The 144,179-nt window shown below is 33.8% G+C and overlaps 7 protein-coding genes and 1 pseudogene across 12 annotated transcripts; 1 reads left to right on the plus strand and 7 right to left on the minus strand.

Moving 5' to 3' along the window:
• Positions 1–21,485: 21,485 nt before the first annotated feature.
• LOC132276435 (protein VASCULAR ASSOCIATED DEATH 1, chloroplastic) lies at positions 21,486–46,930 on the minus strand. Of its 4 annotated transcripts, none has more exons than XM_059777856.1 (18): positions 46,569–46,930; positions 46,224–46,283; positions 45,155–45,205; positions 44,854–44,919; positions 41,851–41,946; positions 41,648–41,749; positions 34,078–34,187; positions 33,827–34,005; positions 31,628–31,671; positions 31,418–31,505; positions 31,196–31,282; positions 31,022–31,076; positions 26,793–26,859; positions 25,979–26,078; positions 24,622–24,683; positions 24,482–24,524; positions 24,068–24,366; positions 21,486–21,896 (listed from the first exon to the last, which is right to left on the minus strand). In XM_059777856.1, exons 1-18 carry the CDS (start codon positions 46,764–46,766, stop codon positions 21,645–21,647), a joined length of 1,959 nt encoding a protein of 652 aa, XP_059633839.1. In that variant the 5' UTR covers positions 46,767–46,930; the 3' UTR covers positions 21,486–21,644. The 4 variants fall into 4 exon arrangements, with proteins under 4 accessions (XP_059633839.1, XP_059633838.1, XP_059633836.1 ...); XM_059777855.1 differs by having other exon boundaries at positions 24,068–24,369; XM_059777853.1 differs by having other exon boundaries at positions 24,068–24,372.
• Positions 46,931–51,713: 4,783 nt separating this feature from the next.
• LOC132276440 (leucine carboxyl methyltransferase 1 homolog) lies at positions 51,714–61,267 on the minus strand. Of its 2 annotated transcripts, XM_059777861.1 has the most exons (13): positions 61,119–61,267; positions 60,086–60,174; positions 59,834–59,976; positions 59,396–59,443; positions 59,032–59,113; positions 57,246–57,348; positions 56,139–56,259; positions 55,964–56,011; positions 54,290–54,373; positions 53,594–53,658; positions 53,152–53,203; positions 52,367–52,405; positions 51,714–52,181 (listed from the first exon to the last, which is right to left on the minus strand). In XM_059777861.1, the coding sequence occupies exons 1-13, from the start codon at positions 61,184–61,186 to the stop codon at positions 52,110–52,112; spliced, it is 1,014 nt and encodes a 337-aa protein (XP_059633844.1). In that variant the 5' UTR covers positions 61,187–61,267; the 3' UTR covers positions 51,714–52,109. The 2 variants fall into 2 exon arrangements, with proteins under 2 accessions (XP_059633844.1, XP_059633845.1); XM_059777862.1 differs by lacking the exon at positions 53,152–53,203.
• Positions 61,268–78,121: 16,854 nt separating this feature from the next.
• On the minus strand, positions 78,122–78,194 carry LOC132280251 (U2 spliceosomal RNA; annotated as a pseudogene).
• A 2,178-nt stretch (positions 78,195–80,372) lies between these two features.
• LOC132276441 (COP9 signalosome complex subunit 7) lies at positions 80,373–89,504 on the plus strand. Of its 2 annotated transcripts, XR_009470882.1 has the most exons (11): positions 80,373–80,520; positions 80,628–80,786; positions 81,087–81,162; positions 82,348–82,436; positions 83,787–83,876; positions 84,183–84,227; positions 84,345–84,415; positions 86,898–87,036; positions 88,413–88,509; positions 88,940–88,996; positions 89,115–89,504. XR_009470882.1 is itself a non-coding variant. In XM_059777864.1 (9 exons), the coding sequence occupies exons 1-8, from the start codon at positions 80,628–80,630 to the stop codon at positions 88,473–88,475; spliced, it is 732 nt and encodes a 243-aa protein (XP_059633847.1). In that variant the 5' UTR covers positions 80,385–80,627; the 3' UTR covers positions 88,476–88,509; positions 89,115–89,504. The 2 variants fall into 2 exon arrangements, 1 of the variants encoding a protein (XP_059633847.1); XM_059777864.1 differs by lacking the exon at positions 88,940–88,996 and having other exon boundaries at positions 80,385–80,786.
• A 485-nt stretch (positions 89,505–89,989) lies between these two features.
• Positions 89,990–90,895, minus strand: LOC132278252 (ethylene-responsive transcription factor 2-like). The gene has a single exon (XM_059780054.1). It carries the CDS (start codon positions 90,893–90,895, stop codon positions 90,302–90,304), a length of 594 nt encoding a protein of 197 aa, XP_059636037.1. The 3' UTR covers positions 89,990–90,301.
• Positions 90,896–108,458: 17,563 nt separating this feature from the next.
• LOC132276442 (uncharacterized) lies at positions 108,459–109,344 on the minus strand. Its single transcript, XM_059777865.1, has one exon. The coding sequence runs from the start codon at positions 109,314–109,316 to the stop codon at positions 108,987–108,989; it is 330 nt and encodes a 109-aa protein (XP_059633848.1). The 5' UTR covers positions 109,317–109,344; the 3' UTR covers positions 108,459–108,986.
• A 6,880-nt stretch (positions 109,345–116,224) lies between these two features.
• Positions 116,225–117,183, minus strand: LOC132278253 (ethylene-responsive transcription factor 2-like). The gene has a single exon (XM_059780055.1). It carries the CDS (start codon positions 117,181–117,183, stop codon positions 116,596–116,598), a length of 588 nt encoding a protein of 195 aa, XP_059636038.1. The 3' UTR covers positions 116,225–116,595.
• A 15,428-nt stretch (positions 117,184–132,611) lies between these two features.
• Positions 132,612–133,482, minus strand: LOC132278255 (ethylene-responsive transcription factor 2-like). The gene has a single exon (XM_059780056.1). It carries the CDS (start codon positions 133,480–133,482, stop codon positions 132,889–132,891), a length of 594 nt encoding a protein of 197 aa, XP_059636039.1. The 3' UTR covers positions 132,612–132,888.
• Positions 133,483–144,179: the final 10,697 nt, after the last annotated feature.

The raw sequence follows: 144,179 nt of genomic DNA on the forward strand, positions 1-144,179 counted from the left end.
ACGTTTGGTTGCAATCTGGAGCTGTCTGGGAACTGTTTGGGCTATGTTTGGAGTTCTAAATTGTTTCAGGGAGTGAACTAACAATTTTAAAAGTAATTTCAAGAGATCTTAAGCTCTCTAATTGCATAAGTTAGCCTATTATAGGAAGTGAATGATCAGTGTGAAATTTAGACAATTCACATACTGTTAACGATTGGAAAGGAAGTAGTTGTTCAATTTTTAAATGGGTGACTTAAGTAATTATAACATGATTTTAATCTTGTTTTAAATGCACGTTAGGGTCATTTACTTAATAAATTTGATCTGTGCACACTCGGGAATATAATTACTGAATTAATAAACCCGTTCTGCAATTACGTAGATTAAGGATAGGAAATTACTTGTTTGTTATAATATGGCAATTTAATGAATTATAACATGTTTCTAATTTTTGTTTTAGATGCACAGTAGAGTCCTTTATTTAACAGATTGGACCTGTGCATGCTCTGGATTTTTATATTGCTGAAATATTAATTTTCCTGCAATTACATGAGTAAAAGGTTTGCTTTAAATTACTGAATTATTAGATACAATATTCTGCAATTAATTGGATGATGGTTTTCAACTGGATGATGGTTTTGGACTTAAATTGCTAAACTAAAACATAGGTTTTGTAATTTACATGGGAGTTAACCTGGACTTAATTGAAGAATTAATTGCATATTTTCTGTCAATTATATGAATGGATTCTGGATTTTAAGTTAACGAATGATTAAGTTTTGTCTTGTCAATTTTATAGATATTGTCATGGATATTTAGTTGATAAGCTGTTCCAATTTTGTTTTATAAGCTACATGGATTTATGTGGATTGTATTTGGTGTACTGATTGAGTTAATGCATCATTTACGAATCATATGCATAGTATGTACCGGTATGGGACGGTGACATACGGAGGGACAGATTAGATCAAAACGCTAATTCCAACCCATTCATACATACGGAATGGATTAACTAAAACAGTTAAATCCTACATGGTTTCATGTCCTATCAACTAAAACAGTTGAACAACATATTGGATAGTTGTTTATATTTTCTGTTAATAGGAATGATAGGGATTTAATTAAAATATTTAAATCCTAATTATATGTTGTGTTTTGGCGACGAATAGTTGACCAGCTCAACATTGTATTTGGATGGAATGTATATAAACTTAATTTATGTTGGTCTGTGCGGCTGAACAAGCTGAACGATTAGCTGAATTTCTTATGGTTAGATAGGATCGGACTTTATATATATAATTATGATACCGCGATCTGAGCTTGAGTCTCATAGTCGACGGTTAGGGAGCGTATATGTAGTAGGATGCATAGCTAGTTATGTTGGTTGAGGTATACCCTGTTAGGCTTAGGTAGTCATGCCCACTCAGGTGCGTTTTTGCATGTTGCCTTCCACTCAGGTTGAGACCCTCAGCATAGTCTAGTGAGAGTCCTGTGGTATGGTTATATGTATATATCTATTTATGGACTATATAGATATGATTAAAACATCTAGGATGTATCTGCGTATCGGGTCTCTGTTTGGATTGTAGTTAGGATAGAACTTGTTCGTGGGCCTAACCCACTATTATTTTTCAGCTAACGGACGGTATCAGGTCTTAGAGCTTGTTCGTGCCGAGCAGAGACGACTACTCACTCTACCGACGACATAGGTGGTTCCTGCATGGTGTAGCATTGGATTCCTTTCCGGTGATTCATTTCTCAGTGTTGGTTTTACAAGGGGTCCACCAGATGGATTCCCGAGTTGTATTAGAATTGAAAAAGTTGGATGTATCAGATTAATACTTTATTTATAAAATTTTATTCTGAGGTTTTCAGTTTTGGATTATCATTTTAGTTTCTTTACAGAAAATTTTATTTATTCTTGTTATCTTAATTGTATTCTGTGTTCATTTATTACTAATTTGTTTGATATCCTCGGGTAGTCGGGCGTGGGCCTGGCCAACCCGCATCCGGAAATCCGGGGGTATCACAGTTCACAATGTTTTTCATGTATCGATGTTACGGAAGTACGAACAGAAACTGTCTCACATTTTGAGTTGGATTGATGTGGACATTGATTGTGATACCCCCTAATTTCGGAACACAGGGTTAATCAAATTCGCGCATAAAACCAGGGGATATCAAAACAATTAAAGTATTTAAACAAGTACTGATTACAAAATGAAATAAAGAATAAATAATATGCTAAAGAAAACTAATAAATAATAAATCCATTAATAACTCTCTAATGAATACAACTTGGGAGTCCTATAACTCAAGGACCCCTTAAACAAAAGCCACTATTCAGAATTTCAGAAATTAATACTAATGTCAAATAAAGAAATAATATCCTACTTCGAAATAAATCGAAAGAATAGATAAGTCCTCCAGCTGCGGATTCTTAACTTTGAGACTTGAACCTCTAGTAACTTGAAAGATAAAAATAAAATGGGTCAAACCTACGAGCAAGTTCTCTATACCAATCCTCTGAAAACCAATAAACAAATCATCTATACCAAAACTAACCCTAAAAAAGTTTTAACTTTAATGTACGATGATACACATATATCTAAATACTTATATATAATACAACAATCCCATCCATTAATAGGTTCATTAAATTGTAAAACCATTAACCAATGATTAATTAATAATCATACCCAAATCAATCCATCAATATATATTTCTTTTAAAAAGAAACTCCTCCAACCTTAATTCCACCCTAGATAGTAATTTAATTAAACAAGAAATTTTAAATTAAATGAATGCCGTATTTAATCCAAAACCAAATAATAATTTCAATTATCTATATCACATAGCTAATGTCTATGCTTTGACAATTAGTCCATGTCTCTACCAATATTATTTTACTAATATAATAAAAAAATAACTAACATTTAGATACTAGATTATTCTAATAAGAATATCCAATCCTAATCAACTTATACATACAATATCCATAGATGAATTTTAAATCATCTAACACATACCAATTTAATTATGCATTGGCAATTCAACCATGCCATTATAAACACATACATTAGCAACTCAACCATGCCTCCATAAGTATATTTACTTATACATTTAACTAGCAACTCAACCATGCTTATCATATATGAAAATTATTCATAACTAATAAGCCAGTATATTTAAGCCTTTGGTAACTCATCTATGCCTACAATTCAACCATATACCAACCTTAAACTTAACAAGAAGTTAATCCATACGTAGACATCTTATGCATATTACACGCATCACATTAATTTAATAATTAGCCAATCCAGATACTCTTAAATAATATATATATATATATATATATATATATATATATACACCTCCTTCCATAATAACCATATATTAATTAATTCATACATTACATATATATAATTCATATATTACATATATATAACAAATATATATATATACACTTTCTTCCATCCCCAACTATTAATTAGATTAATGAACGCACATTAAATACCATAATGACATTCTATGACTCTCAAAACACCACGAACGCATCCTCTAACGGTTGTTTTTAACCCTAACAGCTTAAAAACCAATTCCAGAAATTCACTGGACTCCACAGAAGCTTTCCTGGTCCTCAAACACCTTTGTACGCGGCCCCACGCGCTTAGACCCATTGCACGCGCTTCCACAAGAAGTCATGAGTCTTCACGCACCCACATGCGTTCTCAAGCAATGCACACGTTCCTGATTACTCCTTTGGATGACATGGCGTCTTCTGGTTGGTTGGTACCCTATGTTCTGCTGAGCTGCGCTACACCGGATCATTCCTAAGTTGGCTAGACCTTACCTACGATCCAGAGGCATGCGTACACCATGTCTCCATATGCCGCGATGCACTGGATCAATCCAGCATCCATCCACTTCTCCTAACGGTCCAGATCAGCGTGTGCGGCACCTCCCATGTATACGCCCACACTGGATCATTCCTATTTCATCAGGACCATCTAATGGTCCTAATTTAGGTCGCACCGTAGCTCTGTGTATGCTGCCGCACCGAATTGCCGCCCCTTAGTTAATGCGCCGATTAAACACACACCCCAGTATTTATATATAAACAATATATATACAGAATATATAAAATAAATTCTAAAATAATATATAAAATATATAAAATAAGTTCAGAAAATTTTCATAAAATCCCAAAAAATTCTAGAAAAATCCCAAAAGCTTAATTTAATATTTTTGGGCATATATGAACATGTATAATTATATTAAGATATATTTAATTTAATTAACCATGCTAAACCAACTCATAACAAACTATAAAAATTACAGAAAATAAAACTTAATTAACATAACCTCACTTACAAACCTTAAATTATCATAATCATAAATACATATATCACATGTTTAAATGTATAGTTTTGCAAGGAATAAACATGCTCATCCGATTAATAAATTAATTTAATAAAAATAAAATAAAACTATAATTTCGATAATCAAAGTGATAAGTTTATGAGTTCTAGAAGGGGAAGTAGAGAAGAACTCGTATGTTTCTTCCAAATCCGACGTCCTATTTCTCTGATCCGACATCATTTTTGTCAGCCCTTTTTCTTCACTCTCTAACTCTCTTATTTTTCTAATATGGAAAACTTTTAACCCTAAAATCTTATGTGTATATTTATGCACATAAAAATTCAAATCCTTTTCTAATTATGACTATCAAAATAAAATAACAAAAATAATAATCTTTAAATAAGAAATATTTATACATATATATATTATATAGTATATATATATTCCTTCCATAAATAATCATTAGTTAAATAATCATTTATACATATAATTATGGAAGAATATATATATATATATATATAATTGTAAAAAAATAATTATTTTAAATATCTTCATAACCATGGGTCTTTATTAACTAACTCAATAAGGCTTCATTCAAGCCCAAGACCACATCTATTGGTCCCACTCCTCTTAAACCTGAACCAATTAACTTAAATAATTAAAATAATTAAATTAAACATATTAAATATAAATAATTCACAATAAAAACACACAAGCTTAAATACACACAAATCAAATAAACAATTCACTCATAACATTCCACAAATCAAACACCATATAAATTTAACAAATAAAATTACAAAATATAATTTAATTAAAACAAGACAATTAATCTACGCACTTAATTAAATAAAATAAATTATTTAAAAATAAAATAAAAGCAATTAATTTTAATTAATAAATCCTTTAAAATATCAGTGTATTACATTGATAAGAATGTTTCCTACGAGAAAGGACTAGTGTAGATCCTTGACACACGGTAGAAAGTGTTAAGGGACAAGGCAATACCATTGGTGAAGGTCCTTTGAAGGTATCGCGGAGTTGAGGAGGCTACTTAGGAGCTTGAACAGGAGGTTCGCTCCAAGTATCCGACGTTGTTTTCTCCCTCAGGTATGGATTTTCGGGGACGCAATCCTTTTATGTATGTTTCTGATTTTCACCATTTTTCATTTTCTTGAATTTAACTTTTTTTTTTTCAAGGACATTTTTGTCTTTCTCGTTTTGCGTACCAGATACTATGGGGTGTGCCGGGTGTGTCTGAGAGTTTGTTGGGACGTTTCTTTGAGTTCAGGACTCTCAGAAATACAATGATTGCTATTTCAGCATTTTTTCATTTTTCGAGCTGAACAATCCCAGGTGGGACCCGCTATCGGGATTGTTGTGCACACGGGTGGTGTCATGGGTCCATTGCATGTCATGCATTATTTCATTGTGCATAATTTTATTGTGGTAAATTTAAATCTGTGGTTGTATTATATTAAAACATATATATATATGAATTTGTGGTGGAAAATAAAGGTTAAAATATTTTTTTTAAAGTGGTGGGACTCACCACTTACTTCAATTTAGTGGCCAAGAGGCCATTTTGGACTCATTTTCTTTCTCTATCCCGTAAGCTCTCTTTCTCCCTCTCATTTCTTGTTTTTCTTTTTCTTTCCACATCAAATTTAAATCTTTGATTGCTCTTTCATCTTTTGAAATATTTGGGTGCCGCACGGAGAGTTCGTCGGGATCTTCAATTTGATAGAAACAATTTCTTATTTGTGTGTAGATTTCATGCTAAATGGCTTAATGGTTGTATGTGAAATGTGTAATTATGTGTTAATTGATATTTCATCATGAAACATGCTTATATGAAATAATTTTATTGTTTTATATGCTTACTATATTAGATTATTGTTGAATGAAGGCATGTTATTTTTCTTAGAATTTCTTGTAAAGCATGCTAAGTAGTTTAAGCTTTAATTAGATGTATGGTGATAAATATTGGCATGACATGGAATAGTATGATGCACTTATGCATATCATTGAGCATGAAAAAGGGAAAATTGTTTTGAAATGAAAGAAAAAGGGGATTTTTGGGAATAGGTTTTGATAAAGGGTTTGTGAAAAACTAGATCGCCTAGGAGTTACCTAGGGACCTTGGCGTTAGTGCGATCTAGAGGGGACTAGGGAGATTGCTTTAGCATAATTGAATTACCTAGGCCTTAAATGATGCCATGGAGTTACCATGGGTCAGGGACAGATAGCCAATCCTCCTCTCGTGACGCCGTAGAGTTGCTATGGGACGGGTTTCACTAACAGTTTGGAAACGATGATGGAAAAGGTTTTGGAAATGGGGAGTGACATTCTATAACATTGCATCCCATTGCACGACATAGTTCATTCATGACTTGGATTATTGATGTGATATTGTGGTTATTTTCTCCCTGACATGGCATGATCTCGTCTTCTCTATTTTTCATTCATTGTGTGGATTCACGGGGTCTCAAGAGGTATGCCTTAGGCACCTCCTACTGAACTTATACTTAACTCTTCATATTAATTTTTTTTAAGTCACAGGAATGAGGTGGCGGCTGGCAATCCACCACAAGCATGAAGGGATTGGAAGGGTGTTTTGTAATCTTTTGTATATTGAGCCCATTTTTTTTATATAAAACATCACTTTGAAAATGTATGCAATCTGTATAGCAAGGCCTTACAATGTAATTATTAACTCTTGGTACTAATTTGATGTAAATTGGGCTTTTTGTATGATGACATTGTTATTACTCACTTAGATGGGAAGTTTGATGATGCATCGTATCAAATGTGAATGAATGTATCTATGGTATGTAGTTTAGTCAATTAAAGTGTTTTTAGAATAGGTTTAAAGCAGATTACAAAGTTTACACATAGGCCATTTTCCATTTGCACATTCACAACAATCCAGTAGCTCAACCACAGCTTGCAGAGCCATTTCGGTAGACCGAAATGAGCACTTCGGTCGACCGATTCTTCCAGTGGCCTCGCATAATTTGTGGTCCATAACCGGCCGACTGAAATGGCCATTTCTGTAACGACCCTGACCTAGAGGCCCGGATCGCTATACGGGTCCTTACTCGAACCCGAGGTTACCTAGGTCCATCACAACATCTCTATGGTCAACACACCATTACAACGCTTGAATAACACTTTCAGTACACCCATGATCCAAACCGACATGAACCAAACAAACACCGGAAGAAAGAGTGAAAGATGACCAAGCTGTTTCATTTCGGTCAACCGAAGTGGAGCTTCGGTCGTCCGAAATGGAGGTCCCGAGAGTAAGAGAGAGAAGAGAGAAGCTTGAACCTAAAGCTTCATTTCGGTCGACCGAAGTAGAGCTTCGGTCGTCCGAAATGAAGATCCTGAGAGTGAAAAATCCTATTTCGGTCGACCGATGCATCATTTCGGTCGACCGAAATGACAATTCCAAGCCTGAAAACCTGCATCCCAGGAGCTGCACTTGTGAAATATTAAAGAAGCTCAAATGGAATTTTAAAATGGCCAATCTTGGTTAAAACATTGCGAAAAATACATCATACGTTAATCATGGACGAAACACCAACTCTTGATCCCATAAATCAACATTTTATTACAATTCGTTTACAAGAGGATATACATCATAGTTGCATGTCCAAAAATCTATGAATATACAAGAGAATGTCCTATTACAAAAGTAGCAAAAGTAGTCTTCTAACAACTTTCAAGCTTGAGGTGGATTGTCATCCACTGGATCTTTTCCAAAACCTGAAAAAAAATTATATGTAAATAGTAGGGTGAGCATAAAGCTCAGCAGGTGACACTTAAAACACACATCTTGTGTCCTTGCGAATACAAACAAAGCATAGGCCAATGAGAAATAGGGATCATGTTATGTGAGGATAAAACAACATACACTTCAACTCCAAGCAAAAACAATGTAATGCAATGTGATGCAATGCATGCCATGGTCACTCCCCGTTTTCATTTCTCAAAACATCATTTCCAAACTGTTAATACAGCCCGCCCTTTAATAACCCCGCCGCGACACGAGAGGAGGATTTGCTAGTGTCCCTGACCCTTGGTAACCCCGCGGCGTCATTATGGGCCCAGCTGGCTCAACCACGCTAGGGCCACTCCCTAATCCCCTCTAGGCTATATTAACCTCCGGCCCGTTGGTAATCCCACTGCAACCGAGTTTTCCAAAACCATTTCACAAAAACTTTTATCCAAAAATTCCCCTTTTTATTTTTGAAACAATTTCTCCCATTTCATACAAACCCAATGGTATGTGCATGAAACTATATGTGCCATACATTCAATATCATGGCATTTAAAATTCTACACCATAAAAATTAAACATACAACATGTTCAACATCTTCAAAGTAATCATTCACACATTAAGATACAACAAAATACATTTAAGCATGCTTTTCACATGAAACAACTCACGTTCATACACATGTATTTCTCTAGACAACATTTAAAATAGCCATTGATACAATTAACTTCTAATTAAGCATGCTTGGCACAACAAAGAAGTATAACTCACAATGGAATAAAAAGGAAGTGGATTAAGATGTCCCTACCTCAAAAGTAAGCAAAACCCTTGAAAATGGGTCCTCAAATTCGAAATCCAAAGGGTGCTCAAAGTCTGAAATTGCTGGTACAAGTGCGTAGAGCTCGTCGTGCTCTTTGTTTTGCCTCAAACGGCACCCAAATCAGATAAAAAATGAGAGAGAAATCTTGATACAAAGGTTGCTTCCAAAATGAGAAGGAAAATGGAAGAGAAATGAGAGAGAGAAAAAAGCTATGGGAGAGAGAAAAAATGAGAAGCAAAATGGTCTCTAGACCATTACTTGGGTAGTGGTGGGTCCCACCACTATCCTTTGACTTTTCCTTTTTCCTTCTACTTGAAAATTCATCTCACACATATAAATGCACCACCAAGCATATACTACATGATTCCATAAATTAAAATGCACCAATTGCAAATGGACCCAACTACAATCCCGAACGCAACATGCGAAATGACCAAAATGCCTTTGTATCAATGAAATTCCAGAAAAAAAATTAAGAAATGCTGAAATTTGGAAACATCACAATTTCGGTCGACCGGTACAAGGGGGTTATTTCGGCCGACCGAAGCCCCACTTCGGTCGACCGAAATGCACCTGCCTTGTCCACTTTGTCCCTTCTTCTGTTTTATCTAACCCTGAGCCTTGGAAGTTGTTTAGAGCTTTCATGAAACGTATTTAGGACTCAAGGATGATGATTTGACACTAGACATGATAGGATTGACTTAGGTGACCTCGGGTTCGGATAAGGACACGGTTAACGGTTCGAACCTACGAGTTCGGGTCGTTCCAACAAGATTCTCTGCTCGAGCATTTTCTCTTCAGGCAGACTTTATAAGTGAGGGATTAATTCTAATTAAGTCCCAGACTAGCCCAAATAACCCCAGAAGACCTAAAGCCTATCCAATAATGGATAGAAGTCAATTACTTTTTTAAAAGGATGTGCAAGGCCACATTAAAAAGTTTTTATCTCTTGCAAATAAATCTAGATCTAGTGGCTCCTTTTAGGGTTTTTAGGAGATTCTCTGAAGAACTGAAAATAAAGATCCACAGAAGATAAGTGTAGTCCATGATGATGAGTTTTACACCAACAAAAATGATATCCTCATTGTCATGAGTAGTTAAATCCCCTCTTAGGGTATTGATGTAACCCGAATCTGATTAATATAGTTCGATATTGTTCTATACTTTGGGATTTTCATTATTAATGTATAATTAATTGCATAATTTTGAAAAAAATGACTTAGATTCTCTAAGCAATTGGGATTTTAATTAAATAAATTTGTTTTTGATAAATTACTACCTTGTCTTAGATTTAATTCTTCTAAGATCAAAATCAACCTATTCTTATTGTTTGAGATTGGCAGCTAAGAGCTTCTCATGACAATAAAAATAAAGATCATGCAATGGTGCGTAAACTATTTTTGTGAATGAATGTTTTCATAATCTATACTTAGAAAAGACGGATTATATTGCAAAATTAGTTAGAAGTAGGTAGGTAGATAATTCATGCCGACCAACCGAAGATAGGTTATTATTAACGAACATTCATGATTTATTTTCTTTAAATTGAATTAAATAAATGTTATTGATTTTAATTCCAAGTTATACATAAACATTGAAACCAATGAAGTCAATCCCTAGGATCTTCTCTCTTATCTCAATCATATTACTTAGTTTAATTTTTGTTCATGCTAATAAATCAAAACTAAATAAACAAGCTCTTCTTCTAAATTAAAATAGTAATTGTTGATGCGAAAATCCTCGCGACTCAGAACGATATCATTTACCTGTAAAACAAAGGGACGTCACCTCGAATGGCACTGGTGGGGTGCCAGCCGAGGACTCTCCGACGATCAAGTTAGTACTTGTAATCGTATCACGTAATAATTATGTAAATTCTCTTTAGGGGTTTTTTCTCGTACCTTCTTTAATGGCGTGGTGCCCTATTTATGGCTATCGATCCTAATCAAATTGGTTCAGCCGATGTCGATGATTGAGGTCTCCCTTATCATCCATTTGTGCGAGATCAAAGGAGATCCGTTTGTTGCCAGATTTGTCAGGGATATGATTTACTCCTTTGGCTTCCTCAAATTGTGCCAAGGTTATCCTCACCCTGTTGAGCGACGTTATCATTCATTATCCTTGATAATCAAATCTTATCATTCTTATCCATTGGAAATATCATCGTTAGAAAGTCGTAGAGGTCTGGCGGCTGGTCAACACTTAGTTGCCTCTATCGTTAGGTCAAGGCAGGTTAGGTTTATTTTTCCCTATCAGTTGCCCCTCATTCCCTAGCTTGCTTGTCTAGCTTTGGGAATGTTATTTTTTTTTTTTTTGGCCTTGGGAATAGTGCCCGGGGGATACTGTTCACTTGAACAGTAGTTTTTTTTTTTTTAATTTTTTTATTTGTCCTGGGCACTGTTCCCTCGGGAATAGTGCCCGCGGGGTACTGTCACTTGAACAGTAGTTTTTTTTTTGTTTTTGGTACCCTTGGGTAATCTTCCCTTAGGTACTATTTTTGGTACCCTTGGGTACTATTTTTAGTACTCTTAGGCACTCTTCCCTTTGGTACTATATTTGGTACCCTTGGGTAATATTTCCTTGGGTACTTTTTCATTGGGTAATCTTCCCTTGGTAAGGGAATAAATTGTACGAGCTTCACTCAGCTCGTCACTCCTTTAATAAAGGAATTAAATTTTACGAGCTTTACTCAGCTCATCCCTTTAGTAAGGGAAGTAGGTTTTACGAGCTTCACTCAGCTCGTCCCTTTAGTAAGGAAATTATGTTTTACGAGCTCATCCCTTTAGTAAGGGAATTATGTTTTACAAGCTTCACTCAGCTCGTCCCTTTAATAAGGGAATTAGGTTTTTTGTTAGCTTTTTGTAAAATATTTATTATCACATAAGTATAACACGTGAGGGAGCTACCGTCCATTTAAAACAATAAATTTCCGATCAATAAACATCAGTCCTTTAAAGATGAACTTCTCAGGAACTTGTGAGGAGGATCGTTTTTTGACCTGACCTTTATAGGTTAAGTCCTGATCTCTGATGACTATACTTTTGTCAGTTAGGCCCTGGTCTTGGTCGATGACCAGACTTGGGGTGACCAGGTACTGATCTTGGATAACCGAGCCTTTATAGACTTTGGGCAATCAATTCTTAATCTTAGTTGACTAGGCCTTAGTTTCGGATAACCAAGCTTTAATTTATGATAATCAAGGGTTGTACCCTTATGATCTAACTTTTGGTGTTGGAACTATTTTTTCTTTCTAGAGTCGTATTTATATCTGTTTGACCATTGATGTCTCGACCCTTTAATAAGGGAAGTAGTCGTTCTTACTCCTTTGGTAAGGGGTTTGTAAAATGTTTAAGTTTCACTCAGCATGCCCTATTGATAAAGGAAATAATAATTTCGAGCTTCACTCAGCCCGCCCTTTTAATAAAGGGCTATTTTTTACGAGCTTCACCCAGCTCGCACCTTAAATATGGGGATGGTTTGCCCAAGCTTTATATGCTTGCCCTTTAATAAGGGAGTCAAAGTTTTTCACTTTCGTGGACTTATCCTTTATGCTTGCCTTGCTTTGTGGCTATGGTGGTAGTGACCCGTCAAATTTAAAGTGTATGTGACTAAGCTTGGTTCCAGGTTGAAAAGACCATCGTTGGTGCATGATGGTTAAAAACCTCATGGGACCACCTTGGACACGGTTGACTCATTGATTGTAGAAACTTCACTGGACTTAGAGTCCTTCCCGGTGTGTAGAGACTTACCAGGTTATGGTTTCGGAGGATCGGGCACTGGTCTTGGACGACTAGTGCCCCTGAGGGATCGCTAAAGGAGAGAGACTAGAAACCTAATTAGCTCGATGTACCAAGGTTGGTACGTCCATCTTCTAAACCTTGTCATCATATGTAGATCGACGATTAATATTGTGTGATCCACTATTCTGCCCTCGATGGTGGGATCTTGGGTGACGACCCATTCTATAGACGTTTATACCGTGGACGGGTTGCCGAGTGTTGCAACAATTTACAGTTGTCTAAAAATATTAGATTGTGTTAGAAATTATTACTGAAAATTAACCTGCAATGGATTATCAATCCAAAATTCTGCATAATTTGAAGTCGATAGGCAATTCCTGCAAAGGAAGAGAGGTGACAACTGTCGTCTGATAGGTGGAGGCTTTACTAGTAGGTAGAGACCCCCTTGTTAGTAATGATCTTCTTGATGGGTGGAGACCTATTCATTTATGTAGGCGCAGAAGGATCAGGCCTTAGTCTTCAATGATCGGGCCTTGGTAGTTGGATGCTGCCAGATATGAGATAGAGTTTGGTCTTAGACGACCAAACCTCAGTAGTGAGGGGACCAAACATCGCTAGATAGAAAACACCACATTGGACTGCCTGGGTCGATGTGCCAAATTTTTATTATTGTCATCGTACACTGGGTGGCATCACACAACCCACCGTTTTGCCCCCAATATGATGGACGAGTAATCATGATGTAGAGACCTGTCCTTCTATAAGAACATGGAAACCCGTTGTCAACTGATGACTTTGGGATGGTTTCCATGATCAGAAACTTTCATCTTGCCGTTCAAGCCAAGTTGCGTTAGGATTATTATTTCTTTAGAGAATTAATCGTTCCCAAAGACGGCGCCAGCTGTTGATGCGAAAATCCTTGCAACTCGGAACGACATCGTTTACATATAAAACAAAGGGACGTCACCTCGAATGGTACTGGTGGGGTGCCAACCGAGGACTCTCCGACGATCAAGTTAGTACTTGTAATTGTATCACACAATAATTATGTAAATTTTCTTTAAGGGTTTTTTCTCGTACCTTCTTTAATGGCTTGGTGCCCTAATTATGGTTATCGATCGTAATCAAATTGGTTCAGCCAATGTCGATGGTTGAGGTTTCCCTTATCATCTGCTTGTGCGAGATCAAAGGAGATCCGTTTGTTACCAGATTTGTCGCGGATATGATTTACTCCTTTGTCTTTCTCAAATTGTGCCAAGGTTATTCTTATCCTGTTGAACCACATCATCATTCATTATCCTTGATAATAAAATATTATCATTCTTATCCAATGGAAATATTATCGTTAGAAAGTCGAAGAGGTCTGGCGGTTGGTCAACACTTAGCTGCCTCTATCATTAGGTCAAGACATGTTAGGTTTATTTTTCCCTTTAGTAATTAATTGAAAACTCGATAAAACCACTATAGTCCTTGAGGTTCGACACCCTCTAAGTAGCCCTATCCTGCAAAGGATTCGTACTATTACAAGTGGTAAAATAAACTGCACATCACAAAACACCTTGACAACTCCTAATGCGCGCGCAAAAAAACCACAGCGTCCAGCTTGATAAGCTACGATCGGTCGTACAGTACACTTTAATAGGTGAAAAGTTGGCAAAAACTACACCAACTTTCCCCCTTTTTGTGGATCTGATGGAAGACCTTGGGAGCACAAAATTTGATCTCTTTGAGGACCACATAAGTCATATATTGGGTTTATCTTGCATATGGAAGCTAGATATCTTGGAATATATAGAGAAAAAGGGAGATTCTAGAGAGAGAAAACTGGGTTCTTGAAGCTTGAAGCTCATCCATGGAGTCTAGCTTGTAGTTGATGTTTTCTTCCACCAAGGAGGCCTCCACCTTGTCCATGAACAATTAAACCTCTTCCTAGAGAGTTGATGTAGCCATCTCCAAGTAATTATGATTTTATTTTGTGTATATTTTGGGAAAAATAATATATTTGTAAGGCATTTTGTATAACTTTGATATTTACAAGTTGAATCTTTCTTGTAATGGATTTTAAAGTTGATAATCTTGTATTATAAAATCCTTTCTTGTCTTAAAAAACTTTTATTCTAAAGGCCGGAACCATAATTATTTTCATAAATGAAAATTAAGAAGTTAAACAATTGTTTACATAATATACAAAGTAAGAACTTTGATATATTATATTTATGGAAGACAAATTATACTACATGTTAGTTTAGTTTTGTTAAGTGAATAATTTTGCTAACAGAAGATTAATTATGCTTAGTTATTGACTTGTATGTACATTTATCTTCGTTTCTGTTGCATTTCACATTTTTCTCATGATAAACACAATTACATGCATGATCTTTATCCATTGTATTTACAGAACTGGCAAACCATGGATCTAGACCAACTTTCCATTTAAACACATGCCACTGGCCAAAATTTAAGTTTAACTAATAATGCAAATAATTTCTTAATTTATATTAAGTGGCCAAAATTAAATACGAGGCGCTCTTCTAGAAAAGTGGTGAAGGCCCACACATAGAAAAGGTTTCCGTACCTAATGCATGCATGGCAAATTGTGAAATTTATGCTTTTTCTCTCTCCCCTCCGTAAGAATAGGTGAAGAAACCTGGGAGTGGGATATATATGAATGACTGGAAAGTTAAAGTGGGAATATATATATATATATATATATATATATATATATGTAACAAATCCCAATTGTACTGGATCTAATAGTGCTAGTATTTTCCACTACTCAATTGCTTGGTTGAACTGGGCTTATGGCCAATCATTCATAATACAGTAGCAGCATGAGCATCAGCATCAGCATCTCGAGCTTATGGGGCCAAGGGCTATATTAAACGTTGGTACGGCTAATTTAGATGCATGTGTAATTAATTGGTTAGGATAAGGTCACAATTTTGCAAATTCAACAAGCCTAGTGTTTTGTGGGCTCTGCAAGATTGAATATTGTGAATCCTATCATGCATTTATCTAAAGCCAAATCACAGATTCAGTTGATTGATCTTACCATGCATTAATATTCAAATCAGCAAATCACGTCAATCTTTTAAAATATATATGAATTGAAATGTGGTGGAGTGCTCACTAATTTGATATATCTTCTTAAAACCTACATGATTTTTGTGATATGATGAGATCTCAACCCATGAAGTACTTTCTTCAAAAAGGAAAGTAAAAACCGACAAGACCCCTTAAGATAATTAACTCTTTCAAAAGAAACTTGTAATAACATCCAATTTATATGTATTTCAAAAGAACACTCTATTTCACCCAACTTGAAAAAACCCACTTAGTATCGCCTCCTCCTTGATGTCGAAGTGTCGTGTTATAATTAGTGAAGCTCTTAATAAAAACAAACACGTCTCTCTCCTCTTCACCCACGCCCCCAAGTCTTCTCATCCCCTCTCTCTATATATACAAATGTTTACATATAAATATATACTATATATATATATATATATATATATATATATTCATATGTTTTCTCTCTCTAAACTCTCTCTATTTTCATCTTTTTCCAGATGAGCTATGGAGACCCGATTAACCCATGAACCCGATTCTTCAATTCTTAGTTATTGTTCTTGATATTCCAAAATAAAAAATAAAAACTAAAAAATCCAGATGACGAAAAAGAGAAATGAAATTGATATGCAAATCTAATTTATTTTTTGTTCCTCTTTTTCTTTCTTGGGGTGAAAACTATAGTTGAAGATGACAGTAAAAGACAAAAATTTCATTCCTTGCAATAAAGCCTTTTAATAGAAAATATATTTTACAAAGAGAAGGAATATTAAGTAAAAATATGTATATGAGTAACTTATACACAAAGAAAAGATATAACAGAAAGAACAGAAAAGGAAACCAAGAGGAAATGGTAATTTTGTCTAAAAAGACATATTGCATTTAATATGTCATATGAAACTTGGTATTGCAATTAGTGTATTGTCGATTTTTATCGATATGAGAAAATCATAAAAATATCTTTTTTCTTTTGTTTTCATATCTTATTATTATGGGCAAGGAGAGGTATATGTGAGTATTATATATATATATATATATATATATAAAGTAAGTAAGGAGTACAATGGTACACATACGATTTAACAATAATTACAAGAACTCTCTTGCCAATATTTCCATAATGTGAAAGTCATATTTTTCCAAAAAAAAAATTCAAAGTATTAATCCCAGCAACTTGCGGCAACCAAATGGACAATAACATAACTGGTACAAGCCCTACATCCCAAATGGGAGGTCTGGTTTCTCGATCTTATAATGCTTTTCGAAGGATTTGGGCTCCATCAAGATTTGTACGGGCTCCATCAAGATTTGTACCGAAGTTTTGTTACTCGAGAGTTGTGTTGTGGGAAATTCTCTGGTTTTTTTTGGCCAGGATTGGTCTAGAATCCCTGGCTAAAACCGTTTGCCAAAGGCCATTTCAAATAGGGACCTAGCACTAGTGGTAAGGAAAAGTTGGGGACCTGCTAATCTATCCGCATCAACTTTAAGAGATATTTTCCTACCATCCAATCTAACAGAAGAAGATCATTACATACCATCCATTTTCAAAGGCTTGGCTTAATATTTAATTATTCTTCATTTATATAACATTTACTTTCCGAAAATAATAATAATAATAATAATAATAATAATAATAAGATCATAAAATGCTTTCTCATGCAAGAAAATTGTCTACATGATATTTATTTGTCAAGAAAAAATCAACACAAGTCAGGATACGAATAATAGTAGTAGTGGCATCTTCAAATATGGTTTCTTAGGGGACATTCTTTATTTTTATTTTCTGAGATTTCATTTTCCATTCCCCCACAATCATGTGCCCCCACAATCAGGTGTCATGCGCGACTCATGAATTAATGGAATAGAAGCTAGGGACCATTTGTCTTATATCTTTATCTGCAATCACAGTCAGGTTTCTTTCTAATATAAATAATAACATATAAAATTAAAAAAAAATTAAAAGTTTAATGGGAATTTATAATATAAATAATACCATATTGTGAGGTCATTTTCTCAATCAAATAGTTGGGATTAAATTGGTTCATCAAGTATAAATCCATCTATTTAAAAGGTTTATTGGAAAAAAGCTAGTCAAATTTCATTGCATTGTATATCAATTTTTATCTTAAGTTTTCTTTGCTACACATTGTGATTTATTAATCGGTGTTGAAATTAATTGATTGAAAGAAAGAAACGGTGTACAGTTTATATGTTAATCGTTTTTTTTTTTTTTAATCCCGGTCCATGAAAAAAAATTAACATATCAGCTCAATAATACTCTTTTAATTTTACATTTTCACCCGTTGGACAAAGATAAATTCGGTCTTAACTTTATTTTTTATTTTTTTGGAAAAATTATTTTATTGAAAAGATGATTACGAGGAGAAAAATGTTAAACCAGACACCAAATTATGTAATTATTGAGTGCCATGACTCGTGAAATTAAGTTCCCATAACTACTCCAAGAAATTGTGAAATCGTGTGAGCCCATCCATCCTCCTCCCTCCCCCTCCTTGCCAGTTGCTCCACCCCCACACACACACACGTATATATATATAATGGAAGGTCTTAAATGTGGCTTGAGCCGCAGCAAGCCAATGGTTGAGCCAAGCTTGGAATCGTCTGGCGTTCCGCACGTGCCACGCTGCGTGGTCTCTGGACGGAAAGATTTCTGTGGGCCCGAATACTCTTTAATCCCGTCTCCAACGTGGGCTTCGTACGATGCAACGCGTTGGATACATGGAGCCCACACCCCACCTTCGTTTTCCATTTCTATCATCATCACACACAAATTCAAACCAATTGTGATGCACAGCCGTTATTGATACAATTAAAGTTTTGGCATAGTCCATAACTTCTTTATAAAGTCAAAGTCTAGAATACACATGAAAATCTCAATTTTCTCACTTTTTATAAAAATTTGATAGAACAAATTTAGATTAAAAATTCTTATCAAATAAAAAGAGATAAATGTTTAACTACGAATCTCACATTGAATCTTTACTATGAATAAGTCATTAAGTCTCAACAAGTATAAAGATCACAAGTGATTCTCCTCCACCATGACTGTGATTATCACCATTCAAGCTTTTATCTCATATAGGTCCAGGACGTGAATTCTCTTTTTTTCTTTTCTTATCACAATATTATATATAATATCTTATCTTAAATTTAATTTTTAAAAAATATTTTTAATTACTTCATCTCATGTAAGTATTTATTGGTCTCTTTGCCACTCAATGCTTGTTTAAGTAATTTTTGAAATGAAAATTAATATACACCACTTTTGGATCTTTCTAAATGAAAAGGATACATTTCTTTTTATGAGTTGAATGAGTGAATATCATTTTAGAAAAATTTTGTATAATTTTTTGCAAATTAGACACAAGGAGTATCTTTTCATAACCATAAACAACCCAAAAAAGGAACCTAATGTAGAGACTTGGAGATTTTTATAGACATATTTACAGTGATATGGAGTTAAAATGCTGCTTATTTTTTAAAATAGTCTTTTGAAAAATATTTATAATGAGGTGGAAAAACATTGTTCACAAACTCCCTGTCCATCGTCTTGTAATTTGTGATCGGAAATGAACAAAATGTCACATCACCATTTATATATCTGTATAATTTTCTTTACAAAATTTAGTAGCAACGGAAAGTGTATAGATATTCTTAACATTCCCTATAAATCATTATGCAATAATGAATAATTTTGTAATATGAAAACACAGTTGTACTTAAATGGTTTATGTAATCATAACAAACGTGATAAATGGTGATAGAAATAATTTATAACTTATAATTCTTATTTTTTTTTTAAAAAAAAAACAAGAAGAGGAAGAGTACACAAACTATATGGAAGAGAGAGAGAGAGAGAGAGAGAGAGGAGTGATGTTGATGCTGCAAAGCAAGAGACCAGTTACCCCTCTTACTCTCATCCGCCAACAAAATTTACAAACACGTGAAACACACACACTCGCTCACACACACATACACACATAAATAATTTGCTAAAAATCAGAGAAACCTAACCTTGTGACTTCTCATATGCATTGATAGATACATGTACATATAGTCCAATCTAAGACCCCGAGTAGTACATTAGTCGGTGTTGTTCAGTTAACTAAGCTTTCACTAACCATTCCACCAATGAACGACATATTTTAATTTGACTATTTAAATTAGAAAGTGACAGTTTGAATATTTCATTTTCATGGAAACTCTGGACCATTCCATCATGGAAAAATAAATTTCTTTTAAATTTAGAATAGATTTAAAATTTTATAAACGTGAAACACACGCACACACAAGTACCCACACTAGGGAGTCGGTTTCAACCGTAAAACTTAGTTTCTTATTAAATATTAAGTTTTAGATTCGAATTATATACGATGATAGTTCAAAGAATCATAAATTCACAATCTAATAAGAAAGAAATGGAAAATAAAATGATTACATTAATGTTTTTATAGTTGGTTTGGTAAGATATTTGTATAACTTTACTTACAGTTGAGTAAAAAAACTAAAAAATGTAGTAAAATTTTTAGATGGAATCGAATAAGTGGAAAATGTGGTCCTAACTCAGCTCAGAAGTCGACCCACTTCATCAAAAAAAAAATGTTTCATATTTCGACTCCATTTATTTGTATTGTCGAATAATGATGAGATGGGTAGGGAAAGTAACTGTAAATTTATGCAAATAATACAAAATACACCAACGTGAAACACACACACACATGACATTAGCATGTGTAGATTATGCTACTAGTAGGGAAGAGTAGTAGTTCAGGTATAAGACACGTGGTTGTGTAGTAATGTGGGATCAAAAGATATTTGTAGTTTGTCTTATTATCCGACCAATTATTATTGTTATTATTATTCTTCAAAACACTAGGCCTTCCTAGCCCTAGATTGTGACTTGAGACACCCACCACCATACTATGTGGATACGGATATCCAAACTACTTTCACCAATGTTCAATCAATAGATATGATTTAAAAGTAAATTAATCCTTAAACTTCCGTCACCACCACCACATATTTAGAATCGAAATTCTAAATGTGATTGATGATGTACATTAAATTCGACGCTATGCAATGATGATGATGTATATTAAATGCGATGTTGTACATGAAACGGAATCCTCTATTACAAATATTGACATCAAAAGCTACATATATTTTTTAATTGAAAGTAATATCTAGAAAAGCTGCTTAAAATGATTAATAGCTATTGAACTAGGGTTAAAACATGTATACTAACTAGTTATGGGAATTGCTAACAAAAAGATGACAATACAATTACAGATTCCATAATAAAATACACATGCACGTGGGTCACGTGGCTTTTTTATTCCATATTGATTTTATGTTCTTCCCTTTGCAATAAAATAAAAATAAAAATAAAAATAAATATATTTCCTTAATATCTTTTTTTCTCCTAAATTTTCAAACAGCAATCATCTTTTCTCTTCTCTTTTCCCTCTCCTATTAAATTAAATTTTTAAAAAAATAACATCTGAAATTTCTAACATGCAATTAATGCATAAAGATATTTACTCCCAATTTAACCAAAAAAATAAAAATAAAAACCTAGTAAACGACGTCATAATTGCTTTGTTACTTTTGATGCATCCAGAAAAAATTGATCACATAATTCAGTAGCTCTTTGTTCAATTTCTCGGATTGACCCAAATTATCATCAATAGGATTCAGAGCCAAAGACAAAAATAGAAAAATAAAAGAACATCCATATATTAGGTCCGTATACAATTTATTCTTCAGAATCCAACTACACATCCTTACAATTTACATTTGAACAAATAAAAAAAAGTGTGAGAATTTACCAGCAAACAGAAGAATAATTATACATACAGTGTCAGCTATTATCTATCTATATTGATCTTTTAGATGCTCTAGGTCCTTCAGTTGTGCTTTCAATAATGTATGCTCATGCCCCATTTTTTCAAGTAGCGTCTCAATCATGAGCATTTCATCCTTGAGATGGTGAATCCGCTTTTCCATCCAAGCCACGGTTTCCGCTCCTCTTTCACCTACGTTACCCGAGCTGCTGCCCGTACAGTCGGTTTGAGGAAACACTTGGATTTGTTGGGGTCTGGTTAGTAAAACGACAATGCTCAACTGCAGCAAATGAAACACAAACAAAATTCTACAAATTAAGAGTCGGCCAAAAGAATTAGATTGATTATAACAGAGAATTTAAATGTTATAGAGACGGAAGCAATGTTAGAGAGAGAGAGAGAGATTAATAATGCCAATTGGCTTATAACACATGATGCAGAATGCTTATATTAAGAAAGCAAATGGAAAAGAAAGAATACTTTAACTGACAATCCACACAAATAATGAGGAGAAGCTAATGCAATATATGGAACGGAGTCTTGTCAACCAGCAGCTAACAAGACAAAGGAAACTTTACATGATGAAAACTATAGCGAACATGGCACCTCTATCAGATGTTGAAAAAAATATTGAGCTTGTGGCATATAATTTTTCTAAAATTCAAAAAGTTCCCACTCCTAAAGCCAAACCTCAAATGCCATTCATGATAACTTTAAGATGGAACATAATTGGTAATGGACTCTGACGAGGCTCAAACTTTTTCACAATGAAACCTCAGTTGAATGTGTGCATAGAAAAATAGGAATTGCTTGTCTTAGCATGACTATAGGACACAAAAGCATGTCAAAAGGGAGAATGCATCATGCTTTATTAATCCATCCAAAGTTTCAAGTTCATGCAATATAATAAAGCTTATTTGTCGGAAAAAAAAATGTATATGGGATTCCTAGTGATAATATTATAACATGACAAACAATTATTATTTAAATTTTATACATAGATAAATATATATTACAAATTGTATAAACATTTACACTATTTGTAATATGAATAAACATTTATATATTAGTCTCCTTATCCAATCCATTCCTACGTTTAAAAAATTTGTTGTCCCCGTCCCTTTGTGTCCATGCTTCAAAGATAGGAATTATCCTCATTAAGAAACTTATTACTACGTATAATTCTAATACAATTTAAGCATAACTTACTAAAAAAACTTATATTTAGTAACAGGAGATTTAGTAAATATAAATTATGTATAGAACACAAGCAGTCACACTTACACCGAACTTCCATTAGAAATTTACTTTTGATATGATATTTAAAATTTGATTGGCACCAAGTGTAACTTATATTTAGAGATTTTCATCAAGAAAAAGAGTTTTAATTATTGAAAGGTTACTCAAGTATACACCCAAGGTTAAGATCAAGTTTCACAAAGTTGGCTAAGTTTTCATTAATTGCCTCAGAAGAAACATCTCAACAAATTCCCAGGCAAGACTGAAAAATAAATAGGAACTTCTACTTATAAATAATAATAATCATAATAAGGAACTTCCAGGAATTAGAAGCACTATCAATTAACAATTCTGAAATTCCAGAAAACAGTCAAGACTGAGCTTTGAATAAAAATGCACTCAATTTCCTGTTGTTTTTCTTTAGAAGGCATAGAAAAAGGAAAGATTTTTTAAAAAATTAAAAATTAAAAAACATAACTTTTAAATTTTTCCAGCTCATAAAACGCACCATTTTGTTAGAAAAACCAGGAAACTTACAGAAACTTGGTTTTAATCCACTAACTTTTAGAACTTTGCATTTTGAAATGCCATAATAATAACAATACTAGTAGTAATAATATAATAAACTGTACTCTTGATTATTTACCCTTCAAAACACCATTTATATTGCAAACCAACATACACTAATTTCCAGTCAATATTATCTGACGGAAGCAGGAAGAAAATCTAGCAAACATTCTACACATAATAAAAAATCTCGCGCTTATTTTCCATATAATAAAAGATACACACTGATATTCTGCAATATTATTTAAAATTAAAAAAAGGGTAAAGTATTTATAGTGTAAATATCTTTTACAGTAGTTACCTATAACTACATCAGATTGCATCAATATAAGAAAATTTTACTAGTTGAATAATTTAAATAACCTCCAACCAAGAAATCAAAAACCAATAATATTAATAATAATAACATAACTAGAAGATTATGAAAATAATCAGCAACAGGGCATGCAAATCAGAACCTTGTATCATCTCATCAGCAAATGAAATGTGATATATCACAATTTCAATATCTACAGAGAGAAAAATCCATACTATCATACTCATCTCCTATTCATTGGAATGAACAATAATTTGCATTAACAACTTAATTCAATTACTTTATAACATATATCTATGAAATAAAATTGCTAGTAAGAAATTATGTACCTGCATCAGAAGAAGGATCAGAGCAAATGTGATAACAAAAAGTAGTGGAACATGGTTCTGAGATTTCAAAGACAGATAGAACTTGACCATAGATTCTCTAAATAAAGATGCAACTGAAGTAGCACCACTCAAATTTCTTTGCAAGGGATCGCCACCTTGTACGTTAACAACCTCGGAATCTGGCAACACCTGGGAGACCCTCAAGTCACTTTCCTCCTGAGAATTTTCTGATTGTTCCCCAGTTTTTGATTGCCTTTCAAGAAATTGACCATTTGGAATCAAGTCAACTGAAGAACCTTCTGCTGCTTTATTATGTATAAATTAAATTTAGTACTTTTATTATAAGCATCGCCTAAAGCGTAAACAAGTATTGCAGTATCTTGTTACATATAAATGTTATTTTGACAATCGCACCTTCATCTTTTTCAACTTTCTTTTGCTTCAACAATTCATGCGCCTGAAGAAAAAGTTCATACATAGTTCTTAAATAGACTGTCAGACTCTGATAAACAGCAAATTCAACAACACGCAAGAAATAGGAAGAAAGAGGGTACAATATTTATCCAAATCGCATAAGCATCTCGACACTCATCCACGGTAGACTGCACTATTTTCCCTGCAAAAAATTAGCCACTTGGCATCAAAGAAACCAAAATCCAAGAAAAATGCTTATAAAAAGTTCTAAATAGCATTTTGGAATGAAAAAACATCACAAGAAACCGAATTCAGGAGAATGCAAATAACAAGCTATTTCTGCTAAAATTCAACATAGCTAAACAAAGAGATATAAGCATGGTTCTAAAAGGTTTGTGAGCATAGAACCATTGAGAGATTGTTCAAAATAAGAATAAGATAAAGCTCCTCAACAGAACATGACCAAGAACCCACCAGCTCATTCTCAAAGTCTGAAGCGCTAGTGACACACATGAATCACATTGAAGCTCACTTGGTATGTCAAAAGGAAAAGGCTTGTAGAGAGTAACAGATGGCAATTGAAGGGGGGAGAGAGAGAGATGATGATGATGATGATGATAGTGTGAGGTAAGATTACGCGCATCAGAAGCTCATCTAAGCAATCAATAAGCTAACAAGTGGTTAGTTCAAAGTATCTGTAGCCGCCACACACACGCAGGAAGAAAAAAAAAATAATCCATTGAAATTAGTATTGCTGATAGTTTTAAACAAACGAGTCAATATTTTAAAGACCCCAACTAATTATATTTACCAACACTATGTATTCTAACTGTCACAAACAAAACATGAATATAATGATATAGACTAACCAAAAAGTGGCTACCAGTTATTCATGTAATATTTTGATTTCCAATGTTGACTCGTGACTCTTAACACTAATCATATTAAATAAACAACAAAGAATTACCATATTAGAGAAATTTCCAAACAAATGAGACATATTTCAGAAAATGTTGCTTAAACATAGTAGCATCACATATATCTTTGCGCAATCATAAATTTGCAACCAAAAAAAAAATGGAGTTTGCAAAATTAGACATGGAAAGCACTAACAAAAAATATTAACATATTGCCTTCCCTATTTAAAAAATTAGTACCATATGGCCCTCATAATAACCTAACATTTACACTCCGAGTCTATGATTGTAAGGAACTTAAAGTGTAACATGGAATCAATTTGTATTAACATTCTTGTTTGTGGTGATAATGGTTTTTAGGGGGGGAGGGGGGGACCATTTTTCTTCAACAAGCTTGGCTACATTTGATACATATGAACTGAAACAAAGTAATAAGCATAAATTGTTAATACATTTAATATAAACAAACATCATTGCAGTCAAATTATTAATATACAGAATTTTGTGGTTCACCAGTGTAAATATCAAGCATGACCCAAACTTAACAAAAGGTAATATATGGTATTCCGAATAGGCACACCTTTAAACATGGTTTTCTTGGAAAATGCCACATTGACATATACCCGCAAAATGCAACATTCTTTTGATTCATCGCCATCTCTCTCCATATCCCAAAGTGCCTGAGAAAATCAAAGATAAAACAAAAGCAAAAGAGAGAAAAAAAAAAAAAATGCATGAAAATTTTCATAGGCTTTCTACAATCTCAAGAACAAATTGCCAGAAAAATTCCTTTTCTTTTCTTCTTCCCTTTTTCTTTTAGGTGCTAGCCAGTTGTGTGTTGGTGAAGACGAAAGTGGCTCCTAGGAAGACTTGAACTTTATGTTCTGCATTTTATCTTTACAGAAACTAATTAAATCACCACGCGTATCATATGTTTTTATTTTTGAATAGCTTAAATAGGAGCATCTAAGGTTACATTATAATAATAATTGTTAAACTCCGTACTGATGCCAGTACAGGGTGTTTTTCCTCTTACTTGTTAACATAAAAAGTACCTGTGAGTTGTTGTCTCGCTAATTCATATTTCCGGTAGAGGGTGTTTGGTGGTACTAAACTGGACATAAAGGACATACTGATCCAATATTCTACTACAGCTCATAACCAAATTGAAATCTTAATTCAATATAGCCTCAGTTAATATACCAGCTCAAAGGCCTCAACTACTTTTGATCAAATAAATACAAAATTAACAGGAAATCTCAAAACCTTTAGCAAAAAGGGAATATATATATATATATATATATATATATATATATATATATATATATATCAGTATAGAATATTAACATTTTATATATGCCATCCAAATCAATTAGGCTAGACATAGCTCGTACCTCAACACGGAAGTAATCTCCATAAGGTACATCACTGATTTGTTGTGATGTTTCAAAAACCAAATGACTGTCATAAATTGAAGTAAAAAAATGTCAAAGAAGTAACTACTGCATAGTGCATTGACACAGGGAAATGAACAAAATATTGACACATACACAACGAAAAGGAAAAGAAATATGGAAAAAAATATATATATAAAAAATAAAAATAAAAAACTCAAAACAATCATCTCTAACAACCTCACACTATGCATGCACTTCAATATATGCAGTTCCCCTTGTCAACATTTATTGGTGAATAAAACATTCAAATTATGACAACACTTTTATATCATTCAAAATATAGCCTTGCATCAAACAGCTGATTGTCCAGAAGCTCCCACTGACAACTTCCACCTTTACATTAACTCCCCACTGAAGGCACCTCAAAATTGAACCTCTGGGAAACCTAAACCAATTTGCATGACTTCTGACTTTAAAATTGACATTCCACTTTAACTTCCCAAAAAAAGAAAAATGAAAAAATAATAAATTTGATATGAATTTGCAATAACTTCCCCACCCCACCCCCCCTTTTCCAAGGAATTGTTTACACCCAAGAGGAGTCAAACCTTAGACTTGATACTTCATGAGGCACCAGGGCCAAGTGACTTGCCCACTTTGAAGTAACACTTAATCTAGTTGTTAAAGGAATTAATCAATATTGTTAGACTTCAATTGATTTTAGGCCAAAATTAGTTAATGCCACACTACTACAGGTACATGCTTCAAATGGCAAAATATGCCAGTTAAGCACCATCCAAACCCTTGACTCTTGGTCCTAAAACTCCAAATAATGTCCTCTTACAATGAAGCATGCTGGAATTTGACATCATTTACCTCACCCATTCTATTCATAATTCTGATGGAAAAGAGACTACTACAGGAAATGATAGCAATCCTGAATAAGGGTATTCATGTAAGCACCCTCTTTACCTCGTCCCATTTTCAATGAGGATAGGGGTACGGATGACGATTGAATCCTGGATGGGCATATAAAGAGTGGTTCCATTTACTATTATCATTATTATTTTGGTTTTAAGGAATTGAGGATTGTATACCACATCAGGTATTTATAGGTTGTGTTGTTTGAGTAGGCATTCCACTGTAGACCACACCATTACTGTCTTATAGGTACTTGTTGACATGGTATGTGGCAAAGGCATGTGACAGAGTAGCATTATTTCATTGGCTTTGTTATAATGGTAGTTGAGGATTTTCTCACTAGATATCTTTTTCCAGGAAAGGGTGAATCTCTCGAGTATCGTTTATGGCGTCATGTGCAAGCGTAGCAATTGGCGGTTTATATATTGCTAGAAGACCTTCGTAGTGAGGATTGTCTTGCTGTGGTTAGGAAGTTGGATATTATGATTTTTAGCATGTGTGTTTGAATCACTGTTATAGATTTTTATTGTGGATTGTGTTTCATAGAAGTTAATTATTAGTTGGTGGTGAATATTATCCAATATAGCAATGGACATGTGTTATTGATGACGTATCTAATTGACACCCCAATTTTGGGCATTGGACAAGATATTCCCAGCCCCAACCCACCAATTTCAACATCAAGATTACAATAAGAGCCCCACATTTACTTGAGAATTCCAAGTTACTCTTTATTCTATAATCGATGCCTTTGGTCAATTGACGTTGTGTTTATAGGTCTTTTTAGTGTCATAACCTAATTAATTTAGCTCTCAACAACAGATACGCGAGATATCTCCCTAGTGGATACTTTCTCATCAATATCATAACTCTTCCTTCTCTTCTTCATAAGTATCCTCGATTTTGACACATTCATCTTTCTATTCATTCTCCACAAGTAGAATGGGATAGAACCAAACAGGTCAGGTTGGTTAGAAGGATTTGTTGAGGCCAAAAATGGGATTCAAGATGCCTAAACATCACAGCATATAGGACGGGGCTGAGGAGGAGTTCCTTCCACAAGGCAAGGTGAGGAAAGAATGGGCCGTCCATACACATCTTGTTCTTATACCAATATGAAATATTTAACAAACTATAACTACAATCCAAAACTCAACAATGGCAAAATCCCCTCACAAACATCAAAAAGATGCATCCTTCTTTTGGGAGAAGACTTTCCAAAAATTAGGTTCTCATTGGTTTAGAACTGAATTGTATAATACAAGCATTTTTGACAAGTTAAAATGAGGTCAGAATTGCAACGTAGTTTGTGCAGGCTATTTTTTCTGCAATTGACCTATTTAGCAGTATATCCAAAAAAGCATTTTCAGCATAAAGATGGCTCATTAGACCTTTATGTGACGTCCCACATAGCAAAACCGTGAGCACCGAAAGGAGAGTATGCAAAGCGGACAATATCTACACGGTGTGGGACAGGTCATGACAAATGGTGTCAATGCCGATCCCCAACCTTGCTGACACTTTTATGTGTGGACAATCTCTTAACCATGTAGACGCGTTTTGAGCAAAACCGTGAGCACTAAGAGGAGAATGCAAAGCGGACAATATCTACACGGTGCGGAGCGAGTCGCCAGTCGTGACAAGTGGTATCAGAGCCACGGAAGGAGTGGGGGAAGTTCCTAGCATTTGTACGCATTTTGAGCAAAACCGTGAGCACCGAGAGGAGGATATGCAAAGCGGAATATATTTACAAGGTGTAGGGCAAGTCGTGACAAATGGTATCAGTGCCAATCCCCAACCAGAAACGGGGGGAATGAACAAGCCCATGCAGGTCAGGCTAGCGAGGACGATGTGTCCCCAACAAGAGGTGATTGTGACGTCCCACATCGCCTAGGAGGGAGAAGTTGCTAAGACTTTTATGTGTCTTGTATGGACACCCCTTAACCATGCAGACACGTTTCAAAAACAGTAAGCACCGAGAGGAGATTGCAAAGCAGACAATATCTAGACAGTGCGGGGCGAGTCATGACACTTTCAATATCAAGGTACGAATTCTTTCTATGGTATATTATAGTGGTCCGCGAACATCATTAATTGTTGGGGGAATGATGGAGAATTTAATTAAGTGCATCGGACGAGTGACTTGAGAAAATTCAACGAAACCAAGTAATCTAAAATTTAAGTAAGACTCTTATTTGCCTATAGAATCAACATAAATTGTTAAGCTAATTGGCATTGTACGTGCAAGGGGCAGAAGAGATGGTGAACCAATTGTTAATATAAGGTTTATGATCACGTCAATTTTCCTTGTAGGGTTTACATTATGTAGTGCCTAGTTTGGTAATTAGGTAATTAGGGACTGCCTTCCCAAGGGGTTTGTTTTTGTAATCCTACTCATAGGGTGAGTTATGTGGGTTGCAGTGCCTCTGTGCCTATGGTTTGCATATAGAAGGAATTCTAGGGTGTATAGGTACTGCTTTGGAAGCTGAAGAAATTGTTTATAACCCAATATTTTTCACTTTCAGGAAGCTATTCCTATTCTTTTGATTCATTAGTCAATACTTTGGGAATTGGGACGTATGGGGATAGAGCTAAGTTAGAGCTTCTTTTCTTTTTGTTCCTCTCTTTCTCTATATTTACATTGCTTGTACATGGTTGCGCTCCCTTGGCGCTTTTTAGTGGAACAAATGAATTCCCCAAGATGTGATGTTGTGGCCCGAATTTGGTGTCGGGTCGACCCAACAACCTGTTGAATGACCTGGTTTTTTGCTTGCAGGTAGTGGACCCTATTTTCTACTCTCTTGTAGCCCGATATATAAGGGTGCTTAGGGTTTTGGAGTGGAATTATTGACACACTGAAAATCACAAAAAAAGAGAGCGAGAACTAGGGTTTGGAGGCTGAAACTTGTAATCTTCTATTTTTAACATAGTGAAAACTTTCGCCAAATCTTCACCGTGCATGTAGGCTTTGCTGAACCACGCTAAATCTTTGTGTGTAAAATGCAACAGTAGACCTAGTTGATTAAATATGAAATTGACAAGGGCTTCATGACATAAAATGCAACAACGTTGAAGCATCAAAATTATTGAGAGTAAACAGAGATCAGGTACAGGATGCATACTCGTCAAACAAAAAATAGAAGGGTAGTATCAGTAGTTGTTGTCGATGTAGAAAAAGTAATAAAAATTATTTAATGGTGTAGACTTAACTGACAAAAAAGTTACTAATTACTGTTGGGAAATTCATGATCATATTGGCACCTTGTTTCTTTTTCTATAGGAAACCACAGAGAAATATTAGCTACCTGTTTCTGTAAACTCGAAACTTCTGAAACTCTTGGCAGCTACCAAATCTTGCACCTGATGGAAACAGAGATACTAAAGCTAAGACACCAAAACAGTGTAACTTCCATTAAAGGAAATTAAAAAATAAAAAATAAAACAGATTTGAATTTTATGACAATTTATAACGGTGATACCAAGATAAAGTTTAATAGGATGTTGAAATGACACATCACGAGCATGCCCAAATTCGTCGTGAGGATACCATGAACTGCAGCTAAAATCTGAAAAGCACCAGAGTGAAGTTATTAAACAATAACCTCTTCCATATTCATCAAAATCAACCAAAATTCACCAAATAAATAAACTTTTTAGAGAGAGGGAAAGAGAGAATAACCATAAAAATTGATATCAGGTACCTTTATCTCCACATCTCTTGTGAAATGATTCAGTAAAGACAACAGAATCATCTGAAAAAAAATGATTAAAGAACTCCTCTACCCTTATCTGCACCCCAAGAATTGAAAATGAAAATCAGAATATTTTCCTTACATACTTACATTAAAAAAAATAAAAAATAGAAAAGTAAATATTTTTACAACATAACATAATTCTACAAACAAGCTTACTACCGGAAACTTTGATTCTGCAACCTTCGTATAATATTCAGGTACTGCAAATCAGAAAATAACCAATTCAACATAAACTAGAAAAATGATTTTGACTAATAGCATGTAGCATAAAGTATAAGTACAAAATGAGATATATTACCTAAGCAAATTGCTAAGACCTAAAAACAATTCATGACGTTGATGAGTAAAATATTTAAATTTGACTCCCCACCTTCCACCCCTCAAAGCCAAAAAAAAATGTCTCACACACACCACACATGTAGCATGAATAATTACATAATTTCATGGATTACTAAACCTGGGGTGATAAAATGCGCTTTACAAAAAGAAAAGGACATGGATATAGTAACTTAAACGTGTAGCATTTATAACTGTATAGAATAATGGATCATGACTCATGAGACCTCTGGTGGTGAATCTGCTTCAAAGGGGCATGAATGCATGCATACCTTCTGGCAAAAATATGAAGGCACACAATTGCATTTTTTTTTTTTTTTTTTTGACAAGTAGACACAATTGCAAATATTATATTTGTGATGTAACTATTTATGTGGTAATGGATGCTAAAGTGCGTTATCAGATGGACATAAAAGGACAATACTGGCCTACACACATGACAAGTGTCCTCATTAATTTTAAAAATTTAAAAGAAAACCGGGTTTAATCCATTGTTGTCGGGGTAACCGGATCTAAAATTTTAATCTTCTCTCTCCATTCGTCTCCTCCAAATTCCCGCAGCATCCCTGTATAGGCAAGGAGAGTATTAACAGAAATAAATAGTTGGGTCATTTTTTGATATGCCTCTGCAGTCTGTACATTCATTTGCCTCCCTCCACCGGACTCTTTTTAATCCTACTATTACTACATATCTGATTCGTCTTCGACTAGTCTCGATTATGACCACAATGACGATTAAAATTACAATTTGTATTTGGATTGACCTCTAATTCAACTTTCCTCTACATTAATACTCAATACAACACTTAGTATTCTGTTTTCTATGGACTTTAATTTGCACTCTGCTATGGTTGTTTACTAATTAACCGTTTCAGTTGATGAACTGAGATTTATACCGAGTGAATCTACAAATTGGTTTAAATATACATACTGAAGTAACTGAATTCTGGGTTTGATGGAAAACTTTTATGTTTACAGGATTTATAATTTTCTGTTTAGTTTTTATATTAAGAGCAGGGGTGTCTTCGGAGGCAATTGAACTAGTAGCAAGTTCTTTGACATAGACAGCAAAAGGAAGGCATGAATTTGATCCTTGAAGATGAGAGAGAAAATGAGAGGGAGGTAGATGCTGGAGTAAACGAACAGGAAGAGACTAGGGTTTGGGATCCAATTACTCAAGATTAATGGGGAGTCGGTGGATCATCTTTTGTTGCACTGTCCTGTGGCTCATGATTGTTGGAGTTTGATGTTTGGCCTGTTTGGTATTTATTGGGTCATGCCTCGGTCATCTTGGGAGTTGTTAGATATGTGGAGGGGCCAATGGGTGGGGGCTCAGGCCAGAGTTTTTTGGAGGGTGATCCCTTTTTGTATTTGGTGGAGCCTTTGAAGAGAGCGTAATGGAAGATCTTTTGAGGGAAAGGAATCCTCCATTGGGGTGTTAAAATTTTCTATCATTTGTAATTTGTTTTGTTGGGGTCAGGGGAGAGACTACTCCTCTCTTGAGGATATTGTTGATTTTATGAGCTCTTTGAGTTCATAGGCTCCGTTTTGTCTTTGTATAGTTTGGGACACGTTCCCCTTTTGAACGCTTTTAATACAATTTACTTATCAAAAAAAAAAAAAAAAAACCTGGTTGCCTCTTTAATTTTTATTATTTTAATTTTAAAATTAAATGAGACACTTGTCATGTTCTCCTTGTGCCACAACAGTGGTGTGTAGGAGATTCTTACTCACCGGTGTGTAGGCAAGTATTGTCCGACATAAAATAACAAATATACACAATGTGATGTATGTAGTTTTACTTAACATTGTGATAATCAATCTTCATTACAGAGACATAAAGCAACATAAGGTCAATTATGGTCACTAAAAGAAACTACACAAAACTGAGGAGTGGAAACAAATCAACAATCTCATAACCACTTTGCTAGAAATATCTAAGTGCAATGTGTGCTCAACTCCAGTAAAGTTGTGACTTTCAGATGCATATGATAAATGAAGTCAAAACTTAATCCTAACCTTTAGGCGCATCAGAATTATCCTGCTCCCATACCGAACTTCTTATAGAAGATGAAGAGCAAGGATTTACGACTACTTCTGAATCCTCTTCTAAATATTCAGATGCTCCTGAAGATGCAGTTTCAGCTTCACCATTAGGTGGAAGCTTACAATCTTCTGAAATAGAAACATCTTTGCCCCTGATACACACTCATGCAGTAAGACCAAAATGATTGAGAACTGAACTGAATAATATTGGTTTTAGAAAATACCCTTCAGTGAGAGCTGGCTCATCTACTGGGAGTTTGGAGTCAATGGAGTCACTGGCCTTTTCAGTTGCAACAATTCCATTTTCTTGGCTATTTAACTCAGACTTTGACTCCTGTGGTAGAATCATCGAAATAGATGTAAGCGACACTCCCACAAAAAAAAATAATTATAAAAATAAAATAAAACAAAAGAAAAAAACAATAATGAATCTAACTCAAAAAGATGAAAAGTACCCAAGTTCGACCATTTTATAAATACAATCATAATTTTAATTGTACGAAAAAAGCGTCGATCCTGATCTGCTACAAAGCTTTTCTGATCTGCTACAAAGTTCATTCACTAAATTCCCCAACAAGCATGAGACCTCATGTTGAACTCACGTTCATGGGGTTATACCCAAAGAGAAAAAATAAAAAATAAAAAATATGAATAATCTTATTTTTAAAAAATAAAAAAGAAGAGCAAATGAAACAGAACAGGTGAAAGCGGATTTAATAAGGTTCAGTTTCTAAATGGTATATAAGACTGTTCAAACTTCATCATGGCCAATTTTCCCCAAAAAAATCAAGTATATTAACTATTATTAACAAATTCGATAGGTATGTGAGGCTTGTGAGCCAAAAGAACAAGTTTCCGGTTTTTTTTTTGGCAGGTGCTGCCTCTATTTTCCCATGCTCTTTTATATTAATTGGAAAAACAAAAGGTTGATTTTTATAAAAAAAATGCGAGGAAGGAATGCTCTGAAAGATCAAGATAGGCTAAAACTGGACCTGAGAGACACCCTAAGGCTTCGTTTGGTTGGAGGAATGAATGAGGCATCCTTAGGGAAGGGAAGGTGTCACTCCCATTTTTTGTTTGTTAGAATGCAATAGATAGTAGAAATGATGGATGCGGTGATACATTTTTTTAGCTTGATTGGAAGGAAGGGAAAGAGCATTTTTATATTCTTTTTATCAATATACCCTCACTTTATAAAATTATAAAAGGTAGAGATCTATTTCAAATTTTTTGAAAAGGTTAAATTTGGTAATTGATATTTGTAGGTAGTTATTAATTTTCTCTCTCCTCTCTTCCCCCCAAAATTGGGCGGATAAAAAAACATAAAAAAAGGAGGGATGCATGCTTCATCCCTCTCTTCCCTTCCCTCCAACCAAACACGAAAAAATTCATCCATCCCTCCTCTTATCCATCCCTCCTCAATCCTCCCCTTCAGCCAAACATAGCATAAGTTTGTACTAGCCCTGATTATTCCCTTGAGCACCCACTTCATTTTTAGGATGATTTCTCCTTACCACTCCACCAAAAATTCATTATCATCTTTCGAAGTAGCATTTTTTTTTTCATACATAAGCATATGACACAAGCATGAGAACATGGGTTTGGACCTTGAAGCCTATGAAACCTATAATCGGATAACTAAATCGAGCACAAATACATACCCGAGTTTTGTTTGCATCAAATACAAAGATACAGGAATACTGCTAATTCGTCATATTATTTAAGGGTAATTTACACAGACCTCCACTATGGTTTGCCATAATTACAGGGACCTCCCCTCTGATTTGAGAAATTACTCGGACCTCCCCTAAAAATGAAACTAACCTACACGGACCTCCTTTCTGTTAGAGTCAACGTCAGTCAATGGCGGATTGTGCTGACGTCATGCACTTAATATACTAAAATTCCTATAATACCCTTAATTGAAGTATACACACACACACACACACACACACATATATGACTGTGGCAGTCCAGTTGGCAAGACACGTCGTCACAAGTACTGTTCTCCAGCAACATAACGGCATACTCAATGCTCAACATCAACAGAACGGCGACACCTCCACATAGTCGTCGGCGGAAACTATGAGGACGAGCATGTGGTGGTGACCAGTGATGATGACGAGGGGTGTCAAGGTCAGCTTGGATTGAGTTGGAAGAAACGTTTTCCGGCGAACAGAGGTCCAATGAAGAGGATGAGTTGACTCGGTCGATTTCTTCCTCCGTTCCTTCTATTGGGTAGCTGAAAGAGACGAGTGCAGGTAGTAAGGTGAGTTGAACCAGTGAGGATGCGGCTTAAGTGAACCAGCGAGAAGTGGGTTTGCTCGGCTATAAAGAAGACGGCGAGCACTGTCTAAACGGCACGTTGGCAGTAAGGAACGGCAAGCTCGGAACGGCGTGAATAGATTTCGGCGGCTGTGAGGCTTGGGATATGCAGGCAGTGCAACAAGGTGGACAGTGTTGAGGACAGTGGCCAGAGAGATTCCGACGTCGGAGATGAACGAGGAAGGAGGTTGGAACTGTCGATGAGCTATGTGCTCGGAGAGGACTGTAGCAACAGCGATGTCCAAAGAGAGAATGAAGACTAAGGGCTGTGACCGCGCCACCGGTCGCTACTTCAAGCACTACCGATCACTTCTCTCTCCAAGCCAATAATCAGGCACCACCATTACAACAGACTCCAAAACCTTGACCCAACTGAGCTTCAATATCTATACACACAGTGGGTGAGCTTCAAAGAAAAACATACAGAAAGAGAGAGTTTGATAGAAGAAATCATTGAGGAAGCAACAAAGATCCAACTAGTGAAGCTACGACGACCAAAACGGCGATGAGCACATAACTCCATTAAAGACCTATCTTAGTGGAGTTGCATTGAACACCCAATGGTGAGCTCTATTGAAGGCCCATAAGCTTTATCCCTATTTTCCATTGTTGATAAGACCCATATGTGTCATCATTGCTTCCACCGGTGATAAACCTAGAAGCCTTCTCATTGTTTACCATCGGTGATAGACAATGCTTTCCACCAGTAATAGACCCAGAAGCGTCATGTTTGCTTCCACCGGTGATAGACCCAGAAGCCTCCTCATTGTTTTCTACCGGTGATAGACGCTGTTTTCCACCGGTAATAGACCCAAAAGCGTCATCTTTGCTTCCACCGGTGACAGACCCAGAAGCCTCCTCATTAGTTTCCACCGGTGATAGATGCATATCTGGTGAGCTATAGAGATCCAACTGAATTGGCGAATTTCTCAGACATACTCAAACTGAAAAGCTTCTGACCATGAACTCCTATGGTCATTAAAGCTCGCCGGAAATGTATGTGTTTTATTGCCGTGATGAACCGTGACACACGAAATTGAGCTTTGGGTTTGTAGACACAAGTTAAAGAGAGAGAGATGTAGGTTTGCAGACAGAAGTTAAAGAGCAAAGACGAGAAAAGTAAAGATGATATTGTGTGTGTGTGTGTGTGTGTGTATATATATATATATATATATATTAAGGTCAATAATTTGAGGGTATGTCAGTAATTTAGACAAGTCCGTTAATCCATTTGACGGTCCGTTACTACGAAGGGAGGTCCGTGTAGATTAGTTTCATTTTTAGAGGAGGCCCGAGTAATTTCCCAAACCAGATGGGAGGTCCCTGTAATTATGACAAACCATTGGGGATGTCTATGTAAATTACCCTCTTATTTAATATATGTATTTTTTCCTGGAGTAAAATAACAATTCTCTATAGTGTTCAAAATAAGCATTTAACTAGTTTAAAACCAATAATATGACAAAGTTGAATTACTGGATATGCCTTTTAAGTATATGTCCAATCAAATGTGTCTGAGACATATACCATACCCTTGTTTGAGTATCGTGTATCCAAACTGTGTATTTGACATACTTTTGAAGAGTCCATGTAACATAGCCCGAGACATCCATTTTGTGCAAATTATGTAAAATGTTAGGTTTGTATCATGTCTGCTCTCCCAGCACTCTCTATTATGAGGACTACTCTGGGTAATAAAAAGAACAAAATATAGACTATTCACTGGTTCGATCAGTTGGTCCAGTGCATTCTAAAAACACGGGCTGAGAAACATTCAGGCTTATACTAAGGCACAAAATACCAACACATTTCAATTATTAATAGCATAAAGCAAATAAATCCATTGAGAAAACATCACCAAAGCACCAATCAAAACCTAAAAGCACCAAAGATCTCCTTGAAGTCAACAAGTGATGCAAATCAATCATGGGAGTAGTAGATGTTGTTATTAATGCTCTGTAGGTAGTCTAAAAGTCAGTCTAGGGAACTGAAGTGCCATTAATAGTAGTATTATAAAAGGGACAGCCCTCTTTATCAGTTGTAATCAAGTTTTTATCAATATCATTCTGAGTTATTTTCATAGAACAAACTTCTCTTAAGGCTTTTCCCAGTAGAAATCTAGGCTCCAACGGTGATTGGAGAATTTCTAGTCTTCCTTACTATTGTAAGAAGACTTCTGTTTTTCCTGTTTGCATCAACAAGGCATCGTATTGATTCAAATGAGTGATCATATCTTGATAAGTGCTGAAGTATGCACATTTCAGCCCTTATCCTTGCATATGTTAGCACCTTAATCTATCTTCGTTTCCCCTTTTTAGTTTTTTTTTTTATAAGTAATAATAAATTAAAAAGGGCGTTCAATAGGGGAACGCGTCCCGTAGACAAAGGAACCGGGGTTTAAGGCCCCAAAGAATCCAAAAAAGAAATTAAATCAACAAAAGAGGAACACGAACTTCTGTTCACATAACAAAAAGAGAGCGAATAATAAAAAGTTTCAGTGTCGCTGTAGACGACTCCTTCCTTTCAAACATTCTACCATTTCGCTCCTTCTAGATACACCACCAAATACAATGTGGTACAGATCTCCAATAAGCACGAACGTTCCTACTCACACGACAACCTCTCCAAGTATGAATTAGCTCCCTAGTAGAACGTGGCATTACCCAACACATGCCAAATAGGCCAAGAATGAGATTCCAACAATCGTACGCTACAGAGCAATGCAGTAAAAGATGATCAACTGACTCCCCATCTTGCTTACATAAACAGCACCAATTAACAAGAAAATTTCCCCTTTTTAGTTTTAATTTGTTTTATTTCTGATTTCAGGTGCTTGGGGCTAATCAGGGCTTAATCTAGTACTTTAAAGCTTCTATAAAGGCTTGGCAAAGAGGAAGGAGCAAAAGAAGGCTGAAGTGCAAAATTCACTATTCAACCCGATCAATAGAATTTGTGATCGGATTACGATTGATCGGATTTGTGTTCGGATTCTAATCGATCGGACACTTAATCCGATTGATCGGATTTGGGGCAGATTGCCTTTAAGTTCAGATTTGGAGCTCTTTTCGAACCAACTCCTGCGGTGCATGAACTGTATGATCCTTGGGCCGAGTTCTGACCATCCTAGAGCCAAAAATCAGAGTATCTATGGAGGATGAAACATCATTTGATGGCGGATACAGATTGAAGAGGATTTGGGGCAAGGCTTGGAAACTCTCTCTCTCTAGACTTCCTCTCTTCCACCATTGAAGATCTTTGGTTGTGCTTGGAGATGGCGATTGGAGCTTCAAAGATCATCTCATCCTTCTCCGTGGCTAGCTAGTTCTTCTCTTAGGGCTTGGATGAAGCCCTAAGCCAAGTATTGTATTATTTGTTTTTAATTTGGGGATTATTTGTGTAGATTGTTTAACCTTGTGAATTATACTTAGTTGTACCAAGATTAATTGTGTGTTTAATGCTTTAATTAATCTTCTTATGATCTCTACATTGTCTTGTGCATTGATTGTGGTTGATTGATCTCAACATCTTCACTTCTTGTAGTTGTGTGGGTGATGGTTAAACAATGGTGCTTAATTGATGTATTTGCACTTGATTTGATAGTTCATGCTTAGATTTGATGGATTGTGCTACAACACTAGTGAAGAAGTACGCAGGTAGACAATTCATGCTTAGCTTTGATGAGTTATGCTTGTTGATGCAACTTACATATTCTCTTAACCATGATTGTGTGCTTGTAGCCACAATTCTTTTATTGCACAAGTATTTTCCCCAATTTGATTGCAATGGTACAATTAAAAGGCCAAAGGTAGATTCTACAACCTAAGTCTCTCCCTGTCTCCATTCCGTTATCCCTTTATCTTTTCTTTTTATTTGCATTGCTTTAGTTTAGTTAGTTGTTAATTAGGATTTTAAACAAACTTCCCTTTTCTATTGAATCACTTGTTCACTAATTATAAATTGAATCAAGCCGCTAGTCCCTGTGGACGATCCCTACTCACTATACTATATAGTAGTAGTGGTTTTATAAATGTAAATTGACTTTCGTAGCTTCCAAAACCACATTCATACTGACCTTGTGAAGCGACCTCTCACGAGACGTGTCTCTTTGAAAGCTTCTTATGGTTAATAGCTTCTCAAAGTCGAGAAAGAATATAGTGTCCCATAAAAAAGAAACGAGTTGAATTATGGAATATACAAGAAAGAGAACTTCAGAAAATATAATATCTCAAACATCACACAACAAGATACATCCACAACCGAATAAGGCTACATTTCACACTAAGGTGCCATGTACTAAAAAATTCAGTTTCCTCAAACAGCTACTATCATGAATCTAGATAAATATTACAATTTTCAAAATTTTAAATAGATTGGGAGTGGTTGATACCTAACCAAACCCCACAATATTATGTAACAGTTGTAGCTTACACTTTAATTAGGACAATGGCAACCTTATCCACATCAACTTGCAAACTTGACCAAATTGCACTACTTCCCAAACAAACCCACTAGAACTACCAACCAAAGGTTAATTTCCACCACAAAGACCACCAAAAACTGTCGCGTTCATTAGTTGAAAACATGCCACATATATATTATAAATAAAATTCATTAAAGAGCTCAAAGGGGGAGCGCTCAAATTGTCATATTTCATATCCTAATCTATTCTCAAGCACGTGAGAGATGGCACTGAAAGCCAGAACTCGAATCTCTTACAATTTCGAGATCCATCTAATTCTATATTATTGTGGCAGCGAGATCTGGGAGTTCTAAGCCAATTTTATAGCGAAAAGAAATACTCCCCATGCTTAGAAAGAGCTATTTTTGGAAATAATTCCCTCCCCCACCTCCAAAAAGGATACTGATTCAGGCAGAATTCCAAATTTCTGCATTTCAAATTCTGCCTGCATCAGATACACAATATATAAGCCCAAATAAATATATATTTAACTACATACAATGTTAATAGCCACGACTGCAACGCAGTTGAATAATGAAATTTCCACTCAGCTAATCCAATGATCTCAAAAGGCAGATGTTGCCAATAGCAGCTCTTGTGGATATAACACCCAAATCATACTCACAATTTTGACCACTCTAATAACAAGTTTTGTCTTTGATCATAAGCATATATCAGACACGATGGTTAATTCCTGCAGTAACGCTAACTTATCAATCTAGGATTAAGCTTCAAGGTAGAGTGTATTTCAACTGCCCGGTATTTAAGCAAGGAACTTCTTCTAGAACAAATATAATAAAACCATTCCCATCAAAAAGAATAACCACACCATTTGATTGAGAATATATAGTGAGAAATTTAATGCCAAAAACATAAACTCTGAATATGCATAAATGTTTAAATACCAAAACTGAAATTCCAAGTAAAAGCACATGTTATCCATGAATTCACAATACCATTTATGGCATGCTAGTTATCTTCCTAAAAAGCTGTAAGATAAATGAAAACACCTGTTGATCTGTGATTGATTTAGCCTCATTACAATGCTGCAACCAACCATCATTAATCAGCTTAAAAGCTTCGTCGCGGGACAGGAAAGACGTAAAAAAGTACTGCCAAAACAATAGATGAGTGAAAAAATTGCATTTAATGTTACTTGTTGATTGGGGGGGAGAGGGTGGAATTCATGCTAGAATTAAAGCCAGATCAGTACCTTCTTTCCTCCAGCTATGATTTCTATGGCAGTAGGGAATATTCCCGCTGTCTTTGCTCTTCGTACAGAAGTGATTTCATGAAATGAAATTATTTTCTGAATTATAATTCCAATAGACAGTCAATATCATAAGTAACAACCAAGAAAAGGTACATCACACACTTCATAGAAATTAACTGGATTGTCTAAATTTTAAAAAAGAAACTTGTTGGAATATTCAAATATTAGAGTGATTAGTGCATAATTAGTACTTGGGTATTTGTGTAATTGTACTTAATTCAATTATATATATATAAAGGGTGTAGAGGTGCTAGTAACACTCTCGAACCTTTTTCATACGATTTGTCTCTTTTCCTTCTGTTCCTCTCTATTGTATCTCAAACCCTAATCTATCCAAGTCATATCAGAGTATCTAATCAGGTTCTCTAGTCATCCGAGAAGTCTACTGCTCATGAGAAAACAAGAAGAGTGTGCTTGCGTCACCGCTACGGCCAACCTTGATGAAAACTATATGAGTTGATTCCCTGATTTTTCAAAGAATTATGATCCTGTTCTTGTGGTTGTTGAGGCAATTTGACGTGACTTCTCAATATTTGAATGATTTTTGAAAAATCAGGGCTGTTTTTTGTTATCTACAATTTCGGAGTTTTCCAGACAAGTCCAGCTCATAGGGATGCACCTAGGTCCCAGAAATCCTCTTGTTTAATTTCATTGAAAGGTGATACTGATATGGCATATTTTTGGTCCAATACATGGTGCGGCTAAGCCTGGGGGCTTCTTTGGTATATTATTTCTTTCAACATCAGTGTTATATTAATTTCATACTATTCTGACCTATTGTAGTAGTCTTGTGAGTATGAATTTGATGCATTTAGTGATACTTGGTGTGAGTGAGTTTTTTTTTGGGGTGCTCTTGGTATCTTCCACTCTCTATGGGTCGATATTACTGAGTAGACAAGTCAGAGGTTAGTGCAGGCACTACCAGTAGTTGAGGAGGATAAGTCATGCAGGGAAGGAGATTATCCCTCTCCAAATTATTCCATGAAGTTCGATGGAACAATTATTTGGCATATCTTGCTTGTTATCAGTCCAAGCCAGTGGCTCATATGGATATTTGACAGGAAAGTGCAAAAAGCCAGATTTATCACATCCTCATATGATCAGTAGGTCTTAGAAAATTCATTGGTGATGTCTTGGTTATTATACTCTATGCAGCCACCCATCAGTCTTTAATTGTCTTTTCCATGATACAGCCCGTGTTATTTGGATTGTTTAGCTCATACTAATTTGCAAATTGGGAATAATGCCCAGGTCAGTGAACCAAGGAAAAAGATTCAAGAGCCACACACATAGGAATAGGTCTATTGCAAAGTATTATGCCGAGCTGGGTAGCCTATGGCAGGAGTTAGATTATTATCAATATTTTCCACCAGACTCTGAGAGTGATAGCATCAAATTGCGGAGGCTATTCCATAAAGAACAGGTGTGATTTCCTAGCTACTTTAATATGAAGTATGATCAGATTTGCGTTCAGGTTCTTGGTAGAATCTGTTCCTTACATCAGGCTTATGCATATGTTCAGCAGTAGGCAAGCCAGAGGAGTCCAATGATCCACGCCTTAATCCTGACAGTGAAAGTAGTAATTCTGAGAAGGACCAACTAAAGGGTGACTTCTGTGGAAAAAAGAGGTATGCTAGAGATACTTGTTGGAAACTTCATGGTCGCCCACTTGGTGACACAGTAGTGGAAGGTCATCATAAAATCACAGTCAATTTGATATTCCATCTACCTTGCCTTCTACTATTGCTGATCCTCTTCAAATTTTGCTCATACATGTATATCTACAAGTGCTTTTAGTGTTTTTTCACCCTCTAAACTCTAATCCATGAATCATCAATTCTAAAGCTGCAGATCATACGACAAGTTCTTCCAATCTTTTCTCCTCTTATTCTATATGCTCAAGTAGGGATAAGTTTAAAGTTGCAGATGGTTCATTGTCTTTTGTAGCTGGAAAGGGTCTTGTCCATTGTTCACCATCCATATCACTTACATCCGTACTACATGTCCCAAAATTTTCTACTACTACTACTTTGCTTTTTGTTAGTCATATCACAAAGTCCTTAAAAGTGTTCAGTGACATTCTTCCCTACTTGTTGTATTTTTCAGGAACTCTGGGCTAACAATAGTCAATGGTACGGCGAATGGCGGTTTATATTTGCTGCCAACAGTATCTTCTCCTTCATCTCAAAGCTTATCTTCTTGTTATGCCCTTCAGACTGAGAGTAGCTTTGTTTTCCAAAAACTAAATTTGGGACATCCTTGCATTGGCATGTTCGAGAGACCTTTTCCTATCTTTAGTTAAGCAATGCAAAAGGAATAACTTTGCTTCTGATGCTTGTGAATTTGCAAAAATAAGAGAACCTCTTATCCTAGCAATAATAATAGAAGCATGGCTCCTTATGTGGTTATTCAGTCTGATGTATGGGACCTTCTTGTTTTACTTCTCTTTCTGGATATAGATAATTTGTTACTTTCATTGATTGGTTTCACGCGTTACTTGGGTGTATTCAAAAAACAATTTTAATTTATATGATCATTTCCAATGTAAAATCATGAGGTTCCAGTAGCCCACAATAAAACTTAGCTTTGTACCCATTCCAGCCCCCTCCCACATGAGCAGGACTAATGCTGGGTAATAGTTTCCCCTAATTTAATCAATCAAGATATCACCTTTCTTTCTTAATTATTTCTGAAACATTCAATGCATCTACATGTCTAGTTTGCTATCCTAAAATGTTAATAAATGAGAACTAAAACATCCAAGTTAATGGAGAAAAAAAACAGAGAAAAGACTAAAATAAGGATGCAGATACTGGATGTACTAGTCAAACTAGCAGTTCCTTTGCAGATTAAGAAAATAAAAAACACTATAACCTGAACAAGGAAAACAATGATAAAAAAGATATTAAAAAAATAATACTGAAGATGAGTTGGCCATCAAACCTTTGTCTCGAATCCAAATAGGTTAGAATAAAAGCAAATACTATGAACAAACAGGTACATATGACCCTGCAACAAAAGCATAAGACAATGAGAAAAGATTTAGAGTTGTGAAGCTTTTAACCTATATATTCATTGTAAAATTTGCACTAATTTGGGAAAAAAAAAAATCTGGTCAGGAACTCATTATATAATTAAAAAAAAAAAATAGTTTCATCTTAATTGATAGGAAGATAATAAATGGTAGCATAATATGCAGCACGCAAAATCAAATACCAAATAAGATCATAAAGGTTAAAGATACCTGAAGAAGAAAATTCTCTTGCAATGCACAATTAAAATCTTGAATAAGGACCTACAGATAAGAGGAGAGAGAGATATTAAACATCTGAAATAATAATATGAACGCAATCTACCACGACCCTGAAGTGTTGTTACAAGAGAGAGAGCTGTGTGGATTCATATGATGGAAGTCATAATTAAAGAGAAAAAATAAATAAATATATATATTTAAAAAAAAATTATATGAACTACAAAAAATAAATAGAATATAGTCGAGGAAAACAATGCATGTCTCCCCAGTTTTGCAAAGGTATTTGACAAAGCAACTTTGACTACTCCTAAACCAAGACGGTAAAGCTTGAGTTAAAGTCAGTTCCAGTCAAAACCTATCAGATAATCAAGGAAAAGGAGTTGTTATCTTGGTGCAGTTGCATTATTTCAATTTTTCTAAATAATATTTTGTTGTTGGCTCTCTTGAAATGACTTAGGGAAGAGCTTACCAAGGTTTCACAATTGTTTGTCAAATGTGACTCTAATAGTGTCTTTGGGTGGGCGGAAAAGCAAACACACTTGATCCTTTCTTTTATGTCCATTTGTCGAGAAAGATATTAAATTTATTTACTTCTCTTTCAGCAGTTACTACATGGATTCCTAGATCACCTAAGGAAGAGGCGGACAGTTGACCTGTTGAATCATTTAGAGAAAATGATTGAAAGCAAAATGGACATATTTTGACATTAAACGATAAGGTAAAAGTCAAGGATCATGGAGAAATTAATAGAAAAATATTTAAGAGGGGAGCGGTCTTGGTTTAATTCGGTAATCATGTTAATCAGTTCAGGTCATTAAGTATGATTAACAAGTAACTTCAAACACAAATAAAATTTTCAACATTAATGAACATTTAGCTATCTTCTTACACTGATGGAAGAGATGAACTCTCCTCCATTTCACTTTATTCGTCAGCTTTTAAAAAAAAAGGTTGTTGGGGCTTCAAGATGGGTTTGACAATTAATAAACAAAAATCACTGGGGATAATAGCAAGTCCTTATTGAATTCAAGAAACAATGACAAAAACACGGTAAACTCACTTCATCAGGCGGAAGACGGAACAGTTGTCGATACTCCTCACTTCTCAAAGAGGGCTGAGGCTGTAATACAATTACCACAATCACAAAATGTTAACAAAACCACTCAATTAGAAAGAAGAATAATTGGGTTTTAAATATTTCACCAAAATTGACTCAAAAGAGCCTAGCAATACAACCATTCCACTAAATTAGAAAGAGTTACAGTTGATTCCGATATCAATACACATTTATCTTCCCTGTTCTTGCATTTTCTTAGGAACCAAACCCCACCCAAAAAAAAAAATTCAAGAAAATTGAATTCACAATGAAGAAAAACAGGCGGCGTAATTGCATGTAAGATCGCACCTGAAATTCAAGTTCTTTAGAAGGGTTTAGTGAAGAATCGGACAGATCAGGGTTGATTGTGTTGGGATCAGATGAATCGGCGGTGGAAGAGAGTTCACCTGAGAAGTCGGGGGCAACGTCAGACACTCGTCTTGAAGGTGATGATTCCATGGACTGTGAAGGTTCGATTTTGTCTGCGTTAGGTGAGGACACAGCCATTTACACAAACACAGAAAGATCTAGGAGTCCAAAGACTGTAGACTTTTAGAGAGAGAAACAGGTGGGGTTGGACGTATATAACTACAGTTGTTGGGGGTTTATGGTTCTGACAACGGACAGAGAGAGGCTGTCGGTTCGGGAGCTTCCTTCAGTATCAGCAGACGGAAACGTAAGTTAAACGTGGCAGCAATCAAGAAAGAAACAAATTAATTTTCAAAAACCAAAAAAAAAAAATATCTAGAAAGAAATAAATTGAGGATTTTTAATTTTTTGGAAAACTCTTTTCTTTCTATCACACTCAATAAATTGGAATCGTTTTCACCGAGGAGTATATTTATGATTTTGTTGTTAACTGATTTGATAATCATTCAATCTTATCGACGGTGAATCAAACGTGACGGTGAGTTTAAGGCAATAGTTTGCGTTAACAAAACTAGGTCTGTTTGTCATATTGACATAATGTAACGAAATTTGTTATATTTTTTTTTCGGAGTATAACGAAATTTGTTATAATTTTTTTGGAATATAACAAAATCTGTTATTGGAGTCAATTTTTTTTTTAACCTCACACGACACAATATGTAAATTTTTATTACACAATTCAATAAAAAAAAACGAATTTGTAATAATTTTAATTGAATTTTTTTAAGATCATTCAACACGTGTAATGGATTATTCATGAATTTTAAATTGTTGTTGTTATTAAAAAAAAAAAAAAAAAAAACTTCTAATTATAATTTTTTACTAAATTAATGAGCAATAAATTTAAGAATGAAATAAATCAAAATTCATACCATATACATAACATATGAAAATTTAAAACAAAAATAAAAATAACACATATATAACATTTATATTTCAATAACATTACCGTTTAGAAGTGAAATTTGTAAGTACAAAAAAGTGAAAACTAATATGAAAAATCTAAAATTTGCAAATGTATATATAAAGCAAAAACTTAAAGGGAACCAATATTCGCTTCACTTTTTAATATTTGTATTACAATCTTAAATAAAATGACAATTCTAATATTATCTTTACAAGTAAATAATTATTAATTTTTAAATGACACAATTTTCATTTCTTATTTTCTCTCCTTATCTCTAATATTTAATATTTTAAGTATCTTTTGACAATACAAATAATAAAATAAAAAGTAACCATTTAAAAAATTATCTCTTTTGACATGAAGAAATAAAAAATCCAAAAAAATATATTTATTGAATAAATTATCTCTACCCAAAAAAAAAGAAAAAGAGGTTATTTTTATGGAATAAATTATTTCTTTTGACTCGTAAAAAATTACCAAAAAATAAAGTAACCTCTTTTGACAAAATTGAAAGAAAAAAAAAAAAGTCAATTTTGTTGAATAAATAACTCTTTCTATTGTACAACAACAAAAAAAAGTCACTATTGAATAAATTATCTCTTTTGACTGCTAAAAATAAAATTATTAGTATAGAATAAATTATATTCTTTGAAAGGATCTCCAAAAAAAACAAAAACAAAAAAAAAAAAAAAAAAAGGACGGGGGAATAGCAAAAAAAAAAAAAAAAAAAAAGAGGACGGGGAATAGTAAAAAAAAAAAAAAAAAAAAATTTGTATAAAGGGTAGTTATGATATTATAAATTAAGGAATTGTACATTAATTGAATTTATGAACTTTCTTATCATTTTTTTAAAAATAAAATGATAAATGTAGTGTAACTGAAGCAAAATGAAATGCAAATATGATCTTCCAAAATTAAATACAATTATGAATAAACATACATGACATAAGTCCTCACGATTGAATACATTTTTTTTTTTTTTTTACATAATAATAAAAAAAAAAAGACAAATTTGAAAATTAAAAATAAATTACTACTGATCAAAAGTGACACGGGGATAACATAAGTTAAAAGTGAAAGCATAAATGTATACTGGCAATTTAATGTAATAAAGTTGAAGAATCATAATATGATGCTATTAAGACAAGCACAAGCGTGTGCTTCCGTGGCAAGAATGCCGACATGTGTTTAAATATCAACTTGGTCAAATTGATTACTTAAATTCACGAAGTCAACAATTGCAATATGTTTGGACTGTTTGGTGTGATGACCAAGCAATTATTCTCTTCAAGTAAATGTGGTGTGATGATTAAAAAATTCTCTCTTCAAATAACCATTATTCTAAATGAGTATGTTCCATTTTCCTGTACGCTCATTTTCATGTTTAGTTAACATGATCTCTTATGCTATGTTTAGTGTGCAAAAATAGAATAAAATGAAATGTCTATTCCAATCATTTTTTTATTTGGTATGCAACTTAAATTGGGAATGGCCATTCTATTGGAATGAATGAAATTTCATTCCACAACTAAACCTATGGAATGGCCATTCCATTCCCAAGTAATTTATTTTAAAAAATCAACTTTCCAAAACACCCTCATATTTCAAGTCTAAAAACCATCATTACCTTCCATCACAATTATCTTCGCTTTTCACCACCACCACCACTACCACTGCCTTCCACCACCATCGACTTTCACCATCGCCCACTACTTTCCACCACCACTACCGCCACCTTCCACCACCGCCACCGCTGCCGCCTTCAACAACCACCAACGCCGCCGCCATTGCCTTCCACCACCACCATCACCTTCTACCACCGCCACCACCACCTTCCACCACCACCTTCCACCATTGCCACCACCACCTTCTACCACCGCCTTTCACCACCTTCTACCACCGCCGCCACCACCTTTCAACATCACCGCCACCACACCACCTTCCGCCACCGCCGCCACCTTTCGCCATCACCCACCACCTTCCACCGCTTCCACCACCGTCTTTCACCACCTTCCACTATCTTCCACCATCGCCATCCATCACCTTCCACCATCGCCACCACCACCACCTTCCGCTACCGCCTTTCGCCATCGCCCAACACCTTCCGCCACCACCTTCCACCACCACTATAGTCACACTACTATCTCTTTCCACCACAACCACCACACTACTGCCACCGCTTTCCACCAACACCACTGTCGCCTTCCACCACCATTGCTACCACCAATTTCCACCATTGCCACCACCGCCGCCTTCCAACACCACCACCTACACTACTACCGCTTTCCACCATCCACTACCTCCATTGCCACCATTTTTTAAAAAAAAATTATTAGAGAATATCATGTTGTTAATTTAATTTAATTTATTTGTTACTAAGAGGGATATTTTAGATAATTCAATTAGAAATTTATTCCATTCTAAAATTTAAATTGGTCCAACCAAACACTAGAATGGTTATTATTATTCTATTCCTACACATTTCATATTTACAACCAAACAATAGAATGGGAATGACCATTCAATTCCATTCTCATTTTCATTCCATTCCCACTTGCATTCAATTTCATTCCCATTTGTATTCCATTCCATTCCATTCTTACACACCAAACGTAGCATTACTGTTTTATATAACTTAAATTGTATCATATTTTTCATATATTATCTTAACATGCTCTTGTACTCCCTCTACTTCATATTTAACATGCCCTCTTATTCCCTTTACTGATGTGACTCCTCTCTTACTCCTTACTTCGTGTGATTTAATGCTTTTACGCTCCTAACTTAGATAATGACATAGGTGGTTCATAATTCATAACATTTTCTCATTCTTTTTGGTTAGCTTTCGGAAGCATAGAAGTTCAAGTTTGTCTTATAGTACTGGTTTGCATTTTAAGAATAAATTGCCCACTTCAATGGTGGTTATATTTGAATTTGTCTGTATGGGATTTTAATTGGAAGAAATTTACAAAAAGCTCGTTCAAAAATGATTAAAACTCATATTTTTATCTTTACTTTTCATTTTCCCAACTTTAATAGAACATATATCTCGACATAAACATCTTTCTAACAAATTTACTCTCTTTTTAATATAATTTTTCTGAAACTACCAAATTGAAACCATCAATATTCAAAGCAAACTGTGTTTGCATTGCATCAAAATCATTCTTTCTAAGCAGCATCATTTCACATTTAACACAATTTATTCAAATATCCATTTCAAACCTATAATAATTAATTATTCCATGCATTTGGTCAATTAACACATGAGAATGTTCTTTACCAGATTTCCTTTTTAAAAAAATTATTATACTACCCTCTCGTTGGAGAGAAATATTCTCCTTTGTAATGGTTTTGCACGCTTTTGGAGTCGACAGCAGATTTTTTTTGTAAATAGTCGAACTCTACTTTTTCCTTTGTAACTGTTTTGCACCCTTTTGGAGTCGGCAGCAGATTTTTTTGTAAATAGTCGAACTCTACTTTCTTAGATGGGTAGACTAGTTATGGAGTCACCATCACAAAAGTCTTTCCCAGAACATTTTCAAATACCAGATAGAAGAGACTGCTTCAATCACTTTTAAGTCACTTTTTTTTAATCGTTTTCAAATAGGAGGCGTAAACTCCATAAAACCCAACATTTGGTACATATTACTTAAAAGTGATTGCTTCAATGATCAAACATGGTTCATGTATCCTATGCATGAATAAACACCTACTACATATTTAGGGGGGGAAAAAAATACCTACTACATGTATATTTTGCATATCCACCACCTACTACATATACATGGTTCATGTATCCCATGCATGAATAAACACCTACTACATATTTAGGGGGGGAAAAAAACACCTACGACATGTATATGCAAAATATACATATACATGTAGTAGGTGTTTTTTTTCCCCCCTAAATATACACGTAGTAGGTGTTTTTTTTCCCCCCTAAATATGTAATAGGTGGTGGATATGCAAAATATACATGTAGTAGGTGTTTTTTTTCCCCCCCTAAATATGTAGTAGGTATAGTACTATATGGGTCTTTATGGCATATTGATTTTGCATACATGCACATATAAATCAATTAAGTGGTGTTTGCTCTACTTGAAAACAGAAAGGAATTAAAAGAGAAGAAATGAGAGGCACAGTACCATAGAAAAATATTACAACTGGGAGAGGGATCAACCATGAAAGTTTTTCCCCCACAAAAAAAGAGGACCCACAAGCCAATGGGATAACACATTTATGTGCTGTAGAGGACCAACCATGTTTTATTTGCCGAACAGCACTTAGAAAGAAAGGAACCCTCCACCTGAGTCAAACAACCACCACCAGATCTATCCACACAGATCATTCTCCTTTAGGTATATAGTTTGGACTAATTACTAGTTCACAGACAATTTTGGGTACCTTTACACACTTGGAGGGTCGTCGTGTGCCATTTGTGTGATTCCTGGAGTGACAATTATTTATAGATAATCGGCAAAAGAGTCATGATGGAATACAACCTCCTACTTTCATGGAGATGCTGCTGAGGAGGAGCCCGTCATGTTCTGGTCAATAGGAAATCCCACATCATTGAACAAGCCCTGAAGGAGGAATCGAGAATAGAGTAGTAAATGGTGAGTGATGAGTGGTAAACAAAATTAATGTTGTGTTTGGAAGCATTGAATCGGTACTTAGGAATTAATATCGGAGAAATATTAGTTCCAATTTCAAGACACCATTTCAATGCTTCCAAAATAGCTCAAGTGTCTGTCATATATGGACATACCATGGCGTCATTGATCGCATAGGCCACGCAGTAGTGCTCCTGAGAGTTGGCATTTTCAGACAAGAAATAACATTAGCAAAGTTCATACTATATCTGTGTGTGTGTATGTGCGCGCGCGAGCGTGCGTGTTCTTTTCCCCGATAGGTAAATTTATATACAAAAATATTTGTGGAGATGGAAGATATACCACTCAACCCATGGTGGACCTGGTGGTATACTGGTATTCACATAATAATTTCTAATTAACTGAAGTATATAAATTAAGAAATTTAATTAAAGAGGCCAGTCAAGACATTAGCACTTTAAGCCCGGACATAATTTCACAGAGTATTTTGAAACATCACTGCCAACCGAACCATAATAACTGAAACAGTCATTGTTGTGGTTAATCGTCTCTAAACTCATTAGATCTTATTTGAAGTTTCAATTTTTTCCAAGTTTTGTTTCACCAAAGCATCCATACTTTCTAGGAGATTATTGCTGCATCCCCAACATTAAAATTTAAAACCAAATGAACAACCGAATAAGTGAACTAGAAGAAACAACTTCATTATGGAAATGTAAAGAAGTTAAATAAAATTGATCAACTCATAAAAGCTGGCATCAATTAATTCACCAAGACAAAAACAATAGATAAATGAAAATTCCAACTCAGAGAAGGATTAAAGCTTCATTCCTCAAGCTTTTGGGCATTCAAATAGGAAATTGAAGCATTACAAAACAAGGGACCACAAATGTACCATCTTTTTCCTACTTTTTTAGCTCAGAAATGAAAAATAACTTGCCTGCATCATATACCACTCTTCAAACTCATCGAACAATTCCAACCGTTCGATCCTAAGTCAGCAGTAGATCACAGATAAGAATCACTCGAATATTTAAGAAACAGAAAATGTAAGCCTCCCAATGAAAAGTTGATAAAAATAAATAAAAAGCAGAAAGGTACACACAATAAATCAGAAAAAAAAAAAAAAAAAAAAAAAAAAAAAAAAAAAAAAAAAAAAAACAACAACAACAACAACCTCACCCTTCATTCTCACAAGAAGACACTTTTAGAGCCTTAAAAGACTGGTTTCATTTTATCACAATTATGTGATCTTGTCCTAAAAACAGGAAGAAGGGATTCACCTTTCCTGATATTGTGCCTAGCATCTACTAAAAACAATGATTACAAGAATAATAATAACATACAATTTACGTGTCCAAGATTTTAAAGAGCATCTTTACCTGCGTCGTTCTTGAGCTTCAATAAAATTACCATAAACTTTCAGCATGTCCCACGCAACAGCTCTCTGAAACTCCACATATTATCGTCAGGGAAGTATTAGCCATAAAAACAAGAACAATCTACATAACAGTGTAAAGGCAGAAAAAGGGAGGGAGGGAGGTGGGGTGGGGTTTGGTCCTAACATAAAAGTGTGACAAACTTTAAAATAAAGAAAAATCAAAATCCTGTGTCCTAACATAAAAGTGTGACAAACTTTAAAATATAAATTTTCCTACATGGAAAGAAAATTTAATGTAAGGAAGGTCTCCACCTTTTGAAGAAATTTTTATCACAGAACCATCTGACTGACATTATACCTAACCATGCTGTAACACTTTGGACCATTAAACATGAGACATCTAATAACCCGATCATCAGATGGGAACTATATCAGCATAAAAAAATCTCCAAGAGATCCATCAAAAAGTGTCACATCAATTACAAACAATAGTAGACATATACTTTCAGCACCTCTCCCAAGCTCCAACCTCAATTGATCAGTTTATGAATTATCCACATTGTCAAGATCTGAGATAATTTAGAAACAATAATTCTACCTCCTGCCCGACTCCCTCAACCTATCAGTCGAGTAGCCGACCCTAAGTAGTTGGGTAAATGTTTTGTTGAGTTGAGTATTTCTAGGGTTGAGAATATACCTGCCATCCCTGGTCGAGAAAAAGTTTTTCCTTAGCAAGTAAAGATGGTGTAGCATAAATGCTTAAGAGTGCACAGCCTCGACTCTGAAACAAACAAAAAAAAGCACATGAGAATTTTTCTACATGTCAAGAAAGTTTGCCTGAACGGCAGTTGTATGAAACTCTCATAATTGTATAGTATCCATGTATTATAATTAATAACATAAAGACATTACAAATAATGTAGCCAACGCTATTTAGGTAAAACCTAGGCAATTAATCCCCAAAAGGTAAGAAATGGCCACGGAAGTGGTACCTAAGCATATAAAACAGCGTCCATATTTTGACCTCTATAAAATTAAACATATCTAAATCATACAGGTACAACAAAATGCCAAAGAGTGGTTTATTTCAATTATAAAACCATTTACTTCCAGCATCATATAACTCTTCTTAAATCCATCAAAAAGATAATAAATCAACAATTATCACAGAGGGGAAACCAGTAAAAAGAGTAAATGCAACTTGTTCATAGCTATAGTTTTGGTTCAGTCACAAGGACATGCACTAATACAGTTAGTTTTCAAAAGAATGTAAATTCATTATTTAGAGGAGAATCGTAACTATTATCAGTAAATGAAAAGGACGATCAAAGAAAGGTACATTGCACGGTAGTATCTAGTAAAGGTGATCATTCCCCCCAAGAAGCTATTTATAGGCCTTACACAAATGCAAAGCTACATTTGATAATTAGCCCTACTCAACATTGAAATATATATCATAATAAGATCTGTAGATAAATATAACAATATTCTTAATCAAAGATCCTCATAACATCAGGTAAATAAATATATGTATCGTCATGTAGCTCTCATAAGATCAGGTAAATAAATATATGTATCATCACGTAGCTCTTCTCTTGAGTCTCATGACAAATGAACCTTTATAGTAATATACTTTGTCAATAGTTTGTTACTACTGGAGCAGGTGGATTAGTGGATTCAATGCTCCTCCTTACGAAGAGGAATGGACTATGGAGAAGCAAGAAGAAAAGAAAAAAAGAAGTTAGAAACCAACTATGTTACTTCATTTTACCATTATAGCCTCATATACTAACTGAAGGATAAAGAGAAGACCTCTTCCTATCCCCTTCCATTTCCTTCCACACAAATGATCCATCTTCTTCTTTTTCCTTCCATAAATGCTGCCTACCAAATGGAGCTGAGACTTTTGTAAGGACTAATTTTGGACGTGTATAGCTTTCCTTGATTAGGGTCATGAAGAAGGAAATGAATGGCAAAATCTTTGAATGGTTGCTTTCATATATGCATAAGGTATGGTTTAATGTTTGCTCTATAAGTGAGTAATTAACCACCTGATTTCTGGTATTTGAAGTTGGGCACATTTTTAGGAAGACAGACAAGATATTCACGATTACGTGGTGTTCTAGGTCTTCATTATCCCTGCGCAATGGTAAAGCTCGTAATAGAAAGTGTGGATTTGCCAGTTCAATACTTTTAGAAGCCACTTTGTGCAATGTAATGCCGAAGGTTATTTTTTGTCTCTAGTCTTCCTCCCTCCAGCATCCCACAGGACACACACCGGGTGATGTGCACAAAGGTAATCACAAAGAGATCTGAAAGAGAGAACTACCAACAAATTCCAAGAATCAATGATAAATGAAATCCATATTACCTCCAAATTTCTGATCATTTGCTGCCCAAAAGCATCATCCGGATGGATCTATTAAACTCCACAATAAATGTAAATTAGGAGATCACAAACCCCAGAAGACAAGAACACAAATGATAAAAACTAAAAAAGGGGGGAAAAAAAAAAGGCGACCAGAGGAATAAAAATTCTGTACAACCTGCTCATATAAGAAAAATATTGCTGTAGAAAATGTTTTTGAAGCCCAACCCACTATAGCACGGCTTGAATCTGGATCCAAGTATATCAAAACGCATTCTGCAATTATAAATGTCGGAAGGCTGATAACAATGTCAGAATATTGCAGCTTGTTCATTACTTCAGCACAAACATATAGTAGCAAAATCATGATACCCTACTAGGTCATGAAGTGAGAAAAGTAAAATGGAGTTACAAAGACGAAAACATAATCCAGAATTATTGAGGATTCATTGATAGTCCTATAGTTTTCTGCATCTTCAAGACCTAGTAATATGCAAATTCCACAAATCCTTCTCAAATCATCTTATATTTACCCAAATTCAGTCAATCTGGCTTCATTTGAACAGAATATCACCATTATATGAACTTTTCCAACGACATCACCTCAACTACTAATTGTTCAACAATAAAAATAAATAATCAAGTAATTTAAACATAAAGTGCCATTCTTTTGAGCCTGGACCCTTGCTAAAAAGTGCGAGCTTGAGGGCTTTAGGTGAGTCTGATTGAAGGGACCTGGCATGTAGTTGGTTGAGGCACTAGGGAGCCTTGATGAGCCCGGGACTATTTTGGAGCCTAGGCGTGCCTTTAACAACTATGGTCCTACCTTCTACGCAAATAAGTCTTTCCCTTCTTCCGGTGCATTTATAGGTCTTCTTTGTATATGTCCAACTACCTCAGTCTACCTTCTCTTATTTTATCACTAATAGGTGTCACTCCTAATTTCTCTCACATTTTGTCAGTAACACTCTCTCTTCTAGTCACTCCTATCATTCATCTTAACATCCTTATTTCCACCACGTGAATTCGTTGCTCTTGTTTCTTTTTTAAAACCCATTACTCTGCATATAAGATAGCTGGCCTAATAACTATTCAATAAAATTTTCCTTCTGAATTACTTCTTATTCTTTCATGGCATAAAATACCATTAGCACGTCTCCATTTTTTCCACCCTGCATATATATATATATATATATATATAATACTAGGAGATACCTACAACATTATAATTTAATTGAAGAATAGAACTGATTAAAAGGGAAAAGAAATGCTTCCATGCACACACCTGGGATCCAGATTAGCTAACGATATTATACCATCCAAATTTTGTATATCACGCAAATCAACTGGGAGTAGTTTGTAATGATCACTTAGAACTTCACCTTTATCTGCACAATCATTGATCCTTAATTGATATAGCAAGAACAATATCTAGCAAAAGAAGACGAAAACTATTTCAAACAAAAACAAAAAATGACCAAGAAATATCTTCTTAATAAAAACAAAATAACTGATACCACTTTTTTACTATAGTACATAAGTAGACATCAATAGTCATCTTTCCAAATATTAATAATGCAGGGAGACAATATGTTTAATAATTAACAGAACTCCAATGATTAACAGCCAAACTTTTTAAACTTTATACATAGAAAGCCAAAAATATGTATATATTATTTTTCAACAATTTTTTAGGAATTATTATAAATAACACATATCTTTTTAACTATTAACTTTGCAGGGAAAAAAAAATTAGAATATCTTAAAAATTGAATTATTTTTTTACTTATCAAAACAAAAATTGAATTATTTTTTTTTTTACCAAAGAGTTGGCTGTTGTTCCTTTAGAATTTCAATTTGCTTAAGTGGTATTCATGCATATAATTATTATTCACTGGAATCAAAGTGAAAATCATTTAAAAAACAGAAATCTATGAGCTCTATCACTAGGCTAGCTGTTGAGCCGAATTAAATTTACTATATGCACATAAAAGACTATCTATTCACATCTTGTTTTGAAAATTTTACAATTCAGAGATAACTAAGTTTTGCATCATTCTAACATTGTCCCATTATATACTTTGTTTTATCACATTAGCTTCTGCTCTATTCTAGCAACCCTGATTAGTTACTTCTGAGCTATGTGACCCACTTTTGCCATTACAAAACACCTCAGAGTGAAACATGGTGAAGCTTTAAAGGCAAAAAGTTTGAAGGAAGAGAGACTTGTCGGTTGGCTGTTGTAGTGGCTTTGTATATTGGGTGTGTGATTATATTCAGTTTAAGATACAGTTGTACTTATGATTGTAATTGTACAATGCCTCACAGTATGCTACATCTGGTTTTATGGCTTACGTCAAAAAAATTAAACCATATTAATATCTTTTTATTTGCTATTACAGCCATGACTGCCCAGTACAACAATAGTCATACCACCCTGTGTATTAGTGAAATCAGAGCAGTAGGTTTTAGATCCTCAGAGCATCAGGTTAGTGTTTTATTGGTCTATGATACTAGTTCCAAAAATAAAGTTTGTTTTGTTGAATAGGAAGGCGAAACCAAAAGTCCCATGCATCTAATTATGCCTCTGGAGGTGGTCATAAAGCCTTCAAATGTGTGGCTGCTATTATGCAATAACAAGACGTGCAGAATAATCCTGTGGTGGTAGCCTACAGTTGACAGTATACTTGTAGCTTAGAGAAGGTTTAAAACTTTGAATCCACCTTTCTTTACAGCTTTTACTCATTGGATTCATTAGAAGCAAAGGGGCGATGGTTCAGTTGGAGAAAATCTTTGAGGTTAAGTGTTGCTATAATGAGCAGAAGGTTGTATTAGTGGACATGTAGGTTGGAAGGTGAGGCAGCAGAAAAACGTTGAAAAATGTCAAAGACTGCCGGCACTGGAGGATAAACCGCTATAGTAAGTGAAGTTTCTTCAAGTGTTCCACATTAAGTACATCATTAATGCAATTTAAGTATACATTGAGAGGTGAGTGTGAATGATAAGAGGATATTTGTGAAATTTGTGGCATCGGGGATTCAGATCATTAACTTCCAGGAGCTATTTATTACCTTGAGAGATTGATGCTGTTTCACCAATTTTGTCCCTCAACAGACTGCAAGTCTCAATAAGAGCTGCCTTCTTACTTGTCACCTAACAAAAGGAACTCTAAAAGTTAACCTTGCAAGTTACAACAGCAAGTGAAACACAGAATGTAATAAATTATGTAATTGCTAACATGTAAGAGAAGCTGTAGTGAATTCACAGCAGAAAGTTCCACTTTGTCTTACAGATCCAAAGAGAGGAACTTCAGCTCTTTCACATAAAATAAAGTGTCCACCTAATATAGTGAACTCTGCACCCTTGTACCGCATAACTAAGCCAGTGCATTATGCCCAAACCTACAAAAAGGTTATAAATGATTCAAATTTGTACCTCCTTGAAATCCAGTTCCACGTACAAGTGTGGTGCTTGTCCTTCTCCCTGTCAAAGATGTTTACAATATTATAATTAAAGCCACATACATGCATGTGTTTATTATTTTTTTTCTTCGATAAGTTGCACGTGTAACAATTTTTTTTTTTTTTTGTATAAATAAAATGTAACAATTTGCTCGTGAAGAAATTGAACATATCAATACACGTGAACAATGCTGAAGTATTGAACGAAGTGTAAAAACAATAAGGGCAAGCATCAATCACAGAAAATTTATAGAGAAACCATAATCAAAAAAAGTATTCTTGCTTTTCACAATTGTAACAAGCCAGAATAAAAGTTTAATCAACGGATAAAATTATAAGTTGGGGGGAAAAATAGTGCTAGGAAGTCACAACTTCCTTGAATGCAAAATTAATCATAAGGAAAACCATGCACCTGCAACTGAAAAAATGTCGTATCAAAGCCAGCTCCCAATGACAATATCTGCTTCTTAGTGTGACCTTTTTCATCAGTGTCTTTATCACAATTAAGAAACTGGACAAGAAGCTTCCGTAGAGCGGCCCATCTAGCAAAGTAACCTTAAAGTGCCACATACAGAATCAAAAGCAATAAACTGAAATCAAAACAACAAAATTGAAACAATATATAATATGTCAGCTTTAGTTTCTGGTAGCAATTGAACCATACCACGGTTTATTATGGGAGATCTTCTCACGGGTCTTCTTACAAACAAATAAATGTAGTCATCTTTCATGTAGCCTTTTTTGACACAGGACCTTTCAGCCATGCATAGAGTGATATTAGCATTAACCAACAAAAACTGAACCATGATTATTAGTTTTTCACAGGGAGAGAAAAAATAATAATTAGACATCAGGCAACGCCAAGGATACTCTATTTGCAATAAGATTCAATGTTACCATACTAATTATGAGAAATAAAAAGTCAAGACTATTTTGAAAAAATGACAAATCATGTTACAAATTTTTCTTTTTGACATGATCATGGGAAAGACTAAATGTAAGAATTGTACTCAATAATATGATATGATAAAGTGAAGCAAAACCACGAGTAGATGTAGAAACAATGTATTGTCATTTATCAAAAATAAAAATTGCAGCACAGATTTTAATTTCTCGCAAATATCATGCATGTTGTTGGTCACTGGTGTTGATTAAAGTAAATTCAAGCAGACAAGATTTCAAAGGAATACATCTATGTTGTGTTTGGCAGCGTAGAATCCACACATTGGAATAAAAAATACCTAGTTCAAATTCAAACATTAATTTTACTCCAATTCCAAAGCACAGATCAAATGCTTCCAAACACATAATTAATTTTAGTAATAAAATCTCAGCCAACCTGAATAATTACTACCAATTAAACATTGAAAATTAAATCAAATCAATCAATATATAGTGATAGGACCTTGCCATTAAGTTATGCTCTGTTTGGCTGCTTGAAAGTAGTAGGCAGTGGAAATTCGTTCAAACTTAAATACATTATTTTATAGAACCTCCAGTATGAACTAGTAGAATTACCTAGTGCTTGAAATTTTCTTCTCTGTTTTCTCAGCGACCAATCGGGGAAACGAAAATGATACAAATATATCGTTTTGGGAGATGAGACTTAGGGTTACGTATTTGAAGCAGAGCAAAAGGAACACAGAGATCATGAATATAAAGAAGATGGGAATAATAGTGATGCAAATGTCACATACAGTTTACTCGCTGAAGCGTCGTCGTTGGTGGCCTGAACGGCTGCTCTGTTGCTACGCGAATCGGCCATGGGCTTCGCCGTCTTTTCGTTTCTGCAATTTTGGAGAGAGAGAGAGAAGTAATTGGTCCTTAAATTTTCAATAAAACCAATATTGTTTAATAATTTCTATTATATTTTCTAATAAAAGTAATTCAGATTTTTCTAAAAATAATATATATACTGAATAAAAATGGAAACAAACATGTAGTAACAAATTATATATAGAGTAAAGCTTAAGCCCTACCTGCTTCAACAGTTTTTTATTTTATAAGAACAGAAAATAGAACTGTACAAAATAAAAAATAAAAAATAAAAAAATTTGTTTGGTTGACGGTTTTGAAAATAAAAATTATATATACTTCTGTTTTTAGAGTTTTTAATAATTTTTAGTAAACTTTTGAGAGAGTTAGGACTAATATAAACATGGATACAGTGAAAAATATTCCTTCTAAGAATTCTCTTTTTGCAAATAACCCTCTTCCTCTTAGTGCACCAATTCTTTTAAAAGATTGTGACATTTTAGCAAATAATATAAAATATAGTTGTCCATCAATTATTTCCTAGATTTATTTTTTATTTTCTTTTTCTTACCAAAGAATTCTTTCACAAACAAATAATTCACTCTTTTATTGTTTTCAATGCAATGCCACTTTCAAATGTTCATTACGATTGAATAATTATTTGTTTAATGTTGTGATATCATTTAGAACGGTTTGGTTCTTTAAATAATTTGTCAGTTAGGTTCAAAATTTAACAAATTTCTAGCTGGTTTTTACTGTGATATTATAGCTGAATTTTTAAGTTATTGAGCTTTTAATAAAATAGTTAAAATTAAAAAACCAAAAAAAGAGGGGTCCGATAGGTGTGCACACGGCTCTAGTTCCTACGGTTCCTCGCAAAAACCGGAACCGGTCCCTAGAAATTGGAACTAAAACCGGAACTGAACCAAACCAGTTTTACGATTCTGGTTCGGTTCCTTTATTTAAAAGAAATTAAAAAATTTATGATTCTAAACCCATTCACACTGCATTAATGTATAATATTGCACATGGGAACATATTTTTACTCTATATATATCTCTTTGTATGCATCAATAGACATATAGTAGTAATTATATGATTAAAAATATAATATTTATAATTATTTAACGACAACCGGAACCGAACATTATCTAACGGTTCCAAAATTTTAAAACCGAAATCAGAAACAAAACTGTGAGAACCGAAACCGAAATGGTTTCACAATTTTTTGTGCATCCCTATTTGTGATTGATTTTCCTTTTGTATGTCCCACTGTGAGCATATAAAATGAGAAATGTCACTTGTGACATTTTAATAGCTAATATAATATTTGTTGTCCATCAATTATTTTTTTATTCTTGGAATATGGTCATACCAGTTTGGAGAGCTAGACGCGCTACCAACTAAGATATGAAGTAATGCCCACCTATCTTCTAAATTTATTTTACCTTTTTTTGTTCTTATCAAATAATTCTTTTTAAAAAATACTTTACTCTTATATTTCTCACATGATTGCCAGTGAAAAACATTTTTCTTGTTTTTCTTGCAATGCCACACCTTGAAATGTTAATTGTAATTTGGATAGACGTGTGTGCTGTTAAAACAGTGCTGGCATAAGTAGGAATAAATACACACACACACAGACATATGACAATCATAATATTTGGTTTGAGATAAAATAAAGGAAATACGATTATATTGTTAAGATCTCCTCATATTTTAACGCCTAAGATGAAAAATAAAAATAAAAAACAAAGGAAAAAATATTTGTTTAAAGCAAGAAGGTTTTTTTTTTTTTTATCAAATGAGAAAATGAAATACCAGTAATGAAAAGGAGAAAAGAAAAAGTAAAACATATGGTCTGTTTACTAACGTTTTCACTTTCTTATTTTTACTTTATTCAAAAATAAAAACATGATTTTGATTTCTTGACATGAAATAAAAAGTTGAATCATGTTCAATAATTTTTTCTACTTTCAAAATTTTGAAAGCGAAAAAATATAAAGCAAGTTCAATAAATTATAATTTTATTTTTGTTTTCGTGGTCATCTTTCTCTCTCTAAAAAAGGTATATGGGTTTGATGATAATTGTTTGGCTTCCTCAATGGTGAACTAAGCAAGCATAAATTTAGCAACACAAGCATAGAAAAAGTGAGGGCATCAAACTATGACTCCAAAGAAGAACCTGATAAAGATTGAAGAGCTCATCTGTTCCTTCATACATATCAATGTCATCGCGATTCTTTGGTATGCAGAGAGTAAAAAAGGTAGGCTCTGTAAACAGGGATTAGGATCACCTCCGGTTGCATAGTGCAACCATTTGCTCCATTTGAAATAAGTGGCTGAGAATGTGCCACATCAATTAAAAGAATTGGATAATTAATTTTTTACAACCCCTTTAAATATTGTATTTCATATCTATATAAACTTTAAATATTATTTCTAAATTACGGTACGCACGGCTGTCTCCCTTTCTCTCTCTAAAAGCTACGCATGACTGTCTTCTTTTCTCTCTCTAAAAGGGAAGAAGGAAATAGTACCAACGGCGGTCTGAGGCGAAGAAGAAGAAGTGAAGAACAGCGGTGAGGTGAAGAAGAAGAAGTAAAGAACGGCGGTCTGAGGCGAAGAAGAATAAGTGAAGATCGAAGGTCTAAGGCAAAGAAGAAGGAAGGTCTGAGGCAAAGAATAAGGGAAGAAGGAAGGTCTGAGGGTCAGGGTTTGAAATTCGAATAAACGAAGATGAAGAAGAAGGGAAAGGAAAATGAAGAATAAAGGAAGAAAGTCTGAGGCTAGGTTGGAAAAGTTGGGATAAGTTGGGATATACTTCAGGAAAATGTTGGGATTCACCGTAGAAAAATGTTGGGATGCACCAGAACGGTGGTGAGGTGAAGAAAAAGAAGTGAAAAACGGCGGTCTGAGGTGAAGAAGAAGAAGGAAATAGTATCATTTTAAATGATACACTAGCAATTAAATATTGGGATGCACCTTAGGAAAATGTTGGAATTCACCTTATAAATAAGTTGGGATGTTTGTACAAAAATGTTGAGATATACCTTAGGAAAATGTTGTGATTGACCACTTTACAAATACGTTGGGAAATTGTTGTGATGCGGTTGGGAAATTGTTGTGATGTAGCAAATGAGGATAATTTGGGATACAGATATAATTTTTAGATTTTATTTTCAAGGAATTCCTCTTATTTCCATAAGAATGGCAGAAACAAAGAAATCGTACCTCTTGCTTCGATTCGGAGAAGTCTGATCTGACCTTCAATTTGGAAATAGAATCACTTATTCTATTTTCAAATAAAGCCTACTTCCTGCTTCTATTCGGAAAAAAATTAAAATCTATTTGGAAAAAAATCAAATTCTAAACTGGGTTGATTGATATTTTGGGAGAGAAGAAGGGTAGTTGGGTGAAGGGATTTCAATTTTATTTCAAATGGATTGCTGAAATGAATGAGGGAGGGAAGAAGAAACAAAGGAGGAAAGAAAAATATATTTGAACAGTGTATATATATATATATATATATATACAAAAATTATGTATAAAGCAAATTCAATTTTTTACCCATCATGGTAAATACTGTTCATTCACAAAAATGGAGCAAATGGTTCCACTATTTCACTAGAGGTGATTTTCTACCTTGTAAACATACCCTTGTTATAAACAATGTAATTATCATCAATTTTTGGTTGCCTGTCACCTTCTCATGGTTGACTTGTCCTAAAGTTGTGGCCTTTCTTCTTCTCCGGCAACGACGATGCCTGAATCAAGAAGTAGTTGATGTGGTTGAAAAGAGAGAAATAGATGAGTTTGATAGAGGAAATCGTCAGTCCAAATCCTACATCAGTCTAGCGATCCGATGAAATTGAGGCATAGTTATCTGAAATTGGAAGAAATCGGGGTGATGAGATAATGGGTCAACAGTAAAAGGAGGAAGAGGTTTCAATCTGCAATGGATGATCGGCGGCTTTTCATAGCAGTCTGTGGTGGTAGAGAGAAGAAGAGAGAGAAGTTGGTGTCCCTTCCGTCGCCGGTCACTGATCGGCCGATTCCAAACTTGCAGTGGTTGTGGCGTGGGTCTTGGTGATAGGAGAGGATGATGGGTTAAAGGAAGAAAGATGGGTAGTACAGTAATTTTAGTGGGATAACAGTCGATAAAGTAATTCCTATCTATGTATAGTGGCGAAAATAAATAAAGTATCAAATTGTCACTTTCTCTTTTCTTCGTTAAAAGAAGAAGTACTTTCTTGAAGTAAAAAAGTAAAATTACTTTATCAAACGCGATTTTTAATTTTGCTTCTCAATTTTTGAAATTGACAGTAAAAATCAGGCTGTTACTAAACAGGGCCATAGAAGACTTGCTAGCTAGAATAGCGAGGAGGAAGGACGGGAGGAGTGAGAGTGGTATGAAGCCTAATTGATCCCAAAAAAAATAATAAAATGGTTGGCAGGATTCAAACCGTAGAAAATCACTAGTGTTTGAACGGATACAAGTCACTCATTTAATGTAGGGGTGGCCATAGATCGAATTAGGCATAAATCCTAATCCGATTCGCTCGCAACGGATTGGGAGATTTTGAATCCGCCACCAATCCGTTAGCTTACAGATCGGATCGGATCGGATCGAATCCGTAAAATAACGGATCAGATCGAATCCAATCCGCGGCTATCATCCTTCATCTCCATCTCTATTTTCTTCTGCGATTTCCTCTTAAGGTTCAAGTGGTTACGCAGTCTTTTCACATACGTCTAATCCACCGTCAGGAGTTCCCGGAAAACCTCGATAGAGCACTCACGAGCAAGAAAGATTTTTTGGGGTTGGACATGTTTATATGCACAGATCCATACAAAGAGCCACCTATGAGTGTCGTGAACATGGCCTTATCGGTGATGGCTTATGATTATCCGACAGAGAAGCTTTCGGTCACTTCGGTGCATGTCTCAGACGATGGAGGCTCTGAGTTGACTCTCTTTGCTTATTTCAGATCCAACTACCCCAAAAGATGAAGCTAATAGCTATGTGTGTTTAATAAATTATTTTTCTGATTTCTCTTTGCTCTACAAATCTGTCGGTGGTCCACTGGTCAACTCCCAAAGTAATAAATAATAAATAAATAATTATATTGTATAATATTAATATTATATATATATATACACACACACACACACACACGGATTGGCCACGGATCGGATTCACTGATTAGATCGGATTTTTGACAGGCTAATTCGTAATCCGATCCGTGAACTATGGATTCACATTTTTTGAATCCACCACCGATCCGTGGGTTTAGCAATCCGATCCGATCTGTACGGATCGGATCGGATTCACGGTTTTTTTGCCCAGCCCTAGTTTAATGCACTACATTTAATGAAATAGTGCAACAGTGGCTCACTTAAAACAAAATAAGTTTATAAAAGTCTGTTTGGAATGTGTTATGATATTAATTTTCTTATACTATTTTTCAAATTTGGTTTCATATCATATTTGGGACGGCTGATATTGCTTTGGAATAATTTTTAACATATCAGATTTTTTTTTGACACAAACCTATATCACCAAATTGGTGATATTGTGTGTTTTGCTATTATAGCGGAGGAATTAAAGCAAATTTTTTAATTTTTCAAAATAAATTTTTGTTATCAAATATGGTTCTGTTTTTTTAACTTAAAACACTTCTATAATAAAATGATTGTTTTGGTATTGACTAGAAACATAACATCTAGGGTTAATTATACTGACACCCCTTGACATTTGCCATAATGACAGCCATATACAAGTTGAGCTTTTTTTTAACAATGACACCCCTTGACTTTGATAAAGTTAACAAAGACACCCCAATAGCCAACTGCCATAGTCAATTGACTAAATTACCCCTTTTAACTTTACAACTCATTTATTTTGACGAATCTACCCATCCGACGGGTCAACCCATCTCCCTCTACTTTCTCTCTCTAACTTCTCATCTCCTAACTTTCTGTCAATACAACGTATATACATACAAATATTTACAAACTCATATAACCATGGCTAATGCACCCACCATCGCCACCACTCACCACCGTAATGCCGCCCCACAACCACTTTCACCATTAAAATAAGACATCAATTACAGACCAACCCGAACCCCAAGTTGGCTGAGTCCAACTCGTTCGCCATTAAAACTTTGTTCAAGCAAAAAATTAAGCAGACCAAACGGCGTGAATGACACACTTCACCTGGACATCGGAGAAGAAATCGATTATAATCTTGTTGAGATCGCCCCCAATGATGGCCCCGTTCCAAATGGAGGTTCTATTACAGACGAGTCCAAGGAGGACGACGTAAGTGTCGACGGTGATATTAGGCAACCACTGACCCAGAGGGGTGATCGATTTTTGGTTCCTTATAGCCCCATTTCACTTGATTGGGCGATTCTACAATCTTAACGGCTTCGGTGGTAAGAGTGCGGCGTAGTAGGAAATGGTGTGAGGAGAAATTGGATATTAGGGCTTTCATAGATAATTGAGTTATACTCACCATCGCAACGTCACCCCACAACCACCACCACTAGCACCATTAAACTCACTGTTAGAGTTGGGGTTTCACGATGGAGAAAAAACAAGGCTTCTTTTCGGATCTGAGAAAAGAGGTGGTTCGAGGACTACCTTCCGACGAGGTCTCGCAAGAAGAGTCCAGCTAGGAGCTTGTCGCCATTGTCGAGCTTGCTTTGCTAGAGGAAGAGCCACCACCACGTAGCGAGTCATAAGCCGTTAATGGCGAGATCCGAAAGCTTTAGGCCGGTGGAGGTGACACTGACATCGTTGATAAAGCGTCCGGAATCCAGATCTCAATGACAATTAAGTCAAGGATTAGACTTGGGTCGGTTCAGGATTAGGGCATTGGATGAAGGGCAAATTGTCTAGAACGCCGTTGGTGGCTTTAAATGCTTACAAGCGGTTTAATATGAGATTGTTGCTCAGTGCTATGTGTGCTCCACTCACCCTGGTGCACGTTAACACCATTAACCCTTTGCTTCACATTAGCATCAAGGACACTCCCATTGTTAGCCTTCTTTGTCTCTCTAAACATATATATGTAACATCTTTACTGTTTGTTTTAGTTCTCTTTCAAATTGTAGTGATGTTATGGCTTGGTGGCGGTGATGGGCGTGGTGGTGGTGTTTAGTTGGACCTTTCTGGAGAAATGGACTTTGGTTAGAGAGATGATTGGTGGACAAAAATGACTTTTTACTAGTGTTGATATTTTTACAATGAAAATAATTTAAATATTAAGGGACAATGTCGTCTTTTCAAACATTTTAAGGCCTTGTTTGGATCATACTTTTGATTGGGGGTGTCATGTTCCAAAAATGCACAACTTATATATGGTTGTCATTATGACAAATCTCAAGAAATGTCATTGTAATTAACCCTAACATCTAAAACATATCACGTGCAAGGACTTTAAAATGCTACAATTTCGTTGGCAGTAGCCGAGCTGAGGAACTTTGCATAATGTCCATATAAAGACAGTTACGTTATAGAGTATCATAACATTTGTTTAGAGAATTGTGGAGTGTGATGTAAAAGAAGAAAAAGAATATGTAGAATTTAATAGATTTAAAAGAATTCTTAAAAGAGCATAAAAGTTTGTAGATATAGGTGGAGAGTTCTTAGTAGTTGATTTTAATACATTTTAGCCATCATTTAGATAGAAAGGTGTCTATACAAGGATGAAGTTAGTTTCAGCTGAGCTTATAGTTGATAGGTAAAGGTGTTAGGGTCAGGTTTATAAAGAGTACTTGTTGAACTATGTTTAAATCACACAAACATTTTTGCATTGTCTAAACAATTTTTAGTATTAGAAGTTGATTTTGCAGTCGTACATTTTATTAATGTTATTGGTTATTGCAAAGTGCGATTAAGATTTGATATCGGGTTGGTACAGAGTTGTTTGGACTATGGGATATATATCCGGCATGGTCCGAGATGTGAATGAATTGCTATACTAATATCCTTAGATTCCAACTTCTTTTCTTATAAAAAAATTTACATGTATTATAAAGCATAATTTTTTATATTCTACGTTTGCAGGTTGTTTATTAAAATTCTTCCCAACGATAATAACATTAAAAGACAAAGTTATGTCATGCAAACAAAGGTTTGGTACTTAAAAATATATATATTATTAACAAAAAAAATTCAAAAAAAATTTAAAATTATGTATTATAGTCAAACACACAAAGGTATTATTTTTTGTTGGTTCCTATTAGAGGACCGGATTGGGTTTGATTCTGATATTAACTATAACGGGTGAATTCTTATCCATTTATTCAATCATTTATACTCAACAACTTTTTCATCTGAATCTGATGCGGGACAAATGACCTTGTTACAACTAGTCATGATTGCTGATATCATATAAGCACTAAAAACCTTAACAGTCATGAAAAGTAGCATGATGGAGAAATCAAATTGCATAGAATATGAACGGTAAAGATGCAGAAGTGTGAAAAAAAATTAGTACTTATTTGTCAAAAATTTGGCAAGAGACTGTATCTCACCCATATGAAGACTTCTAAATCACTAATCTTCATACAAAGCACAATCCAAGTGTATGAATGTTCTAACCCCCAGGGACGGACCCAGCAGGGGACTAGGGGGGGCAGATGCCCCCCCTGAATTTTTAATATTTTCATTTTATACCCTAATGTTTTTAAAATTTATGAAAATGCCCCCCCTAAAATTACAATTCGCCCCCACTGGATTCTTTTTTTTTTAGCATTTTATACTTCAAATTTTGATAATTTATGAAGATGCCCCACTATAATTATAATTTGCCCCACTGATTTTTTTTTTTCATTTTATACTTAATTTTTTTTAAAATTTATGAAAAAAACCCTACTAAAATTACAAAAATAAACCCATCATATAATTTTGTACCCACAAATTAAAAATTCGCCCCCCCTCACCAAATTTTCTGGGTCCGTCACTGCTAACCCCTAACCTCCCTTTGAGAAGTAGAAGCCTTATACCGCTAGGCTACAGGCCTGTTGGTAATATCATATTTTTAGAAAAACCTTAAATTGAACCATGATTAATTAACCAACTTTTTAGCCTAGGATTAGCATTTCTTAGATCTGTCGTGCAAGCTGTTGTGCAAGAAGAGTAATGCTAGTATTAGCAATTCCTTCCCTTCATATTCCATGATTAATTAACCAACTCTTGTTTTGAAGCTCCCAAAATAAAAACTATAAAAGTTAATACATACTGGAATTCATTATTAACGTGGGGCAGACTTATTCACCTTTGAAGTCATCTGTTCTATATATATATATATATTCATTTTGGCCCCAAGAGTCCTGACCTTAAACAGGAATTGAAAAAATAAGAACCTAGTTGTCTTTGAGAAATGGACTCTTTAGTAATTTCATTGTAAGAAAAAGTGAGTTTGGAGTGCCTAAGATTATTTTTTATTTTTTTGTTATTGGCAAGAAACCCGTACACTATTCACACACATCCACTTTGCTCATTTGAAGACTCGTTACTGACGCAGTGAAAGTTATGAAATCGTTCACATGGAATACTTTGAATCCACAAAGTAGAAGAAAGTTTGCAAATCAATTGAAATATTATTAATTAAAGGTTAATTTTTGTCACATACATATTTAGAATAAAAAAAACTAAAAACATAAAGTAAAATAACAATAAAAATAAGCCTAAAAAATATAGTAAGAAACCAAATCAATGAAAACTTCTAAATATAAAATTTGAGATCATCCAATTGGTTTTGGTCTCGAACAAAAATTCCCAAATAATCATCAAACCTCATAATAGATAAGAAAATGCGATTTCTGAACACTAAATGAAAGTTTTCAGCCCGAAACTAACACAGTCCCACAAGTTAGAAGTTAAAAGGGTTTTCTGTGTGCGTTGTTTTCATCCAAAAATATATTTCATTCCGGTAAAAAATGGACTTATCTAATTGTTTAGAATTATGTCATACATCAACCACAAGACTTTTAGTTAAGTGCCTAACAATTTTGATGGAACTCCAATATCAGTTCCGTATTCAAATTATATATTATGTTTTATTATTAAAGGGATCAAGTTCCCCTCATCTTATATGAAAATTTTATTTATACTAGGAGAATATTTTTGTAGATAATGTGATATAAATTTATAGAAAATAAAACAATTAATTTGTGGTAGATTTTATAAAAACTATTTTATTTCCTTTAATTATATTTTATTTTATTAAAAATCTCATAATAAATAGATAAATAGGTAATATGTGTTAGAATTTTATAGAAACTCTTTTAAAAACTCTTTTTATGTCAATTAATAAATATTTTTTTATATTAATAATTATTGTCTAATTTGATTTCAATAAATAAGTAAATAGGTAATTTGTGTTAGAGTTTTATAAAAACTCTTTTAAAATCTCTTTTTATATCAATTAATAAATATTTTTTTTTATATTTACAATAGTTGCCTAATTAGATTTCCTTTTATTAAAAAACTCAAAATAAATAGATAAATAAGTAATTTGTGATAGAGTTTTTCTAGTCTAATTAGATTTTATTTTATTAAAAAGCTTATAATAAATAAATAAATACGTAATTTGTATTAGAGTTTAATAGAAACTCTTTTAAAATCTGTTTTTATATCAATTAATAAATGTTTTTATATTAATAATTCTTGTCTAATTAGATTTTTTTTATTAAAAAACTCATAATAAATAGGTAAATAGGTAATTTGTGTTAGAGTTTTATGAAAACTCTTTTAAAACCTCTTTTTAGATCAATTAATAAATAGTTTTTTATATTAATAATACTTGTCTAATTAGATTTCCTTTTATTAAAAACTCTTAATAAATATATAAATAGGTAATTTGTGTTAAAATTTTATAGAAACTCTCTAAATATTATGTCTTTGTCTAGTGTGATAGAGTTTTATTGAAAATAAAATATGTAATTTGTGATAGAGTTTTATAAAAATTATTTTATTTTCTTTAAATATATCATTATCAAGTTAGATTTAATTTAATTAAGAAACTCATAATAAAAGTTAATTTGTGCTAGAGTTTTAGAAAATTTATTTTATGTTATATATCAATTAATAAATATTTTTTATATTAATAATTATTGTCTAATTAGATTTTCTATTATTAAAAAGTTCATAATAATAAATAGATAAATAGGTTAATTTAAATTTTATTAGATAGATTTTAGAGTTTGATAGAGTTTTTTTATTTTTTTTATTTTATAAAAACTCTTTTCATATCAATTAATAAATATTTTTTTAATATAAATAGATACTTAAATACTGAAACTCTTTATACATTTAATAATAGTATTGATAAAAACTCTTTTTATATCAGTTAATAAATATTTTATATATAAATAAATAAATACTGAAACACTTTAGATTTTCTTTTATTATTATGAATTTTTTAATAATAAACAAATTGGCAGAGCTTTTGTATTTTACTCTGAAAATTAGATTTTCTTTTATTAAAAAATTCATAATAATAAATAAATAAATAGGTTAATTTGAATTTTATTAGGTAAATTTTAGAATTTTATAAATATATATATATATATATATATGAAAACTCTTTTCATATCATTTAATAAATATTTTTTTATATAAATAAAAAAATACTGAAATACTGAAATTCGTTTTACATTTAATAAATATTTTTTATATAAATAAATAAATACTGAAACTTTAGATTTTCTTTTATTAAAAAATTTCATAATAATAAATTGATAAATAGGTTAAATTAAACTTTATTAGGTAGATTTTAGAGTTTTACAGAGTTTTTATTTTATTTTATTTTTTTTATAAAAACTCTTTTCATATCATTTAATAAATATTTTTTATACAAATAAATAAATACTGAAATACTGAAACTCCTTGCATGTTTAATAAAATTTGTTTATATAAATAAATAAATAAATATTGAAACTATTTGAAAGAGCTTCTAGATTTTTATTATATATAAAAATAATAAATACTGAAACTCTTTGGCGGAGCTTCTATAATTCTGGGTCTATGCCTCCCTGAATTTCTCTCTTTATATCAATTAATCAATATTTTATAATAAATAAATAAATAGGTAATTTGTGTTAGAGTTTAATATAAACTCTTTTAAAAACTCATTTTATATCAATTAATAAATATTTTTTAATTTAATAATTCTAGTCTAATTAGATTTCTTTTTATTAAAAAAACTCATAATAAATACAAAAATATGTAATTTGTGTTAGAGTTTTATAAAAACTCTTTGAAAACCTCTTTTTATATTAATTAATAAATAATTTTCTCAATTCATAATAAGATTTCTTTTTTTGAAAACTCATAATAAAACCTAATTTGTGGTACAGTTTTTTAAAAAATAGGTAATTTGTAATATAGTTTTATAGAAATTGTTTTATTTTCTTTAAATATAATTTTATTTTATTTTATTAAGAAAATCATAATAAAAGTTAATTTGTGGTAGAGTTTTAAAAAAATTAATTTATTTTATATCTCAATTAATAAATATTTTTTATACAAATAATTATTGTCTAATTAGATTTTCTTTTATTAAAAAATTCATAATAATAAATACATAAATAGAATAATTTGAATTTTATTAGGTAAATTTTAGAGTTAGATAATTTGTGATAGATTTTATAGAAAATTTTTATTTCCTTTAAATATATTATTGTTTAATTATATTTTTTATTAAAAAAACTCATAGTAACTAGATAAATAGGTAATACGTGTTAGAGTTTTATAGAAAATATTTTTAAAACTCTTTTTATATGAATTAAGAAATATTTTTATATTTTAATAATTTTTGTCAAATTAGATTAGCTTTTATTAAAAAAAAAAACTAATAATAAAAGGTAATTTGTGATAGAGTTTTTGTAAAATTATTTTATTTTTTATATTAATTAAAAAATATTTTTTATATTAATAGTTCTTGCCTAATTAGATTTTCTTTTATGAAAAAACTTATAATAAATAAATAAATTAGTCATTTGTGTTAGAGTTTAATATAAACTCTTTTAAAAATTATTTTGATATTAGTTAATAAATATTTTTTATTTTAATAATTCCTCTCTAATTAGATTTACTTTTATTAAAAAAACTCATAATAAATAGATAAATAAGTAATTTGCGTTAGAGTTTTATAGAAACTCTTTTGAATCTCTTTTTATATCAATTAATAAATAATTTTTTACGTTAATAATACTTGTCTAATTAAATTTCCTTTTTTAAAAAAACTCACAATAAATAGATAAATAGGTAATTTGTGTTGGAATTTTATGGAAACTGTTTAAATATATCTTTGTCTAGTGTGATGGAGTTTTATTGAAAATAAAATAAGTAATTTGTGATAGAGTTTTATAAAATTTATTTTATTTTCTTTAAATATATCATTGTCTAATTAGATTTAATTTTATTAAGAAACTCATAATAAACGTTAATTTGTGATACAGTTTTGGAAAAATTATTTTATTTTACATATCAATTAATAAATATTATATTTGAAAATTTAATTATTATATGTTTTGAATTTTAGTATAATTTGAATTTTAATTAAACTCTTTATTGATTGTGATATATAATAATTAAACTATTTATTGTGAATTAAACTCTTTTTATGAATAGGATTTTATTAATGAGAGTAGTATAGTATAATTTGAATTGTGAATTAGAATCTTTTTATATTTTGTTAATTAGAATTTTATTAAGTAATTATTGTTATTATAATTTAGTAATTTATTACAGAGGAAACATGTGGTAAGTTTTAGAGCTTTGGGGTTCTCAAATTAGGAGAGGTTTTGTTGTATTTTACTTTTCCAACTTGGTTGGTTATTGCATATTGATTGATCTCTGTCGTTTGATGCATTAATTTTGTTTTCCAAGATATCATTTTTAGTGTGGCTTACAGCAATAAACTCACGACTCATTTACATCAACGATTTTATTAAATAAAAAATATGAAAATTGACAAATAATTTAATATATGGATATTTTGGTCAAGCATAATTGATTATAGATTGAATTTTCAACAGTAGCTCTAAAGCTTGTGTGAGTAGTAGTATACTGCAAAATTTAGTACTACACTTGATCTTAGCCAAAAGGCCGAGAAGGTGTGATTATTATTTCTTTAGCTCTATAGTTTTATTAGAGGCTTTTATGTATTCCTTTTTACTTAAAATCAATGTGGGACTTTGTAATTTGAATTAAACTCTTTTTATATTTTGTTAATTTGAATTAATTTTAATTTTATTAGGTAATTTTGACTTTTATAGAATTTTTATCGTGGGATATAATAATTAAATAGAGCTATTTATTGTGAATTAAACTCTTTTATATTAATTTTGAGTTTTATAGTATTTATATTAATTAATAAATAAATACTGAAACTCTTTGCACAAAGACCGAGAAAGTAGTACTACACTTGATCTTAGCTAAAAGACCAAAAAAGGTTAGCCAAAAGCCGATCCAAAAAAAATTAGTAATACACTTGATTTTAGCCAAAAGGCCGAGAATGTGTGATTATTATTTCTTCAGCTCTATAGTTTTATAAAATGTTTTCACGTAATCATTTTTACTTAAAACCAATGGGGACTTTGTAATTTGAATTAAACTCTTTTTATATTTTGTTAATTTGAATTAATTTTAATTTTATTAGGTAATTTTGAGTTTTATAGAATTTATATTAATTAATAAATAAATACTTATTTTGTTAATTTGAATTAATTTAATTTTATTATGTAATTTTGAGTTTTATATAATTTATGTCGTGGGATATAATAATTAATGAGAGCTCTTTTTTGTGAATTAAACTCTTTTATCTTTTGTTAATTTGAATTAATTTGAATTTTATTAAGTAATTTTGAATTTTATAGAATTTATATAAATTAATAAATAAAAGAATTTATATCAATTAATAAATAAATACTAAAACTCTTTGCACAAAGGTCGAGAAAGTAGTACTATACTTAATATTAGCCAAAAGACCAAGAAATGTTAGCCAAAAGGTCAATCCAAAAAAATTTAGTACTACACTTGATCTTAGCCAAAAGACCAAGAATGTGTGATTATTATTTTTTTAGCTCTATAGTTTTATAAGAGGCCTTCATGTAATCCTTTTTACTTAAAACCAATGTGAGACTTTGTAATTTGAATTAAACTCTTTTTATATTTTGTTAATTTGAATTAATTTTAATTTTATTAGGTAATTTTGAGTTTTATAGAATTTATATCGTGTGATATAATAACTAATAAGAGCTCTTTATCGTGAATTAAACTCTTTTATATTTTGTTAATTTGAATTTTATTATGTAATTTTGAGTTTTATAGAATTTATATCAATTAATAAATAAACACTGAAATTCTTTGCACAAAGGCCGAGAAAGTAGTACTATACTTGATCTTAGCCAAAAGACCAAAAAAGGTTAGCCAAAAGACCGACCCAAAAAAATTTAGTACTACACTTGATCTTAGCCAAAAGGCTGAAAAGGTGTGATTATTATTTATTTACCTCTATAGTTTTATTTGGCTTTCATGTAATCATTTTTACTTAAAATCAATGTGGGACTTTTTAATTTTAATTAAACTCTTTTTATATTTTGTTAATCTAAATTAATTTTAATTTTATTAGGTAATTTTGAATTTTATAGAATTTATATCAATTAATAGATAAATACTGAAATATTAAAACACTGAAACTTTTATAAGAGGCTTTCATGTAATCATTTTTACTTAAAACCAATGTGGAACTTTGTAATTTGAATTAAACTCTTTTTTATATTTTGTTAATTTAAATTAATTTTATTTTTATTAGGTAATTTTGAGTTTTATAGAATTTATATCAATTAATAAATAAAAACTTATTTTGTTAATTTGAATGAATTTAAATTTTATTAGGTAATTTTAAGTTTTATAGAATTTATATTGTGGGATGTAATAATTAATGAGAGCTCTTTATTGTGAATTAAACTCTGAATTAATTTAAATTTTATTAGGTAATTTTGAGTTTTATGGAATTTATATCAATTAATAAATAAATATTGAAACTCTTTGCACAAAGGTCGAGAAAGTAGTATTACACTTAATCTTTGCCAAAAGACCAAGAAATGTTAGCCAAGAGGCCAACCCAAAAAAATTTAGTACTACACTTGATCCCAGCCAAAAGGTCGAGAATGTGTGATTATTATTTCTTTAGCTGTATAGTTTTATAAGAAACTTTCATGCAATCCTTTTTACTTAAAACCAATGTGGGACTTTGTAATTTGAATTAAACTCTTTTTATATTTTGTTAATTTTAATTTTATTACGTAATTTTGAGTTTTATATAATTTATATCAATTAATAAATAAATATTGAAATACTTTGCACATCTAATAATAGTATAGATATGGATATAGAATTTATATCGTGTGATATAATAAATAATGAGAGCTCTTTATTATGAATTAAACTCTTTTATATTTTGTTAATTTTAATTAATTTGAATTTTATTAGGTAATTTTGAGTTTTATAGAATTTGTATCAATTAATAAATAAATACTGAAACTCTTTACACAAAGGCTAGAAAATAGTACTACACTTGATTTTAGCCAAAAGAAGAAAGGTTACCCAAAAGGCCGACCCAAAAAAATTTATTACTACACTTGATCTTAGCCAAAAGGCCGAGAAGTTGTAATTATTATTTATTTAACTCTATGGTTTTATAAGTGGCTTTCATGTAATCATTTTTAATTAAAATCAATGTGGGACTTTGTAATTTGAATTAAATTCTTTTTATATCTTGTTAATTTGAATTAATTTTAATTTTATTAGGTAATTTTGAGTTTTATAGAATTTATATCAATTAATAAATAAATACTGAAACTCTTTATACAAAGACCGAGAAAGTAGTACTCCACTTAATTTTAGCCAAAAGACCAAGAAAGGTTAGCAAAAGGCCAACCAAAAAAAATTTAATACTACACTTGATCTTAGCCAAAAGGCCGAGAAGGTGTGATTATTATTTCTTTAGTTCTATAGTTTTATAAGAGACTTTAATGTAATCTTTTTTATTTAAAACCAATGTGGGACTTTGTAATTTGAATTAAACTCTTTTTATATTTTGTTAATTTGAATTAATTTTAATTTTATTAGGTAATTTTGAGTTTTATAGAATTTATATCAATTAATAAATAAATACTGAAACTCTTTATACAAAAACCGAGAAAGTAGTACTCCACTTAATTTTAGCCAAAAGACCAAGAAAGGTTAGCAAAAGGCTAACCCAAAAAAATTTAATACTACACTTGATCTTAGCCAAAAGTCCGAGAAGGTGTGATTATTATTTCTTTAGTTCTATAGTTTTATAAGAGGCTTTCATGTAATCTTTTTTATTTAAAACCAATGTGGGACTTTGTAATTTGAATTAAACTCTTTTTATATTTTGTTAATTTGAATTAATTTTAATTTTATTAGGTAATTTTGAGTTTTATAGAATTTATATCAATTAATAAAAAAATAATGAATACTCTGCACATTTAATAATAGTATAAATATACATATAGAATTTATATAGTGTGATATAATAATTAATGAGAGCTCTTTATTGTGAATTAAACTTTTTTATATTTTTTTAATTTTAATTTTATTAGGTAATTTTGAGTTTTATAGAATTTATATCAATTAATAAATAAATAATAAAACTCTTTGCACAAAGACTGAGAAAATAGTACTATACTTGATAAAAGATCAAGAAAGGTTAGTCAAAAGACCGACCTAAAAATATTTAGTATTACACTTGATCTTAACCAAAAGGGCGAGAAGGTGTGATTATTATTTCTTTAGTTCTATAATTTTATAAGAAGCTTTCATGTAATCTTTTTTACTTAAAATTAATGTGGGACTTTGTAATTTGAATTAAACTCTTTTTATATCATTTTTACTTAAAACCAATGTGGGTTTTTATAATTTGAATTAAACTCTTTTTATATTTTGTTAATTTGAATTAATTTTAAACACTGAAACACTTTACACATTTAATAATAGTATAGATATAAATATATAGTAAATTGTTTTAAAAAGGAAATTACTTATACAGATATGCAAGCTCATTATTAATCATAATTTATATATAAGTATAACTAAAGGGAATGTGTCGATTAAACACTCAAATTTCCATGTGTTACATGACGCTAGTAAGCCCATCTAAAAAAATTTTAAAAAGCAGAAAAACATTGAATACAAAGAATCCAAAATAACAATTAACCATTGTTAGTAGGATATTACATCCTCCACGCTACCGGAATACCAAATCCTTTGTCACTGTGGAATTATAATCTTTTCGGAGTATACTTCAATATAGGGATGGTAATTGGGTGGGTTTGGACCGGATATGGGTTGATAATGAATGGAAAAGTCAGTAATGAGTTAATCATTATTAGTCTATTTATATTGAGTCAAATTGTTTAAGGTATTTTGATCGTTGAATAATAAAAAATAATAGGAATAAATTTGTTCTTACATAAATTTTTAGATTTGACGCGTTACAAAAAAAAATTTCTTTTTTATTTTGGAAAAATTTATTATACAACTTACTCAACAATATTGATTATATATATATAGAAAAAAGAGTTTTGAGCATGAGTTTTATTTAATTGTTGGTCATTTATTTTTATACAATAAACAACAAGTTGAAGGAAGAGTGAGTTGGAGAGAGTTACAAAAAAAAAAAAAAAAAGGCATAGAGGAGTGGGTAGAGAGAAAGAAAAGGGAGAAGAGAGAGACGAAGGAGAGAGAAAAAAAAGGGGGGAAAGAGAGAATGTCGAGTAGATAGAAAAAGAAAGGGTGAAAAAAAATGAAAAGGAAAAAAAGAGGAGAAATCTGAGGAGGGGGAAGAGAGAGAATAAATAGAGAAAATAGAGTTTTGTTTTAACGAATTAAAATGGGAATCCATTATTAACTCACTTATTTAAATTTAAATATTAAAATAATTTAATTTTAATGCACTGTTTAATAACTTTGGACTTAAATTATGACCCCGACGCGATGTTTGTTTTCACCGCTCTCTCTCTCTCTGTGCACACTAATCCCAAAAAAAGACCCATCATCGCGTGAATTGTTACGATCCCGGGTTTACTGCTGGTAAAGTGGTACATTTCGTCGATCCGTCTGATCAGGAGGGACTTAACAAACCTCCGGCTCAAGTTAGCAAATGCCACTCCCACACACACCTATACGGCGAAGCAGTGAACCAGACAACAAAAGGCTCAAGTCAGGACTGAAAAATACACATTATTCTCTCAGTTTTAATCTGTTTCTCTCTCTACGAATCAAATCCAAACTGTATCATTCTCTCTCTCTCTACCCAATGTTTTCGAACCCTTTTCATACCTAATTTATCATTTGTTTTCTATTTTCCTTTTTTTCACTTTTTGTGGGTTTATTTGAAGATGGAAATTGAACAGAACCAAGCAGAGCACATCGAGTACTTTGTCAAGCAAGCCTCGAACCACAGGGGCTCGTCTCTTGCCAACGTCGTCGTTGAAGCCACTTCGCATCCTTCTCTCTTCGCCTTCTCGGAGATTATTGCCGTTCCCAACATTCTCGAGGTCTCAAATGTTGTTCATCGTTTATTCACACACACACACTTACAATTACAAACCCGTGTGTTTTGTTTTGCTTTAATTGAGTGAACTCCCAGAAAAGAAGAACCTAGTATTCTTTGATTTGTTTACCAAATTTGTATTTAATTACTCATAGTATGAATCTCGTACACACAATTTTGGTAATGGAACAGAGAGTAATTTTGATTTCTCGACATTGGTTGTTCTGCATAATACTTGAACAAGTTTTAATTTCATTTGACATGTCTGCCTAATTTATGGTTTGACTAGTGAATTTAAATGCAGCTTCAGGGAACTGAGAATTCTGTATACCTTGATCTTCTTCGTTTGTTTGCCCATGGTACATGGAGTGATTACAAGAGTAAGCATTAAAGAGTTTGTTATAACACACCCACACATATACATGCATATATAATTTATATCTATTATTCAATATGCTCTTTGATGTATTCTATTTGTTAATCATGCATCTGACTGTTGTATTATTCTTTTTGATTCTAATCTCTCTACATTTATTTCATGCATAATAGTTTTTCAACATAAAGGTCAGGCAATAGACTCTACATTCTTCAATATGCTGTTTAATTATTTATTTTAACTATTTTCATTGGCAATAGACTCTTAGTTGGGATTGTAATTGTGTCATGGTTATCGGTTGCAGTGTTTCAATCCAAATGCACCACTTTAGTGTGGGGGTTGCATCCCACGCTTTGCTATCCCATTTCCAAGAGAGTTGTCTCTCTTTTGCCTCTCATATACTGCATAATTCACTTGCCTTTAACAAATGGAACATAAGACAATAGGTCCCTTGCAATACTGTGGTGTTGAAGTGATGTTTTACTGTCCCTTGTGTCTTTTACTTGTATAATACCGGTTGCCACTGTCATTGCAACTTAAGGTATTGATGCTAGTACTTAGAGTGGAATTTACTAAGTTTCTGGTACAGAAACTTGTCAAGAATATTGTAAGAGAACATGTTTTTCATAGTTCAACGATTTAAAAGAGAAATGAGAAGGATAATATTCTGTGGGCAAAACCCACCTAATGTTTTGGAACATCATCCTACATTTACATTATTTTAGTTATTTTCTTAATTACTTCAATTCTTTCCAAAGAACATACATGCGTTAACATCTTTTAAATTAGTGAGTACCCAACTGATTTGATCTATGATCAGATTCACTGTATGGCTCATGCTGTATGACTCAATGAATTGCAAAGCAATCCAATAAGACAAGGATTACTTGGCAAAAAAAAAAAAAAGAAAAAAAGAAAAAAAAATACACCCACACCCACACCCACACCCACACAAAGATTTTTTCAATGAGTATTTTTTGCAAACTAAATTCTTTGTACACAATAGGCTTTATTGCTTCTATAAAGATGAATATAGAATTTAACATGTAAACGGTTAATTTTAGACTTATTTTTTTTATATTTAATTTAGTAATAGTCAAATGTTATTGATTTCCTACTAAAAGTGGGTTAACTGAGGTGCAATTGAGAAAGATGTTTTGTGACTAAAATTTGTACGGACGCTTTTTAGGTAATGCTGGTCAGCTTCTGCAATTAGTGCCTGATCAAATCCTCAAGCTAAAACAACTTACTGTGCTCACTCTGGCTGAGACAAACAAGGTATTTTGTCTTCAAGTGTTTCAAGTTGTTCTTTAATCAGTAATGACGGTAGGTTGTTTGAATACGTCAAGTTGCTTGACTGATTGTGTGATGTGGGACTTTGTACTGCTCGGGTTAATATAGGCCTATGGAAAAGTTGTTTTTAAAGAACTTTATGCTACTCTTTCTGATTGGGATTTGGGTTTTGTTTTTACAATGTGACTAACAAGGTGGTTACTTTTGGCATGGTGACCAAGCCAATTGGTCTATAACGATCAACTAAATTTTTCCATGTTAGAGAATCTTGATCATGCCTAGTTGGAGTTGGATGAAAGTTTAAAATATAAAAACTTGTTGAAACACCAGAAATTATGTATGGGATTCTAAGCTAGTTGAAGACAAAATTTAAAATTTTCTTCAAGACCTACCGCAGGGGTTGTTCATTACTCAATTGTGTATGAGCCGCATGTGATTCACCTCTACTTTTGGAGAAGAGACAAGGATAGATAAAATTAGAGATTGGATAAAATTAGGATTATTATTATTATTATTTTTTATAAGGTCTAACTTTTAGATTTATTGTTGTATTTTATTATTTTGGAGTTTCTTAAAGTTTGTTTCTAATGTTGTCTAATAAAAGGCTCTTATGTAATCAAAATATTTAGCCTTGATATTGATAATTATTGTGAGTTTCTCAGAAATCTTTCCTTTCTTCTCCTTTGTATTTTTGCTTTTCTCATTTGCTCTATCTATCTAGTCTCATCCCTTCCATCCGTCTCTCATCCCCTCGTTCTATCCTCCTGGCTTCTCATTTCCTTCTTTCCTTCACGTTCTATATCAGTTGGTATAAGAACATGTTCGGTCATACGTGATATGGGTTTCTCAGAAATCTTTCCTTTCGTCTCCTCCGAATTTCTGCCTACCTCATTTGCTATATTTATCTAGTCTAATCTCTTCCATCCGTCTCTCATCCCATAGTTCTATCCTCCTGGCTTCTCATTTTCTTCTTTCCTTCACGTTCTGCAACAGTTGGTATAAGAACATTTTTGGTCATACATGATATCATTTTAAGATTATTTTTCTAAATTGCATACAGTATATATTACACCTTTAACTGTGTACTGCACCATTTAAAGTACAGTATTTGTTTTATATTCATCAGCCGATTTACTTAGAGTTGTTATATTTCATCTCACAAATCCGTTACCTGTTATAGAGCCCTTGGTTTTGTGTTATTCTTCTTTCATTCGATGCTCATGCAACTTGTAAGAATATTTTTGACGACAGTCAATCCATAAGTATTTGTTATTAGATTCATGTTTCTGACTTTTGCTTCATATTCTCAATCTTTAACTATTGGGTTCTCCCCAGGTACTTCCCTATGATGTACTAATGCAGGAATTAGATGTTACAAATGTACGCGAGCTTGAAGATTTTCTTATCAATGAGTGCATATATGTGGTAGGTATTCCAATTTATTTGATGAATACTTGTGCAGTAGCTAGAAAAAATCTGCATAATTGTCAATAAATTAGGAAAGTAGTATTAAAACTCCTCCCATGTACATGTTTTCTTTTACTGCAATGTAACTAAGGGTGTCTAGTCATTAAATGTAGAAAACCTATCTATTAGTAATTAGTCCATGATTCACATTTTCTATTTTTTGGAATTAGTTTACTTTGCTTGCTCCTTTATCAGCAAAAACATTATAAAACTGAGCTGACTTCTGTACTTCTCCTTCTTCTTCTTTTTTTTTTTTTTTGGTAGGGCATAGTTAGAGGAAAGCTGGATCAGTTTCGAAGATGCTTTGAGGTCTGAACTCATTGTCTCCACCTTGCTTTATCTATTTCTTTCAATTTCGTGGTCCAATATTGTATGGTTATGAGCCCTCTAGTTCGTATGGAATCTATTTGTTTTCTTGAGGTGTAGGTGCAGTTTGCAGCTGGAAGGGACCTGAGACCTGAACAACTGGGGAATATGATACAAACGTTAACGAACTGGTAATATCTCAGTTCAATTCAAATTGTATTCATATAAACTCTTTGCTCATTTATTCATTAAATGTTTGGTTATCTGTTGGAGTATCATAATTAGTCATCACTTTTTATTTTTATTTTTATTTTTTATAAGTAATAATTAGTCATCACTTTAGTCTATGGCTTGTTCATGAGGTAGTGTTTCTGGTGCAAAAAAAAGATATTCGTCTGCAGACCTGATTGGCTGATTTGAAATCAGATGTGGAGAGGCTATCTTGCCGGAAACATGCTTTTGACTTGTTGCTGTGCAATGTACTTATCTGTCTGTGCATGCTTCTGTCTTTATATGGCTAGATAAGAATGGTTTTTAGACAATTTTTGGTGATCTAGGTTTGTAGAATGTCTTGTCAAAAGTTTGCACTAAGAGAATGAAGAAGTGGTAGGTGTATGATCTTCATTTTTGTGAGAGTAAGATAATAATAATTGTATTAGTTGTGTACTTGTGTTATTTATATGAACTCAGAGTACTACATGGATTTCATCACTGGAGGTCATTATCTCATACTCCCTCCATCCCATATTAGTCGTCCCTCTTTCCTTTTAGATGTCCTAAATTAGTTGTCTCATTTGAAAAGTGAAAGCAAAATAAATGCATTCTTTCCATAATTACCTTTTAAGTTTTCAAAAATCTCTCAACTTAGAAATATACCTAACAACTGGGAAATTTTAAAAAGGGACCAATGCATTAATTGCATGTCCCCTTAAAAAGTTATAATAGCAAAAGTGAACAACTAATATGAGACGGAGGGAGTATTACTTGTTAATCTTCGATTGTAAAAGGTTCTGTGGCTGTCCTTTAATTATTATTCCATGACTGGATACTTCTCTATTTTTATTTTTATTTTTATTTTTCTTAGTTGGTACTCACCCACACATGCCTCCACCGAGGCTTGAACCCCTGACCTCCCTTTGGGAAGTAGGGGCTTGGTACCGCTAGGCCACTGGCCTGTTGGTGAATGGCTACTTCTCTACTTCACGGTGCAGTAAGATTCCTATCTGAGTCTCTCTCTCTCTCGTTAATGTTTAGAAATTCATGTATGTTTCTAATTTCTCCAGTTTTTTTTTTCTTTTTCATAAATGCATTTCTCCAGTATTTAGTATATCATCATTTATTCTGAAGTGGTGTGCATCTTTTTCTAAATTCAAAGATGGCCAAAACTCTAAAACATATACTATAGTGTTTCAATTTATTTGAGAAACTTTTTTGTAAGCTTTTTTTTATTTTTTTTTATTTATTTATAAAAAAGAATTCAGGGTGTAGCAGTCACTGGACGCCATAACTTTTGTTTCAAATTATTTAGTGTAAGTTTAGTTTTTGGTTCTTTGTTAGGAAGTGTTATGCTAACTGAAATACTGTTCTCTTTTTCTTTTAAATGTGGATTGCTTTTAGTGGGTGAAGTATTTCATTTACTGTTGAATTGTTTTTTTTTTTTTTTTTTTTTTTTCTCTGTTATTTAATTTGCATATATGTATCACTTTAACTGGGCTAAGTTATTTTTGTGCACTGCTCAGTTGGAAGTTTTATATTCACTATTCAGCATTGCTCCTAGATCTTTTTAAAGCCTGGAAGATGGTACGTTTGGGCATGTTTACTGATGTAGAAAGGTTAATTTGCAAAGATGTGCAAAGTCAATTGGTTTAACATGTTAGTGCTAGCCTTCTTCGATAATCATCAATATTTGAAATACTCATTGATAAATTTCCTCATATAGAAATGTTGATGATGCTATAGTATATATAGGTGCATTTCTACAAGGCGGCATATCCAATAAGCTGAAAACCCTCAAGTTCTCTACTTACCCAGTCCCTAAAAAGATTTTTTTTTCCGGGGGGGGGGGGGGGGGGGGGGGTGGTGGTGGGGGTGAGAAAAGAAAATTAATACATGCTTGCAAAAGGAAGGCAGCGAAGAAAGCTGGAATCCTATTTGGCTGACAGGGTTCATGTGTTTGTTTTGAAGTCAATTTGGTTTTCAGATCATTAGTGCAAGCAAGCTGCAATTATCAGACATGTAGGTAGGTGAAGGCTATAATATAGATTGGTTTGTTTAAACATTAATCATCAACGGAAGGGATCAGGCCAAGAGACCTCTGTTCTTATGTAATTGACAAATTTGTCCTTGCATTGGCATCCATCCAATTCAAACACAGAGTATGTCCCAAAACTTTGTCATTCTGTATTGCTCTGACTCCATCTTCTTCTTGTTCTGTGAATGAGTGCCTTTCATGACCCTTGACAATATTTTAACCTTCATCATATACTATTTGGAGGTTCAAGTTTTCAAGCAATGTTGCCATTCTTTTATAAATCTGGTAAACGCCAAAAAATTACATTCTAAACAGAAAACCTTGCTTTGTATTCTGCTTGTGCAAGTCTCAATTTTTGGAGTGTGTTTTGAAGATAGTTCTATGTGTCTTCTATTTAATATTCATTTTAATTGAAAACATAGGATGGCTACATCAGAAAATGTACTTATCTCAATTCAAGAGAAGATAAAATGGGCAGATACCATGACTGAGTTGGACAAGAAACACAGAAAGGATGCTGAAGACAGAATGGAAGAAGTAAAAATGTCGCTCTCCCACAAGGTCAGTTAAATCAAATTTTCTCTTCTTTGTTAATGTTGCTCTGTTGTCCCTTGCCAGAAATCAGTATCAGTCAATATTTTGAGTGCATATCTTGGTCTGGGTGTTAGGGTTATGACAAAAGTAGACCCTTTACAAGGCATTCAAAGGTATGGTCATTTTTCTCACTTGAAGTTATAAAGAAGAAATGTGGTTGTAAGGGCAAAAAGAGCAAGTCTCATAATTCTAAATGATGTCATTACATGGTAAGGGCAAAAAGAAGAAACGTGGTTGAAGTTATAAAGAAGAAACGTGGTTGTAAGGGCAAAAAGAATAAGTCTTACTAGAAAGAACAGTTAAATAATTTTAAATGATGCAATTACATGGCAGAGGATACAGGGTTCAGAATGTGCATTAATGTAGTAAGGATGCTTCGTAAGGAAAGCCGTGATTGTGGACACTGTGCCGGACTAGACACACCTCAGCTCTCATGGAAACATGCTAGACATGATCCATTTGGCCTAAAAAAATTAAGACGACAAAAAATTAATAGTGTATCATAGATTCATAGCCAAAGAAAGTCTAACATGCATGAAGCAACAAACACTATTTGATATTGGTAAAGCTATTGTTGTAAAATGAAGGGGCATATAGTAAGGTGGAAAAAGTAGGATCATGTGTAAAAAATTGTGTATAATATTTGTGGAACTTCATAATCGTGAGTTATGCAGTTATTGTAAAAAATTGAATAAGTCAATCAAATTTATGTCCCTCTCATACAAGAGACATATATGTCTAAAAATATATTTCACTGTGCTGTCAACATGTCCATGTCTTGCTTTTTTAGCATATGTAGTGTTGGTTTGTAGAATTTTGATCCTGTCCCTGTCCTGTGTCTGGGATATGAGATAAAGTTAGTTTTATTTTAAACAGCATGAACAATCTCATATTTGTGACGTCCAACATGTGTCAGTGTGCATGCATAAACAGGTGAGAAATAATAGATTTTTAACTATTTTTTGGGGGTGGGGGGAAGGTTTTCACCTTAAAACTACTTTCTCTGATGCATTTTTTAGAAAACGAGGTTGGCTGGATGTGACCAACTGGTAGATCATGACCCATTTCATTTGAATTTCAGTGGCTATGATTTGCAGAAGAGTAATGCTACTCAAGCTGAAAAAGTAGGCTGACTAAACAATATGAAAGAAAAATTACCAATAGCCATATTCATGTGATTCCCACGTGATGTCATTTCATCAATTCCTATTTCACTCTCTCTTCGTGTTGGTTAGTTGGGTTGTTTGAGAAGCATTTTCCTTTGTGGAATTGGAGATGTCAAATGAGTCTTTTATCAAATTACCGGGATATGTGATCAATGCATCTTACTTACTTTGTAGCAGAAGTTACACACTGTAAGCAGGCTGACAGCTTCCGAGGTCATGAGGAGATCTGCTATGAACTAGTTGGAGTGATGGTTATGAGGAAAGCCGACAAGAGGTAATGCACTAAGTTTTTGATTGTACAGCCAAGAAATTTTTGGTCAACGCTTACTTTTTTGTCAATATGATACACGTGATAATGTGTTTATTTCCCTGGTCTATTAGCCACTAATTAGGCTATCCCCTACCATAGATGCCAAGAAGATGTGGCATGCATTCTATGCAATTTTTTATAGTTTGGTAGCTGTGACTCCCAAACTACTCCATCATTTACGCGCATCCATAATTGCAGTCTTTTTCCTTCCCCTAAATTAATTTTATGGATGAGGATGTGCTTTTAACCTTTCAGAAAAAAATCTACATCATATGAAGAAACCCAAAAGTATTTGAACTTTTAAAGGGAAAAAACTAATTAAACTTGGAACTTGGGGATGTAAAACTGAATTGAGATGCTTCTCTTACTCCCTTTTTTTTTTTTTTTTCCCTAGTTTAAAATACACCCACTTTGCTCCAAAGACTTCAACTCTCGGCTTTCTACTAGGAAGGTGAGGAAGTACCATTAAATTATAGCCGTTGGTGGTTATGCCTCTCTCTCTCTCTCTCTCTCTGATAGCAAAGATCAGTTCTGATTTGCTTTATGTTGAATAATTTGGGAAATTGCAGGAGGTGACATCCCAATAGTTTGAAGAGATGTAGAGTGGGATCCTTAGGATGCTTCGTCAGTCAACTAGCCAGTTTTGCTCATGGCGTTCTGGAAAAAAAACAGATTGCCGGTTTTGGAGATTTTAATCTATTTTAAATTGATTTGTCTGCCAATTTTAGGCTTGAATTTTTGACATTGTGAGTTTGTATTAAACCCAATTGTCATTCCTTTTGAGTCAGCTTGGAGTATATCAGATGATGTGCTTTTTTATCGTGAGACGTGGCTAAATCTTTTTACCAAGTCAATGCACAAGAGTGTTAAATTTGTGTTTCATGATGTTGCACTTCATCCCACTCTCTTCAATTATAAAAATAGGTGTTATGGGGATCTAAATTGCTTCATTCCTCAAATTTGATGGGGTTGTAATGCGAATGATTTAACCTGGCCACCTCTCTTCTTGTGTGTGCGCGCGTGTGTTTTTTTATTTTTTCATGCAATTTAGTTTGCTTTGCGATGGGAGTAATTATTAGATGGTCCGCTTGAGGCCAATCAAAATTCTTCAACTAAGAAAGTTTAATGAGATAATTACAAAGAAATTTGAACATGTGTTTTGATTGGATTGAACCATGACGGTGGCCTATGGTGTAGGATCATCAAAATTTATTTCATGTTTTGTTAGATTCTGAATCCAAAAAAATTAAACCATAAATAAATCAAATTGCAGCATGTTCATAAGATTCTCTCTCGTAGAGAAGGGCATCACTTGGTTATGGTTTTGCTTATTTTTTGACATCACTGTGTATTAGATGTTCATTTTTACGTTCAAAATCTAAAAGTTCTTAGATTCAACAACTAAGCATGCTTTTTACCCTCCTTTTTTTTTATTATTATTTTTTAAACGGTTCTACTAACAAAAACAATTTTTTCATTCTAACAAGAACGCCAAATAGACCTCTAGAGTCTTAGATTCAACGCCTTCATTGGAAAAGATAATTATGGGGACAATATTATCAGCAACCGAAAAAAAAAAAAAAAAAAAAAATCCTTCGTTTTTTCAATTTTATTTACAAATTATTGAAAGTTAGAAGGATGGATTTCATGGCAACTTGAAGTAATATCACCCCTACGGTCCTACCCCCCAAAAAAAAAAGTTAAAAAAAAAAAAAAAAAAAAATTCCTCATTACACCTAAACCAGTAAAGCTAAAATCAGAAACTTCTCTGAAAATTGGTCAACTTGTACTTCTGAAAGCCATTTTCCAAGGTTGAAGATGACGATTCCGGCTTGGGTGAACGCCGTTTCAAAGTCACCCTAACAGGCTCCAAGTTATTGGAGCCGACAAGGTGTGGAAAATTGAGCAAAGCACGCGAGCCGCGCAGTTTAAAAGCAGCCAAGTCATAAGCTCGAGCTGCATCCTCAGCCGTCTCATAAGTCCCCAGCCACATCCTCTTGCCTTTCCTTTCCGGGTCCCTTATCTCCGCCGCGAACTTCCCCCACGGCCGCCTCCTCACACCCCTATATCGTCTGCGCTCAGGTGGCGCTTGACCATCACGCTCCAACACAGGTTCCACCATTGCATTCTCACCCTCCAAATTAATCACGCTATCTTGCAAATAATCCACACTCAACATCATCTCTCCCATATTTTCCGGCAATAAGCGACTCAAACTCGGGCAATAACTGGGTGCATTGCAAGAACTTATTGCCGGAAAAATTGTAGAAATGTCTGAATCGTCGAGAAGATGCTGCCGTATCGATTCGAGAACGGCGGAGTCAGATTCTGGGATGGTGGTTGCATACATTTTTGCAACAGAGCTGAATATATATATATATTTGTATAGATCAGAGGTTTTTGAACTCTCGGCGACTGTTTTTTGGATTGATTTATGGTTTATGGTTTATATACATATATATATATGGGCATGAGAGAAACTGAGCTTCAGTAACTCCTACGTTAACAGTGCATATTATTTATTCTTATTATTGGTTTTCGTAGTTCTTTCATAGTTTGTACTACGAACTATCCTATTTATCCATGCATGCAATTTGAAAGATCACGTGTTATTCTTCGTTAATTTCAAAAACATTATTCCACTTTTTATAATTAATATTCAAACATGGACAATTCTCCACGTGGTCATTGAGACATATTTTTTTAGGTTGCTCATTGGGATTTCAATGCGGTACTATACATAATAGCCAAACCATTATTTTTCTAATATATCGTCGTACGTTAACATTTTTTTTTTGCCCTTTCTTAAATATGCATTTTGGAAAAAAAAAAAAAAAAAAAAAATCTGCTATATATTGGACATTTGAAATGTATCATTTGTAGTGGCTCTCAAGTGGTCTCTAAAACCTTAATAAAGAATTCAAGGAAATTTCACATTATTTTGCAGATCGAGATTTTGAAGTTTCTTGGAGTTATCTTCAATTTTTTTTTTTAAAAGTGTTTGATGCATGTAGGAGGAAATGACTGTCTAGTCATGGAGTGCTCTAAGGGTCGGACAGTGTCATGATTTACCCAAAAAAAAAAATAATAATAATGAAGCTTTAATAAAATTAATAAGAGATAGCACTGGAACTAAATGTTTGATAGTTTATTTCTTTTATTCTTCAAAAAGAAAATGATAAAATAAAATTTCTGTTAGTAACTCAAAGGAATCAATGTTAAGTGTTCGACCTTATGTGAGTTGCAAACATCAAAATGTTTGTGAAATATAATATGGATAAATAATTAAGAGGGGGTAAATATGTTTTACTTACTCTTTTAACTAATTTTTACTTATTTTAATTTTACCGAAATAAAACTAAAATCAAACCCTACAAGGCAAAAATAAAGTGCAGGTAAAACAAATAAAGTTTGAGAGATGATACAAGGATTTTTAGCAAGGAATCCCCAATTGACAGAATAAATCAATATATTGTTATAGAAAAAACCTCGTGAACTGTGCAGTTCAGCGCAAAACGATCCAGTATGTTTGAACTTTGACTCAAACTCACACCTTATCGTTCTACCAAAAACCAATCACTGACAATCCCTGACTTTGCGAATTCCCCGTCCAACAGCTCTCGGCCTCAGACTTACTCTTGATCTCTATAGAAGAGTTGTAGGTAGATCAAACAACACTCCACGAATGCTTTGACCATTTCAAAATGTGATCGCTTCACCCCTTTTCTTCAAGGTCTGAATTTGATGAAGAACAAATAAATATGCTTTTCGGAATCTTTGAATCTTCAATTATGCTCCAATTCTGATGAGATAGAGAACAAAACTCTTGAATCACTCTTGTGTTTATGTATGTGCTCTCAAAAATAAAATCAGAAAAATTAGATTGATTTTCTGAATAAAAATCTACAAAGATAGCTCTGAATTAAATCAAAATTTTGTACGCAAAAAATCGTGAAATCCTAATTGAGAAAACATGTTTTTATAGATTTTTGAAAACCTAATTGTACTAGGAAAACAAGTCAATTTCGTACATAGGATTTTGGAAGGAAGTCTAGACCAAAAGGGAATCAAAACAGATCAAGAAATTGAAATTACCTAAACAATTTAGCAGTCTTGAACCGGTTCAGGAATTGGCTACCGGTTCAAGATAACCAGAGAAGATTCCTTTAGAGATTGGCTATGGGTTTCCAATGGACAAAAGAGAAAAATTATAAAGCTTCAAAAGTTGAACCTGTTCCTTGATTCTTCTACCAGTTTAAGTTGAACCTGTTCGAATATTCTCCTACAAGTTTAAGATGAGCAAAATTTAAACTTCCTAAAAATTTCAAATTTCCAAAACTTCCTCACACACTCACATACCTTTCTAAAGCATTGTTCTCATCATCCGGGAGTGTATTAAAGTATGAACACTTCAATTTCTTCAAATCCGCTTCCGATCTTCAATCTTGAAATGCTTAACCGAAATTTTACAATTCGATCGGACTTGTTTTGGCAGCGAAATTTACCAACTACAAATTTATGTCTTACAATCTCCCTTTTTGGCAATTTCGTGACAAAGCCCCTAAGACAACAAGTAATTTACCTAAGCAGAAAAAGTAAATTACATTGATTGTTCAAAAATAGACAGTATGAAGCTTCACCAATTGTAGTTTTCTCACTCTGTAATCTGCATATCAACTCAACAAAATTACCCGTGAAACTTAATTAAGAAAGATAAACAATCAACATATATCAATATGTGAATATCAATATATATATGTCTCCCCCCAATTATAGAAATTCTCCCCCTTAATTATGCACACTTCTCCCCATTTTTATTAAAAATCGACAAACAAAGCTTAACAAGGAAGGAAAAGAAATAATAAGAGAGAATTAACAAGAAGAGAGATCAAAACTATCATCGATCCATGCATATGATATAATAATAAGCATAAAAACATGATGATATATAGTAGCAATGGAACCTAAGAGAAATATCTAAAATAACACATGTTCCATTCACAAGATAAAGATAGCCAATCATGCTCAAAATCATACACATGATATCTCCATCCAGTCAAAAATGAATATTCCTAATAAAAACTAAAAGGAAAATCTTTTTATATATTTTTTCATTTCTTAATTTTTTAATTTTTCTGATATTTGAACAAAAATTATGAGATAGCAATTTTCATGAATTTCAAGCATACATGGGATCAAAAAAATTATGAAGAATTTAAGAGAATTTAAAGCACGAAATTTTTAGACATCACAAATTATTCAATCAAATCAATTGTCAAGCATGCAATCACAACATGAAATTCAACTTGCAATTTTTATGAAGATTTAGAAATTTGCCTAGCAAGTTCATATGTGTGTGTACAATTCAACCTCATCAAATTATAATCAAATCATATTGACCAACTGTCTAAATCATATTAATCGAAAAGTATCAAGATAAAATTGTTTTTAGCAAATTTTACTAAGCAAACGGCTTTCACTCTAAAGAGTAGATATCAATTCCCTATTTCGCCTTGTTTCCTCCTTTCTTTTTATTCAATTAGTTCATTTTCAAAGTCTAGTAGGAAAAATAAAAAGGAAAAAGAAAAATATTCTCACCCACCCCCAAAAAGAGAAGAGAATAGAGATAAAATAATACTTCCATAATAGTTGTCCTTCTAAAAAACTTTGATTTAAGATTTTTGTGAGTCAAAGTTATCGAAGTAGACATCTAATATGGGATATAGGTAGTATATCAGTATATAAAAGGAATATGACTAAAAATGATTTCCAATGATTCAAAAATAAAAAGTGATAATGAGTCAAAATTTTCGAATTGGACAACTAATATGGGACGGAGGAAGTATATATATGTGTGTGTGTGTATTTGTTTGTATATGAATAGAAAATTTTGAAACAGCTGTTAGTTGGAAAAAAATATCAAGAAAGAATAGTTATTTATTTATTTATTTATTTTGGGACTCAAATCTTCTCTAATGCAGGTCTGGCCCGGGCAGGTGGCCCAAGGAATCTCTTAGGATCTCTAATTTGGAAAGGGTCTTAAATTGAATATGAGCTTCTAATTTGGAAGGGTTTCAAAACTTTCAAGGGCTTGCATTTGAATGTTTGCCCAAATCTTTTAAAATTTGCGGAATTTTAAAGCCTACATTGCTTTAGTGGAATAGTAAGTTCGTTTAGTTTAGAATGCACTTTATAAAAAAAATCGAAAAACTTATTAAATATTTTTAACTTAATGCATCACAAACTTAATCAAACAAAATTTATCTAGGAGGGGATTTTCTTCTCCACGAGTGATAATATATATAAACGAAAAAGCCAAACAAACTATGACTGGGCACGTAGTCAGCTAGAGAGACAAGACAAAATGGATGTTGATGGGAATGGGTTTGTTGGTTAGAGTAGCATATGTAAGCGTACACTTGAAAAGTGAAAAAAAAAAACAGAAAAGAAAAAAAAGAGAAGAAAGTGTAAACTTGAATATATATATGTATTTAATTAGTAACCCAAAACATTTTTTTTGTTTTTTGTTGTCAATCTTTAAAAAGGAGAAACAAACACAAAAATTTTGTTTAGTAATTTGTTTTTGTTTCTTCTTAATGAAAAACATTTCTCATTTTTGTGAAAAAAAGAGAAAACATCAAAATGATATTTCTTGTATTTTTTCACTGTAGCAGAGGAAATGTTTTCACAATTATTTCCCTCGTTTTTTACGCAACAACTGACATTACTCTTTCATTAATACACAACTACTGACATTACTCCATCAGTACTTTCTTCTTCTTTTTACGCTTCCATTAATAACTTTACTCTTCCATTAGTACTTCTTCATTGTTCTTTCTTCATCACAGGGCTCACGTCACTCTTTCTCTCTTCTCAGAAAGGTACGTCCTCGTATCTCGTTCTCTCTCTTCTATTCAATAGATCTGAAACTTGAATGGTATCTTGCTCGTATTTTTATTTTTATTTTTTTTATTATTTTTTTTGTACATGTATGGGTTGTGGATTTAATAGTTTTTTGTTTCGGATTAGAAGGAAAATCAGTCTTGCTAGTATCTTGCCCTGTATTTTTATTATTATTATTATTATTATTATTTTTCTGATTGTTATATATGTATGGGTTGTGGTTTGTTTTCAGATTTTTTGTTAATATATATGTATATATAAAATCTATTTTTATATTCTATATATATACATTATACAACTGTACGCCCTATATATATATTTTTTTTTTCTTTTTTCTGATTGTTATACATGTATGGGTTGTGGTTTGTTTTCAGATTTTTTGTTAATATATATGTATATATAAAATCTATTTTTTATATTATATATCTATACATTATACAATTGTACGTTTATCTTGGCCTATATTTATTTTATTTTTTTTTCCTTTTTGTAACAAATGTTTTACTAAACATTGCTTTCTATTTTTTTTTATTAAAATTGTGACAACAACAAAGGTTACTAAATGTTATTTTTGTTTTTTGTTTTTATTTCGAAAAATAAAATTATGTTTTTGTTTCTTTGCGACTGCAAAAATAGAAAACGAAAACGTTACTAAACACACCTTAGGATGTTTTGACTATTATTACTCCGTATTAACTTGTGGAGATCAAAGAATATTTTGTGGGTCTTAATGGATAGGGAATATGTAAAATTCATTATATATGCTGCAATTAAGTAATTAGGAGAAAAAAAATTAAATATTATCAAATTTTTGGAGACAATTAAAACAAATTCAAGGAGGTTCTTAAAATCGAACACCAACTTCCTAGCACTGCCTAGTATTAAAGTTTTTCAATTTTTTTTCTTTTCTGACCCTACCAATTGTGTTCCGTTCAAAGAATATTTTGTGGGTCTTAATGGATAAGGAATATGTAAAATTCATTATATATGCTGCAATTAAGTAATTAGGAGAAAAAAAATTAAATATTATCAAATTTTTGGAGACAATTAAAACAAATTCAAGGAGGTTCTTAAAATCGAACACCAACTTCCTAGCACTGCCTAGTATAAAGTTTTTCAAATTTTTTTCTTTTCTGACCTTACCAAATGTGTTCCGCTACGTTCGATTATATGGAGTTGGAGTTTTGGAATTAAAATTTGTGAACAACTATGAAAATTGAACCAAATTTTTTTTAAATTTTACCAATTCCAATTCTTTTCAAGTAGCTAAACACACCCTCAATTGTTTCTTTATCACTTACAACACTAATAATATGCATATAATACATAATAATGTCAGGACCTCGTGTACTAACAAAACTATCCATCAGGATTCATCTAAACAATACAATATTGATCGGTTTTCACCTTCTCAACACACTATTTTCAAAATATGTCTACATAAATAAAAAAAATATTTTCCTTATAAGTTCTGCGACTTCTAGGACAACAGATGTGAGACTGTCGCATATAAAGCCATACTTATGTTTGATGATATAAATACTTTAGTATATCATATGGTATACGGTCGTTGTTGCCGTCTGAGTGGTGGTTGTTCTTTCCCCGTGTAGCGTGGCTTGGATTAAAGAAATGATTTGGGGGTCCCACTAGCTAGAGAGAATCACACAAAAAGAATCCAATATTGTTTTAGCCCATTACACCCATGTTCCCTAAACGTTTGATTCCCTCCATTTTTGGCAGACACGTCATCCCAACGCATTTTAAAACTAAGGCGATCTGGTCAGGCTCTCCTAATTTTAACTTTCTAAAACATGACACATCAACTTTTTTAAGACTTATGTCAACAATTTCAAGAACCACATCAATAATTTTCGCTCTAAAAAAACATGCACTTTATCAGACTATCAGAATTTTCACTCTAAAAAAAAATAATAATAAAAAATTAAAATTATTATTTTTAAATTTTTTAAACTTTTTCTAAACGGCTATATTTTTAATTATAATTATTTTTAATCCTATAGGAATAAGTAGATGAATTTGTAATTTAAAGCAAAAAAAAAAAAAAAACACATTTTAAGGGGAAAAAATAAAAAAAAAGCTTTTTAAATTTATTTTTGGCCCAAATAAAATTTATTTTTGACAAACAGTGCCTAAACAATATATTTTTTATTTAATGAATTTTATTTTATTTTTTATTTTAAAAAAAGAGCTCAAAATAACCTATTTTTAGGGTTTTTTTTTTTTTTTTAAATTATGCCAAACAGTGCCTTAAGGCACTATTCGACTCACTGTTCCCAGACAGTAGAATAAGACAAAACAGGTGCAGCGAAAATGGCACTGTTTTGACGAAAAAAAAAAAAAAAAAAAATTCCGCGATTGCGCGCAGGCCCGCGAGCAAAATTGGGTCCTACCGATTTTGGCTAACCCGCTGCACGCCCAAAGGTCCTTCAGCTCGCGCAAAATGGGCTTTGAAGAGTCCGCTGTAGCTGCTCTAACAATTATCATATTTGAGCTGAATATAAATATTTGATATATATATATATATATATATATATATATATAAAAGTAGTGAGTTAATCAATTGAAATTTGTCTGCAAAAGAACTTTGTTAACTTATAATTGAATCTTTTTAGTCATTCACTCCACTAAACAATTATCCAGACTAAATGTTTTCTTTTTTATTTGAACATGGATGAATATATGCATGAAAGTAGATTGACTTGAAATTACAAACAGGGGAGACTCAATATATTATTTTAATAATGCCCTTTGGATCCACTGATCAGGTGTTGTATTTGGAGTAAGTTAATAAACTTAATAAATCCCATTTTTTAATTTCTCTACTTTATACACGTGCACACATTGTTAATAAACAAATAAAATGAAGGGTCCATGTTAATTTACTCCAAATACAATACTCTAGTGGGGGAGAAAGTCTTTATTATTTTGGCGTATTTTGGCGTATGGTACGGTATCAATAGAAGGTCCTCCTTTTTTGTTTTTTCTTTTTCTTTTTTGACGAGCAAGTTTTTAAGAGAAATGAAAAGCTTTTATTGGTGGGGGACCACATGAAAAATTTAACAATTATTAAAACCTTCTATTAATGTCATTGTCAAAGAATGTGCATATGTCAAAGTTGTTCGTCAGTTTTGTATTATCTGTCCTTAAATTATTGTTCTCGAAGAATTTTAGATAAAAAAAAAAAAAAAAAAGGACCAGGCAGAAGCCCAACACGTCCAAACAGGAAGTATTTCGTCCCTAAAAAAATACTAGTATATATATAGGCTAGAGAAGCCCAAACCCAAGACCGGACTGGGCCAGCTGGCCCGGCGTCCTCTCCCTACCACAAAAGTTTTGTCCCCCTTGAGTCCCAAACCCAAACAATTTATAGTTCACCCACAAAATGATTTTTTTTTTTCTTTTTAGCATGTGTCTCGTCTTCACAACACACATATTATTTAATTCAGGAGTGCTAACATGGTCCGTATAAATGCTCAGTGGAACTCACTCTAATTTTGACTTAAAATAGCTTGATCAAAACTAATTTTTTAATATTTACTACTTGAAAAAGTTTTGAAAAAATGATGTGCTTGTCTAATAGAAAAGTTAAATAATAATAATAATAAAATGATATTAAGTGTATAAATTGTGACTTTTAATTACCACAAAGAAGAAGGTATTGTCCTCCAAAAGTATTTCTAAAACTAAAGGTATTTTATAAAAGAAATTATAGAAATTTGGTGAATGGAGATATACGGAGATTTGAAAAAGTTAAAGGTTGCTTCAACAAAAACCTAGCGAACTTGCTTTAGGATCGGCCAGCTATTTCCTAATTTAAAATAGTGATAAAATGATTTAAAATTTTAAATACAAATTTGCCCTTGTTTTGGTGGAAGAATAGCTGTAAAATTCTTGACAGTTTCAATTCTTAAAACACCGACGAACAAAATCTTTTCAATCTCAAAACTTCTTTTACAAGATTTGACTTTTAATGCAACTTTTTTACACTTTCTCGTCCCTCAACTTCTCTTGCAAATTACATAAATTTATTATTATTATTTTTTTGTAAATTTTTATTTTTGGCTTAGGCTTAAGGGTCTTTTAACAAAAGAGTTAATCAAACATTTTTTTCTCTCAAATTCTTTATTTTTGCAAAATTTGAAAATGAATATTCATATTGAATATATATTATATGAGATGGAGTGTTTAAGTCGTTAAATGAAATATTTCATTAATCTTGTCATCTAATCATAAAATATAGGTGTTTAATTTAATTATCTAACTTAGGGCTCTGTTTATATATATATCATTGTTGGTTAATCTAATCACATTAAAAATTATATATACAAGGGTAAAGTGAATAAAACCCTCCTGAATTATACTCTCTTTCCCTAAAACCCCCCCTGAACTTTTATTCTTACATATAACCCCTTGAACTATCAAAATTTTTGCAAAAAGCATCCATCAGCGAGCTTCTGTTTGATTTCTCCAGCAAAATTGGCGCGTGATGATCACATGCCAAGGCTATAATTTTAAAATAACGAACCTACCCTTATAAACTATTAATTGATTAAAAAAAACAATATTCCCAACCTTTCTTTCTCGTTGGAATCCAGGCCATCAATCTCTCTGTGTGTATATATATATATTTGTTAGTGTCACACACACACACACACACACACACACACACATATCTCTATGTATGTATCTTTGTCATTGCATGTAAACTGTCGCCCTATGCTCAGCCTGATATGGACTGCGAGAGTCTTAAGTTTGTTACCATCGAATTGGCCCCCAATTTGTAGGCCAGACGTGGTCAAGAATTGTTAACAAAACATGGCTCCGAAGAGTGAATGGCGACCGGCGATGGCGAGATGAGAATGAGAATGGGTTGTGGAGAATGTCTTCACCTTCATTTATGATTTGGTATAATTGTAAATGGCGATGGGGTTTCAATTTGGGGTTTAGGGTTCAACGAGGAAGTTTGGGCTTCAAACTGGTGTTCTGTGGAAATTTGGGTTTCAAAAAATTAAGAAGCCGATGGATTCCAGTAAAACGAAACAATCTGATGGGAAGCGTGGGCATGGAAGGTAAAAGCGAGGTGGTGTATCTACCCTGCGTTGAGTGATTTTGTGGTTCTTTCTGAAAAGATTTTTCACCTATTCTTTCTTCACTGATCATGCTATCCAATTTCTATCGTTGCCGGAGTTGGAAGCTGATCAGGGAGAGGAGAAAAAAAAAAATAGAGACAGAGAGAGAGGGAGGTAAATCGGAGGGGGTCGGTCGTGAATGGTAGAGGTGGTTGGGTGGAGAATAATCTTTGTGGGAGAGATGGTTGGTGGCGGCCATGGACGAACGTGGTATCCATTGATCACATGCTGGTGGGGGGAATATTTCCTAGGGTAGGGGTCGATGAAGTAGCGGATTGTTTATGCCTCTAAGGAATGAATCCTTCTTCAAAAGGGTCCGAGAAATATTCTTTGGCACTGTCAGAACGTAAAAATTTAATAGAACATCCAAATTGAGTTTTTATTTCTTTGCGAAATAGTTGAAAAATAGAGAATAACTCAGAACGATTTTTTATTAAAAACAACCAAGTCATACAAGAATGATTATCCACAAAAGTCACAAAATAACGAAATTCATTAATAGAAATATGTTTTATTGGGCCCCATACATCTGAATGAATTAACTGAAAAGGACTAGCAACATGATTTGTAGCTCTTGGTTTGAAAGATACATGACAATGTTTACGAAGCTGACATGCTTCACAAGGCATGGACTCAACACGACTAAGACTAAGACTGGGGAAATGACGCTGCAAAACTAATAAGGACGGGTGGCCGAGATGACAATGCCACTGGAAAGGAGACAAAGATGATTGAAAAGCCGTGGGAAATGGTGCAAGATCAAAGTAATACAAGCCACCTACTTCATGTCCCGTACCAATCTTCTTCATCGTCTTGAGATCCTGAAAAATACAACATGAGGGATAAAATGTAACGGAGCAATTAAGAGATTTAGTAATTTAACTAATGGACATCAAATTAAAAGGGAATTGAGGAATATATAATACAAAGGAAAGGGACATAGAAGAGGTGAGTTGGGTAGTTCCCACACCTAAAACTTTAGTGGAGGAGCCATTAGCAAGAGTAACACTTTGAGAGGAAGGAACAGACTGAAAATAAGATAAGAGATGAGAACTACCAATCATGTGATCTGATACGCTAGAGTCAAGAATCCAGGGACTCTGACGAGAGGATAAGAGACATGTAGGTGCACTACGTGATTGGGCAAAGGAAACTATGGAAGATGAGGTGAAAGGCCATTGTTGAGACATAAACTGAGCATACTCATTGCGAAAAACTGTCATGGTGACCATAGTAGGCTCGACAGCCACTTATGGAGCAGTTGGTGTGGTAGAGAAAGAAGAATCCCCTTCATTAGAGGTTACTTGATGTGCATAGGAAGAAGGTGGCGGTTTCCCATGAAGATCCCAACAGTAATTGATAATGTGATTAGTAAGACCGCAGTGAGTGCAGAGTTTGGTGTCTCTACCTCTGCTACGACCACGACCACATCCACGGGTAAAACGATCGCCACTGCCACGAGAAGACTGATAACCACCCTGATTCACAACTAATGGAGAACGTTCACTGCTAGGAGGAGCAGTGACACCACTTGAAGCACTCCTGGAAGCGCCACTAGATAGAGTAGCACGCTGGAGTATAGAGAACATATCAGGAAGAGAGGGAAGTGCAGGGCTACCCACAATCTGTGCAGGAACAGATTCATATTCTGGTGATATTACCAGTACCTGAATATAACTATTGGAGGCAGTTCCAAATCTCTTTGGTAGTATCCAAATACAACAGGTTGGAGCTGATATTGGGTTTAATACAATTCAGCATTAGGGAAATGATTTGAGCATCCCTTTGTTCTTATGAACTGAAATTTGCATCACTGTCTTTCGGCTTATCCTTAACCAAATGAGAGCCAAAGCCTTTGGTTTCAGAAAAATAGCTACTGACTTAGCCCATAAAATATAGTTCTTCCCATTGAGCTTGACCAAAGTCATGGGAGGATTGAAAGAAGGAAAAGAAAGCAGGTCTGAACTGGCAGACATGGAGAAGGAAAAAGAGAGAAGAAAACTGAACCTGGGAAAAAAAAAACTGAATCTGGATCTAAGCAGACGTGCCGGATTTGGGCAAACGGGTCGGGCTTGGGCAAACTGGTTTGGCTCTGGGTAAACGGGCCAAATCAAAACCAGTTCTCTGCTATTCCGGTTTTAGTAAACCAAGGTTGGGATAACTTCACGCCTATAGCCAAACACCACCATTCTCTTTCACAATTAGTGCCGGCAAGAACCAAAACTCTGCCACCGACAATAAACTCCAACACCGGAGGTTCGTAGTAGAGAATCAAGACTAGTACACACCCTAGCCCTTGCAGCGGTGACGGCAACCCAACACAAGCAGCGATTTAACAACCGAGCAGAGAAGGTTCGCGATGATGAAACCTCTGCAACTTGCGACAGCCAAGGCAGCCTCGGCCAACAAAATGAAGGGCTTCAGATCTGAGAACAACGGACAAGAAGCACTGAACACAACGACAGCTTCAAACCTCCGGCTCGAACAGAACGACGGCCAAACCTTCGGCGAAGAACATAATCGACTTCGATCTCGATTTCAATTTGTAGAAGAACACCACAGATGCAACCATAATCTTAGTTTACCATTGTTTTGTACCGCTCTGTTACCATGTTCAAACTGATGAGAAAGAGAGAGAGATAGATCATGGTGGCTACTGAAATGTATTTCTCATATGTATTAAACCCTAAGCCTAAAGTGGCTTATATAAAGATACAAGACTTAGGTAATTACCCAATGACCCTACCAACTATATGTAATTGCATAATGACCCAAAACATTCTAACAACTCCAAATATAAAAAGTATAGACAGAAAAGACTATTAACATTTATGACTGTTTAACATACATGACTTTACTGTTAGCACTTAACATTCACAAAAACCTAAAGGTTAGTTCACAAAAAAGATACAAAAACAAGTCAGTGTACTATTATCTATTCCTATCCATCATTTGACCTAGGACTTTTACCATTTACAATACCAAAAGGGTAGTACAAAACAAAAAACAGAACATATCAGCATTAAAAATTTAAAATAAAAATAAATTCCAGACACGTGTGTCCGCGGAGTGTCCATGCCTTGCCCGAGCTGTGTCCGTACTGTGTCAGAAAATTAAAAAAATAAAAAATTTCAGACACGTTTTTTGGTGTGTCCGACACGTGTTGGACACGGATTCTTCGCCCATTTTGGTGTGTCCGTGCTTCTTAGGTAGTCCTTCTTTCCTTTTAGATGTCCTAAATTAGTTGTCCCATTTGAAAAGTGAAAGCAAAATAAATGCATTCTTTCCATAATTACCTTTTAAGTTTTCAAAAATCTCTCAACTTAGTAATATACCTAACAACTGGGTAGTTTTAAAAGGGGACCAATGCATTAAATGCATCCATTAAAAAATTAAAATAGCAAAAGTGAACAACTAATATGAGACGGAGGAAGTATTACTTATTAATTTTCAAAAAGGTTTTGTGGCGGTCCTTTAATTATTATTCCATGACTGGATACTTCTTTACATTACGGTGCAGTAAGATTACTGTCTGAATCTCTCTCTCTCTCTCTCTCTCTCTCTCTCGTTAATATTTAGAAATTCATGTATGTTTCTAATTTCTCCAGTATTTTTTTTTTCCTTCATAAATGCATTTCTCCAGTATTTAGTATATCATCATTTATTCTGAAGTGGTGTGCATCTTTTTCTAAAATGCAAAGATGGCCAAAACTCTAAAACATATACTATAATGTTTCAATTTATTTGAGAATCTTTTTTATAATCTATTTTTTTATTTATAAAAAGATTGCTTATTATAAAAAAGAAATCAGGGTGTAGCAGTCACTGGATGCCTTAACTTTTGTTTCAAATTATTTCGTTTAAGTTTAGTTATAATTCTTTGTTAGGAAGTGTTATGCTAACTGAAATACTGTTCTCTTTTTCTTTTAAATGTGGAATTGCTTTTAGCGGGTGAAGTTATTTCATTTACTGTTGAATTAGATTTTTATTTTTTATTTTTTTCTCTGCTATTTCATTTGTACATATGGATCACTTTAACTGGGCTAAGTTATTTATGTGCGCTGCTCAGTTGGAAGTCTTATATTCACTATTCAGCATTGCTCCTAGATCTTTTTAAATAACACATGTGAAGAAAAGAAAAATAACACATGCTTGCAAAAGGAAGGCAGCGAAGAAAGCTGGAATCCTTTTTGGCTGACAGGCTTCATGTGTTTGTTTGGAAGTCAATTTGGTTTTCAGATCATTAGTGCAAGCAAGCTGCAATTATCAGACATGTAGGTAGGTGAAGGATATAATATAGATTGGTTTGTTTAAACATTAATCATCAATGGAAGGGATAAGGCCAAGAGACCTCTGTTCTTATGTAATTGACAAATTTGTCCTTGCTTTGGCATCCATCCAATTCAAACACAGAGAATGTCCCAAAACTTTATCATTCTATATTGCTCTGACTCCATCTTCTTCTTGTTCTGTGAATGAGTGCCTTTCATGACCCTTGACAATATTTTAGCCTTCATCATATACTATTTGGAGGTTCAAGTTTTCAAGTAATGTTGCCATTCTTTTATAACTCTGGTAAACGCCAAAAAATTACATTCTAAACAGAAAACCTATATTTGTATTCTGCTTGTGCAATTCTCCATTTTTGAAGGGTGTTTTGAAGATAGTCCTATGTGTCTTCTGTATAATATTCTTTTTAATTGAAGACATAGGATGGCTACATTAGAAAATGTACTTATCTCAATTCAAGAGAAGATAAAATAGCCAAAGAAAGTCTTAACATGCATGAAGCAACAAACACTATTTGATATTGGTAAAGCTATTGTTGTAGAAGGAAGGGGCATATAGTAAGGTGGAAAAGTAGGATCATGTATAAAAAATTGCGTATAATATTTGTGGAACTTCATAATCGTGAGTTATGCAGTTATTGTAAAAAACTGAATAAGTCAATCAAATTTATGTCCTCCTTTTACAAGAGACATATATGTCTAAAAATATATTTCACTGCGCTGTCAACGTGTCCATGTCTTACTTTTTTAGCATATGCAGTGTTGGTTTGTAGAATTTTGATCCTGTCCCTGTCCTGTATCTGTGGGATTTCAGGTAAAGTTATTTTATTTTAAATAGCACGTACAATTTCATATTTGTGATGTCCAACATGTGTCAGCGTGCATGCATAAACAGGTGAGAAAGAATATATTTTTTAATTATTTTTTTGGGGTGGGGGGAAGGTTTTCACCTTAAAACTACTTTCCTCTGACGCATTTTCGAGAAAACGAGGTTGGCTGGATGTGACCAACTGGTAGATCATGATCCATTTCATTTGAATTTCAGTGGCTATGATTTGCAGAAGAGTAATGCTACTCAAGCTGAAAAAGTAGGCTGACTAAACAATATGAAAGAAAAATTACCAACAGCCATATTCATGTGATTCCCAAATGATGTCATTTCATCAGTTCCTATTTCACTTTCTCTCTGTGTTGGTTAGTCGGGTTGTTTGAGAAGTGTTTTCCTTTGTGGAATTGGAGATGTCAAATGATTCTTTTATCAAATTACCAGGATATATATGTGATCAATGCATCTTACTTACTTTGTAGCAGAAGTTACACACTGTAAGCAGGCTGACAGCTTCCGAGGTCATGAGGAGATCTGCTATGGACCAGTTGGAGTGATGCAGGCCGACAAGAGGTAATGCAGGGAATTGTTATTCCTTAAGTTTTTGATTGTACAGCCATGAAATTTTTGATCAACGCCTTACTTTTTTGTCAATATGATACATGTGACTACGTGTCTACTTCCCTGGTCTATTAGCCACTAATTAGGCTATCCGCTACCATAGATGGAGACCCCTTCTGCCAAGAAGATGTGGCATAGCATTCTATGCAATTTTTTGTAGTTTGGTAGTTGTGACTCCCAAGTCCCAAACTACTCCATCATTTACGGGCATCCATATTGCAGTCTTTTTCCTTCCCCTAAATTGCTTTTATGGATGAGGATGTGCTTTTAACCTTTCGAAAAAAAATCTACATCATATGAAGAACCCAACAGTATTTGAACTTTTGAAGGGAAAAAACTAATTAAACTTGGAACTTGGTGATGTAAAACCGAATTCAGACGCTTGCTTTTTTTTTTTTCGCCCTAGTTTAAACTACACCCACTTTGCTTCAAAGACTTCAACTCTCCACTTTCTACTAGGAAGGTGAGGAAGTACCACTAAGTTATAGCCGTTGGTGGTTATGCTCACCCCCTCTCTCTCTCTCTCACACACACACACTCTCTGATAGCAAAGATCAGTTCTGATTTGCTTTATGTTGAATAATTTGGAAAATTGCAGGAGGTGACATCCCAATGGTTTGAAGAGATGTAGAGTGGGATCCTTGGGATGCCTCGTCAGTCAACTAGCCAGTTTTGGAGATTTTAATCACAGATCGCCGGTTTTGGAGATTTTAATCTATTTTAAATTGAATTTGTCTGCCAATTTTAGGCTTGAGTTTTTGACATTGTGAGTTTGTATTAAACCCAATTGTCATTCCTTTTGAGTCAGCTTGGAGAATATCAGATGATGTGCTTTTTTATCGTGAGACGTGGCTAAATCCTTTTACCAAGTTAATGCACAAGAGTATTAAATTTGTGTTTCATGATGTTGCACTTCATCCCACTCTCTTCAATTATAAAAATAGGTGTTACGGGGATCTAAATTAGTAAATTGTTTCATTCCTCAAATTTGACGGGGTTGTATGATTTAACCTGGCCATCTCTCTTCTTGTGTGTGTGTGTGTTTATTTATTTATTTATTTTCTATGCAATTTAGTTTTCTTTGTGATGGGAGAAATTATTAGATGTTCTGGTTCAGTCCAATCAAAATTCTTCAACTAAGAAAGTTTAATGAGATAATTACAAAGAAATTTGAACATGTGTTTTGATTTGATTGAACCATAACGGTGTATGGTGTAGGATCGTCAAATTTTATTTCATGTTTTGTTCATAGTTATCAAAATCGCGATTCTGAGTTATAAAATCGTACGATTCTACGACTCAGAACTCAAAATCGATCCAAATCTTAACAAAATCGCTCAATTGGTAGAATCGGGGTAGAATCGGTAGAATCGTTGTTAGAATCGTACGATTCTACACAATCCCAGCGATTCTGAATTACTCCATATTTGTGGTCCTGTTTTGGGTATAAGAAGCCCTAGATTTATTATAGACTTTACGGTTCTTCTCTTTCACGATCGACAAAGCAACTCCGATGAAGAGATAAGATGCTTGAGGAAAAAAAAAAAAAAGTTGCTAAGGTTTCGGGTGAAGAAGAAGAAGAAGCAGAGGAGGAGGAGAGAGAGGGAACGAGATCAAGAGTTCGAGACTAAGTGACCTTCCCTGAGAGAGACGAGAGGAGATGCCACTTATCTTTGGATGTCGGCTGATTTCTTAAACTCAGACCATACAGATAGACAAAAGATTATATTGTATACTTGACCTAAAATCTGTAAACTTACCGTATTACCCTTCTTGATATATTTGAGGCACTATGTTATGTAGTAGGGTCTATTATAACTATTATGCAACAAATCATATTTTAACCTGCAAAGGAAAATAAAAAAATTAAAATTTTAAATTATGAATTTAAAAGAAACTGTTTGAATATTTTTATATAAACTTATCCCTTATATATATATTGTGCTTTGGCTTATTCTCTATGTATTTTAAAGATAATTTTTGTTTACAAAGCAGGTTTGAGTTATATTTTTATTAGTTTGGTAGAATCTTACCATTCACGATTCGATTCTACAATTCCGATTCTACGAAAGCCAAAATGATTCCGCGTAGAATCCCGATTTTCACAACCTTGGTTTTGTTAGATCTATAAAAAAAATCAAATTACATAATAGACCTCTAGAGTCTTAGATTCAATGCCTTCATTGGAAAATATAATTATGGGACAATATTATCAACAACAAAAAAAAATCCTTCGTTTTTCAATTTTATTTACAAATTATTGAAAGTTAGAAGGATGGATTTCATGGCAACTTGAAGTAATATCACCCCTACAGTCCCACCCCAAAAAAAAGTTAAAAAAAAAAAAAAAAAAAATTCCTCATTACACCTAAGCCAGTAAAGCTTAAATCTGAAACTTCTCTGAAAATTGCTTAACTTGGTACTTCTGAAAGCCATTTTCCAAGGATGAAGATGACGATTCCAGCTCCGACGAACGCCGTTTCAAAGTCACCCTAACAGGCTCCGAGTTATTGGAGCCGACAAGGTGTGGAAAATTGAGCAAAGCACGTGAGCTGCGCAGTTTAAAAGCAGCTAGGTCATAAGCTCGAACTGCATCCTCAGCCGTCTCATAAGTCCCCAGTCACATCCTCTTGCCTTTCCTAGTCGGGTCCCTTATCTCCGCCGTAAACTTCCCCACGGCCGCCTTCTCACACCCCTATATCGTCCGCACTCCGGTGGCGCGTGACCTCCACTCTCCACCACAGGTTCCACCATTGCATTCTCATCTTCCAAATTAATCACGCTATCTTGCAAATAATCCACACTCAACATCATCTCTCCCATATTTTCCGGCAGTAAGCAACTCAAACTCGGGCAATAACTGGGTGCATTGCAAGAACTTATTGCCGGAAAAATTGTCGAAATGTCTGAATCGTCGAGAAGATGCTGCCGTATCGACTCGAGAATGACGGAGTTAGACTCTGGGATGGTGGTTGCAGACATTTTTGCAATGGAGCTGAATATATATATATATATATATATATATATATATATATATATATATATATATATATGGGCATGAGAGAAACTGAGCTTCACTAACTTCTACGTTAACAGTACATATTATTTAGGGTAAAGTGCATAAAACCCTCATGAACTATCAGGCAATTGCACAAAACCTCCCCGATTTAACAAGTGCCCCCCTGAACTATTAAAAAGTTGTAGTTGAGGACAATGATGAGATCTTTGGTACCGAAAATAAAAGATTACGAATATACCCTCTAGTGAAACGACATTATTTTAGTACTTCACAAATTTGTGTTGCTGATGTGCCAGGCAAAATCTTAAGAACCAATTAGAATTGTACAACACATCATCTTATCAACTCCCCTCCCTTCCCCTCATTTTTGTACAACCAAACACGACCTGTGCAATGACCACAGGTTTTGCGCTCTTCCGGGAACAATTACAGTATACCAGCAGGCAGCAGCGGAGTGACGATGAGGAATTTCGCCGGAATCCTATCGGCTTCCCAATTTGCTAAACCTAAACTTCCTCAGAACACCAATTTGAAACCCAATCTGCTAGTTCAACCCTAACCCCAAATAAAAATCCATCACCATTTACAGTAGGAAGGTGAAGACAATCCATCGCTATCGCCATCACCATCGCCGGTTGCCACTCGTTCTTCGGAGCTATGTTTTGATGACAATTGTTCACCATTTACAGTACGAAGGTGAAGACAACCCATCACCATCGCCGGTTGCCACTCGCTATTGGGAGCCATGTTTTGATGACAATTGCTACCTTCAAACAAATGACACCAAATAGGGGTGCTTTTTGTTGCCTCCCACATGCCCAAAAAAACTCCTCAACAGAGAAGCCATGTTTTATAGCCTTCTTGACCACGTCCGGCCTGCAAAGTGAGTAACAGACTCACCAAACCCAACTGCAAAATTCCCATCCTCGTTAGTTCCTTAATAGGCCATTTCGACTGTAACAAACTCACCAAGCCTAATTGTAAAATTCTCAACTAATGGCCAAACCCATATTATAAATAAAACTTCCCACTGCAACACACGTCACATCGTTGGGTCTTGTCGTCGTCGAAACACCATCACAATATTCTCATAGTTATCGCCATCGCCATCAACTCCATACTTGACTGCTACGTGGTAATATTCCAGCCACAGCTAAAGCAACGGTGTCTTGGTCGAGATTTAAGGTGAGAGCACGGCACCGGAGAAGGAGACACGCACTGCCGGCGAGTTCACAGCGGTGGCGATGGCAGTGACAGCAGGTTCACAGCGGTGATGAGGTCGCGACGGTGATATTGAGAGAGAGAATGTGGCTGAGGGGCTGTGGTGAAATTCAGATAAGGTTTGGTTTTAATTTGGGAATTTTTTTTTTATTTTTCAATTTTAATTTTATACATTTAATAGTATAAGGGTACCTTTGTCATTTTAAAGATATATTGCTGGCATGTGTGCATCACGCGCCTAATTAGCCGAAGAAATCAAATGGAACTTCACCAGTGGGTACTTTTTGCAAAAAAATTGAAGTTCAGGGGGTTAATTGTAGAAAAAATAGTTTAGGGAGATTTTTAGGGAGAGAGAGTAAAGTTCAGGGGGTTTTCTTTGCACTTTACCCTATTATTTATTCTTATTATTGGTTTTCGTAGTTCTTTCATAGTTTGTACTACGAACTATCCTATTTATCCATGCATGCAATTTGAAAGATCACGTGTTATTTTTTGTTAATTTCAAAAACATTATTCCATTTTTTATAATTAATATTCAAACATGGACAATTCTCCATGTGGTCATTGAGATATATTTTTTTTAGGTTGCCTATTGAGATTTCAATGCGGTCCTATACATAATAGCCAAACCATTATTTTTCTAATATATCATGGCACGTTAACATTTTTTTTTGCCCTTTCTTAATATGCATTTTGGAATGACAAAAAAAAAACCCATCTGCTATATATTGGACATTTGAAATATATCATTTGTACTGGCTCTCGAGTGGTCTCTAAAACCTTAATAAAGAATTCAAGGAAATTTCACATTATTTTGTAGATCGAGATTTTGAAGTTTCTTGGAGTTATCTTCAATTTTTTTTTTTTTAAAAAAAGTGTTTGATGCATGTAGGAGGAGCGGAGTCTCTAGTCATGGAGTGCTTTAAGGGTCGGACACTGTCATGATTTACCCAAAAAAAAAAAAAAAAAATAATAATAAAGCTTTAATAAAATTAATAAGAGATAGCACTTGAACTAAATTAAGTGTTTGATAGTTTATTTCTTTTATTCTTTAAAAATAAAATGATAAAATAAAATTTCCATTAGTAACTCAAAGGAATCAATGTTGAGTGTTTGAACTTGTGTGAGTTGCAAACAATGAAATGGTTGTGAAAGATAATATGGATAAATAATTAAGAGGAGGTGAATAGGTTTTACTTACTCCTTTAACTAATTTTTACTTATTTTAATTTTACCGAAATAAAACTAAAATCAAACCCCACAATGCAAAAATAAAGTGCAGGTAAAATAAATAAAGTTTGAAAGATGATACAAGGATTTTTAGCGAGGAAAACCCAATTGACAGAATAAGTCAATATATTGTTATGGGAAAAACCTTGTGAACTGTGCAGTCCAGAGCAAAACAATTCAGTATGTTTGAAGCAAAGTATGTACATTGAACTTTGACTTAGGCTCACACCTTATCATTCTACCAAAAACCAATCGCTGACAATCCTTGGCTTTGCGACTCCCCCGTCCAACAGCTCTCGACCTCAGGCTTACTCTTGACTTTTGTAGAAGAGTTACAGGTAGATCAAACAACAATCCAAGAATGCTTTGACCCCTTCAAAGTGTATCGCTTTACTCCTTTTCTTCAAGATCTGAATTTGATGAAGAACAAATAAATATGCTTTTCGGAATCTCAGAATCTTCAATTATGCTCCAATTCCGATGAGATAGAGAACAACACTCTTAAATTACTCTTGTGTTTATGTGTGTGCTCTCAAAAATAAAATCAGATTGATTTTCTGAATAAAAATCTCACAAAGATAGCTCTCTTAATTAAATCAGAATTTTGTATGCAAAAAATCGTGAAATCCTAATTGAGAAAACATGTTTTTATAGACTTTTGAAAACCTAATTGTACTAGGAAAACAAGTTAATTTCGTACATAAGATTTTGGAAGGAAGTCTAAACCAATAGGGAATCAAAACAGATCAGGAAACTGAAGTTACCTAAACAATTCAGCAGTCTTGAACCGGTTCAGGAATTGGTTACCGGTTCAAGATGACCAGAGAAGATTCCTTCAGAGATTGGCTATTGGTTTCCAATGGACATAATAGAAAAATTATAAAGCTTCAAAAGTTAAACCTGTTCCTTGATTCTTCTACCAGTTTAACTTGAACCTATTCGAATATTCTCCTACAAGTTCAAGATGAGCAAAATGTAAACTTCCTAAAAATTTCAAATTTTCAAAACTTCCTAAGTGTTCTCACACACTCACGTACCTTTCTAAAGCATTATTCTTATCATCCCGGAGTGTATTAAAGTATGAACACTTCAACTTCTTCAAATCCGCTTCCGATCTTCAATCTTGAAATGCTTAACCAAAATTTTACAACTCGATTGGACTTGTTTTGACAACGAAATTTGCCAACTCCGAATTTATGTCTCACAATCTACCCTTTTGGCAATTTCGTGACAAAGCCCCTAAGACAACAAGTAATTTACCCAAGCAGAAAAAGTAAATTACATTGATTGTCCAAAAATAGACAAAACCAGATGAAGCTTCACCAATGGTAGTTTTCTCACTCTGTAATCTGCATATGAATTCAGCAAAATTACCCGTGAAACTTAATTAAGAAAGATAAACAATCAACATATATCAATATATGAATATCAATATATATATGTCTCCCCCCAATTATAGAAATTCTTCCCCTCATTTATGCACACTTCTCCCCATTTTTATTACAAATTGACAAACAAAGCTTAACAAGAAAGGAAAAGAAATAATAAGATAGAATTAACAAGAATAGAGATCAAAACTATCATCGATCCATGCATATGATATAATAATAAACATAAAAACATGATGATATATGGTAGCAATGGAACCAAAGAAAAATATCTAAAATAACTCATATTTCATTCATAAGATAAAGATAGCCAATCATGCTCAAAATCATACACATGATATCTCCATCCAATCAAATATGATTATTACAAATAAAAACTAAAAGGAAAATATTTCTATATATTTTTTCATTTTTTAATTTTCTAATATTTGAACAAAAATTATGAGATAGCAATTTTCATGAATTTCAAGCATACATGAGATCCAAAAATTTATGAAGAATTTAAGAGAATTTAAAGCACGAAATTTTTAGACACCACAAATTATACAATCAAATCAATTATTAAGCATGCAATCACAATATGAAATTCAACTTGCAATTTTTATGAAGATTGTGTGTACAATTCAACCTTATCAAATTATAATCAAATCACATTGACTGATAAGTGCACAAAAGTTGTTATTTTATACTTAATAATAAATGATTAATTAATATTTTTTATTAGATAAATGTTCTTATCCTTACCTTTCATGTTTTGTAGGGGCTGATTTCAGAATAAGAAGAAAAGAGATAAAAATAGCAAGTTTATGAGATTATACAATCAGTCAAATTCAAATTTGACTTTCCATCACATCAAGTCAAATATCAAGCCAAATTGGAAAAAAAATCAAGCCAAATTGGAAAGATGCAAGATTTTAGGAAGATTTTATTTTATTTTATTTTCACTTCTGTAATTAGAATTTTCTGCTCCCGATCGTTCCACTCTAAACTCTATAAATAGGGACATATGTAGAGGAGGTAGGATGTACATTGTTAGTGAGATAAAATAATAAAAGTTATAGAGAATTTTTGTCTTCAATTTATTTTCTTATAATTTTTGTTATGAAGATTGTCTTTATTTCTTTATTTTGTTTTCTTATTATGCTAGCTTAAACACCCCCTTCTCAAGGGAGTGATGAAGCACCATGGCTGAAATATAAGTAACTTTAGTTTAACTCTTCTATGAAATTTTCTCTTACATTATTTTACTCTTCTATTCTGTGTTCTTATTTTGATAAAAAAAATTAGAAAAATGATCCTTCGTGTTTGCCAATTAATGGTAATTCGGAGAATGCCTATTTCTATTCACCAAAGATATATCAGATTAAGTAAAATATATTCTCAAGCAATTGTTATTTCACGCTATTCCTTCATCTTTCCAAGTTGTAATTGGACTGGTGAAGTGATTTGCTTATAATAGGAAAATTTACATAAAAGAAATATACAAATTTATTTATAGTAAGCTGTGGTGGTGGATTCTTTCCTTGAGACTTTTCTTATTATTTGATCATAATTTATTTGTCTTATTTATTTATTTTATTTTTAGTTCATTAGAAAAAAATCATTAAATTGTTTTAAAGTTATTCTTCTTTAAATTTTGGTTTTAATTTTGATTCACGAGTTTAAATCTTGTATGGTTCGACCCTGCTTATTCTATACCATTTTTAATTTAGTTTTTGTAGGTTTTTCTTATTTTTGCACGAAATGTAAAAAAATGACAGAATTCATAAATCTACACTCGTCATTGACCAACTGTCTAAATCATATTGATCGAAAAGTATAAGATAAAATTGTTTTTAGCAAATTTTACTGAGCAAGCGGCTTTCACTCTAAAGAGTAGACATCAATTCCTTATTTTGACTTGTTTCCTCCTTTCTTTTTATTCAATTAGCTCATTTTCAAAGTCTAGTAGGAAAAAGAAAAAGGAAAAAGAAAAATATTCTCACCCACCCCCAAAAAAAGAGAAGAGAATAGAGATAAAATAACACTTGTTGGGTGAGTTCTTACAATACCCAAATATGTTACCTCCATTCCATAATAGTTGTTCTTTTAAAAAACTTTGACCTAAAATTTTTGTGAGTCAAAGTTATCGAAGTAGACATCTAATATGGGATATAAGTAGTATATAAGTATATAAAATGAATATGACTAAAAATAACCTCAAATGATTCAAAAATAAAAAGTGGTAATGAGTCAAAATTTTTGAATTGGACAATTAATATGGGACGGAGAGAGTATATATATATATGTGTGTATATATGAATAGAAAATTTTGAAACAGCTATTAGTTAGATAAAAATATCAAGAAAGAATAGTTATTTATTTATTTTGGGACTCAAATCTTCTCTAATGCAGGTCTGGCCCGGGCTGGTGGCCCAAGCGGTCTCTTAGGACCTCTAATTTAGAAAGGGTCTTAAATTGAATGAGCTTCTAATTTGGAAGGGTTTCAAACTTTCAAGGCCTTACATTTGAATGGTTACTCAAATCTTTTAAAATTTTGGGAATTTTAAAGCCTACATTGCTTTAGTGGAGCAGTAAATCTTGTTCGTCTAATTTAAAATGAACTTTATAAAAAAAAATCGGAAAACTTATTAAATATTTTTAACTTTATGCATCACAAACTTAATCAAACAAAATTTATCTAGGAGGGGATTTTCTTCCCCACGAGTGATAATACATATAAACGAAAAAGCCAAGCAAACTATGACTGGGCACGTAGTCAGCAAGAGAGACAAGACAAAATGGATGTTGATGGGAATGGGTTTGTTGGTTAGAATAGCATATGTAAGTGTACACTTGAAAACTGAAAAAAAAAAGAAAAAAGAAGAAGAAGAAAGTGTACACTTGAATATATATGTATTTAATTAAACGTAAATATAAGAACATGGTTTTGAATAACTCAAATATTCCATGCAAATCAATAGGATTTTTTGACTATTATTACTCCGTATTAACTTGGGGAGAACAAAGAATATTTTGTGGGTCTTAATGGATAGGGAATATATAAAATTCATTATATATGTTGCAATTATGTAAAATCAATGGGATGCTCTATATTTATTTATTTATTTATTTTTTTTCCTAACGGTTCTACTAACAAAAGCATTTTTTTCATCCTAACAACAAAGCCAAATAGACCTCTAGAGTCTTAGATTCAATGCCTTCATTGGAAAATATAATTATGGGGACAATATTATCAACAAAAAAAAAAAAAAAAAATCCTTCGTTTTTCAATTTTATTTACAAATTATTGAAAGTTAGAAGGATGGATTTCATGGCAACTTGAAGTAATATCACCCCTACGGTCCTACCCAAAAAAAAAAAAAAAAATTTCCTCATTACACCTAAACCAGTAAAGCTAAAATCAGAAACTTCTCTGAAAATTGGTTAACTTGTACTTCTGAAAGCCATTTTCAAAGGATGAAGATGACGATTCCGGATCCGGTGAACGCCGTTTCAAAGTCACCCTAACAGGCTCCAAGTTATTGGAGCCGACAAGGTGTGGAAAATTGAGCAAAGCACGTGAGCCGCGCAGTTTAAAAGCAGCTAGGTCATAAGCTCGAGCTGCATCCTCAGCCGTCTCATAAGTCCCAAGCCACATCCTCTTGCCTTTCCTAGCCGGGTCCCTTATCTCAGCCGCGAACTTCCCCCACGGCCGCCTCCTCACACCCCTATATCGTCTGCGCTCCGGTGGTGCGTGACCTCCACTCTCCACCACAGGTTCCGCCATTGCATTCTCACCTTCAATCACGCTATCTTGCAAATAATCCACACTCAACATCATCTCTCCCATATTTTCCGGCAAAAAGCAACTCAAACTTGGGCAATAACTGGGTGCATTGCAAGAACTTATTGCCGGAAAAATTGTCGAAATGTCTGAATCGTCGAGAAGATGCTGCCGTATCGATTCGAGAACGGCGGAGTCAGAATCTGGGATGGTGTTTGCATCCATTTTTGCAACAGAGCTGAATATATATATATATAGATCAGAGGTTTTGAACTCTCGGCGACTGTTTTGTGGATTGGTTTATGGTTTATATATATATGGGCATGAGAGAAACTGAGCTTCACTAACTCCTAGGTTAACAGTACATATTATTTATTCTTATTATTGGATTTCGTAGTTCTTTCATAGTTTGTACTCCGAAATATCCTATTTATCCATGCATGCAATTTGAAAGATCACGTGTTATTCTTCGTTAATTTCAAAAAAATTATTCCATTTTTTTTAATTAATATTCAAACATGGACAATTCTCCACGTGGTCATTGAGATTTATTATTTATTTATTTATTTTGGGACTCAAATCCTCTCTAATGCAGGGCTGGCCGGGCAGGTGGCCCAAGCGGTCGCCTAGAAGATAGTAACATAAAACAGGAGTGGGAATGAGAGCGAATTTGAGAACGCGCTCGGAGTGTAAGAGCGACATCCGTTAAGAAGAATTGTGTGACTTAGCCTAAGACCTCTAATTTAGAAGGGTCTCAAATTGAACACGAGCTTCTAATTTGGAAGGGCTTTAAACTTTCAAGGGCCTCGCATTTGAAAGTTTGCCTAAACCTTTTAAAATTTTGGGAATTTTAATGCCTACCGTGCTTCAGTGGAACAGTAAATCTTGTTCGTCTAGTTTAGAATGCATCTTATAAAAAAAACAAAAAAAATTATTAAATATATTTAACTTAATTTTTGTAAGGTGAATTGCAAAAAACTCCCCTTGACTATTACCTAGTTGCGAAAAACCTCCCTTATGAATATTTTTGGCAAAAAATTCCCCTCGACTATCTCAAGGGAGTGTTTTTAACTAACATCTGTTTAACTGATTTTTTGAAGCAATTTTTTTTGACAAAATTACCCCTTAATAGATTATTTTCCAAAAAATGTTTAAAAATAAATAAGGAAAATGTTTCATTTTTATAAAAATAAATAAGGAATAAGAAAATGTTTAATTTTTATGTCATTTTCTCATTTTCTCGATCACCTTTCACTTTGAGGTTTTAAATTTATTTTATTCTAAATTTGTTTTTCCTTTTCTTTATTTATTTGTACTTTTTCTCACTATAATGACAAATCAAAGAGAGGCAAAACAATTTTAAGCAACCATAAAAAATCAAGATTTGAATTGATAAGCCATACAACAAAAGTAATACTCAGGCCTAGAAGAAAGTTACTAATATCATCACTGCATATATATTGACATAAACAACCACCAAAATTCAAGCATCATCATAAAATCCATAACAATTACAATCACTAAAAGAGAGGCATGCACTTCATTTTAATATACGTGATCATTTGAATATTGAATTTGGAAGATGCCATATATGTCACACTCTCTGTAGCATCCATTTATTTTCATTGGATCTATAAATGCAATGATAAAGATTTGAATTGATAAACTTGTTTGAATATGATAATAATAAATTATTTGAAATTTTTTTGTTAAGAGGTAATTTTGTCCGAAAAATGCTTCAAAAAATCATTTAAATAGACATCGATTAAAAAAACCCTTTTGAGATAGTCTAGGGGAATTTTTTGTCAAAAATATTCATAAAGAAAATTTTTCGCAACTGAGTAATAGTCGAAGGGATTTCTTGCAATTCACCTTTTTTTGTAACATGCATCACAAACTTAACCAAACAAAATTTACCGTTTATAGGAGGGAATTTTCTTCCCACGAGTGATAATATATATAAACGAAAAAGCCAAACAAACTTTGACTGGGCACATAGTAAGCTAGAGAGACAAGACAAAAAGGATGTTGATGGGAATGGGTTTGTTGGTTAGAATAGCATATGCAAGTGTACACTTGAATATATATGTATTTAATTAAACGTAAATATAAGAACATGGTTTTGAATAACTCAAATATTCCATGCAAATCAATAGGACTTGAATATATATGTATTTAATTAAACGTAAATATAAGAACATGGTTTTGAATAACTCAAATATTCCATGCAAATCAATAGGATGTTTTGACTATTGTTACTCCGTATTAACTTGGGGAGAACAAAGAATATTTTGTGGGTCTTAATGGATAGGGAATATGTAAAATTCATTACATATGCTGCAATTAAGTAATTAGGAGAAAAAAAAAGAAATATTGTCAAATTTTTGGAGACAATTAAAACAAACTCAAGGAGTTTCTTAAAATCGAACACTAACTTCCTATGTTCTCTTCTTTGTTAATGTTGTTCTGTTGTCCCTTGCCAGAAATCAAACTCAAGGGAGGTTCATGCTTGAAAAAATAGTTTCCTCCCAACATATTCTCTTCTTTGTTAATGTTTCTCTGTTGTCCCTTGCCAGAAATCAGTATTAGTCAATATTTTGAGTGCGTATCTTGGTCTGGGTGTTAGGATTATGACGAAAGTAGACCCTATGCAAGGCATTCAAAGGTATGGTCATTTTTCTCACTTGGAAGTTATAAAGAAGCAATGTGGTTGTAAGGGCAAAAAGAGCAAGTCTCATAATTCTAAATGATGCCATTACATGGTAAGGGCAAAAAGAAGAAGCGTGGTTGAAGTAATAAAGAAGAAATGTCGTTGTAAGGGCAAAAGAATAAGTCTTACCAGAAAGAATGGCTAAATAATTTTAAATGATGCCATTACATGGTAGAGGATACAGGGTTCAGATTAATGTGCATTAATGTAGTACGGATGCTTCGTAAGGAGAGCCGTGATTGTGGACACTGTGCCGGACTAGACACACCTCCTGCACTCATGGAAATATGTTAGACATGATCCATTTGCCCTAAAAAATTTAAGACGACAAAAAATTAATAGTGTATCATAGCCAAAGAAAGTCTAAAATGCATGAAGCAACAAACACTATTTGATATTGGTGAAGCTATTGTTGTAAAAGGAAGGGGCCATATAGTAAGGTGGAAAAAGTAGGATTATGCGTACAAAATTGCGTATAATATTTGTGGAACTTCGTAATAGTGAGCTATGCATGTTAGAAATTAAATTTTATTTTATTTTAAAATGTCTTTGAAGGTCATGGGTGTTTTTTTTATTTGGTATTTTATATTTATGCGAGTTTTTTATTAGAGTTAGTGGGGGGCATGAGAGTTACAACTAGTAAATGGTCATGTTAGTGGGTTAGTGGGAGTTTTGCCTACTAAATGATATGTTAGTGGGGTGTTAATTTTCATTTTCATTTATGTTTTGAAGCCTATATAAACCCATACATTGTACTCATTTTCAATCAAGTGAAATAAAAAGTGTTCTTCCTCCATTTTTATTCTCTTCCAAATAGTATAGAGTTATGTGTGTAACTAGGCCACTATTTCCAACAAAGTGGTATCAGAGCTAGTTTGTGAGAGAGAGAAGAAATGGCAAACAGTTCGGTTCCATTTCAAATGCCTCGATTCACCAAAGATAACTATGAAAATTAGTGTATCCATATGAAGGCAATTTTGGGAGCACAAGATGTGTGGGAAGTTGTTTCCAAAGGTTATGATGAGCCAGAAGATGAGGCAACTTTGTCTCAAGCTGAAAAAGATGTTTTACAAGCCATGAGAAAGAAGGACCAAAAGGCGGTGACGACCATCCATCAATGTTTGGATGATGGAATGCTACAAAGAGTTGCTAGTGCAAAAAATGCAAAGCAACTATGGGAGATTCTTCAAAACTCCTTCCAAGGAGTTGATAAAGTGAAGAAGGTTCGCCTCCAAACGTTGCGAGGTGAATTTGAAGCATTGCATATGAAGGAATCTGAATCAATTTCAGATTATTTTTCGAGGGTCCTGGCTATTGTAAATCAACTAAGAAGATATGGCGAAACAATCATGACTGATACAAGGGTCGTTGAAAAGATCCTTCGGTCGTTGGATTCCAAATTCAACTACATTGTTGTAGCCATTGAAGAGTCAAAGGATTTGGATTCCATGACTATTGATCAACTCATGGGTTCGTTGCAAGCTCATGAAGAAAAGGTGGTGAAGAAACAAGAAACTTTGGAGCAAGTGCTACAAACAAAGTTTTCGTTGAATGAAAAAGATGAAAAACATGGAGGAAATCAAAAGGGGCTGAGGACGTGGAAATGCACGTGGCCGAGGAAGAGGAAGAGGCCGTGGAAGAGGAGAAAGAAGCGGTCAACACACATCCAGCAATGAAGAAAAAGTCCATGACTCACAACAACTAAGAGGTCGTGGTAGAGGAAATTACTCAAGATCATATGGAAGGAGGTATGATAAGTCTCAAATTCAATGTTACAATTGTCAAAAATATGGTCATTATGCTTCGAAATGTAGAAATGTTGCTAACGATGTTGAAGAAAAGGCTAATTATGTTGATGAAGAAGTGGAGCCTACTTTGTTGTTGGCATACAAAGGTGAAAGGAGTGAAGAAGATGTGTGGTATCTTGACACCGGTGCAAGCAACCATATGTGTGGTAGCAAAGAGAAATTCGTTGATATTAATGAATCAATAAATGGTAAAGTGACATTTGGAGACTTATCACAAATTCCGGTAAGAGGGAAAGGTAAAATATTGATTCGTTTGAGGAATGGGCATCATCAATTTATCTCTAATGTTTATTATGTGCCTAATATGAAGAACAATATTTTGAGTTTGGGGCAACTCTTTGAAAAAGGCTAAAATATTTTCATGAAGGATTGTAGTCTTTCGATAAGAGACCCATTGGGTAATTTGATTGCCAAGGTTCCAATGACAAAGAACCGGATGTTTTTACTAAATATTCAAGCCGACGAGGCTAAATGTTTGAAGGCTTGTTTTAATGATTTAACTTGGCTTTGGCACTTGAGACTTGGGCACTTGAATTTTGGAGGATTAGAGTTGTTGGCCAAAAAGAAGATGGTAAAGGGATTGCCTTTCATTAGTAATCCAAATCAATTATGTGAAGGATGTCTCATTGGAAAGCAATCAAGGAAAAGTTTTCCTAAAGAAGCTACCACAAGAGCTACGACGCCACTATAACTTATCCATTTGGATGTTTGTGGTCCAATTTTTCCATCATCATTTGGTAAGAATAATTATTTTTTATTATTCATTGATGATTTTAGCTGAAAAACATGGGTGTATTTTCTTAAACAAAAATCGGAGGTGTATGGAATTTTTAAGAAATTTAAAGCACTTGTTGAAAAACAAAGTGGCTATGATGTAAAGGCTCTTCGATCCGATAGAGGTAGTGAATTCACATCAATTAATTTCAAAAAATTTTGTGAAGAAAATGGAATTCACCATCCTTTAACGGTTCCGAGATCACCCCAACAAAATGGAGTTGCAGAAAGGAAGAATAGAAACATTCTCAATATGGCTCGAAGCATGTTGAAAAGTAAGGAAATGCCTAAAGAATTTTGGGCTGAAGCGGTTGATTGTGCGGTGTACTTGTCCAACCGGTCTCCTACTAGAAGTGTGCAAAACAAAACACCACAAGAAACATGGAGCGGAAGAAAGCCAAGTGTCTCTCATTTGCGAGTTTTTGGGAGCATTGCCCATGTGCACGTCCCGGATGAAAGGAGGACCAAGTTAGACAACAAAAGTGAAAAAATGGTGTTCATTGGCTATGATGCAAATTCCAAAGGCTACAAGTTGTACAATCCAAACAATGTGAAGATTGTCATTAGTAGAGATATTGAATTCGAAGAGGGAGCCACATGGGATTGGAACACTCCAAATGAAGATTATAATATTCTTCCAATTCTGATGAGGAACAAGAAAATGAAGGCATGGAGCAGCCCATTTCTCCACCAACATCACCTTCACCACCATCAATTCAAGATCAATCAACTCCATCATCATCAAGTTCAAGTAACACACCACCACTTCGCATGAGAAGTCTTCGTGACATATATGACGAAACAGATGAGGTAACAGAAAGGTTAGGTGATCTAACACTTTTTTATCTCTTTGCGGATTGTAAACCTGTAGGATTTGAAGAGGCGGCACAAGACAAAAAATGGAGAAATGCTTTGGATGAAGAAATTAAATCTATAGAGAAGAATGACACATGAGAGCTTGCTACACTTACAAAAGAGCAAAAGGCAATTGGTGTCAAATGGGTGTATAAAGCAAAGAAGAATGCAAGTGGTGAAGTTGAAAAATATAAAGCAAGATTGGTCGCCAAGGGGTGCAACCAAAAGCGCAGGATTGACTATGATGAGGTATTTGCACCCGTAGCTCATTTGGAAACAATTAGATTGTTAATTTCTTTGGCAGCCCAGAACAATTGGAGAATCCACCAAATGGATGTGAAATCGGCTTTCTTGAATGGGTTTCTTGAAGAAGAAGTGTATGTTTAACAACCCATAGGCTATGTTGTAAAGGGGTAAGAAAACAGAGTTTTGAAATTGAAGAAGGCTTTATATGGCTTGAAGCAAACACCAACGGCGTGGAATAAGCGGATTGACAAATATTTTCAAGACAATAATTTTTCTAAGTGCCTATATGAACATGTTATTTACTCCAAAGTAAGTGAGAATGGTGATGTATTTTTTGTTTGCTTGTATGTGGATGATTTAATCTTCACAGGTAGCAATCCAAAAACGTTTGAAGATTTCAGGAAGGTTATGGCTCGAGAGTTCGAGATGACAGATATTGGCATCATGGCTTATTATCTTGGCATTGAGGTCAAGCAAATGAAGGATGGAATTTTCATTCACCAAGAAGGCTATGCTAAGGAAATTCTCAAGAAATTCAAGATGGAAGATTGTAAATTGGTGAACACGCCCGTGGAAGTTGGAATTAAATTGTCAAAAGATGAAGATGGAGAGACGGTGGATCCAACATTTTTCAAAAGTCTTGTTGGAAGCTTGAGATACTTAACATGCACAAGGTCGGACATATTATTTGCGGTTGGGCTTGTTAGTCGGTTTATGGAAAGACCCACCATAACTCATTTCAAGGCGGCTAAGAGGATTCTTCGTTACATCAAAGGTATCCTTAATTTTGGGGTATTCTATTCATTTACTAATGATTTCAAGTTTGTGGGTTATTCTGATAGTGATTGGGCCGGAGATTTGGATGATAGAAAAAGTACTTCTGGCTATTGTTTTTCATGGGAAATGTTGCTTTTACATGGTGTTCAAAGAAGCAACCCATTGTCACCCTCTCAACTTGTGAAGCAGAATATGTTGTAGCCACTTCATGTGTTTGTCAAGCAATTTGGTTGAGAAATTTGTTGAAGCAATTACATATGCTACAAGAAGAGTCAACGGAGATTTTTGTGGACAACAAATCAGCAATTGCTTTAGCCAAGAATCTGGTGTTTCATGAACGAAGCAAGCATATTGATACAAGATTTCATTTCATTAGAGAATGCATAACCAAGAAGGAGGTGGAGCTCAAGTTCATCAAGTCACAAGATCAAGTTGCGGATATTTTCACCAAGCCCCTCAAGTTTGCAGATTTTCACAAGTTAAGGAGTTTGCTTGGAGTTGAAAAAAAATCAAGTTTAAGGGGGGGGGGGGGGGGGTGTTAGAAATTAAACTTTATTTTATTTTAAAATGTCTTTGAAGGTCATTGGTGTTTTTTTTATTTGGTATTTTATATTAATGTGAGTTTTTTATTAGAGTTAATGGGGGGCACGAGAGTTACAACTAGTAAATTGTTATGTTAGTGGGTTAGTGGGAGTTTTACCTACTAAATGATATGTTAGTGGGGTGTTAATTTTCATTTTCATTTATGTTTTGAAGCCTATATAAACCCATGCATTGTACTCATTTTCAATCAAGTGAAATAAAAAGTGTTCTTCCTCCATTTTTATTTTCTTCCAAATAGTATAGAGTTGTGTGTGTAACTAGGCCACTATTTCCAACAATGCAGTTATTGTAAAAAACTGAATAAGTCGATCAAATTTATGTTCTTCTCTTACAAGAGACATAAATGTCTAAAAATATATTTCAGTGCGCTGTCAACGTGTCCATGTCTTACTTCTTTAGCATATGCAGTGTGGTTTGTAGAATTTTGATCCTGTCCCTGTCCTGTGTGTGTGGGATTTGAGATAAAGTTATTTTATTTCAAATAACACGTACAATCTCATATTTGCGATGTCCAATTACATGTGTCAGTGCGCATGCATAAACAGGCGAGAAAACAAGGTTGGCTGGATGCGACCAACTGGTAGATCATGATCCATATCATTTGAATTTCAGTGGCTATGATTTGCAGAAGAGTAATGCTACTCAAGCTGTAAAAGTAGGCTGACTAAACAATATGAAAGAAAAATTACCAGCAGCCATATTCATGTGATTACCAAATGATGTCATTTCATGAGTTCCTATTTCACTTTCTCTCCGTTGGGTTGTTTAAGAAGTATTTTCCTTTGTGGAATTGGAGATGTCAAGTGAGTCTTTTATCAAATTACCGGGATATGTGATCAATGCATCTTACTTATTTTGTAGCAGAAGTTACAAACTGTAAGCAGGCTGACAGCTTCCGAGGTCATGAGGAGATCTGCTATGGACCAGTTGGAGTGATGGTTATGATCGAGGAAAGCCGACAAGACACTTCTTACTTTTTTGTACGTCAATATGATACATGTGATTACGTGTCTACTTCCTTGGTCTATTAGCCACTAATTAGGCTATCCCCTACCATAGATGGAGACCCCTTCTGCCAAGAAGATGTGGCATTGCATTATATTCTATTTGAACATGTGTATTGACTTTTAAATACTCCATTTACGGGCATCCATATTGCAGTCTTTTTCTCTTTTACTGAATTGAGATGCTTCTCTTACTCCCTTTTTTTCCCCCTAGTTTAAACTACACCCACTTTGTACTAAAGACTTCAAGTCTCCATTTTCTACTAGGAAGGTGAGGAAGTACCACTAAATTATAGCAGTTGGTGGTTATGCCTCTCTCTCTCTTATAGCAAAGATCAGTTCTGATTTGCTTTATGTTGAATAATTTGGAAAATTAAAGGGGGTGACATCCTAATAGTTTGAAGAGATATAGAGTGGGATATCCTTGGGATGCCTCATCAGTCAACTAGCAAGTTTTGCTCATGGCATTCTGGAAAAAAACAGATTGCCGGTTTTAGAGATTTCAATCTATTTTAAATTGAATTTGTCTGCCAATTTTAGGCTTGAATTTTTGACATTGTGAGTTTGTATTAAACCCAATTGTCATTCCTTTTGAGTCAGCTTGGAGAATATCAGATGATGTGTTTTTTTATCGTGAGACAGTGGCTAAATCTTTTTACCAAGTTAATGCACAAGAGTGTTAAATTTGTGTTTCATGATGTTGCACTTTATCCCACTCTCTTCAATTATAAAAATAGGTGTTATGGGGATCTAATTGCTTCATTCCTCAAATTTGATGGGGTTGTAATGTGAATGATTTAACTTGGCCATCTCTCTTCTTGTGTGTGTGTGTTTTTTATGCAATTTAGTTTGCATTGTATTGTGAGAAATTATTAGATAGTCTGGTTCAGTCCAGTCAAAATTCTTCAACTAAGAATTATTAAATTACACATATATATATCTATATAGATATATAAAACAGTCAAACATATATATATACACACACACATATATATATCTACATATATATAGATATATACACACAAAATTACACACATGTATATATATATATATATATATATATATATATATATATATATATATATACATGCAAATAGCCAAATAGGGGAGCCAAACAAGCATCGGCCAAATTGATGATAGGGGTTTGGCCTTGAATATCCATTGTCAACAACCTCATGCGACACCAGATCGGTAGTGGTAGAGTTTGCCGAAAACATGGAGGGCGGTGAAGAAGTCGATGAAGCAGAGGGCTCCGTTGCCGGTGACGAACCAAGCTTCGTCGAATGGTTCTGGTAGAGGAGCTGGGGAGTAGCAGAGCTGATCCGGCAGGGTAGAGAAGGCCGAGGTCGGAGATCTTGAGGTTACTGGCTTCGTCAAGGCATCGGCGAGGCGTCAATCACCGATGCGAGGCACAGCGCGGCGCCGATCTGCGAATTCATTCTCGCCGTCGCAAAATCAGCTCCAAAATCACTCACACAATCCCAATCCCAACTCATCACCAATCGCCGCCGCCATCACAACTACCATTGTCCTAAACGCTGCTGCCGCTATTTCCTTGCCTATTACCACCACCGAGGAGATGAAGGGTGTAACGACCCGCTCCACCACATGGTATGATATTGTCCGCTTTGGGCCTGAGCCCGCACGGTTTTGCTCTTGGGCTTTATCCCAAAAGGCCTTATACCAATTGGAGATGACACACTTACATATAAGCACTTTATCTTTTCTCTACCCAGGCGATGCGGAACTGTGCACCCGCAGCTCGTCAGTGTGGTAGCCTGTCAGTGTCTCTCGCACCCGCCTACAGGGTCATCACAATCCACCCCCCTTGGAGGCCCGACGTCCCCGTCGGCACACTTCCGGCTGGGTCAGGCTCTGATCAGTTAAGGGGAGCCATATATTTCTCTAAGATTGATCTGCGTTCTGGGTATCATCAGCTGAAGGTCAGGGAGCAGGATGTTCCTAAGACAGCATTTCTCACGCGATATGGTTCTTATGAGTTTCGAGTTATGCCGTTTGGGACGACTAATGCACCTGCAGTATTCATGGACTTAATGAATAGAGTCTTCCGGGCTTATTTGGATCAGTTTGTTATTGTCTTTATTGATGACATCTTGATCTATTCTCGGTTGGAGGACGATCATGCTAGACATCTTCGCATAATCTTGCAGACTCTTCGTGAGCACCAGTTATATGCCAAGTTCGAGAAGTGTGAATTTTGGCAACGGGAGGTGAAATTTCTGGATCACGTGGTGTCAGAAAACGGGATAGCAGTGGATCCGGCCAAGGTTTCAGCGGTGGTTGAGTGGGGACAGCCTACATCACCTACTGAGATTCGGAGTTTTCTCGGTCTGACAGGATATTACAGGAGATTCATCCAGGGGTTCTCTAAGATAGCAGGACCACTCACTCATCTGACCAAGAAGGGTGTACAGTTCGTGTGGGATGAACACTGTCAGCGAGCTTTTGATGAGCTGAAAAGGAAGCTGACTTCTGCACCGGTTCTGGCTACTCCGCAGAGCGGGATAGAGTATCTTGTTTATACGGATGCTTCGTTGCAGGGTCTTGGATGTGTATTGATGCAGGAGGAGCGACCGATTTCTTATGGATCTCGGAAACTTAAGCCTTATGAGCTTAATTATCCAACACATGATTTGGAGTTGGCAGCAGTGGTCTTTGCCTTGCGTATTTGGAGGCATTATCTGTTGGGTGAGTCCTTCAAATTATTCAGTGATCACAAGAGTCTGCAGTACTTATTCACTCAGCGGGAGCTAAATATGAGACAGCGCAGGTGGTTGGAGTTTGTAAAAGACTATCATTTTTCTATACAGTACCATCCAGGGAAAGCGAATGTAGTGGCGGATGCACTCAGTCGCCGACCTGTTGGTAGTCTTTCTGCTCTATTCACTACTGAGTGGAATGCTTTAAAGAGTGTGGATGAGTTATCGGATGCTTTTATGGCTTGCATGGTGGTTACACCTTCCATCATTCGCAAGGTTTTATAAGCACAACTCACCGATCAGCAGTGTGTCGATAAGGTCGCAGAGATAGCTTCCGGAGAGGTTCCATTCTACTATGTTGGGGCTGATGGAGGTTTAAGGTACAAGGGACGGTTAGTGGTACCTTCTGCTGATAATTTGAGGAAGGATGTGATGACTGAGACCCATCACTCTGAGTTCTCTGTTCATCTAGGAGGCGATAAGATGTATCAAGATATGAAGCGACAATTTTGGTGGGCAGGTATGAAGAGGGACATTGCTCTTTTTGTTTCTCAATGTAGTATTTGTCAGATGGTTAAGATTGATCATCAGAGGCCGCCAGGAGCTCTACAGCCACTACCAATTTCGGAGTGGAAATGGGAGAGCATATCTATGGATTTTGTGGAAGGGTTGCCAAATTCTTTCAAGGGGCATAATTTCATATGGGTCATTGTGGATAGGTTGACCAAGTCAGCTCATTTCTTGCCTATTTGCACTGACTACACTTCGGAGCAGTTGGCGAGGCTTTACATTTCAGAGATTGTAAAGCTACATAGCATTCCATTGTCTATTATGAAGTTGTCACCGTGATTTGTTGGTCCATTCATGATTACGGATCGCATTGGAGCTGTTGCTTATCGGTTGGCACTTTCGGATACTTTGGATCGCGTCCACAACGTGTTTCATGTTTCCATGTTGCGGAAATTTCTTCGAGATGAGGATCGGTATCAGCATATCGATGTTGTGGAGATTGCGTTGCAGCCGGATGCAACTTATTTAGAGCCACCGTGTCATATTGTCGACCGACGAGATCAGATTCTTTGTAATAAGGTTATTCCTTTGGTTCGTGTTCAGTTGAGTCATCACAATGAGTCTGAGTCCACTTGGGAACGAGAGGATGCCATTCGCTCACGGTTTCCTGAAATATTGGAAGAAGGTAAGAGTGAATTCCGAGGACGGAATTCCTTTTGTTAGGGGGGAAGAATGTAATACCCCTAATTTTAAAAAGGATATTCCTGGTATTTAATGGTATTTAATTTATTATTTAAGTGCATTTTATTTGATTATGTGTCATTATTTTTTTTATTAGGTGCTTAATTATTTCTTTTGTGGTGATTTAATTTATTTAAATGATATTTATTTTTAGTTATTTGATTGGAATTACTTGTTAGTGTTTTAATTATTTAATTGGCATTAATGGTTTAAGTGTAATTGGTTTAATTATTCTATGTGTGTCTTATTTTATGTGTGTCTTATTTGGTTTAATTGGGTTTACTAATTATTATTTTGTTCAATTAGATTATTTGTTAAGTATTTAATGGTGAATAGGGTAATTAGGTAAATACATCTAACTAGGGTTTTAATTACAGTATAAATTAGGGTTTTATATTATAGCCGTCGTAGGTTTCTACGTTAATTGGATGGGCCGGTTATGATTGTGAGTTGGACTTAAATGAACCTAGGGTTTAAGAAAACTCTATAAGTATAAGGTAGACATCTGTGTAGGGTTTTTTTTAAACAAAGCACACGTTTTGTGGAAGTGGAGAAGGAAAAACGCAGTTTTTCACATTCTGCCAAGGTTTGATCAAAGCTCCGATCCCGCTTTATCCGTGGTCCGATCGAGCTGAATTTTGGAGGAGAGGTTCATGACTCAGTGACGCACAATCTGAACGGTGGAGATCAAAGTTTGACCTCGGTAACAGTAATTCGTACTCGTGAACAGTAACTGGGTCGCACAGGTTTTTTCCATTCTGCCCAGATTTCATCAAACATCCGATCCTGCTTCGTCCGTGGTCCGATCGAGCTGAATTTTGGAGGAGAGGTTCACAACTCAGTGGCGCACAATCTGAACTGTGGAGATCAGAGTTTGACCTCGGGAACAGTGATTCGTACTCGTGAACAGTAACTGCGTCGCACAGGTTTTTCCATTCTGCCCAGATTTCATCACACAACCGATCCCGCTTCGTCCGTGGTCCGATCGAGCTAAAATTTGGAGGATAGGTTCATGACTCAGTGTCGCACAATATGAACGGTGGAGATCAGATTTTGAGTTTGGGAATAGTGTTTCGTACCCGTGAACAGTAACCGGGTTTTGGAACTCGCCCGAATTTTTTAAGAAGACGACGTTGAAACTTTGAACAAAAGTTTCTGAGGCAAGATTCTATCCTTACTCTTTCCCTTAGGCTTCATACTCTTTGCACTCTTAAATGATTTCAGGATTAATGAAGATTAAACCAAACTAAAATGATATCTGTTTTGCTATGAAACTGGTAGTTACAGTAGTGTTGTATGCTTGTTCAACCTAGACTAAGCATGTTTGTGGATGCATTATGGTTTGTGGTTCACGTTTTTCCTTACCACTGCTAGTATAAATTATTGGAAGGATGGGTCTAGATGATAGCTATCTTAACTTCTGTAATAGCAACTGTTGGAACTTAAATACTAGGAGGATTTGAGTTTAACACTAGATTGGTTTTGTGGAACACTCTAATTTGAGCATGTCTACATACATACTATGAATATTGTTTTGATACTTACATTATCACAGTTAGTATCAACTGTGGAGGTTAGGATTTTGTGATACATACCCTACATATCTGTATGTCATTTGTAAGGTGTTAAATGGAAGTTTTAATTAATTCTGTCTTTATATCAAACTAAAGGGAACAACTTAAATTGGGCATGTATATGTTGTTGTTGTGACCCTGTTTATCAATGCTTATTTTATCATTGCTAACATTGAATGTTGGATGTTGGAATTTAGTTGATATATACTTGATTTATTGGTATTATTGACTACTGGAGGATTGGAAAGTAGGCACCGGTATGGGACGGTGGCATACTAAGGATGGGTTTGGTTTTTAAAACAATACCATTACCCACCTACTTGGAATAAGGATGGGATTAACTAAAAGTTAAGTCCCGTGGATTTGTATTGTCATGGCAACTGCTTGTTGAGCGGCAATACCAGGGATTTTGGATGGATTTTATATATGTACTGTTATGGTGCCTCGGTATGAGCTTGAGCCTCAGGACCGATGGTTAGGGAGCGTATATGCATCGAGATGTGTAGTTGGCTACGATGGTTGGAGGTGTACCCTGTTTAGGTATAGGTACATATGCCCACTTTGTGTGCGTTTTAGCATGTTACCTCTATTTAGGTTGAGACTGGCCTGTAGTCCAGTGAGAGTCCTTTAGTGTGACTATATATATATATTTACGGACTATTAGCTATTGTTGAATTGTTTAGGATGTACATGCGTATCGGGCCTCTGTTTGGATTGTAGTAGTATAGAACTTGCGCGTGGGCCTGACCCACTTCTATTTTAAAAAAAAAATGAGGCCTTTTGGGGTGAAGCTCAAGAGCAAAACCGTGCGGGCTCAGGCCCAAAGCGGACAATATCATACCATGTGGTGGAGTGGGTCGTTACAAGGGGTATGTCAAGATTATGATGGTTCTCAAATTTTAAATTAAAGATTGGATTCCGGCGAGGGGTATGAGGTTGTTGACGAGGACCACCACTGTCAGATATACATACAAAATGTTTTTTTTTTTTTTTTTGCTTTCTGATGTGTGAAGTTGCAGAGACGGGTATGAAATAGGTTTGGGTATGAAAATAAGTTTGTGGTTTGTGTGTTTTTTGATGTGTGAAGTTGCAATGATGGGGCTGAAATGAAAATCGAAGACAGGGATTTGATGGTTCAAGCACCGCGACCGGCGGTGGTTGTTGGCGGTGATGAAGATTTTAACATTTACAAACAGTGTATATACATATACAGACACAGAGGGGCCTTTTTGTCATTTGAGATTATATATATTTTGTATTAAAAAAATTAAGGATAAAAGGGTCAAATTGCATGTGTCAAGGCCAAAAAGTAAATTGGGGTGTAAGTAAAAATTAAAATCAAAATCTTCATCTTGCTGAAATATCACCTAATCTCACATGGTGTGTGTGTAAGTTACCCTAGATTCAATGCCTTCATTGGAAAAGATAGTTATGAGGACAATATTATCAACAACAACAACAAAATCCTTAGTTTTTCAATTTTATTTACAAATTATTGAAAGTTAGAAGGATGGATTTCATGGCAACTTGAAGTAATATCACCCCTATGGTCCTAACCCAAAAAAAAAAAAAAAATTCCCCATTATACCTAAACCGGTAAAGCTAAAATCAGAAACTTCTCTGAAAATCGGTTAACTTGTACTTCTCAAAGCCATTTTCTAAGGATGAAGATGACGATTCCGGCTCCGGTGAACGCCGTTTCAAAGTCACCCGAACAGGCTCCATGTTATTCGAGCCCACAAGGTGTGGAAAATTGAGCAAAGCCCGTGAGCCGCGCAGTTTAAAAGCAGCTAAGTCATAAGCTCGAGCTGCATCCTCAGCCGTCTCGTAAGTCCCCAGCCACACCCTCTTGCCTTTCCTAGCGGGGTCCCTTATCTCAGCCGCGAACTTCCCCCACGGCCGCCTCCTCACACCCCTATATCGTCTGCACTCCGGTGGCGCGTGACGTCCACGCTCCACCATAGGTTCCACTATTGCATTCTCACCTTCCAAATTAATCACGCTATCTTGCAAATAATCCACACTCAACATTATCTCTCCCATATTTTCCGGCAAAAAGCAACCCAAACTCGGGCTATAACTGGGTGCATTGCAAGAACTTATTGCTGGAAAAATTGTAGAAATGTCTGAATCGTCGAGAAGATGCTGCCGTATCGATTCTAGAACGGCGGAGTCAGATTCTGGGATTGTGTTTGCATACATTTTTGCAACAGAACTGAATATATATATATATATATATATTTGTATAGATCAGAGGTTTTGAACTCTTGGCGACTGTTTTATGGATTGATTTATGGTTTATGGTTATATATATATGGGCATGAGAGAAACTGAGCTTCACTAACTCCTACGTTAACAGTACACATTATTTATTCATATTATTGGTTTTCGTAGTTCTTTCATAGTTTCTACTCCGAAATATCCTATTGATCCATGCATGCAATTTGAAAGATCACGTGTTATTCTTCGTTAATTTCAAAAAGATTATTCCATTTTTTTAATTAATATTCAAACATGGACAATTCTCCACGTTGTCATCGAGAATTTATTTATTTTTAGGTTGTTTATTTCAATGCGGTCCTATACATAATAGCCAAGCCATTATTTTTCTATTAAATCGTCGTACGTTAACAATTTTATTTTATTTTATTTTATTTTATTTTCTTAATGTGCATTTTGGAATTGAAAAAAAAAAATCTCGCTATATATCGGACACTTGAAATATATCATTTGTAGTAACTCTGTAGTGGTCTCTCAAACTTTAATAAAGAATTCAAGGGAATTTCACATTATTTTGCAGATTGAGATTCGAATTTTCTTGAAATTATCTTTAAAAAAAATTAAAAAGAATTGTTTGATACATGTAGGAGGGGCTGACTCTCTAGTGGCGAATCATGGGGCTGACTCTCTAGTGGCGAATCATGGAGCATATGGACACTATCATGATCTACCAAGAAAAAAAAAAAAATTTAGATAGCGCTTGAATTAAATGTTTGGTAGTTTATTTTTTTTATTCTTCAAAAAGAAAACTATAAAATAAATTTTTCATTAGTAACTCAAATGATATAATCTCTTTCTCCCTAAAAGGAATCTATGTTGAGTATTCGAACTTGGTAGTTTTACAGTGCAAGTGTATATTTGTTTGAATTTTTGATTAAAAAAAAAAAGAAAATTCCCATCCACCCCCAAAAAAGAGAAGAGAATAGAGAGAAAATAATGCTTTCTGGGCCGAGTTCTTACAATACCCATATATATATATATATATATATATATATATCAAATATCTTTTTGATTAATAATGTATGTCACTGTAGTTATGCTTATTGTAAAACAATAATGAGTAGGAAAAATTAATTAGTTCAACTACGAGGGAAAAATTAATAGGAAAATTTTGAAAAAACTATTAGATAGACATGCAATTGCATAGGGCCTCTAATTTGGAAGGGTCTCAAATTGAACACGGGCCTCCAATTTGGAACGGCTTTACACTTTCAAGGGCATTTTGCTTAAACCTTTAAAAATTTTGAGAATATTTTTAAAGCATACACCCTGCTTCAGTGGAACAGTAAATCTTGTTTGTCTAGTTTAGAATGCATATTACAAAAAAAAAAAAAAAATTATTAAACATTTCTAACTTTTTTTTTTTTTTTTTTTTTTGTAAGATCATCACAAACTTAACCAAACAAAATTTACAGAGTGTACGTGCTTGATAATATGTATAAACGAAAAACCCAAACAAACTATGACAGGGCACATAGTAAGCTAGAGAGACAAGACAACATGGATGTTGATGGGAATGTGTTTGTTGGTACTTAAAATATATATGTATTTAATTAAACGTAAATATAAGAACATGGTTTTGAATAACTCAAATCTTCCATGCAAATCAATAGGATGTTTTGACTATTATTATTAACGCGTGGAGAACAAAGAATATTTTGTGGGTCTTAATGTATAGGAAATATGTAAAATTCAATATATATATATATGGTGCAATTAAGTAATTAAGAGGAAAATATGAAATATTATCAAATTATTGGAGATAATTAAAACAAACTCAAGGAGGTTCTTAAAATCTATCACTATTAACTTCCTAGCACTACCTAATATTAAAGTTTTTTTTATTTTTTTCTTTTTTAACTCCACCAAAATTCCATTTGTTTCGATATAAAATATTTTCTTCAGAAAATATTTTTATTTTTTAAGTAAAATATATTTTTTATTTATACTTTTCTATTTTTTACTTTTCTGACTCCACCAAGTATGCTCAATCATTTCTTTATCACTAACATAATTATTACTAATATGCATATACTATATAATAATGTCGTACTAAACTATACAATATTGATCTAAATTATACATACAATATTGTGAGAGTGTCACATATAAGGCCATATTTATGTTTGATGATACAAATATTTTAGATATATATAATATGGTATACGGTCGTTGTTGCCGTCTGAGTGGTGGTTGTTCTTTCCCCTTGTGTATTAAAGAAATTATTTGGGGGTCCCACTAGCATTTTAGCCCCATAACACCCACGTTTCCTAATGTTTGATTCCTTATGACTCCATTTTTGGCAGACACGTCATCCCAACTCATTTTAAAACTACCAGATCGATATCATATTTGAGCTGAATATAAACATTGATATACACATAAAAGAAAAAGTACTGAGTGAATCAATTGAAATTTGTCTGCAAAAGATCTTTGTTAACTCATAATTGAATCTTTTTAGTCATTCACTCCACTAAAACAATTATCCATACATGACTAAATGTTTTCTTTTTTATTTGAACATGGAAGAATATATATATATATATTTAACTGCATGAAAGTAGATTGACTTGAAATTACAAACAGGGGAGCTAGACTCAATATATTATTTTAATAATGCCCTTTGGATCCACTCATCAGGTGTTGTATTTGGAGTAAGTTAATAAACTTAATATTTTGCCATTTTTTAATTTCTCTACTTTGTACACGCGCACACATTATTAATAAACAAGTAAAATGAAGGGTCCATGTTAATTTACTCCAAATACAATAATCTAGTGGGGGGAGAAAGTCTTTATTATTTTGGTGTATTTTGTCATGTGGTACAGTATTAATTGAAGCTCCTTATTTTTTTTTTGACGAGTAAGTTTTTAAGAGAAATAAGAAACTTTTATTGGTGGAAGATCACATGGTAAAATAACCACTATTAAAACTTTGTATTAATGTCATTGTCAAAGAATGTGCTAATGTCAAAGAATGTGCATGAATTGACCATATCCGCTATATAATTTGCATACGACATACCAATGCATTGGTTGATAAAAAGTTTACTATGGAAAAATTATGTTTGAATATTACTGTTTAAGATCGAGAAATATAAAAATAAAAATAGCACTAAAATCAAACGTTAAATAAAAAATTCAGTTTATAGAAGAAATGTGTAGATTGAGGCTAGAATTGAATTTGTCCTCGAGATAAATTTTGGCCTGGTTAGATTGCACCGGCTTTGTCCCCCGCAACAACTTTTAATAGTACGTTATGTACTCGTTCGTCAGTTTTGTATTGTCTGTCCTTAAATTATTATTCTCAAAGAATTTAAAAAAAAAATTAGGACCAGACAGAAGCCCAACGCATCAAAACAGGAAGTATTGAGAAGCCCAAACCCAAGACCGGACTGGCCTGCTGCCCGGCGTCCTTTACCTTCCACAAAAGTTTTGTCCCCTTCTGGGCCAAACCCACACAATTTCTAATTCATCCCCAAAATGAATTTTATTTATTTATTTATTTATAACACGTATATTGATCCCACAACACACACACCATTTAAGTTAGGAATATAGCTTGAAAGTGAGATCTCAAGAACTTACCTTCTGAATCCCTGCCAACGCCACTAACATGGTTCCGTATAACTGCTTAGTGGAACTCACTCTTATTTTGCCTTGAAATAGCTTGATCAAAACTAATTTTTTTAAATATTTTCTACTTGAAAAAGTTTCGAAAAATTGATGTGCTTGTCTAATATAAAAGTTAAATAATAATAAGAAAAGGGTAAATTGCAATCACACCTCTTTAGCTTTTAGTCAACGTCACTCAGCGGATGATTAACGTACAAGTTTACATTGATACCCCCTGAGCTTTAAAAAAAAATGTAAATTACTAATATAACCCTATAAACTAAATTTTGAAGGACGAAAATAACCTCATTTTTCATTCTCTCTCTATCTTCATCGGTTACCACCAACATCCTCCCATATTTTCTTCCCTCCTCTCTGTTCTCTCTCTCCTCTCAACCTCCTACCACCACCACCCCAACAATAGCCGCCACATCTTACCACCACTATCACCATAACCTCTTCATTCTCTCGTATATACACACATAAACAACTAGCAAAAACCTCATTTTCAAATTAGGCTTTAATTTCGATTTTATTTTCAATTAATTCCCAGTTATAGGGTGAGAATTCCTACCCAATAGAAGGATTAGTGCCGGTCTGTGATGAGAGAGATAGGAGTGGGAGGATAGCGTTGGCTAGTGGTGGTGGGTTGTGCTCAACGACGACATCATCGGCGATTGTAACAACGAACAAACGTCTGCTCGGCGATGGCAACAGTTTCGACGTTGGACATCGCATCGTCGTTCTTCTTTTTGCCGGTGCGGTTAATCATCTTCGCCACCTATAATTTCGCTGTGGGTAGGATTAAAATCGGGCTCGGTGGTCCAACAACTTGCTCGGGCCATCATTAGCAACATTGTGGTCTTGGGGTTTGAAGCGACTTGGCCAAGGATGTCGACGAAAAAGGCAAATGATGTCACTGGGTTTGATCTGTTGTGCGGTGTTATCGTCGAAAATGATTTGAAGCGGTGAAGTTTTCGGTGTCGGTGATGGCGCTGCTGCTATAGAGCGAAAATGGGTGTTTGGTTATGGCGGTAGTATGTGGGTATACGGTGGTTGTGGTGGGGTGTGGCAGTGGTAGTGGTGGTGTGTGTGTGGCTGTGGTGGTTGAGAGTCTGCGAGGGGATTTGTTGGGCGAGTCTGGAGGCATGTTTGGTGTGGTGGTGTGTTGTGGTGGTGGTGTGTAGGTGTGGCGGTGGTTGCGGTGGCGTGTATAGCGGAAAGGGGATTACAAAATAATATGATAAATTTTATTTTTGTTAATTTATAGATCTGAGGGTAAGTATGACTTTTGAAATTTTAGGGGGTGTCAATGTAAACTTGTGCATTGACCGTCTTTTGAGTGGCGTTGACTAAAAGCTCAAAGGTGTGAGTGGAATTTACCCTAAAAAAAAAATGATATTAAGTATACAAATTGTGACTTTTAATTCCCACAAAGAAGAAGGCAATACCAAAAATATTTAAAACTTTAATGGTATTTTATAAAAGAAATTATAGAAATTTGGTGAATGGAGATACACGGAGATTTGAAAAAGTTGAAGGTCGCTTCAACAAAAACCTAGCGAACTTGCTTTAAGATCGGCCGGCTATTTTCGAATTTAAAATAGCGATAAAATGATTTAAAATTTTAAAAACAAATTTGCCCTTGTTTTGGTGGAAGAATAGCTGTAAAATTCTTGACAGTTTTCAATTCTTAAAACACCCACGAAGAAAATCTTTTCAATCTCAAAATATCTTTTACAAGATTTGCCTTTTAATGCAACTTTTTTATTGTTTCTCGTCCCTCAACCTCTCATGCAAATTACATAAATTTATTATTATTATTATTATTTATTTTTTTGTAAATTATTAATTTTGGCTTAGGCTTAGAGGTCTTTTAACAGAATCAAACACTTTTTCTCTCAAATTCTTTCATAAAATATAGATGTTTAATTTGATTATCTAACGATGGAGGGCTTTGTTTATATATATATATATATATTAATGTTTTAATAGAAAAGATAGAGTACATGAATATGACAGACAATACATAAATAATAATCAAATCTATCACCAGTAGGGATCAGGTTACCTATCCAAATTCATTTGATTACTGACTATATATATATACAGTCGTCACTGTTACATGATATTGTTATAAATAACTGGTTTATTGATCCAACCCAGCTTTGTAATGTTGGGTTTTAATCAAATTAACCTATGTAGAAATCAAGAATACTTTAATTAATTAAAGAGTAATTTAGACTTGTACCTGATTGATGATTAACGCACATATACCTTTAGAATATCCATATAATCCTCTATGAGTTCCTGCAAAATATTAGAGCGCTTTACCCCCTTCTGAGAGTTATTGATACGATAGATCTGAATAAGGGTTTTTAAACCCTTATATATAACAACAATAGGGAGGGACGACTTATCTACAAACAAGCATACCTAAGTCTCCCTTCCTATCATGGAAATTTAGATATTAATGGTTAGAATTAAATTACACCAAATAAGTTGAAAAACCACAATCCAACGGTATAAAAAACCATACTCCCAATTAAACCACAAAATTGGAAAGTACAACCTAATCCATCAAGTATCATTAATTACATTGCAATACTACTTTAGAAAACGTAGTGCATAAGACCATAAAATAGTTTTTATTATATATATATATATATATATATATAAATTTCCAATAATCTCCCACTTAGTCCATGCATTTTAAGTTTTATAAAATGACACTATGAATTGCAACAACACTTTATAAAAGTCGAGTGGCCACTCATTTTTATTTAGAAAACACAATTATTGAAATTGATGGATTGAAATTTTAGAAAACTCTCCCCATAAATTTCCTTAATAGTGGATCATGAATGCGTAAACAAGTAATATATTAGTCTAAACAATTCCATGGTCTCACAACCGATTCCATCTAGGATTCAAGTAAATATAGTGGTTTTTACTGTATTTCATGAGATGTGCAAACTGCATGTGGTTTAAACGCACACCTCACTATCTGTCCTGCTTCATACCATCACAGTATGTCACCTGAACATATTACAGCAAACCGCCAACATTCTTTTCAGTGTGAGGGTTTACCGATATGGAGCCAATCCTATATCTAGCCCAAGCTATTCTCATGGAGTGTGAAATACTCCCACAGGTAAACTTTAATATTTATGTTTAGATTTACCAATGTGGTGTCAATCTCACATCTAATCTAAACAACCTCATAAGTGAAATACCACTCCCAGACAAATCTTATATTTGGATTTACCGATATGGTGTCAATCTCATATCTAGCCCAAACAGCCTCATGAGTGAAATACCACTCCAGACAAACATAATATCACGTGCATAAACCATATATATCAAGATAAAAATAATGATGCATCATAACTTTATTTGGATGTAAATAACTGTCACCATAAGGTGTAAACTGGAGGAAAAATAACTGTCACCACAAAGCGTAAAGAAACTAATTACAATGTAGCATATATAAAAGAAATACCAGACATCATAACACAATGACTCTCGAATACCTATCCGAATCACGTCCTCTTTAAATACTTTATTATCTTCAGCTGAAGACTTTAGTAAGAGAATTTGTAACAATTTTTCTGTAACCATATGGGGAAATCTTAATAACACTTAAACCTTAACATTCTCATGCTTGAAAATGTACTTTATGTCAATGGGCTTACTACGCTTGGTCACCCTTAAATTTTTTCCGTATATTTAATTAATATAAGCCTTTAGAGAAAGTCCAAGTATTCCAGTAGCATGATCTCTATGGATTCTAATGCCAAGGACATACTTTGCATACCCATGTCTTTCATGTCAAAAACTTTACATAAAATTTGTAATATCATGTATCACATGAATGTCATTGCTACCTTGCAAAATATCATCAACATATAAGACAAGGAAAACAAAAATAACTCCCACTGAACTTGAGCTATATGCATTTATTCATAACATTCTCTTTGAACTTACAATTAATAACCATTGTATCAAAATTTGAATACCACTGCTGTAAAACTTGCTTAAGTCATAAATGAATAATAATGAAAGAATGACTCTTAAAGAGTTCTTTAATGAAATTGGAGAAATCTCAAATAAATCAACACTTAACTTTTACTTAAGCACTTAGCCATCAAATTTTGTCTTACATCCACCAGACACCTCAAAATCACCAATTACAGCATACTTCCAAGCTCTAGAAGATCTCCTAAGCTAAACTGGCTTAGGAACTAGATTGGAAACTGAAATAAGATATTGCAAATGAGAAACAAACTAAATGAATGGGAATAGCTAAAAAATGAGAATAGATACTGAAAGAAAGTGGAATGAAGTCTGAAATAAACGGAATAGATACTGAAAATTGCTCTTCTGTAAAAAGAAACTACAGTATTCTAAACTCCCACTGGATTCGCCACTCTCATCAAATTTGTATGATATATATCAACAATCTCTATAGATATACTAGATAGTAAAATATTCAATCCTTTAATCTTTCAGGATGCCCAACAGAATAATAAGTGATAGTGTGAGATCAAGCTCCTTGATATCTGCATTATATAACTCTGTTTCTATAAGACATCCCTACACTTTCTATTTTCTGTAACTTTATTCTGTTTAAGAAAATTAGGAATGGTGTACTGTGGTACAATACACTGCCCTTTAAGTATGTACTGAAAGTACTAGGATTTACACCCTCCTTACCATTCTCCTATTAAAACTCACCACCTTAATCTGATCTTAAAACCATAATCTTTATACCAACTACTTTCAACTTTAGTCTAGTAGTTTTTACACACATTAAGTGCTTCGAACTTCTGGTGGATTAAGTACACAATCATACCTTGAGAACCCAACAATGAAGACAATGAAATACCTTTACCCCAAACGAGTTACAATAAGAAATGGATCACAAAATTCGGTATAAATATAGTCTAAAAGACCAAATGATCGATTAGCCTCAAAATTGTGTTTCTCTGCATCTGTCATTTGATATAACCAACGCATAAAATTTATGGCCCAATAATCTCATCCTTGACCAAGCGTTCAAGTCTCTTTGGAGAGATATTCTCCAATATCCTATGCATAGCATAGATGAATCATCTCTAACCAAAGCACGATTTTATTCGAAAGGTATCGAGTCTACAGAAAAACAAGAAACAAGTAGGATCACATCCGAATCCATCCACCATATCTATACCTATACTTTTACCAAGTTAGGCTCAACTATTAATTGACAATTTTTTTTCCTGCTTTGGTTTTCTTTTTCACCACAATAACCTTTTTCTTTTGATGTCCTTTTATTTCTACAGGATCAACATTTATCATTCCATGATCAATGTTTTTTCATGTATTGTTCTGCCTTTCTTTATTCTGTTTAGCCTTATTCACTTTCTTGCCACCTAGTTTGTTCTTGAAACGATTCTTGTTGCCATGGCAAGAAGAGCTGACTTAGTTTTAACACCCTTGAGTCGCTTCCCTTCAATCACACAAAGTGCTAACAGTTGGTTAATGTCGCATTTAACTTCTTGTGAATTATAATTCACCTTGAAAAGCTCAGATCATTAACTAGCTTACACATCTTATAGATGTATTCCCTTACTAAACCATTGCCATCATATCTCACTGACATAATCTATGTCAGATAATAGTATTGTAGTTACTTCTTAATGCCCGTTAACTCTTTCTTGATAAAAGCAAGAAGCTCCTTTGCAGTATCAAAACCAGAATACCACCCTGAATAGTATCACCAATAGAAGCATAAATTAACCTAATGGCACGGTAGTACCGTTAGTCCACCTAAAAATGTAATAACATTTTTACCTAAGAAGACTCCGCAGTAGGCATATGGGTTTCTTCCTCAAAAAATATAGATTCATGGTCTAAGAAACCCAATATAATATCAAAACATGTCTTCTAGGCAATATAATTTTAACTATTCAATGGTTCAATCCCTATGAGCTATCTTTAAAATTGTGGAAGCGTCTGTAACCTGCATAAATGTTATATTGAATAATACCACATAAACAACATATAAAATAATATGTCATAACTTTAGGGATTATTATTTTAATTCGTGCTTGGGGTTTTAAGCCGAATTTCTCAGGGTGTTTTACTATGTGCAAAAACCATTTATCCTGCGGGAATAAATAAAATGCCATCTAAAAATCACCTTTTGGCAGAATTTTAGATTTTACTTTACCCCCAAACCTGCGATAAAATCGCACATAGACCTATTTGATTATATTTGAATTATTCCTAAACACTTCCACTACCTTTTGGCACAAGATTTATTTAGTTATAATTCAAGCACTTTTAAATATTCTATTCACTTATCCCACACTAAGACATTGATTACCTTTTGGCAGAACAAATGCCCTCATGTAGGTAAGTGCACTGTGAGACCTCAATAAGACCAATGTCTTAAAATTTTAAATAATAATAATAATAATAATAATAATAATGTAATACTCCTAAATTTTAAAAGGATAGTCTTGGCATTTTAAGTTTTATTTTATTGCATTTTTATTTGTTTATGTGTTCAGTTGCCTGTTTATTTTAATGAATTGATTGATTGTTTGTTTTAATTGAATTGTTTGTTTAATTGTTAATTTAATTGTATTTTTATTTTCTTTAATTGGATTAAAGTTTAATTGTTAATTTAATTGTCTTTTTATTTTCTTTAATTGGATTAAATTAGTTTTAATTGTTTAAAGGGTTTATTAGTTTATTTAAATGAATTAATTGGATTTAATAAGTGTTATTATTTATAATGTGAATTAGGATTTTATGTTTTATGACATTGTGGGTAAGCCAACTTAGAGAAAGGGTTTTACTATTTTAATTTTTAGTTTCGGTTTCCTTCTCTAAGTATAATTAAATATTAGGTTATGAGAGAAGCCTATATATATATCATTTTGTGTCTACAAGGGTTTTAGAACCCTTTTCTCGTAACTGGAGGTAGAGAGAAACAGAAAGGGCTTGAGAGGAAAA

The sequence above is a fragment of the Cornus florida genome, unplaced genomic scaffold (assembly GCF_030987335.1).
Source record: "Cornus florida cultivar Cherokee Brave unplaced genomic scaffold, ASM3098733v1 CherokeeBrave_3.0.0_Hap2_Chr10, whole genome shotgun sequence".
NCBI classification, from domain to species: Eukaryota; Viridiplantae; Streptophyta; class Magnoliopsida; order Cornales; family Cornaceae; genus Cornus; species Cornus florida.

Excerpts from the sequence above, each read along its gene's own strand:
- LOC132278255 (XM_059780056.1), bottom strand. The coding sequence starts at position 133,482 with ATGTATGCAAACACAATCCCAGAATCTGACTCCGCCGTTCTAGAATCG.
- LOC132276442 (XM_059777865.1), bottom strand. The coding sequence starts at position 109,316 with ATGTCTGCAACCACCATCCCAGAGTCTAACTCCGTCATTCTCGAGTCG.
- LOC132276441 (XM_059777864.1), top strand. The coding sequence starts at position 80,628 with ATGGAAATTGAACAGAACCAAGCAGAGCACATCGAGTACTTTGTCAAG. Across the intron at positions 81,163-82,347 it reads TACATGGAGTGATTACAAGA|GTAATGCTGGTCAGCTTCTG; the intron begins GTAAGCATTAAA and ends GACGCTTTTTAG. Across the intron at positions 82,437-83,786 it reads CTCTGGCTGAGACAAACAAG|GTACTTCCCTATGATGTACT; the intron begins GTATTTTGTCTT and ends GGTTCTCCCCAG.
- LOC132278253 (XM_059780055.1), bottom strand. The coding sequence starts at position 117,183 with ATGGATGCAAACACCATCCCAGATTCTGACTCCGCCGTTCTCGAATCG.
- LOC132276435 (XM_059777853.1), bottom strand. The coding sequence starts at position 46,766 with ATGGCTGTGTCCTCACCTAACGCAGACAAAATCGAACCTTCACAGTCC. Across the intron at positions 44,920-45,154 it reads AAGAGAATTTTCTTCTTCAG|GGTCATATGTACCTGTTTGT; the intron begins GTATCTTTAACC and ends CTTTTGTTGCAG. Across the intron at positions 41,947-44,853 it reads TATTTGGATTCGAGACAAAG|AAAATAATTTCATTTCATGA; the intron begins GTTTGATGGCCA and ends ATTATAATTCAG.
- LOC132278252 (XM_059780054.1), bottom strand. The coding sequence starts at position 90,895 with ATGTATGCAACCACCATCCCAGAATCTGACTCCGCCGTTCTCGAATCG.
- LOC132276440 (XM_059777861.1), bottom strand. The coding sequence starts at position 61,186 with ATGGCCGATTCGCGTAGCAACAGAGCAGCCGTTCAGGCCACCAACGAC. Across the intron at positions 59,977-60,085 it reads ATCTCCCATAATAAACCGTG|GTTACTTTGCTAGATGGGCC; the intron begins GTATGGTTCAAT and ends TGGCACTTTAAG. Across the intron at positions 52,182-52,366 it reads ATGCGATCAATGACGCCATG|GGCTTGTTCAATGATGTGGG; the intron begins GTATGTCCATAT and ends TTCCTCCTTCAG.